At 44.5% G+C, this 121,028-nt stretch overlaps 4 protein-coding genes across 8 annotated transcripts in view; all 4 read left to right on the forward strand.

Moving 5' to 3' along the window:
- The first annotated feature begins 11,738 nt into the window (after positions 1-11,738).
- On the forward strand, positions 11,739-26,324 carry LOC129327785 (zinc finger protein with KRAB and SCAN domains 7-like). Its single transcript, XM_054976538.1, has 8 exons — positions 11,739-12,941; positions 13,692-13,794; positions 15,254-15,336; positions 16,660-16,786; positions 17,585-17,680; positions 19,366-19,623; positions 22,300-24,109; positions 24,974-26,324. Exons 1-7 carry the CDS (start codon positions 12,243-12,245, stop codon positions 23,538-23,540), a joined length of 2,607 nt encoding a protein of 868 aa, XP_054832513.1. The 5' UTR covers positions 11,739-12,242; the 3' UTR covers positions 23,541-24,109; positions 24,974-26,324.
- A 7,810-nt stretch (positions 26,325-34,134) lies between these two features.
- On the forward strand, positions 34,135-49,863 carry LOC129327143 (zinc finger and SCAN domain-containing protein 30-like). 2 transcript variants are annotated; one of them, XM_054975612.1, is made up of 8 exons: positions 34,135-34,214; positions 36,451-37,416; positions 40,139-40,253; positions 42,256-42,341; positions 43,548-43,662; positions 45,347-45,454; positions 46,458-46,586; positions 48,359-49,863. In XM_054975612.1, the coding sequence occupies exons 2-8, from the start codon at positions 36,721-36,723 to the stop codon at positions 49,057-49,059; spliced, it is 1,950 nt and encodes a 649-aa protein (XP_054831587.1). In that variant the 5' UTR covers positions 34,135-34,214; positions 36,451-36,720; the 3' UTR covers positions 49,060-49,863. The 2 variants fall into 2 exon arrangements, with proteins under 2 accessions (XP_054831587.1, XP_054831588.1); XM_054975613.1 differs by having other exon boundaries at positions 43,554-43,662.
- A 3,717-nt stretch (positions 49,864-53,580) lies between these two features.
- On the forward strand, positions 53,581-90,130 carry LOC129327129 (zinc finger and SCAN domain-containing protein 22-like). Of its 4 annotated transcripts, XM_054975586.1 has the most exons (9): positions 53,581-53,687; positions 60,221-61,169; positions 62,567-62,690; positions 63,670-63,752; positions 68,152-68,278; positions 70,413-70,520; positions 79,423-79,557; positions 85,799-86,773; positions 88,099-88,167. In XM_054975586.1, exons 2-8 carry the CDS (start codon positions 60,444-60,446, stop codon positions 86,767-86,769), a joined length of 2,274 nt encoding a protein of 757 aa, XP_054831561.1. In that variant the 5' UTR covers positions 53,581-53,687; positions 60,221-60,443; the 3' UTR covers positions 86,770-86,773; positions 88,099-88,167. The 4 variants fall into 4 exon arrangements, with proteins under 4 accessions (XP_054831561.1, XP_054831562.1, XP_054831560.1 ...); XM_054975587.1 differs by lacking the exon at positions 85,799-86,773 and having other exon boundaries at positions 88,099-90,130; XM_054975585.1 differs by having other exon boundaries at positions 85,799-88,206.
- Positions 90,131-118,136: 28,006 nt separating this feature from the next.
- The window catches only part of LOC129327786 (zinc finger and SCAN domain-containing protein 32-like), a 4,466-nt gene continuing 1,574 nt past the window's right edge, over positions 118,137-121,028 (forward strand). Inside the window, exons 1-3 of the mRNA XM_054976539.1 lie at positions 118,137-118,877; positions 119,047-119,173; positions 120,947-121,028. The exon at positions 120,947-121,028 is cut by the window's right edge and continues 1,574 nt beyond it. Coding sequence (XP_054832514.1) covers positions 118,137-118,877; positions 119,047-119,173; positions 120,947-121,028 — 950 coding nt within the window. The remainder of the gene's footprint in view (positions 118,878-119,046; positions 119,174-120,946) is intronic.

A 121,028-nucleotide genomic window follows, 5' to 3' on the forward strand; every position in this document is an offset into this window, starting at 1 on the left:
ATGGAATACTGCTGGTCTCCTGGTTGCAGCTTCTGGGTAATATGTTTTGGAATGTATGGTTTTGGATGCTCTGATCTGGTCTACCTTTGCCTTATTTCTGTTCTGCTGCCTGCTACCAGGTTAGTTCTGTTGGAATTCTCTGGTTCGGCATTGGTTCTGCTGGGATTCTCTGGTTTGATGTTGGTTCAGTTTGGCTTTGTCCGTTCTTTTTGCCTTAGGAGGCTTTTGGTAAATGATTGTGCTTATATGTTTGGCTAAGTCTTTGCCCTGGAGAAAGCATTGATTCCCCCCAAAGGAAACAATGGAGAGTAGTTGGAGGCAGGGGCCTGTAGAATTGGACTCTTTGACCCAATCTACTTGAAACATGGGGGAGGGTCTTTAGAGGACAGGTAGCCCCCACTCTGCTGCAATTTTGGTGAAATTTGCATGAAAAACAGTCCCTCCTGTTCCCTGGAAAGATTCCTCCATAGAGAATAATGGACCCAGTTAATTTTGAAATCTTTGGCTGGGGAGAACAAATCTGAATACAGAACTGGTATGAGAGGACCTAAATATCAGAAATCCCAATATTTATGGCCTTCTTGCTACCCAAATCTGTAAAATGCCTATTTTTTTAGTGCACATTTCTACTTAGAAGAGCTTACATCATTCTCTTCTTTCCTCCATTTTATCCTCACTACAATATCCCTGTGAGGTAGGATGAGAGAGAGAGAAACCAACCCGTGGCTGCCCAGCAAGCTTCCATGGCAGTGCATGGATTCAAACTCAGGTCTCCCAGATCCTAGTCTGACACTCTAACCCCTACATTATGTCTGCTCATTAACAAGATGTTAATGAGTTTTAATACATTTGCAGAATCAATTCGTTATTACTATCAATATACCTTCAACTAGTAGTAAGGTATATGGAATCAGGGTCATATTGAATATAGCTAAGCAATTACTTCTGTTTCAAAGTAGTTTTCTTTCCCTGGGTCTTTGCCTCCTCTCTCCCTTCCCTCCATCCTCCTTCCTTTCAGGTACTTTCTGCTTTCTTTGCTTGGCAACCTTTTGTCCCTTTCTGTATTTATTTCTAGGCATGCAAATAGGTCTGAGAGGAGTGTGGAACTGGCTACTGATGTCACAAAAGAACTTGTTCATTTATTTATTTACATAATTCCAATTCCACCTCACAGCCATAAAGTTTTGAACATGGCATATGGGAGAAAGTCAGTATATAAGCTAATTACAGTCAACAAAAATGGATGAAATCAGCAAAAACAGTAACATTAAATCAAGAAAAACATCAACAGTTAAATTTTAAAACACCTCAGTTTGCCAGAGATAAAAATAGGAGAATATCAATCATTGTAGTATTGATAAAAGCCAAGTAATTGAACTAGGTAGGAAAACAAGCCACATGTATGTGAATGCAAGAGAATACAAACACTTGTACCTGGCACCTGAGTCCTAACAATAGAAAGGACAAGGAGTTCCACAAGCAAGGTACACTTATAGAAAAGGCCCTGTTTTTATGGCCACCACACTTCAATTAAAAGCAGCATACTGAATAACACTTCAGATTAGGCTTGCCCAAAAAAACGGAGGAAAAATGTCTTGCCCTTTTAACAAAATCAAAAAGAGTCCAGTAGGACCTTTAAGACTAACCAACTTTATTGTAGCATAAGCTGTCGGGAATCACAGTTCTCTTCGTCAGATGCATCTGACGAAGAGAACTGTGGTTCTCGAAAGCTTATGCTACAATAAAGTTGGTTAGTCTTAAAGGTGCTACTGGACTCTTTTTGATTTTGCTACTACAGACTAACACGGCTAACTCCTCTGGATCTTTGCCCTTTTAACAGAGGCTTAATGTGTGGAAATGGGCAGCTGAAGTTTTTCATGGCAGAGGAGTAAATCTCATCATGGCAGTGAGAGTAAATCTCATGAAGAACATCCTATTAAGACTCTATTCAAGGGGAAGTCATTTTTTTCTCCAGGTTATTGGCAACTCGACTTCAGAGGTAAATCTAAATATTCAAGTGGTTTCACAGACCAAGTTTCATATTTCTTTAGAAGAGGAGAAAGCAGTAGGATTGCCAAAAACTTGGCAAAAAATCCTGCCCCTTTAATAGAAGTGTAATAGGATGTTACGGGGACAGCAATGGATAGGTGGTGATGTTACTTACAACCATGTCATGAAAAGCTAAAACTGCCCATTACCACATTTTAAGCTTCTGTTAAAAGGATAGGACAGTGTTCTCCAGGCATATTGGCGACCTGATAGTCAGTCTAATGGGGTTCACTTAGGGTTGGCAACGGCCAGAAGGAAGATGTCCTCCTTTATTGGAGGCTTCATATGTGGAAATGGGCAGTTGAAACTTTTCATGGCATGGAGGTAAATAACATCAGCTAGTAAATAAGGTAAAGGTAGTCCCCCTGTGCAAGCACCGAGTCATTACTGACCCATGGGGGGACATCGCACCATGACGTTTTCTTGGCAGACTTTTTGTTATGGGGTGGTTTGCCATTGCCTTCCCCAGTCATCTGCACTTTACCCCCAGGAACCTGGGTACTTATTTTACCGACCTCACAAGGATGTAAGGCTGATTCAACCTCAAGCCAGCTGCTTGAACCCAGCTTCCGCCAGGATCGAACTCAGATCGTGAGCAGAGCTTGGGCTGCAGTACTGCAGCTTACCACTCTGTGCCACAGGGCTCCTATATAGCATCATATTATATGAAAAGCATAAGACGGTTTTGTCCAGGCCGAGTGACAACTGTAGGGAACAATATTTATCTCAGGCAAGAAAAAGCCTGGCAGCTTCTGGACCAAATGCAGGTTGTTTAGTCACAGGTTTATTATCTAAAAGACATGCTAAATATCAATGAACATGACACTGATCTGTTTCATTTTGTAGTTTTATTTTATTGATTAAAATTCATGAATGGTTTTGGTGCCTACATATACCTTTGTTTCTCTGCCTACGCTCAAGAGGGACTTTTGGTTCCCACATCTGATCTGCCTTTCCACCTGGAGAAAGAGGAAGAGATGTTTGCTCAGCTCCCAGAAGAATGTGAAAGATTCCCAGGCAAAGATTTAGGTAAAGGGCTGGAGAAACCTCTGGGGCTTGTCACATTTTGGGAACAACTCCAGATTTTCATTGGAGGGCTGGAGAACTCTCCCACTTTCAGAGCCTGAAGTACTTCACACGCATTCTTCTAATTTTCCGAAGGCTAGAAGAAGCAGAATGAATTCTGCTGAATAAGAAAATACCTGCTCCAATATTTTCTTTTAATCTATCTACCTAATTCTCAACTATGACCCCACCTGCAGATACTTAAATCCACAGATCAGGGCCACATTAACAGAAAGGAGATTTTTCTCCAAACCCAACACAGTACTGAGGAAGGGAGCCTGCCTGGTAAGTCTCTGTCCCAACCAGGTCCTCCAGGGTCCAAATCAGGGGATGGGGTGTGTGTGCAAGCAGCGCATGCATGGATTCGGGACAATTTATCATGTGCATGCACAAAGCACTCGTGTGCTCTCCGGAGCCTTCATTGTTGTGCCAGGAATGACGTTATTCCTGGCGCAACAAGGAAGGGAAGGCCCCCATGCAGGGGTACTTTGCTTAAAATCTGCAGTTCCCATTCTCCACACATTCCTCCCCCGCTGGCCAGGTAAGAGGCGGAAGGAGCTGGGGGGCTGGGAGTGGGGGATCCCCCACCCCAACTGGGAGACCTCGGAACCCTAGTCTCAACCACTGGAGAGAGAAAACACTATCAAAGAAGGGGGGAGGAAAAGCGAGAGATACGTACTTACTGAAAAACAGATGGGGGAAGGAGAAACAGAAAGTGTGGGATAGAAGAGATATGGGAAGGAGAAAGAATTGGAAATACTGGGAGAAAAGGGGTAAGGAGGAGAGGGGAGAAATCAAAAGTGGGGAGAATAGAATGCCCTCTCCCCATGAATTCTTTGTGGGTCTCTGTTTGTATGCAATATCCTAGGAAGTGCAGAAGACTTGGATTTGTGATTCCTTCATTTTTAAAAAAGCAACAAGTTTCTAGTCCTTAGTATTAGTAATTTTGCTATTTATCAATCATCAAAGAAGCAAGATGACATGGAAAAGGAACAGCCAAAGAATATTCAATTTTTTTAAATGTCATAATGTAGTATGGAGGTTTAGGGTTACCAACAACTTGGAGGAAAATGTCCGTCCATTGAATAGAGGCTTATTGTGTGGAAAAGGGGAGCTGAACATTTCATAACATGCAGGTAAATCATGTTGCCTGGTAAGTAACATCCCATGAATCCTCTATCAAGGGGACAGGGCATTTTTTCTCTCCAGGTTGCTGGGAATCCCAGGTGGAGGCAAAAGACAGTCTGAAGGCAGTTACAAAATTCCTCCTTCTGTCTCTCACAGGTAACAAGAAGGGAAGTCCATTCAAAGTGGAGAATCCTTCACATGGAGGAAATAAATCAGGAGACCCAGAGATGACCCAAGAGAATATGCTGGTGGTGGCTGAAATTCATGAGGAAAGATACGAGTCCAAGAGGGGGCTGAGAAAGCAACTGCTAGTGGAAGAATGTGAATCTAGAGTAAGTCCTAGTGTTGCCGTGAACGGAACTCTCAGAGTGAACACAAACAGAGGAAGGCCCTTGTTCTCTAGGTATGGTCAAAGGTACAGCCTCACATCAGGGCTTGTTACAGAACAGACTAGGAGGAATTGCAATGAATGTTCTAACTCAGAAAATCAGACTTTGATGAACACGGGAGAATCTCTACCGGAGAAATCCTATAAATGCCCCAAGCGCATGCGGAGTTTCCCTGAGGGAGTTAATCTAATGAGGCATTGTAGCAGCCGTATGAGAGAGAGAAAGAACAATTGCCCTAAGAGTAGGGAAAGATTTGCTTCAAAGACAGTAACAAGACATCAGGAAATCCAACATGAACAGACAAGTTATAAATGTCCCGTGTGTGGGAAGTGCATGAAAAGGAAGCAAGATGTGAACAGACATTTGAGAATTCATACAGGAGAGCAACCATTCAATTGTCCTGAATGCTGTAGAAGGTTTTCTCGGATGGATAACTTGAGCATACATCGGAGAAGTCACGGAAGAAAGATGCCTTATGAATGCCCTCAGTGTGGGAAAGACTTTAGGAAGAAGATCTCAATGGTTAAACACCTAAGAACCCACAAATGCCATGAAGAGATTTAACAGCTTGAGCATACAGGTTTTTTCTCAGACTGTGAGCTTTTCCACACTGGGTTTTTGCTTCCTCTTGGCTTCTCGACTGCATCTTATTTTCAGCTCCCTTATACACAGTATTGGTTTGCTCTCCTGATTAGTTTTTCATGCAAAAGTGAGGAAAACTAGGCAAAAAAAACACTCAGGAAATCAAAGACACTGTCTGTGTAAGGGAAGGAAGAAATAACTTGATGTAGTTAAAAAGCTGAGCTACAGCTAAAACCTGTGGAAAAGTCCTATAAAAGCTTTAGGAGCAATTTCATTTTGGGGTTTTCCACATAGGGACAGGCTTGTATAGTTTCACTGTTGCTGCTGTGGCTACTATAGAACCCAGCAGTAACAGGACTTCCACACAGCAGGTTTCCCTGCTATTTTTTTCAATTGGCAATTTAATAGTATTATATCAATATGCCATTATACCCAATATGCATTATGTTCTCGGAGTATACAGCTTTTTATCAAGGAGATACATTATCCTCCCCCCCATATATCTGCACAAAGAAAGGGGCTAGAGACTTACTTTTTTTAAAAAAAAGAAAGCTGGGAGTTCCCAGAACCTGATGCATATGTTGGTATAACAGTATTATAACACTATTAAATGACTGCTTTAAAAAAGAATCTCTGCAGTAGGGAGAAGAAATGGCTACCATAGGGGAAATCTAAATTTTACCACCTGCATATCCACCCAGGCTTTGCGGCAATCTTTCCCAAAACTTCAGAGCACAGCAGGTTTGAGTAACATTAGGGAAAAGCCAGGGAAACCCAGGGAGGTTCATGAATACACCACAATGCTGTAAGGAAGCAGGAAAAAGGGCCTGAAGGACTGTCTCTTCTCATACTATCATCCTGCCAGTTAAAATCTGCTCTGTGCACTCCCACCTTAAAGGTGAGATGAGTGACAGGGCATTTTCTGTGGTGGCCCCTCACCTCTGGAATACCCTCCCCCTTGAAGCTTGCCTGGCACCTCGACTTTCTTTTAGGGACAGGCTCAAACACTTCTTTCTACAAGCTTTTAATTTAGGAGTTTTTATCTCATCAGTGTTTTAATGGCTCGCTCTGTTTTTATGCTGCTTATCTTTAGTGGCTTGTTTTTAAATGGCATTGAACTCAGGGAAATAAGCTGTGTAGAAACAATTCTCATTAGGAATGTCCAGTCTGCATTAAGAACATAAGCATAAGAACATAAGCAAAGCCATGTTGGATCAGGCCAGTGGCCCATCCAGTCCAACATTCTGTCACACACAGTGGCTAGAAATCCAGTGCCATCTAAAGGACTGTCAGTGAGGCCAGGACACCAGAAGCCCTCCCACTGCCTTCCTTCCAGCACCAAGACAACAGAGCACCACCTCCCCACAAAGAGAATACCATCTATCTCCTGTGGCTAATAGCCACTGATGGACCTCTGCTCCATATATTTGTCCAGTCCCCTCTTGAAGCTGGCAATGCTTGTAGCTGCCACCACCTCCTGTGGCAACGAATTCCATGTGTTTATCTGTTTATCCATGTGTTTATTTGTTTACGGTCTACTCTACTAGGGAGGGGTGGGGAAGTCCATCTCTCTCTTGGTCTGGTGGCTTTTATGCATCGACTGAAAGGCTTTGGTATGGGGCAAGAAGGGGCTTCAGGCCTACCCCTACAACATTTTCCTGACCTGAAATATCCCCCGCTGGGTGGCTGTACATGTGCTGATGGGCTACACATATACCCCCCAACAGGTAAATGGCAGCCACAAGGGCCATTTGGGGATAAAAATGGCATTGGGGGAAAGCTGAAGCTGCTGTTCCTCCCACCCTGTGCCATAGTTCTGATCCAAATCTGGGTTCCACCTGCTTGGGAAATGAGTGCCCAGCAGCATGACATGTGGCCGATGGTTTGAAAGACAGGTCTGGGAATGCAGACCTGTGAAAAATAGTCACAGGTAGTTTGGTCCAGATACTGCAATCCCGTGCATATGTCTTTGGAATAGTTTGGGTTGACCTTGGTGGGACTCACTTAAAAGTAAAACTAATCGAGATTAACCAATTTTAAGTTCTCACTCTCTCTTCCAAGGCGCCTAGGGAATCCTTTTCAGAAGGAAAAGTTCTGCAGTTGCCTTCCTTAGTACTAGTTCCATGATTTAAATCTGAAGTGCAAATTTGTCCCTTCAACACAAACCATACTGAGAGGTGTGACTTGTAGAGCCAGAGGAAGCAGGTCTAGTCTTTGATGCTCCTGTTACATGCTTGCTTCTCACTGCAAATAGCCCATTGTAATAGATTATTGCAGGACAACGATGAAAGAATATCATCTGCTTCTTTTCCAAAACAAACATAAGGTGGCAAAGTTAATTATTTCCTAGGATCTGGTTACAAGGACAAGAACTATTTTGGAGAAGGAAAACACAGCTGTGCATAGAAGGAGGCTGGAAGAAAAAAACAAGTTTAGCAGAGGCACGCCAAAAGAAGGAAGAAAAAGGTGAGCCAGAACAAATTCCTCTTTCTCTCTTCAGGTGAGGAGAAAAGAAACTGGATCAAGAGGCAGGACGAGAAAGGGGAAATTTGGCCCAAAGGAAGGGAAAGAAACAGCAACAGAAGTAACCCAGTCGAGCGTTCCTGGGACATCTAAGCTTCAGAAGCTGAGATGTGAGTCCCAAAGGCAGCAGATGAAGCCAGCCGAGAGAGAGAACGGACCCGGGGAATGCTCAGAAGTTCTTCCAGCTGCCATGAGCAATGCCAGTCCAGTGCACACAGAGGGGGAAAGGCCTTTATTCTCAAGGTATGGAAGAAAATACAGCTATAAATCAGGATTCATTCTGAAAAATACCCAAGGAGATCCCTTTGACTGTCCCACATTGGGGGAAAACGTTTGGCAAAACGATTGCCTTGAACTACAAATTTGTACAAGTGATAAGCAAGCTCTCAAGTTCTCTGAGGCTGAGAGAAGAGAACATTTGCCCAGGCAAATGTTCTCCAGACAGTCATTAAGGAGACATGCAGAAAATCATCCGGAAGGGAGGCCCCATAAATGTTCTCAGTGCAAGTCATGCTTCACACGAAAAAGCAACCTGAGCAGACACCAGAGAATCCATACTGGAGAGAAACCGTTTATATGTTCTCAGTGTCATCTGAGCTTTCGTCAGAAGGAACATGTCAGGCAACACCAGAGTATTCATACTGGATATAAACCTTTTCAATGTCTTGAATGCAAGAAGAACTTCTCTCGCAAGAGGGACTTCATTAGACACCAGAGAACTCACAGATGATCTTTAGGAATGCCCTGAATGTGAGTGAAGTTTCAGTCAGAAAACCACACCAATCAAACACCTGAAAATCCGCGCAGGATATTAACAGACTTAAGACACAGTTTTGGTGTAGTGGCTAGAGTCTCAGACTAGGACCCAGAAAAACTATCACTGAAGCTTGGGCCAGTCACTTCCTCTGAGCCTAACATACCTCAAGAGGTGGCTGTGAGGATAAAACAGAGGAGAGGAGAACTATGTAAGCTACTTTGGGTCCCCATCAGGAAGAAAGCAAGATATAAACGAAATAAATAAGATAGGAGGACTGGTTCCGCTGATCTGCACTGCTTCGCTGTCTTTTTTCTGCATTTAGCTCCAAGAATTGAAATGGGGTTCCGCACAATGTTTATTAAAGTGCTGAATCCCCCCTAAACATCCATTCCCCAGTTCTTCTTCCAACTTGTCCTTAGGTCTGTTGCTTTCAGTCATATTATCTGCTTCCCCTTTACTTGAAGACTTGGGAGGGACAAGGCTTGCTCTTGTTGAAATGCTTGATAATCAAGCTCTTACTTATGGAAAAGGGAGTTTCAGTACTGCTGTTTTACTTCTGTAGGAGGCCAGCTCCACCCATTTTAAAGTTTGTTATTGCTTCTATAGTCATAACACTGTAATAAAATAACAGTCTTTTTAAAATATGGGGGAACGATCAGTAGTATGGCTTACTACCAAGTAAAATAAGAATAATAGACCCCTTCTCTCATCCCTAGGAGAGCTAATAATTCAGAATGCAGAAAGTAATTAAGACTGAAAAAAAGGACTTCTTAAAAGCGGTAGTTGCCTAAGAAAGCCTTCAAAGCACTTTGACCATACACAGAGGATTGCAGATACAGTTAAAATAGAAAAAATTGCCATATATGAAGTCTTTTAAAAGATGGGGGCGGGGGGCAGAAAACGCTAGACAGAATAGAACAGGGCAGATTGACCATTAAGGCCACTAGGAAGAGTCCAGCTTGGGGGGTCCTGCCACCTCCAGGCCTACAACAATCCAGGGGCCACACTCCTCCAAGACCACAGTATCCTAAAGAGAGAGGGGAGCACGAGCCAGGGGCACAGGGAAGGAGGGCTCATCACACCAAGAAACACATCCGCCCAGCTGGCCTCACCGTGGTGAAGATCCAGGATGCACTGGTCCAGCTTCAGCATGGGCAAAGACAGGACACACCAGCCTGGCCTTGCTACAGGGAGGGACGGGAGAGGCCTGCCAAGACTCACCCCACTTGGCCGCCCAGCTTGGGGCTGGGGTGACTTAGGGCTGGCCTGACAAGTTCTCTCTTGCTCCTAATAGGGAGGCGGGGCTGGGGGTAGGGCCCATTTCAGTCCTCCCCCCCACCATCCACCCTGGAACAGAATCTGTGGCCTGTGTATCACTCAGGAATCAATAGTGGACTAAATGGCGGGGGTGAGGTTACCTCATGCCCATCTTTGCACCCCTGCACCCCCTTCCTCTTTCCCTCCCCCTGGCAAACTCCATATCCTTCCCACCCACTGATCGAACTACATTTTATCTGCCCTATCTTCTGCTATATTTTTTATTGCCTTCCTTTATACCCCATCTTTCTCCACAATGGGGACCCAAAGCAGCTTGTTATTCTTTTCACATCCATTTTATCTTCACAAGAAACCTGTGAGGTAGTCTGTGTAACTGGTCACCCAGCAAGCTTCCTCGGCAGAGAGGGGATTTGAACTTGGGTCTCCCAAATCCTAACCTGAAACTCGAACCACTACACACATTTGCTTTCATGTGGTAGCTGCTGGAACAGTAGCCAGGTTTGAGTGAGTCAAGGAAATCATATGGCATCAAGTTGCCCTGTGGTTGCTGCTAGGCCTGGCCTTAATGAGTCTCCGTTCAAATGCCAAAACAGCCCTGGAAAGGGCCTTTTCCTGACAGAAACTAAGATTTCAAGTGGCAATACTTCTGTGGTCGCCTAGCAACCTCCCTGAATGCCAGTGCAGTGTAGTGGTTATCAGACCAGGTCCTTGAAGTGGAAACCCAGTCATTCCACCTAATCTACCTCATAAGGCTGTTGTGAAGATAAGATCATCCTGAAGCCGTTGGCTAATTTTGAGGTTTCTATCATTAATTTAGGTGGGGTTATATCTGCTACAGATGGATAGACGGAGATTTTTATTTATATGTCCCCCAGCTTTTGGATGATGATGGGAACTGCAGTGCCAAAAATGAAGGAAATTGCAACATCCTGGCACAGATTAGCTTCACAAAATCTCTCTGCTGTTTGCAATGGAAGCAAAGGTTTACTCGTGAGAAGCCAGGCAAGTGCAGACAGCACAGACAGAAAGGGTGGAATATATGCCCTCTGTTACAAAACAAAACATTTAATTTAGAATCTGCACTCTGCCATATTTTGGGGGGCAAATTATGGACAGGGTTTATTGCATGACAGATGTGAAAAATAATCTTGGGTTTGTACGTGTCAAGAGTTTGGAACCTCGTCGTTCGGGGATCCTAAAAGTCTTGTTCTCGCGTTTTCCCCGCAACATGGAGCAGTGTTCCGGCGGCAGGTAAGCCGTCTGGAAACGGCCTAGGTTATGATATTATTCGTTTTTAAAAATAGGATGTGCTGAGGCTGGGCAGGAGATGGCCATTTTGCTGAAGGAACGGCTTAGGTTGGCAGGTCGGAGGAATCCGGCGAAAGCGCTCTGCGGGACTCATTGCAGCGAAAGCGAGGCTGTATGTCTTCCAGCTCTTTATTGCGAAAAATATGCACCCCAAAACCCAAAATTAAACAGAGCTTTCAAAACAGGAGCCTACTGAGGGTCGCAGGACAACTGGCGATAAGCCGAAAGCGAAGAGGGAGGGGGCTGCCGAGGTTGGCGAGCATGCGCGCTGGGAGAGAGGAGGGGGGTCTTTCTAGCTGCCGCGAGGAGCGGGTGGGCGTGATTTGCCGCGCCCCCGTCGGGTTTGCTGGGAACCCGGAAACAATTGGAGGGAGGCGGCTCGGGGAATGCAATTCCTGGGGAAACCAGGATCAAGGGGGCTGCGGGAAACGAGTAGACTTTGGTTGCTCCTCTCGCCTCTCCCTTCCCCCAAACTGATCTTTCTACCCTTTCGGAAGGAGAGAGTGGCTTGCTTAAAGGCGCCCTTTGAAGTCAGGACTGTGGTGAGACTTGAACTTGGGGCTCATCAGCTGCCCGTGGAGACAGGCTTTTCCCAAGAGGGTTCGTTTTGCATTTTCCCGACCCTTGGAGAAGAGGGAAGAGACTGTGTTTGCGAAATGGCCCCATCCAAACCCTACCTGTTTCCCCCTTTTTATTTTTCATTATTTTAATTTTTAATTATTTCATTGTCTGTCTTTTTAGTCTAGGAAGCTCCTGTTCTTGCTTATAATTATTATTTCTTTACTTCGTTTATACCCAACTGTTCTTCACAATGGGGACTCAAAGCAGCTAACGGCATTCTCTTCACCTTTATTTTATCCTCACAAGAATCCTGTGAGGTAGGTTAGGCTGAGAGTGTAACTGGCCCAAGATCAGTTCCTGCTTTTGTCTTTGGCTGCTGGTGCCCTCTCACTACTATTATAGCACCAAGTTTGTCTCCTCAGAGGCATCCTCTTGCTCACAGTGATGTAAAACCAGCCCAGACTGTATAATTTGGCATTTTCCTCCTTCTCCTATGAAGAGCAGGAGTTCTACTGCAACATTAATTTCTACTGGAATCCACCTGCCAGTTGGATCCTCACCTGGTTTTTAGTTCTGGATTTCAGGTGCAAGTGAGGAAGGTTATGGAGCAAAATTCAGCAGGTCCAGAAGGAGCAGGAGAAACGATCGGCATAGTTCAACGTGAAGATGTGGCAGAGCAGCCTAGATGGAGAGGTTGGCAAGAGAGCAGAGAGGAACCAGGCAAGGGGCCACACCAGTGCTGGGAAGCCCAGTGGCAGGAGTTCATGAGGGGGCTGGATTTCCCTCATGCGGGGTGGGGCAAGGAGCCCAGCCCCTGGGAGGATGCCAAGGCCTTCCTGGCCTCCTTTGAGCACGTGGCCCAAGCCTGTCAGTGGCCTAGGGAAGAGTGGGCAGCCCGACTTCTACCAGCATTGAGTGGAGAAGCCCAAAGGGCCTTTGACAGCCTGGAGGCCAGAGACAGGGAGGATTATGGGAAAGTGAAGGCGGCCATCTTGCGTGGGGAAGCCAATCGCATGGAAATGCTGCGCCAGCACTTCCGGCAGTTCCGCTTGAGGGAGGTGGAAGACCCGCGGCGGATTTACAGCCAGCTGCAGGAGCTTTGTTGCCGGTGGCTGAGGCCAGAGAGGCACTCGAAGGAGGAGATCCTGGAGTTACTGATCCTGGAGCAGTTCCTAGCCATCCTGCCACCAAAGCTGCAGAGCTGGATCAGAGCTGGAGAACCAGACACTTGTGCCCAGGCCGTGGCCCTGGTGGAGGATTTCCTCATGAGCCAGCAAGAGGCTGAAGCAGAGAAATGGCAGGTGAGGAGTCAAGTACGTATTCTCCAGGGTTCCTAATGTGGATGAAATCATTGGCATCATCTGTGATTATTCCGTTAACGGGATACAGGCTTTACTCCAGCACCTTCTGGATGACGTTCAGGCTCATACTTGGGTGAATCTCCAGTTGGATTACGTTTCATGTTTATAGTGCTGATGTACAGAAATATTTATCAAAATATTATTCACAGTAACGATTCCAGATATGTCTTTTATGCTGTTTCTTTTTTATTATTCATTTAACCCGCTTTCTGTATACGAAATCATTTACTGTGCCAAAATCTCACAACAGCCCTGAAAGTTTAAGGTTGTCAGCGTGGGTGGCCTGCTGGACAGATTACATAGTGTGAAATTAATACAGTCAGTATCAAGGACATTTCAATAAACAGTGCTATAGGATATATAAATGCAAACTTACAAAGACATAGCATCAGCAAAAATCCAATACTGAGTTGAAGAAATGCTGAAACAGAGCGTAAACAATTCTAAGACTGATATTAACAATCATAAAATAAAATCATTAAAATGAACAGTTCAAAGCCTAGATTAAAAAAAACCCTCCGAATGTGGATGAAGAATTGGCATTTGCTGCCCATGATGCTAGGATTTGGCAGTTGGTGCCCACGAGGCTGGGAATTGGCAGTTGGTGCCCAAGAAAAGAACCCCAAACAGAATAGGATTTGGAGGCATGCACATCCCTCCGTTCTTGCAGAATTGCGCTCGCTCTTTCAGGGGCCTTTGCAAGAAGTCTGCCTGGATGGAGAGGTACACGCTGTGCAGAGACAAATTTGCAGAGAGGCAGAGCAGACTAGCAAAGAGCAGATCAGTTTGCTAGGTAAGGATTTGTTGAATGATAGAGGCTTCTGCCTCTCGGGTATGTGGGATTTGTTCAAATGACCAGGTGAACACATGAAGCTGTCTTGGTCTGTTGGGGCCAGTATTGTCTACCCTAAGGGCCCTCAGCCTTTTTGAGCCTGTGGGCACCCTTGGAATTCTGACACGGGTTGGTGGGTGCCGCCACACAATGGCTACCATAGGAAGTGGAGTCAGCTGCAAAATGGCTGCCACAGGGGGTGGAGCCACACTCACAACAAATGTAACCAAAGTGCAGGGGACAAAAGGAGTCATTTTTTAAAAATACACTGGAAAAAGGAGTGAGAGTGAGAATAAAACCAATACTGGGTTGGGAGCTGCCACCAAACATTATTTTAATCTGCACAGCCAATCAGACCTCCAGTGGCCAATTAGAACCTATTCTTGGGCAGGCGCTCCATCTGGCCTCACCCAGTTTATAAGAACACTTGGCAGGTACCAGGAAAGGTGTTGCGGGCGCCCCATCGAGCACCTCTGTTCTACTTTGATTGGCAGCAGCTTTCCAGCAGAGGTCTTTCATAGCATTCCTTATCTGATCCTTTTTATGGGAGATTCTGGGGATTGAACCTGGAACATTTTGCGTGCAAAGCAGATGCCCTACCACTGAGCACAGCTCCTCCATAGTTTTGCTTTGACTGTGTCTTCTTATGAGCTGCTGTTCCAGAGAAGAGCTCATTGGAAGCTCCTTCCCTTGCATTGCATTGAGAGGAACTGCTCAGAACTGTGGGAACTTTTCTTTTGCAAAGGGGCCAGCTATGTCCAAGGCTCAGAAAGCAACAGTAAGAGTGAATCTTTCAGTCTTCTTGTAGAAGGATAAGGCTCAAAGGAAAACAGGGCCTCTGCTCCATGTGTGTCCTGACCTGGATAGCCCAGGCAAGCCCGATCTCGTCAGATTTCAGGAGCTAAGCAGGGTCAACCTTGGTTAGTAATTGAATGGGAGATCGCCAAGGAATACCAAAATTTCTATGCAGAGGCAGGCAATGGCAAACCACCTCTGTTAGTCTCTTGCATTGAAAACCACAGCAGGGGTTGCCATAAGACAGCTATTCCTTGACGGCACTTTTCACCACCACTACATGTGCAGATAAGGTTGTTAACAGGCCTGGAGAAAACATGTACTGCCCATTTACTTGAGGCTTAATGAATAGACATGGGGAGTTGAATCTCTTCAGGACCTGAAGTAAGTAACATCCTGTTAAGCCTCTGTCAAAGGCGTTTTCCCTTGGCCGGGTGGCAACCCTGGGTTCAGAAGGAGGGATTTTGGTAGATGCAGCTTCTCCCATTCCGGCATAACCTGCTGCCTCTCCCAAGGTGTCCCCCTTGAGCACACCTGTTAAAGGGACAGGCAGCCTCCTTGGCACATGGGCATCCTACAGATAGACTTGATTCCCCATTTAAAATCTCCCTTCTATTCTTTGCAGGCAGGGAGATGAAAGGCTCACGTCCTTCCACTTCCTTGCTTCCTCCAGATGGACAGGAAACAGCCGAAACTGGGCCAGTGGAGGTATGTGACTTTCTAGTGGGCAAAGCCAGGCTTTTGCATGGAAGCATGCATTAACACTGATCACTGTTTTTTCAGGGTTTGTTTCTGGTTAAGTCCCATCCCAATTTTACCTTTGGGGGCAAATTCGTAGGAAGGAGAAGAAGGGGCTTTAAATACATGGTATAGTTGCCAGCAAGCTTGCTGCGTGATCATGAGCCCATCATTGTCTCTCAGCCTAACCTACCTCGCAGGGTTGTTATGCAGATACAGTGGGTAAGGGATAATCGTGTATGCCATCCTGAGTTGAGCAGGGTAAGGCTGTGATCGGCTGAAATAAACATCAGCATATTTGCCTTTTTAAGAATGTATACTATTTTTGTTTACTTCATTTATACCCCATCTTTTGCCTTAATGGGGACTTAAAGTGACTCACCTTATTCTCCTCCATTTTATCCTCACAATAACCCTGCGCGGTAGATTAGGCTGAGGGTGTGTGACTGGCCTGAGGGCACCCAGCAAGCTTCCATGGCAGAGCATAGATTTGAACCTGGGTCTCCTGGATCCTAGTCTGATATACTACACCACACTGGAAAGACAAATTTTTGTGGATTTCAGACAAAAATTCAATATTCAGAATTAAACCTCTGCAAAGGTTTAATTTAAACCATCCTTATTTATTATTTTTCCCTAGTATATTCTTACTAAACACCGTGTTTGCAAGTTTAAAAAATTACCCCTATTTTTAAATACGAAATTCTAAAGAGTATCTTACAAATTTGTATGTAAAGTGCCATCAAACTGCAGCCAACTTAAGGTGACCCCTCATGGAGTTTTCAAGATAAGAGATGAACACAGGTGCCGTTGCCTGCCTCTGCGTAGTGACCCTGACCTTCCTTGGTGGCCTCCCATCCAAGTTCTAACCAGGGCAGACCCTGCTTAGCTTCCAAGAGCTGATGAGATCAGGCTAGCCTGGACTGGCCAAGTTAGAGCTTATAGTAATTAGATAATGTAATATCTGTGTACATGCTGAGGACTTTATCCTCTCAGATGAACTATTTATAATTTGTTTATTATAACCTAATGTGGGGAAGGACCCAAAGCGGCTTAAACATCACAACAACTCTGTGAGGTAGGTTAGGCTGCAAGTGTGCAAGTGGCCCCGGGTCATCCAACAAACTTCTCTGGCAGAGTGGGATCTCCCAGATCATAGTGTGACACACCTAACTGCTATCCTCACATATTTCTCTCTGGATTCTTGGTCATATTGGTCCACAGTGCATGAGTCTTAATCTGGTTTTTGTCAACAAGACCTGACCTGTGTGTGTACGGCGTGCCTGTTTCCAGCCACAGGTGGACGTCAAGGAGACAGATGCGTCTTTGCCCATGGTCAAGCAGACTCTGATTCCACCAGGCCAAAGGACCATGTTCTGGCAAGTCTTACAGGAGGACAGTGGGAATGTAAATTCTTTGGGTAAGAATAATTTTTTTTCTTTCAGATTCAGCAGAGAGACATGGGGTGGTTGTAAGGGCTAGAGCATTGAACTAAGATCTTGGTGAGGCAGGTTTGAATCCCTATAATATTTATTAATATTAAAATGGTCCTACAGATGGTTATAAAGTGACTCATACAAATGTGGATGTACAGGTTGTACTTTAGTGGGCTCTTCCTTATTTTCTTTCCTATGTAGCTTTGAGATGCTTTCCTTTCCTTGGCTCCTTCCTCCTCCCTCTCTGTCCTGTTCATCTCTAATTCCTGTCCACCACCTTAGCTTCCAGATCTGTTAAGGACAGCAGCCTTTTGTCCCTGTCTGAAGTCCCTTAGTTGCTAAGTATGCAAATAGGTCTGAGATGAAGATAGGAATTGGAGGGGATTGGCTGCTGATGTCACATGACTCCTTAAAACAGGAGAAAGCAGTGGCAATCCCAGTTCCAGGAGAGTAGGAGAAGCTTTGTATATGTAGATGTGAGGGCTCTCTCCCTCCCTCCCTCCCTCCCTCCCTCCCTCCCTCCCTCCTCTCTCTCTCTCTCTCTCTCTCTCTCTCTCTCTCTCTCTCTCACACACACACACACACACACACACACACACGAAAGACGCAAGTCTCACAGACATGTGGGATATACCGGACATGATGTTAATCTGCTTCATTTTGATTTTTTTCTCCATGATTTTTTCAATAAGAAAATGAACAATAAATATAAAAAATCATAAATCTATTTTTGGTTACTCCAGTATGCTAAAAATAACTATCTCTTTCTTTCTCTCTCTAAGAAGGACTTTTGGTGCCTAAACCTGACCCTGGGAAAGAGGAAGACATGTTTGTCCAGTCTCCAGAGGAAAATGAGAGACTCAAAGACCAAGATTCAGGTGAAGGGTTAGATGAATCTTTTAGGAAATTCCATGAAGAGTAGAACAACAGGCACCCTGTATGCACACTTCCGTTTCTTCACTCCCAGAGATATTTTACGCATACTCCTCTCACTTGCTGTTGGCTAGATGAAACAGAATGTAGAGGATAAGCAGAGACTTGCTTGTTGAAGTTTCTGTAATTCCGCCACAAGTTCTGAAAAGTTGTGGAAGATGGAACTAGAAATGTCTTCCTATAAAAATAAGTTATTTTATAAATGAATTCATTTATATACAAAGCACCGACTGTGCTCAGCTGTAACTAATTAAAAGGGGAAACCACAAGGTCTCAGCTTACAATCAAACAATTAAATCCAAATGGGAAAAGAAACAGCGGAGGGAAAAAACTAAATAAAGAAACACTGTGTTAAAAGTGCCGTTTGACTAGCATAGGTAAGACTTGGAGGTGCCTGCTGTGAAATCGCAGACAACAGTTTGGGAAGAGATGAGAGAGAATTCCAGCGATCGGTGGCAGCAATGGCTTCTGGCGAATCAAGGATATGGGGCTGCCTTGCAAAATTTATTTTCTTCCTAACTGATTATAAATAGAATAAATTATGGGAAACTGCCATATTTCTCTTGGTTTGCAAGTACCAAAATTTGCTGGGCCAAGCAGAAATAGGGTGTCTCTTGGCAGTAATTTTTTACTTTTCCCCCTTGTGCTTATTAGTGTTTGACTACGATTTGGGAAATCTGGGTTCACTTCCCACTCTGCCATGAAACTTGCTGAGTGGAAGGGGCAGTGGCTCAGTGGAAGAACCTCTGCTTTGTATGCAGAAGGTCCCAGGTTCAATCCCCTTTACCTCCAGTTAAAAAGGACCAGGTAGGGGGTGATGTGAAAGACCTCTGCTTGAGACCCTGGAGAGCTGCTGCCAGTCTGAATATTGAACTTGTTGGACCAAAAATCTGATTCAGTATAAGGCAGCTTTGTGTGTGTTTAGTCATTTTGTCACTGCCTAAACTACCTCACAGGGTTGTTGCAAGGATAATATGAAGCAGAGAAGAACAGTGTTCAAAGTTCCTCAGAAGAAGGGTGAGATAAAAGTGTGCAAGATGAATAAATCGTTTAGCATGCACACACACAGACTCACAAACATGCCCCTTCACAGACAATGAGGATTGATCTGATCCACAGATGTGGCGAAGTGACAGTGTGGTGTAGTGGTTACAGTGTTGGACTAGGATCTTGAGACACCCACCTTCACATTCTCCACTCTGCCATGGAACTCACTGGGTGACCTTAGGCCAGTCACACACTCAGCCTAATGTGCTACATAAAATGGAGAAGAGGAGAATGGTTTGAATATTGGACTAGGATCATGGAGACCTAGTTTCAAATCCCCATTCTGTATTGCATAGTTTATTCTCTTGCTTGGTGACCTTGGGCCAGTCATACACTCTCAGCCTAACCTACCTCACAGGGTTGTTGTGAAGATAAACTTGGAGGAGGGGATACCAATGTAAGCTGCATTGGGTCTCTGTTGGGAAGGAAGGTGGGGTATAGATGAAGTAAATAAATATGTAAATGAAGAACTAGTTTAGCAGGAACATCCTAGGACAGAACGGAAAGTCAGTTAAAATGAAGAAGAGTGTTGGGAAAAAGAGGCTCCTGAGGGTATAAACAGAATTCCTCTTCCTTTCTGCAGGTGACTGGAGGGGAAGGCAGTTCAAGGTGGAGAATTCCCCCTGTGGCGGAAATGAGCTTGAGGAGAAAGCCAGGATGGGCCCAGAGATGATCCCAGGGAACATGGTGACAAAGGCTGAAATTCATGAGGAAAGATGTGAGTCCAAGTGGAGTCAGGAGGAGGATCTGTGGGAGAGAGACCAAATGAATCCAGTAAACGCTCAGAAACTCTTCGGCCTTCCACCAGCAGGGCAGGGTTCAGAGAACCCTAGGCATCCAGGTATGATAGCGGTGGGCAGATCTCTACACTTACCTCAGGGGCTCTGGAAAGGAGGGAGAAGGGCACTGCCAAGGCCACCTCCTCTAAAGGGACTCCACAGATGGTGTGGAAGGCCGGGACTCAAGCATGGAGCTGTCCTGCACTGCTTCCAACCTCTTGCAAGAGGCTGGGATCTCCCAGGGGTCAAGCACAGAACAGGAAGAGGCCTTAAAAGGTGTCAGGATGCAGGTCGATGGCGGACATGGCTCCTTTCTTTTCCCTGGCTCTGAGACAGAGAGCTGGTGAAGAGGAGGAGGAGGAGAGGAAAGGTGGCTGAGAAGTCTTTCCCCCTCTATTGACATAAGCCCACGCTGACTAGATAGGTTGATAGCTAGTATGGGGGAAGAGTCAGCAGTTGTGGCGCATGTTGACACCAGTGACATTAGAAAGTGTAGTCATGTGTTCCTGGAGTTAAAATTTAGGTTACTAGTAAAAAGTTAATGGCCAGGACCTTAGAGGTAGCATTCTCTGAATTGCTACCAGTTCCGTGAGCAGGGCCAGCTAGGTAGCGCTGGGACATGACAATCCTGTGCAAAAGGGAAGGGCTCAGGGTTCACTTCAACCGAAGGGGAACTGTATTGCTGGTGCTTAATGTCAAAAGGGTGGCAGAGCAGCTTTTAAACTAATATCATTGGGAAAGCTGACAGGAACTGGGAAGGCTCCAGATCTGGACAAGTCAGCCCAAAGTCAGCTCAAAGGGATGACAGTGTAAACACTAAAGGTAAGATTGGTAGGATCACAGTAAAACTTGGGACGGAAATAGGATGGCAATGGAGGGCCATGTGCAGAGGCAAAGGGGACAAGGGCTGTTGAAGAGGGAAATGTTACAGAGGTCTGTATGCCAATGCTAGACGCCTCTTAGCCAGGATGGGGGAGCTGGAATGCTTGATGCTAAATAACAATGTAGATATAGTGGGTATCTCAGAAACATGGTGGAATGGGAAAAATCAATGGGATACCCAGGTAATCCCTGGGCATAAGCTCTACGGGCAGGACAGGAAGGGATGTATTGGGGGAATTATTACGTAGAATCAAATAAGTTCGAAAACTTCAGGGGAATTAATTCCCCAACTGAAGAGATAGGGGTGGAAACACTGGGCCATCAGGGTTACTTACAAGTAGGGATTTACTATTGCCTACCTGATCAAATCCTTGAGGCTGATCTCAAAGTGGAGAAGGAAGTAAGGGGTTGACTAAAGCAGGTCACGTTCTGATACTGGGTGACCTCACATTGACTGGGTTGCCACCCCTCTAGCCTCAGATGGCAGGGACACTTGAAGCAGGGCTTCTGAAGCTGATCGGAGCGGATGGGTAGGTTCATATGGGAGAAAGCAGTCCTTAAAGTATGCTGGCCCCAAGCCATATAGGGCTTTTGAGGTCAACATCAGCACCTTGAATTGGGCCCAGAAGCCAATTAGGTGGCAATTAGTGTAGGTGGCAAAGAACCGGAGTGATACGGCCCCTATGATCCGCTCCAGCTAACATTCTGTGCCAGTTGTCGTCTGTGGACACTCTTTGCAGTTTAGGGGTTTGAACCTACTGAGGGAGCATATGGGTATTACATATGAAGCTGCCTCATGACAAGTTAGAGCCTTGGTCCTGCTAGCTCACCACTGTCTACTCTACTGACTGGCAGTAGAGTGCCAGTGTCACCGTCTTGGGCACAGGAGAGTTTTTCAACACCTGTGAACTGAGATCCCTTAACTGGAGATACCAGGGATTGAACATGAGACCTTCTGTGCACAAAATATGTGCTCTTCCACTGAACCATGGACCCTCTAACAGTTCCAGCTGTGGGCAGCACTTTAGCCAGAAAGCTGCCTTGGTCAACTTTCAGAATATTCATGCTGGACCATAACAGAGTTTATATTTCTGTGAACAGCAGCTGGTTTCTCATACAGATTTGGACCAGACACCAATAATCTCAGGGACAAATGATATACTTTGAGAGCATCAACATTTGTATATAGTTACTTTGTTTATATATCACCTTTCTTCCTAATTGGGGGGGGGGGCAAAGCAGGTCTCCTTTCCTCCATTTTATCCTCACGATAACCCTGCAAGGTAGTTTAGGCTGTAATTGGCCCAGGACCACTCAGCAAATTGCCATGGCAAAGTGGGGATTTGCACATGGGTCTCCCAGGTCCAAGTCCAACATTCTAACCACTACAACCCTCTGGTTCTCAGTTTTTTCTAAACAAAAGCTTCTGTTATCAGATGTCCTAAGTTAGGAATACATATATTGGATTGATGTTTACTAATAAAAACAGAAGGTGAGAAATTGCTTATTTTATTTTATTTTATTTTACTCATCTTATACCCTGTCTTTGTCCCTAGTGGGGATCCAAAGCAGCTTACGTCATTCTCCTTGCCTGTTTTATCCTCACAACAGTATGAGGTAGGTTAGGCTGAGAGTGTGTGACCAGCCAAAGGTCACCCATTGAGCTTCCACTACAGAGTGGGGTTTGAATCTGGGTCTCCTAGATCCCACTCTGAGACTCTGACCATTAAATTACACTGACAGAGACTTCCTGAACCAGTTTAGCAGGAGGGGGAGGCCAGAAAGAAGGAATCCTCAGGTGAATATACAGGAGGTGTTTAAAAGATGAACCAAATCCCTCTGTTTTGTCTCTTCAGGTGATGGGAGGAGAAGCTGGATCAAGATGGAGAATGAAGCCGCTGTTGAGACTGGGCTGGAGGAAACAGATGGAACATTGGGAGAAAAATCCCGGTGGAGTTTTTCTGGAACACCTGAAATCTACATGCAGAGATATGAGTCCGAAGGGCCTCCGCAGGAGATAAAGCCAGTGAAGGGAGAGAATGAAGAGAAGGAGCCCTCTGAAGATCTTATCAGTACTGCTGGTGAAATGTATGCAGAGGATGCAGAGGCAAAAAAGCCCCTGTTCTCCAAGTATGGGAGAAAATACCACTACAAACCACAATTTCTTACGGTACATGCTGATGAAGACCTTGGTGAATGTCCCATCTCAGAGGAAAACATCCAGCAGCAAAGTAGCCCTGAGCCACCTCTGAGCCATGCAAATGAGAAGCCATATGAATCTTCGGAGTGCAGGACAGTAGATAATATGACCAGTCATCAGAGTAACTACCATGGGGGGAAAACATATGAATGCCCTGAATGTGGGAAAAGCCTCAGTTGCAGAAAGTCATTGAAGAGTCACCAAGTCGTTCACATGGCAGGGAGACCTTTTGAGTGTTCTCAGTGTGGGAAAAGCTACAGGCAAAGAGAAACATTGCTGAAGCATCAGAAAATCCACACAGGCGAGAAGCTGCATGAATGCTCCGCCTGTGGAAAAATCTTCACTGCAAAAGCAGCGCTGACGAGACACCATAGAATCCACACCGGAGAAAAACCATTTAAATGTCCTCAGTGTGAGAAAAGCTTCCGGCACAGGCAGACACTGAAGGAGCATCAGACGCTTCACATTGGGGAGAAATCACACGACTGTCCTGTTTGTGGGGAAAATTTCCCTTCAAGAGAAATGCTGAGGAAACACCAGAGGGTTCATGCCGGGGAGCGTCCATACGAATGCCCACAGTGTGAGAAACGCTTCAAAAGAAAAATTCATTTGATGAGACACCAGCGAATCCACACCGGAGAGAAACCGTTTCAGTGCTCTCAGTGTGGGAAGTCCTTCAGGCAGAGAGAACACCTAAGGGGTCATCAGCGAATCCATACAGGGGAGAAGCCATTCAAGTGCCCCGAATGTGGGAAGAATTTTTCTCAGAGAAATAAGATGATCAGCCATCAGGGAACTCACAGAGGGCAACGGCTTTATCAGTGTCCTGAGTGTGGGAAGAGCTTTAGCCAGAAAGCTACCCTGACTAAGCATCGGAGCAGCCATGTAGGATGCTAGAAAAATTTATGTTCCCTCATGTGATGACTGTTTTTGCTGTCAAAAGCTCCTGAGGTGTGGTGAGCTAGTATCTCACTGCTCACCTAGGAAAGTCAATTCTTTTGCCGCAGGTGCACCTTTTATCTTTTTCAGCCTTCGAATCAGCAGCTAGACCAGTAATATGCATCCCATAGGGCCTGGATTTGGCATAGTAGCTGCTACTCCCTTACCCCTTTTGAACTCTAAAGGAGTCAAGTTCTGCACCAAAAAAGGTTTTGTCAAACAGAAAGGCGGGGATTCTAAGTTGGGAAGTAGTGTGCCATTTAATGTTGGTGGGCCTTTTTTACATGTAACCATGTTTGGGACAAAACTATTGACCTTGATGGTTTTTCCCAAGGAATTTGGGAACTGCAGTTTTGGGAGGGTGTAGAAATATCTTGTTGGACAAAAGGTCTGTAAGTTCTTCCCGAAAACAGTTCTCAAGGATGTGAGTTTCTGGCTTTCCAATCTCAAAAAAGATATCAACAAACTGGAAAAGGTCCAGAAAAGGGTAACTGACATAGCCAAGGTTGGAGAAGCATTCTTAAAAGGTAATCATGTAGTACATGACACTCTTCAGTTGGAGGGTGGGAGGACTCAGAGGTAGAATAGGAGATTTATGCTATTATGAATATTTTGGAGAAAGAGGTTAGGAGCAAAGGTCCCCCACTTTTTTGAGCCTGTGGGTACTCTTGGAATTCTGACACAGCATAGTAGGTACAGCCACAAAATGGCTGCCACAGCTTACCTTCAGTCACACAATGTCCTTGTGTGGTGGGGGCAGCTGCTGCCAAAGCAAAGTTTTTAACAATGTGCACAGCCAATCAAATCTCCAGTGGCCAATCAGAAGCCATGCTGGGCAAAAGCCTCACCTGGCCTGGCCCACTTTCTAAAAACACTTTGTGGGTGCCTGGAAAAGTGTTGGTGGGCACCATACTGTGGACCCTTGTATTAGGGAGAAAAATCCCCTCCCTCCTTTTCTAATAATGCTAGAACTCAGGATCACTTAGTAAAATTGCTTTAGCAGTAGATATGGGATCGATTTAAAGCAAGCACAGCTTCTCAGAACAAGTTGGTAACTTGTGGAACTCAATGCCACAGGATTAGCAACTAGGCTTCCAGTATGCATACTGCAGGGCCATGGTGGTTTCTACCTAAAATGAATTCACTGTAATCTCTTTGTAAATTAACCATGACATCTAACTTGAATCTCTGTTGCAAAAATTAATGTTTATGGCAGGGAGAATGAGTTACGTTAATCCAATTATCTAAACATTTTTGGTATTGGATAGCCCAGGATCCAAAGATAGGGATGTTAAGAATTTCAAGACAGAAGAGATAGCTGGGAAGGAAGTAGCTGTGATCTTGAAAAAAAGTTAATCAAAACATGTACAAAACTCTCTCTGTCTCTGCAGGTGACAGGCAGGGGATTAAGCTCAAGGTGGAAAACTCAGATTGACATGGCACAGGACATGGCTGGATTTAACCCAGAAGAATGTGTTGGTGGCAGCTGAGATTCCTGAGCAAAGATGCAAATCTGAACAGCAGCAGGGGAAGAAGGCCCAAGGAGGGAGAGAATGAATCTAGAGAGTTTGTGGAAAGCGGTATAGGTACCTCTAATGAAACCATCAGTGTGCACACGTTATAAACTGCTTTTGGCCTCTTGAGCCTGGGAGAAGGTACCGTTGCTGTTCAGGGCTTGATTTGGTGCATATTTTGAGAGAATCTTTGAGAATATTCCATGTGAGTGGAAGAAGCCCTGCAAAAGCCATAGATCAATAAATGTAAGAGAATCCACTTCAGGAGAGAAATCATAAGAATTCCTGGAGGGCAGGAGAAGTGTTTACCAGAAAGATGATTTGCTGAGATGTCCGCATAAGCCTACAGAGAATAGGGCTTATGAAAACTTGGAGTGGGATGTTTTAGAAAATACATGAAGCTGCCTTTATACAAAGTCACACCATTGGCCCATCAAAGTCTGTATTGTCTACTGTGACTGACAGCAGCTCTCCAAGGTCTCAGGTTAAGGTCTTTCACATCACTTACTGCTTGATCTTTTTAGCTGGACATGCTGGGAGTGAACCTGAGACTTGCATGTAAAGCAGATACTCTACCACTGAGCCACAACCCTTAAAAGACTCTTCAGAGGATCCAGATTGGAGAGAGACATAAATTCACAGGATATCCTCTTCAGTAATAATGTGAAGAGCCGTCAGAAGCACCATACTGGAGAGAATTGTTTTGAATATCTAGAGTGCGGCTACTGTCTATCAGAGAGAGAAATTAATTGAGCATTGGAGGATGGACACAGTTGAGAAACCTTTGGAGACCTTGAATATGAGAAAAACTTTAGTCACTGGGGAGTGTTGATCAGCCACCAGAGAATCTGTGCAGAACTCTTTGAGTGTTTAGAGTTAAAAAGAAAGCTGCAAGTTGTTACATGTCCTCAAAGCACCAAAAACTTGCCAATGTCCTTAGCATGTAATTTGCACACTGTGAGAGCATCAACCAATAAGATCAGGAAGGAGAGCATTACAGAATAACATGAGATCTTTGTGTAGAGTTAAGGGATAGAGTCCTCCTGGATATGGCCAACATCTGTTTAATCCATCACTATGTATCTTGTAGAAGTTAACCGAGTGCCATACAAGCTGAACACCAAGGCAACACCCGTGGACTTAATTTATTTATTTACAAAATGTATGCCTTGTCTTTCTGCCCTGAACAGTGGCCCCAAGGCAGCTGACGGATTAAAAACATTGCCTAATAAAAACGCCTCTTAAAACCAAACAAAAACACATCATTTAAACAATTAAAAACAAGCTAAAACACAAATTATAGTACACTAAAATACACATGCATGAAATCAACAGTTAAAACAGTGGCAGGCAAACTCCCAGCGGTTTGCCCCTGTGCTGATCACTGATGAGCAGTGGGAGGTGGTACGCCGCCTGGTGATCACCTGTGGCAAATAACCCAGGCACAGCTCGCGTGCCTCGGGCGGGACACGCCAACATCACTTCCAAAAGTGACATAATCATGCTGGCCGTGGGAGTGCCCTTGCGCTTTGCATGGGGCCAAATTTGGCCCCAATGAGGCCAATTTTCAATTCGCCCTGTGCAAAGTTGGGAGTGCGCGCACACACACAAAGAGCACCAGTAAGTACTGAGCACCACCCCTCCTGCTGGTTGCCAGGGAGACCTGGCAACCCTAGGCAGGAAGGAGGGATCTGGGAACACCAGACAACACCAAATAGTCTTCACCTGCTGGTGGAAGATGGTGACAGAAGGAGACCTATGCATATCCCTGGGGAGGGAGTTGCAGAGTTTTGGTGCTATGACCAAGAAGGCCCTCTGTGTTTTATCATTAATTGCTGCTTAGAGAGTCCACCTTCAGGCCTCTATCCAAACCTTCCGTAAACTTTGTGTCAAATCTCACAACTTGATGATGCCTTGTGCAAAGCTCTTTCTCTTGCCCAAATGGACTTCAAACCAATTTTGCCAGATGTCCCTGAATAGGAGTATCAGGAGCACCAAGGCAAATGTTCTTTCTGTCTACTTTCCCTGCGGTGCATGTCATTTTATAGGCCTTTGTCACCCTTCAACCACCCTCTGCTAGTGATCTTTGTCCTCATGCTGCTCTTCGGGACAGATTAGTGTCCGTTCAGAGCCGTGAACAAAGTTCAACATTATGCTGGGGCTGTGAGGAGTGACTTACCCAAGCCCATCTGGCGAGTTTATGGCAGCAGCAGGATTCAAACCAGTAAAATGCTGCATCACAGCTCACTTACTCAACCACTATGCTACACCAGCTGTGGCCTTTCTTTTCCAACCTCCCACCATTCCTGATCTCTGGCTGCATTTTGATCTGCTTTGCAGTGAGCAGAGGTCACCTCCTCTCCTGCAGGACTGAGTGACCAGGGCATGGGCGAATTGAGTCAGACCATCTAGCCCATCCAGTTCAGCATCCTCTTCCATGCTGAGGCCAGCCAGTTGCCCGAAAGGGTACAAGCTGGGCATGGAGGCAAGAGTTGCCTAGTTATTGCCCACACCCTACACAGGTATACTACCTCTGAACATGAAGGTTTCATTTGGTCATGTTCTTTGAAGAAGTATTTCCTTTTAGGTGTCCTAAATCTCCCTCCCATCAGCTTCTGTACTTTTGACAACTGCGATGAAATTTTGGCAGTGCAGTTTGTCACAGAGATGAGAAAAATCTAGCTGTATATTCCATCTTTACAGCTGTCAAAAATGCAGGAACCCTCCCTTCTTCTTCTGTTTGCCTGACCCCATCCTCTCTTCAATGTGGTTCACATAAGGACTATTTATTTTCCTCCGACTGAGCCTTGTGCCTTCAAGTAGGAGTGTGAGCAGGCAGAGATTCAACAGGTGCCCAGCTGAAAGTGTGAATCATGCCTACTCAGTTTTATCTTGTGCCCTGTGAATATCATGAGTGACACATTTATTTCTAGACCATTTCTAGAAATATTGAGCTGGTGTCTCAATATTTCTGAGTCTTTCAGGGGGCACCAAGAATTGTCTGCAGACTGCTCCAAATGCCTATTTACTCCGAAGCCATGCCCAATTGATTCAATCAGCCAGTATAATGTGGGGACCTAGGACTGAGGAGATCTCTATTCCCTGGATTTGTGTCAGTTACTTTCAAAGATAAGCCCAAGAGGATGTAGGGTAGCATCTTCTACTGCTGTGTAGGAGAGAATGGATTTTGTTCAGAGGGCCTTCGTTTCGGAAATGGAGAATGTGAAAATGATCTTGTCTGGAGAGATGGACTCCTATTTTGAATTTTTTTTTGTCAATAACATTTGACCTATGTAGGTATTTTACTTGCTGTAGTGGGATTTTACATCCTTAGTGCTGGGATTTGTGATGGTTTGGGAGAACTGCACACATGCATACTAAAATGTGCTAGTTGAGCTCTTGCCAATGAACAGTCTCAGAAGTTTGCTAATATAATATAACTACAGGTATGACTTATCATTTGGACTCTATTATTATGTCCATTGATCATGGCAGTGGGTTACAGTGTCCGACTGGAGTTGGAGTCCTGGGTTCAAAAGTTGGTTGAAAACTCGTGATCCCACCCACATATTCCTCATGTTCGTTTTTGCTTTAAGACAGTAAGAAGAGCCCTGCTGGATCAGACCAGGAGTCCATCCAGTCCAGCGTCCTTTCTCACACACCTAATTGTCCTGGTGGGCCAAACAAAGAACATAAAGGCCAAGGCCTCCCTGCCTCCATGTTGCCTCCTAGTACTGGTATTCAGCAGTTTCCTGCCTCTGGAAGTTCCCGTTAGTCACCAGGGCTAGTCACCAGGGAATCCATCTTAATTCCCTTTTAAAGCTGTCTCTCATTGTCACTAGGTACATTGGCAACGATTTCCACAATTTAATCTCTTGTCGAGTAAAGAAGTATTTCCTTTTGTGTGTCCTTCAGCTTCATTGGGTGCTCCTGAGCGCTAATATTTTGGGAGAGAGAGAAAAATTTCTGTCCACTTTTCTGCTCCATACATCTATGTGTTGTAAACCTTTGTCATGTATTTCTCTCCCCCCATTTTATTTCTTTTGCTAAACTGAAAAGTCCCTGACTCCTTGGCTTTTCCTACCTGAATACAATTCTTCCCTGTCTGACTACCTGGATTGCAATTCTTACCTTTTACTTACTTAATGCCAGTGTGGTTGTTGGTGTCATTTATGATCGTTTAGTTAAAATAGATGTGATGACACAAATGGAAGACCCCCCCCCTCCTGACCAGCTTATGTTTTCCTGTGCAGGTATTTATAGCCTGGATATGTCGGGGAGGGGGGGGGCTAGCCAAAAGGCTCTTGGTCCTTGCCTCACAGCCCATGGCCTTGTCTGGCAGGTTGATCCATCTGGCTAACCAGTCAAGATGTCTCATCTGCTTATTTTCTTTTGCTTGTTATGTAATTTTTTTTAAGTGAGGAGCTTTTGTAAGCTGTTTTGGGTCCCCAGGGAGAAAAGTGGGGTAAAAAATGTACTAAATAAATAAGGAGTTGACAATGATCTTGAAAAGAGGTGACCAGAGAGCTTACAAAAGTCTTCTTTTGTCCCTGCAGGGTGGAGGAAGGGGATTAAGCTCCAGGTGAGAATTCCCAGTGTGGGGGAAATGAGCCAAAAGAAACACAGAGGCCCTTGTTGGATTTAACCCACGGGGATGTGCTGATGACGGCTGAGATTCAAGAGCAAAGGTGCCAGTCTGAAAGGCCGCAGGGGACAAGGCCACAGGAGGGAGCTAATGAACCCAGGATGTTTGCAGAAGTGTGGACAGCCGCCACTAACAGAACTAGATCAATCAAAAAGAGTCCAGTAGCACCTTTAAGACTAACCAATTTTATTGTAGCATAAGCTTTCGAGAATCACAGTTCTCTTCGTCAGATGCATGGTTTTTTTGATTTTGCTACCACAGACTAACACGGCTAACTCCTCTGCATCTAGAACTAGATCAAGTGTCAGTTTGGTGCCCACTGGGAGAACCTCCATGTGAGCCCTATAGAGGAGAAAGAACCCAGCCAGAAACGGGATCTCTGTATAGATAATAGAAATCGTGCAGGAGAGAAGTCATATGAATTCTGTAGAATCAGGAGAGCTTTTGCCAGAGAGGTGATTTGAGTAGGGGGAAAAAATCCCAGCCTTAAAATAGTATTTCCCTGTCATGAACAGGGGGATGCCGTCACATCTAGCTGAGCCCTTTGTTGCGCATCAGCCAATCTGAAGTGTAGAGAAATGTTCAAAATGCCCTGAGCATGTGATTCAACGCTTTGAGTACAAGAGCCGAACTAAACGTTATGATTTATAATGTGTGGGGTCAGAGTTCTCTGATAGTCAGACGTCAGGAATGGGGTGACCTTGTTTTCCAAGTGGACCAGGCCACGATTCAGATCAGGATGGCGGTACTGAGGGAGACAGGGCTCTGCTCCCCGCCATTTCCCCGACCATTTCCCTACGATTTTCCCCTAGGGCCACTATTTCCCCAATGGGAGGGAGACCTGGGTTCAGATCCCCACTGAGCCATGAAGTTCATTGGGTAATGTTGGGTCAGTCACATTCTTTTTGCCTATCCTGCCTGCCCAGATTGTGGTGAAGATACAAATGGAGCTGGAGAGAACTCTGTGCGCCTCTCTGAGCTCTGCAGGAGAAAGGATGGGGTAAAAAGTGTAACAGAACATGAAAATAGTAACAATATTAATGGTACCTAAGATCGATATAGGGTGTCAGACTATGGATGACAGGATATGGTAGACAGGTCCTTGCACCATTGCAACAAGTCCAAGCTCTTGGTTAAATGGTTTTATTCAGAAATCCAATCTTTCCATATATATTTCCTTAGAGTTACTCAGAGGCAAGAAAGCATCTCAGCAGTACATACTTCCTTGACAGGAACAGAGACTTGAGGAAAGTACAACTCTAAATACCCACTCATGTCCCCCCTCCCAGCTAGACCACAGGTTTGCGGGCGAAAGGGTCTGGGAATGCATGAAAGTAAACTGTAACATTTCAGAGAGTGCAAGGTCACTTCTGTGAGCTTCAAAGAAACAAGATAACACAGCTGGGTTCTCTGGCTGTTAGAGAAACGAAAGTGTTGGTTAGAGCATTTGCAAAATGCAAACAAGGTACAGCACTAGCAGCATTAGCAATGGTTCAACACATAGAACAACGTTATGGATGTAGGGGTACAGACATGACATTGGGCTTTTGGAATGCTCAGAGTAACATACATCTTAGTGAGCCTAACGACAGCCCTTTAAGGTAAGCCAATTCCTGTATTGTGGATGAAGAGCAGAATCTGGGTACACTAATGCCACCAGTTTGTGGCAGTGGTGTGATTTGAATCTGGGACTTTTCAGCTCATGGTATTCAACACTGTACCATGCCAACTCACACGTTGCTAGCTGACACTAAACCAGTGACATACACAGTGGTTCCTGCCAATAGAGTTTCTTGGTGTCTGCTGCTGCTTTGACAAAGCATCTCTTCCCCAAATCAAAGAACCAATCCTGGCTTTTCTCTACCTTGCTGGAGAAAAAGGTGTCCTTGCATTTTTTCCCCACCTTTCTGAGATCTGCACATAAAGACCTGGAGAATGGTTATTTACATTCACATCCCACCTTTTCCCATGGTTCAAGGCACAGTGTCCTCCAGTTGTTGGTCCCTTTTGTACATCAAGATTAAAATGGATTAAGGCTGGATTAAGCAGCGACTCTCAACATACCTACAGGGAAGTATTTGTCAGTTATTGTCGGGTGAATGAGTAGGAGTGTATCTTGATTATCTTAAAGTAAAGCAGCTGTCACTTTGGCTGTCACTTTGTTCCCATGGTCCAATGCTTTAAAGTTTAGGAGCCACATATTTAAAAGGTGTGTACCTTCCCATATAATCCCAGTGACCAACTACTGTCTTCAGGCTGCTTTCTACCAGCTGTTCCCCCAGCCTTCCTGGCATCAACCTGTTGGGATTTTTACAAGTGTCATTCTCGTCAGTCATGAAAGAGTTAATTTGTGTTTAGTTAGAGACAACTAGTTTGCATAAGACCAGTTAGATGTCGAGTTGTTCTTCCTGCCAGGGTAAAAGGGGAGTTGCATGCTTAATGAAAAGATCTAGGATTGATTATTGTCTGACCAGATTTATTGGGGGGCGATTGACATTCTTTCCTTTACTCAGGATGCCATTGCTCTCCAGTTAGTTAGACCGCTATCTTCAGGATGTAAGGATGTAGGAAGGAAGTTAGCTCTTCTTTATTTTATTTCCAATGTCTGCTTTATTATTTTTCCCTGTATGTAGTAAACATTTATTTTAGAAGCTGAACACATGAGTCTGTGATTCTTTATCTGCTGTGCAAATTTTCTACTCTGCAACAATATTTATCCAACACAACCACAGCCTGCGCCTTCTCCACTGCAGCTCCCACTTCATGGAACGGACTCCCAAGGAACGGAGAGGGTGCCATTTTTTGAAACTTTTGGGAGGTGCTGCCAGGCCACTTTATTTCCCAGGCTTTTCAGTTCTGAGGCGTATCAGAGGGCCTCAGAGGTCTTTGGAGTTTTGTTGTTGTCAATTTAAAACAGCAACCTTTTTTTGGGTGGTTGATAAGCTGCCTTGAGCTATGGGGAAAGGCGGGATGTGAATGTTTTAAATATATAACCATTCTCCAGATTTAAGTCTTTTATGTACAGATCTCAAAAGGGAGAAAGGAATATGTAAGGGCAGAAAAGTGCAACAAAATGATGACAGGATTTCTTTTTAACTTTGGAAACAATCACACACTTTGCTTGTTATAGAGCACCTTTAGGGACTTTAATTTTAGGAACAACCACATAACTGTTTATAAAATCATGAATGTGAAAATGTTCTTCCTTTCTCATCATACTAGAATGGGGGCAACTTGTCACCCAATTCAATTGAATGGCAGTTGATTCCCCAACATATACCTTTGAGCCCTTTAGTAGTCTTTTCACAGCTTTTCATAGCTACTAAAGGAATAGGATATCTTATCTCTGGGTTATTGGCAACCGTAGCTCGGGGTAGGTGCCCAATGGGTGACCATTCTGGTGCCTTGACCAGGATAACCAAGGAAGGCCTGATCTTAGAAGCTAAGTAGGGTTGATCTGGGACAATTATTATATGGGAGGCTTGCAAGACAGTCGCTGTGCAGTGGCAGTCAAGGACAAATCACCTCTCTTAGTCTCTTGCCTTGAAAAGCCCAGCAGGGGTTGCCAAAAATCAACTATGACTTGATGGTGCTTTCCACCACCAGTAGCCAAGGGTTAATACTTGGGTTGCAGTGTAACTAAATTCTCTGCTAAAAGAAACGGAAGGTCAATTTTTGCTGATTCCCCCCCTCCTACTGCAGACGCCTAGTTGACTCCTCATACTGCTGGGGTGGGGGGTCCTCTGCCCCACACCCAACAAGCAAAATTGCTGGGAGATCAGAGAGCTGGGGGGGGGGGAGGAAATTTCCATTCTGCTGACATAAGATTCCTCCGTTAGTGGAAAATTTAGTCAGGGCACAACCCTTTATCTCAATTTGCTTTAAAACTTTCACATCCTGATGTCGGTGTCTCAAGCTGTTGCTTGCCATAAGAGCTGGGCCTGCACAACTTTTCTTCTGGTTAGTTGGTAACCCTTTCATAGCAATTGGAGAAGATAGGGGGTGGGAATTATATCTATCTCTGCATTCAAGGGGGGGGGGGAGGTGTTTATAGTGCAAACCTATGCACTTTTGCCTGAAAGCAATCCCCACTTCCAGCGAGGCTTACTCCCAAGTAAGTGTGCATAGGGTTGATGGCAGCTTTAAACTTGAGGAAAGGAAAGTTGGATTTTTGTTTTGTTTTTTTACAGGACTTGGTTTTCCTTGTGATTTATCAAACTCTGTCAAAGTCCGAGGAAAACAACCTCTGTCAGATTGCTTGCTGCTAAAACCAGAGGATAAAACCCGAGTCCAGGGAGAGACGCGAGCCCTGGCAAGTGGCTTCTCGCGTTGGGAGACACTCGAAGGGTTACATGCTGATCTCGGAAGCAGTTGAGAAATTTGAGCAGGGGGTGGGGACGCGAAGGAGGAACACACGAGCCTTCCTCTTTGGAGGGACTTTGGCTTCTCTTTTTTTGAATGGCTGCAGGAGAGGTGAGTGCAAAGGGGGCGCGGAGGGAGGGGGACAAAACTAGGGACCCAGGCGAATGAAGGCAAGCAGGAGCGGGGGAGATAGCAGAGGGATCCCCCAGCCCCCTAAGTTGATCAACAAACTCCCCCACCCCCGCCACGAGGCGAAGGGGCGGCTTGCCTTCAAAGCCTGACCTCCCCCGCAAAAAGCCTCATCCTTTAATCTTCCCATTCCCAAATAAAGGGAAGTCTAAATATAGAAATGCCGAATAAATGCGTTCATTTCCCCAGCGCCAGTGTTTTCATCTAGATCCGAAACTTCTTTCTTTCGAGGCTGTCAGCGAGAGGAAGTACAATGGGACTTGATAGCCTCCTATAAGAACCCCTGTTTTTTCGTAACCGGGGCATAGTAAATGGAGACCTGGTGTGGTGTTGTGGTTAGGGTATGTTCTGGGAGAGGCAGCTTCAAGTACCTTGAAGGAAGGGGTAGGGTGGAGGATAAAAATATAAATGATAAATGAAGAGCTATAGAAAGTCACAGGGCTGCTCTTGTGTGGATCTTCACACTCCAGGGTAAATGTCCTGTGTCCCCAAACACGAAAGGGGGAGGGATTTTTTGAGATTATTTGATACAAATATGTGACCCTGAACCACTTTATTTAATTACTGCACTGCTGTCAAAACTAGGTTGGGTAAAGAGCAACAGCCAACTGTTCTAGTGTGAACCGGTGTGTCTAGTTGCTGCCTCTTTCTCTGGGATGACTTGTGTGTTTTTAAAAAGTGGGTGGCAGGCGGAAATAGCAATGGAAACAAAATGATGGGGAAGAATGTCACCCAATATAGTTCCAACTGGCATGCAGATGTAAAGCAAAAGGCTGATCTCTATCCTAAAATGGTGTTAATAAAAAGAAAGCCCCCGTTAATTTACTTTAAAAGCTGTTCAGCAGAGACTAATAGAGGTCAAGTGATTATTTTTTTAATCCAGTGGAGCACAGTGGCTAAGGGAGAACAATAAGTAGGTATCCTGAAATCCAAAAAAATGTATTTTAACAATTGCTTCCTAGATAGCTTTAGGCAAGCAACAATTTCTTGACCCCTCCCCCCACCCTTGCAATATGGGCATGATGTGAAAAGCTTTCAGCAGCCATCAGCTTCTTTATGAAGATGGTTTTAAAAGCACATCCTATAATTGCCTCACCACATTCTCTATTTTCCTTTTTTCCCTTATCTGTCCCAACTGATACTCCGTTCCTGGTATTTCAATCTTTCTTCTTCTTCTTCTTCCGTCCACATACCAACCCTGCCCTGTATGTATTGCCAAAGGAACAGAATTTCTTCACAGGCTGCCCCCAAAGGCCCACTCAGGCCTTGAGGATGGAGGTGTTGCTAGGAGACAGGCCCTGAACAAAATGGCTGTCATAGTTGGGCCTGCTGCTTCCAGAGGAAGATGTAGAGTTGCCAACCACTCAGAGAAAAAAATGTCCTGCCCCTTTCATAGAGGCTTAAAGGGATATTATTTATCCAGAGATGTTATTTGCCTCCATGCTATGAGGTTTCTACTGCCCATTTCCACATATTAAGCCTTTATTTAAAAAGACAGGACATTTTTCCCTCCAGGTTTTCAACAGTTCTAGGGAGATGTATTGTCAAAGGCTTTCATGGTCGGAGAACGATGGTTGTTGTGGATTTTCCAGGCTGCATAGCTGTGGTCTTGGCATTGTTGTTCCTGACATTTCACCAGCAGCTGTGACTGGCATCTTCAGAGGTGTAGCACCAAAAGACAGAGATCTCTCAGTGTCACAGAGATCTCTGTCTTTTGGTGCTACACCTCTGAAGATGCCAGTCACAGCTGCTGGTGAAATGTCAGGAACTACAATGCCAAGACCACGGCTATGCAGCCCGGAAAATCCACAACAACCAAAGTTCTAGGGAGATGCAATAAAGTATCTTCATACGAGAATGGAGTTTTCATTCTTTCCCAATCTTTTTGGAAGGGCAAAGGAGTCAGCTGAGGTTTCTGTTGCATTCATGGTCAAAGCTGGGTTTGAACTTGAGACTTCTGAATTCATGGCTCAGGCTCTTTGCCATGGTAGATCTCAGTGACACCCACTCAGTCCTTCATGTAAGTGTGCATTTTCTCTTCTTCCTGCTCTCTGGTAAAGAAAACGTATGCATTTGTAAGGTGGCACATGCAAGTGTTTGCTCCTTTCTTACTTGTTTGCCTTTTTTAACCATTCTGTTATGCATGTCTGTTGCCCAGGGAGAAATTGCCCCTGCAAATCAGGAACCAAGGAAGAGCTTTGTGGCCTCTGACAGTTGCAGATCATTTGCCACAAAGGAAGTCATCCTCTTGCAGAGACAAAACCCAGGAAACGAGGAAGAAGGTTACTTGTTTTCTCAGTTCTGTTACAGATTCTGAAATACAGAATCTGTATTTGAGAAAAATCAAGTTTTCTGCCTGGAATCAACCAGAAAGCAGTATTATCAGTGACTCTCTAGATTTCCATTGATAGAGTCGCAAGTAAAAGTGATGAAGGAGCAAAAGTCTGCAGGCGAAGAACGAGAAGGGGGACGAGAAGGTTCAGCAGCGGAATCAATTCACATAGATCAGCATGAAGAGATGGCAGAACGGACCAGATGGAGAGTGTGGCAAGAAGGCAAAGAGAAACCATGCTTAGAAGCCCAATGGCAGGAGTTCTGGGGAGGAAACATGGGGTGGGAGAAGGAGCCCAGCCCCTGGGAGGACGCCAAGGCCTTCCTGGCCTCCTTTGAGCAAGTGGCCAAAGCCTGCCAGTGGCCCAGGGAAGAGTGGGCTGCCCGGCTCCTGCCAGCACTGAGTGGAGAAGCCCAAAGGGCCTTTGGTAGGCTTGAAGTCACAGACAGGGAGGATTACAGGAAAGTGAAGGCAGCCATCTTGCGTGATGAAGCCAACCGCATGGAAACCTTGCGCCAGCACTTCCGGCAGTTCCGCTCGAGAGAGGTGGAAGATCCGCGCCGGATTTACAGCCAGCTACAGGAACTTTGCCACCGGTGGCTGAGGCCAGAGAGGCACTCAAAGGAGCAGATCCTGGAGCTGCTGATCCTGGAGCAGTTCCTCACCATCCTGCCACCGGAGCTACAGAGCTGGATCAGGGCTGGCTGCCCTGAGAATTGCACCCAAGCCGCAGCCCTGGTGGATGTTTTTTTCATCAACCACCAAGGGTGTACCAAGACTGGAAAATGGCAGGTGAGAATTTAATAGTTAATTCCCAGAGTCTTCAACAGAATATAAAATGTGGGCTGGTGTAGTTGCCATCATCTGTGATTGCTCAATTAACAATAGGTAGAACTGATACATTTAGGATAGGTAAGCCCCCATCAGCCACCTCCTGCTCCAGTTCAGTTCTGCCGAAGACCCTTTCAAATTACTTCTTTTGTATATTTCAGGCAGGTGCTCAGGACGGTCCCACACTTCGGAGAATCTCCAGTTTGGAGGAACCTCCATACTTGTGGCACTGCCACTCAAAATTCCCGTTTTTGCATTAACATTATTATGAAATTATTTACCTGAACAGAAAAAAAAATCTTTTTACATTAGATAAACATTTTCTGGTAAAAAGAGACAGCAATAGGTTACTGGTTACTTTCTGTTCGTCCTTGTCAGTAACCTCTGGTAACAATCTTTTCAGAACAATCTGGAATATTGTCTGTTTGCTGTGAATCCTCTAGCAGTTTTCCCTTTATGGGATTCTTTGCATTAATTATCTCCTTGAGCTTCACAACAACCCTGTGAGGTAGTTTCATGATTGCCACTATAGCGTAATGTAAAATATTCATATGCCATTTTCTGAAAACACTAACCCATCAAAGTAATCACTGACCCAAAGAAAATAAACTGCTTGCTCCTGTAGATATTGGTAGGGCTGCTTCCACATGGAGACAATTCTCTGGGTTGCCCACCACAATGGAAGACTTATTTCAAGCCTTAAAAAAAAACTGGTAATAGCTAGATTATTATAAGGATCGTTACAACGATGTATTGGCTCTCCTTTTCACCAAAACAAAGTATGTTTCTCATCCATTTTGTTGTGGAAATACAAGGGAAAATGTACAACTTGCACATTTCCCCTTACAACTCAGCAACAAAAGGGGCTAGAGATTTTTTACATGGATGCTCCCCAAAACAGTGCCAATATACAGAAGAAAGTTGAAGCTAAACGTCCATGTGGAAAGAACCCCAGTGAAGCTTTTCATGGCATGGACCTGAACATGTTCTTCCTCTCATTGCTGCAGATCAAACAGCTCTCCAGGAGACAGATACAGGCTCTGATTCAGAAACTAGTAACCTTGGGCTACAGGATACAAGAGTCTATAATAGCTGCATGGCAGAACAGAAAATTCCCTGGTGTAGTTTTTCCTAGCAGGCAGGTACACTGACAGAGTAAATGCTGCACTTGTTGGAATTTTGCCCAAAGTTATTTATTTATTTACATTACTTATAGTTTGCGTTTCTCACTGAGATCTGAGGTGGATTACTCAGTGTAATTCAATATGATCAATAACGGGGACATTCAGTAAACAGTACAACAGGGTATAGATAGCAGAAATGTGAAAACAGGCAGAAATCTGATACAGAGCTGAAACAAACCTAAGTAATTTGACAATACATATTAAATGACATGGAAATGGCCCAGTAGGAACACACTTACACTAACAGACAGTACACAGTAGCATAGTCTACTACAGTCCATATCCCTTTATCAAAGGATCTCTTTGAGTCATTTCCTTACAGCACAGCCCTATTACCTGAGTAAGAAAGAGCTGAATAGCTCAGTTTTGCACAGTTTGTAGAAAGCCAGGTGAGTGGGAGCTTTCCTGACCTCTTTAGGCAGGCCATTCTACTACAGAGAATGTGCATGTATGGATAGTTGTTGATTTTGCCTATTTGCAGGGTGGCACCTGTAGAAGGCCCTGTTCAGATGAGCAAAGGGAGAGAGACGGTCCTGTAGATATGAGGGACCAAGGCCATCAAGGTCATTGTATATGATAGCCCAAACCTTGACTTGAACCTAGTAACTGAGGGCTAGCCAGTGGAGTGACTACAGAATGGGAGTAATATGCATCCTCCCCCTAGTTCCTGATAATAATCGAGTTGTAGCGTTCTGCACCAACTGTAATCTCAGAGTTGATATTGAGGAGAGACCTATGCAGAGTGCATTACAGTAGTCAAACCATGGATCCAGGCGGCCAGATCAGCCATGTCAATGTAGGGGGCCATCTTAATAATAACTGTGCTTACATCTTCTGGGCTAGTCTGAGTCTGTAGAAGCATTTTATGCAGCTTGCTTTCCTAGCAGCAGCGCTGTGCCGAAGGCTGCAGATAGGTTCAGGAGGTGCAACAAAGAAGCGTGGCCTATGTCTACATTCAGACAGAGGTCATCCACTAAAGCCACCAGGGCCATCTCCATCCTATTTAAAGCATTTGTATCCCCTTCCCTTTCTTCCCAATTAGAGCCCTTTCAGTGGCAGTGAGCAGTCAAAAGACATTCAAAATCAACTTTAGAAAACAGTACCTATGTTAAAGACAAATCTCCCCAGGAAGGGGACTCTATAATTTTGGCACCTCAACTCAGAAAGCCATCTGTTTAGCCTTAGATGACAGGAGCACCTAACAACTGGACCCCTGAAGATGGCCATATAGATCTGGTAGGTTCTTATGGGAATACGCTGGTCCCAACATGCCTTCTTGAAAGTCCAGGCATCCCCTCTCCCCCACAGTTGTACTCAGTACTCACAGTTCAGCTGCTTTATGCCAGATCTTTACGAGGATCAGTGATCTCTAAAGAGCTTTATTTGTTCAGAAACAGCTATCTCAAATCATGCCCAAAAGGATTTGAGGTAGCAAACTGTCCCTCTTTCTCTTTAAAAAACCGCCTTGTTCTGAGTGGGGATCCTCTTTGCTGTTTCAGGGGCCATTGCAAGAGGTCTGTTTGGGTTCTCAAAGCACAGAGGAGGAAACCCTGGATCCTATGCAAAGAAAAGGCTACGAAGAAGTAAACAGTGAAGGCGAGATCCATTTGCTGGGTAAGGATTCCACTGAGTCTTCACCCCCACCCCCCAAAGGTGCTGATTTGGGTGATGAGATGCAACCTTGTGCTTTTGACAGCTACACAGAAGAAGGAGTTTTAGTTGATGCATCTGGCAGATGACACACAAAGTGACAGTATTTAAAAGTTCTCCATTGTACACCATTTAGCCTGGATATATACTGATCAGTAACAACATGAAAACACGTAAAATGTCCGAGTCCAAAATCTAAAGATCAACTAGATTTCCAAGGAATGAGCTTTTGAGAGTCAAAGCTCCCTTCAACAGATAAGAGGAGTGGAAAAAGGAAGGAGTCTTTATAATCCAGGTAGAGAATGGGAGGGGGTATTGTAAATTAGAGTGTCAGGAAGCTAGCTGTAATACATGTTGTAATTAGCTTGTTAAGAGCTGTAGTTCTCGAAAGCTTATGCTACAATAAAGGTGGTTAGTCTTAAAGGTGCTACTGGACTCTTTACTATTTTGCAACTACAAACTCAGCTAACTCCTCTGGATTGATAAGAGCAAGAATATGAAGTGTAGAAAAGTCTTATGTCTCAATTCAACCTTGGGTGATCCATTGTTCCAAATGTGCAAATAAACTCAATTTCAGCAATCTCACATTGTACTTTTCCTTTGAAGTTTCTGTGCTTGAGAACTGCTACTCTTTAAGTCAGCACCCTTGGAGACAGTTTTGTGTAGTGGTAGAGCAGTAGGACTGGAGAACTGGGTTTGATTCCCCATTCCTCCACTTGAAGCCAGCTGGGTGACCTTAGATCAGTCACAGTTTCTTGGAGCTCTCTCAGCCCCACCCGCCTCACAGGGTGATTGTTTTGAGGATACTAACACACTTGTAAACCGCTCTGCATGGGCGTTGTCTTAAAGGGCGGTATATAAATTGAATGTTGTTATTGTTGCTATTAAAACGTTGTTCCACTGGTTTTTGAATGTTGTGATTTTTTAATATCAGATTTACGTCCATTCATTCTTTTGCCAAGGAACTGTGTCCAATAAACAGAGCTGAAGGGCATTGCTGACATACTTGATAGCATATATAACACTGGAAGATGAACAAGTGAATGAGCCTGAGATTGTATAGCTGGTGTTTTTAGGTCCAGTGATTATGTTGGAAATGGATATGGGGACAGAGTCAGCACCTCGGTTTATTGTAAGCCCTGGTCCCAGAATTATTATCCATGATGGGAAGTGCATTGTTGTGGGTGAGGTCTTCAAGGCTGGGGGGGCTCTCTGTGAGTAAGAAAAGATTTGTATTTATTCATGTTCCATTTATTTAGTCTGTTCCATTTTCTTAGACTCGAGGCAGCATAAGAATAGGGGTTGCCAACAAGCCGAGGGGGAAGGTCTTGCCCCTTTAATAGGGGGGTTTAATGTGTGAAAATGGGCAGTTGAAGCTTTTTATGGCTTGGAGGTAAATAACATCAGCTGACAAATTACATCCTATCAAGTCTGTCTTACAAGGCCAGGACATATTTTTGCCCTTCAGGTTGCTGGCAACCCTACACATAGATCTTCAAGCTCCCTACTTTGCCCGGTTAGTCAGATTTTTCTCCTGGGAAATTTCTCCTGCAGTGGGACTGCTGGGAACAGTATACATTTACTTGCTTGTTTGAAAGATGTTTAAAAGAACCCTTTGCAAAACTTGAGGTGTATGCAGAGCTTGTTGGAACTCCTCCTATCCTTTACATAGTCAAGGGGTAAGCAGCAGAATAACAGAACAGGATTATAAACAAGGCCCAGGAAAAAAACATTTCCAGAGTCTCTCTGCTACCTTTTTTTAGGACAATCATGCAGAAAGATAGGCTCCTGGACCCTGAACCAGTTGTGCAAAAGAGGGAATTTTCACAGCAGCATCTTCTCCTACCCTCGCCTAACCTGCTGCCTCTTTCAAAATCCCCTTTTGCATGCCAATCATTTCTTCCTTTGCATCTGGTCGCTTAAACGATGGACTCCCTTTCTAAAGTCTCCCTTCCATCCCTCTCAGGCAGAGGAACCAAACGCCCAGGAGGGCACTTTGCTCCATCACTTCCTCCTGAAGGGCAGGAAACAGCTGGAGCTGGGCAAGCAAAGGTACTCCGACGTTCTGGAGGAAAGTCTGGTTATTGTTTATTTAGAGATTTTATATGCCTCTCTGAATATCTGCTTGATGCAGCTCACAAGTAAAAATAAAACCAGAACCAAAACGAGTATCACAGTAACACATGGTCTGTTTTTATGCATCCGTTCTAACCTGATACAGTTTACCATCCAATCCACGTTGTATGCAGAAGTGACGTAATGATGTCACAGATGTCACATGCACACCCCCTTATCCCTGGCCCCAGCCTTCCTGCCAAGCCTGACAGTGCCTGGTGGTAGTGGTCTGCTTTGGGGAGACAGCAGAGGGAAATCTTCCCCACTGAAGCACTGCAGACCTGCACTGAAAAGCTGCGATTTTTGTACACGCTGCCATGTTGTGACTGACTCACGGAGTTGCCAAGTTGTGATTGGCTCCACCCATGCCGTGTTGTGACTGTAGTTCCCAAGGCTTTTAAATTAAATGACTCCTAAAAACATAAAGTCTGCTTTCCCCTGCTGGAAACATGCCTGAACTACAAGCCGTAAGAAGCTGCAAGACCTGTCATTTCCTGATTTATTTTGAGTTGCTGATGTCAGATTCTAGGACAATTATGTTTTTCAGTGTATCCTTCAAAGAATGAAGATGCTTGGAGTATTTGACTCACAGGCAAGGTTGAAAAGTATTGGCTCTTTTTTCAGAAATCAGGCCTTGCTAGGCAAAGCAGCTCAGGTCTGGAGCATGCAGAAAATGGTCTTTCAAGGAGCTCCTGTGCCATTTGCCTGCAGATTCATTTCCCCCAAGAATCTTGGCTTTTGATTTCAAAGCAACAAACAGGTTTTAGTCCTCATTGTTTTTAAAGAGAGTCATATTTACTGTCCTCATCACATATCTCTAGCTAACGAAATTCTTGATGTCCTGTAAGAAAAAAAATGAATAAATTGGGTTTATGAAAATGTTTCCGCCTCCCTATCGGAAGGTGATTAATTCTGCCATAGGAGATTAGCCAATATGTATATATGTACAAAATTAGAATCATTCTTTTTGGTGACTCAAAGTCCGGGTGATTAAATTATGCTACAAGTATTGGCTTTTGTGAAAGGCTCTGGATTTTGAAGTTCAAATGTATGATCTTCTGTTGTGCCTTTACCCTACTAATTGTGTAACAAGATTAGACGTGTGTGTGTTTGTCTGTGGTGTTTTTTTTTTCCTGTTCCAAGAAACAGATGAACTTTGGGGAGACAGATATGGTCAAGCAGAGTTTGACAGAGCCAGGCCAAAGGACCATGTTTTGGCAAGTCCTGCAGGAGGACGGTGGGAACATAGATACTTTGGGTAAGAATCTCTTATGCTTAGGTACAGTCAATCCAGTAAACATCACCGTAAATGTTAGAATTTGAAATTGTGTGTGCATGTGTGTTTATCTACGTAGGCTTCACTTACATACACCCAAACACAAAAATGACCTTACATTAAGTTTTAATACATTCACTGTGTAAAATAGCTACCGTCACACAGATGCCCATCAAAAGGTGAGAAGGTGTAGAAATTTGGATTTTACCAGAATGGATAGTTGAGTGCCTGTTCTTCGCCTTTCTCTACCTTGGGCTCCTGTTTCTTCCCTCTGCTTTTGCTTCCCATGTTGGGATGTGTTGATTGCTAGGCAAGCAAATAGGTTTGAGAGGACGGTGTGAATTGGTATCGTGTCCCCACTGGCTCCCTGTACATATCCTAGAGGGAGGGGTGTGTACTTCTGTCCCATATGAAAGCATGTAGATTCCTCACAGACACGTATATGATTGGATGTCCATTCAGGTACAGTCAGTCCAATATAATAAGTTTAAATATGTTCATTGAGTATTGTGGTTATTTCAATGAATGTTGTTATTATTAATTTTTAAGTAATTAAGTGATTATTCTTACGAAGTGGTAGGAAAATATATGAACCGTGAAGATGAGTGTGTTAGTGAGTGCCTTACTGTCTTTTCTAGGGAGTTTTATACTGTCTTTCTCCCCTCCCTCCCAATTTCCTTCCTTTCTCTGTCATTTTTGGCCCTCACCCTTGTCCACTGTCTTTGCTTCAGGGCTACTCACACCAGCTTTTCCTACATCTGTAATTGAAGGGGTGTTAGTTCCTAGACATGCAAATTAAGTCTGAGGAGAGAGAGGGAATTGGTTAATGATGTCTCAGAAGCCCTGATTACTTCCTTCAGAAAAAGATAACAGTGACCTTCCTTTTCCTTAGTATGTAGGCCTCTTGGAATTTTGGCAAAGGATAGTGGGTACCAGCACAAAATAGCTCATGTGAGGGATAGAACTACTCACAAAACGGATGCCAGAGAGGTAAAACCAATCACGGATCATTGGGGGGGGGGGTTTCCACAAAATACTGGAAGGTTCCAAGCCAAGGATACTCCTATGATAGAGGCAGCTGTTTTGGAGTGGGTGCTCCCTGCAGACACAAAGGTGATACCCCTGGGGCTCTTCTGAAGCACTTCTTGTTCCAGTTAGGGCTACTTTCACTTAGAGATTATTCTGTATGTAGTTGTCACTGTGGTGAATACAGAGGCATTTGGAGTGGCAGTTGTAGCAGCAGCAGGTCTGCCACAGGAAAACACTGCCATGTGGAAAGGTGATTATTTTGCCTGGCATTTACTTATAAGTAAGCACAAAAATATTGCTTGTGGCATTATTTTGTTTTACGTTTAATTTTCCTGAAAGATCCATGGCTCAATGGTAGAGCATTTGCTTGGCATGCAGAAGGTCTCAGGTTCAATCCCCAAGATCTCCAGTTGAAAGGATCAGGTAGGAAGTGATGCAAAAGACCTCTGCCTGAGATGCTGAAGAGCCACGGGCAGTCTGAGTAGACAAGACTGACCTTGATTCAGTATCTGGTCTGATTCAGTATAAGGCAGCTTCTTGTGTTCAAATTAGAAAGTCTAAACCCCAAAAATATATGAATATTAATATTTTTAATCCAAATATATCTGGAATAATTCTCCATTTCTCTCCATTCTAGAGGGATTTTTGGTTCCTAAATCTGGCCTTGCCTCCCACCTTGAAAAAGAAGAAGAGATGTTGGTCCAGTTCCTGGAGGAAAGAGAAACACTCCCAGGCCCAGGTGCAGGTAAGAGACTGGAGAAGGGTATCTGAGTGATTCTTATAGTTTGGGAAGGACTCTGACATTCTCTTGGAGGCCCACAGAACACTCCAGCTGTTTTTCCTTTGCACTTAATCCTGAGCAGTTTGAAAAAAATAAAAGGCCAGCCTGTTACCTGCATATACATGCAAGTAAAGACAATAAAACAGGGAAAGGGAACAAAATGAGGAAGAAATAATTAAAGTTCCTTGATTTGCAAATAAGATTGTCTCATATGTCATATGAGACAAGATTGTCTCATCTTGCCCCCTTATGAGACAATATGTACAGATTGTCTCATAAGGGGGAAAATCTTCCACCAAAAAATCAGGTTTGGATAAACCTCAGAGAATTGTTACAGGACAGAAATTGCACAATTACTCCAAGCTTTCATGAGAGAGTTACTTGTTTGGATCCTATGATCTGTGAGCATAAGGACTGAGGAGCCTTACTTTTTTCCTGCCTGCTTCTGAGTTTGGGAAAGTGAATGTTTTGGGTCAGAGGATTGTGGAGGCTGCTAGCACTGTCTGTGGCTTTGGAGGTGGGGTGCAGGCAGAAAGGGGGAAAATGGCTTTCTCCTTCCTCTTCTGTGAGTGCCAATTCTGTTGAGAGGCAGGAGGCTGGTTTCGGCTCCTTCTCAACCCCCTGATCCACACAGTTATTAGTCCAAATAAGTTCCGGAACTCTGAGGAATCAAGTTTTCTGAAGTCAAAAGGGCTTCCTAAGGTGAACAGGGAAAGAATCCGGTTGACCTTAGGCGGTCACACACTCTCAACTTAACCTACTTCACAGGGTCAATGTGAGAAAAAATGAGGAGAGGACAACGATGTAAGCTGCTTTGTGGTGCCCATTTGGGAGAAAGGGGGGTATAAATGAAGTAAGTAGAGCTTAGTTTAGCAGAAAGGTCCAGAATCAGCTGGACAGGAAGGTTGAAGTAAGGTCTCTAAGCTGTCCAGGCCACAGAACCGGTTCCTCTCTTTGTCTCTTTCAGGTGATGTGAAGAGGATCAAGAAGGAGGTCTCAGAGGAGGATGAATCTGGTCCAGATGAAACATGGGAATCGTCAACAGAAGTAACCCAAGTGGATATTCCTGGGACATCTGAAATTCACAAGCAGACATGTGAGTCCCAAGGGCAACAGTTCAAGAAGGAACAGAAAGGGAGTTTAGAATGTCTTTCTGCTGCCAGTAGCAACATTTATGCAGTAAATACAGAGGGGGGGAAGTCCTTGTTTAATAGGTATGGGGGAAAATACAAACCTAGACTTCGTTCTCATGCACACTGGCAGGAACACCAACGAACAACTGATATCAGAGGAAAAACTCCAGCAAAGATATTTCTTTGATCAACACTGGGCAGCTCTTACAGGCAAGAAGCAATTCAGACTCTATGAATATGTGAAGAAAGATAATTTGACTGGGTCTCAGAGTCAAGTCGAGACATTGGACAAGTGTCCCAAGTGCGGGGAAAACATCCATTCTAGAAAGCTCTTAGAGAGTCACCAAGGAGTTTACACCAAAGGGAGCTCCTGTAAATGTCCTGAGTGTGGAAAATGTTTCAGATACAGACAAAATTTGCTAAAGCATCGGGAACGTCACACCAGAGAGAATCTGCACGAATGTCCCGAGTGTGGGAAAAGCTTCCTTTATAAAAAAAAATTAACAAGACATCTGAAAGTCCATACAGAAGAGCGACCTTTTGAACGTCCTCAGTGTGGGAAATGCTTCAAAAAGAAAGAACGTTTCATGAGTCACGAGACCAGCCACACAGGAGAGAAACCCTTCAGATGCCTGGAGTGTGGGAGGAATTTCACCCGGAATTTCACATTGGTCCGGCATCAGGAAACTCACCAGCGATGGAGATCTCAAGAGTGCCCATAGAGTGTTTCAGTCATTAGCTCTTTGCATATTGATATAAGGCCATAGATCATTTATGCTTCCTGAGTGGTAACTACTTCCTCAGGAAGGCCACTTTGAGAAATGTTTTTAAACATTTATTTATTTGGGCCAGGGGTGGGGATGTGAGTTGATGGGGGACATGGTAGAGGTTTCGTGCCAGGGAATGTTTTGTTATCTGACATAATGCTAGAAGCTCAAGGTAAAACTAAGTGAAATAGGATTGGATTCAACACAGGTTTTTAAACGGTTCTATTTTACACTCTCATTTATTCATTTATGGCATTTGCTGCCATTGACTACAGTCATGGCCACTTCGACGTTAAATGTACAGAGAGGTGCTTAGAGATGACCTGGGGGAACAAATGTAAGAAGAGCCCTGTTGGAAAAGAACAGCTGCCCATCTAGTCCAGCATCTTGTCTCACAGCCAGTTGCCCTCGAGGGATAGCAAACTGCCCAGACCGTCTCCTGATGTTGCTTCTATTCACTTGGCTTCTCAGAAGCATTCGGCTAGCTGCTGTTAGGAACAGGGTGGTGAATTAGATGGACCTGTGATGTGATCCAGTGTGTGTGTGTGTGTTGGGGGGGGGGGGTCCTGGTTTGATCTGTGCCTTTTAATCTTTCAACAGGGAAACTGTGGAGTCAGGTAGAGTTTGTTAGTGAAAACAGCGTAGGTCTGGCATTGAATGCCTTGAACCAGCAAGTGCCTGTGTTCATCAATTGCGCTATCAATAAAGATGAACCAGCACAAAATATTCACCCTTGCATAATTGGACAGGTGGCAAAAATTCACTATTCCTTGGGATGGGATATGAATGCCATTGCTGCAGTATTTTGTTCTTAAAAGTTTAGCCAAGAAGAATACTGTGACAGTCCTCAATACAAATAGAGGGGTGTTGTCAATACAGACAGGAGAGAAAGCCAGCAAGAAGGTCTTGGCTGTGGTCTTGAAAAGGTGTGAGTGGAGAGTTTACAAGACTTCTCTCTGTCTCTGCAGGTGGCAGAAAGAGGATTAAGCTCAAAGTGGAGAATTCCCAGTATGGAAGAAGAGAGTCTGAGGAAACACACAGGACTGTGCTACATTTAACCCCAAAGAATATGTCAGAAACCACTGAGACTCAAGAGCAGGCATGCAGGTCCCAAAGGCAGCATACAGCTGCCAAGATTGAAACCACAGTGTCGGCAAGGCCCAAACAATCTCCAAGCACGGGAGAAGATATTGTTGCAGATCGTCATGATGTGATGCATGCTGGAGAGAATTTTCACAAATGTCCTGTGCGCATGGAAGACTTCCACCTAAACCTCAGTAAACATCAGAGACTCCCTATAGGAGAGAAGCAATATGATTTCTCCCATGGGAGGAGAAGCTTCCTGCAGAGAGAACATTTGATTAGACATCAGCGTCGACATATAAGAAAGAAAACTTATGAATGCCCCGATTGTGGGAAAAGCTTACGTTCCAGCGGTTCATTTAAGTCCCATCAGAGAATTCATACTGGAGAAAGGCCTTACGGTTGTTCCTACTGCGCAAAATCCTTCAATCAGAGCATTCATCTAGAGCGACATCAGAAAGTCCATACAGGGGAGAAACCATACGGGTGTCTGGAGTGTGGGAGAACCTTTAGCCGCAAAGATACGTTGGTAAAACATCAAAGAACCCATGCAGGACACCAGCAGTGTGTAGACTGCGACAGTTAAGAGTTGTGCAGGGGGGAGGGGGAGGGAAGCCAGCCATTTAAAACATTGTTAAGAATCCAAAGGGTGGCAAAAGCCGACTGTGTAATTTTCACATTGGCAAGAATTTACGTATTTATTTCAATCAAACAAGGCTATCAAAAGCCTCAAGAAAAGTGTCTTTGGCTTGCTAGTTGTGCTTTCCTAAGCAAAGAGACTTTGATAGCAACAGACTCAGACAAGGGTGACTCTGTGTAGGATAGTACTGTAGACCAAGTGCTCTCCTGAGTTCTGCGTCTAGTTGGCTTTCTTTCTTGAGAGTGGATGATTTGGAGCTGAGTTGACCAGTGGCCACTCTGCAGATGGGTCCCCCTACATTATGCTTTACAGAGGTAGGTGCTACATTTGTTCCCTGCATTATTCGAATGGAATGTGTAGCTGGATAAAAACATTCTAACTGTCATGCTTGCAATGCTTTTTTGTTATTTTTCTTGGCAGAGTGAAGGCAGCATACAACAGATAAACCAATTTTAGAATAACATACAAGCAATCAAACAAAAAATACAGATCATTAACACCTGCCAGTTAAATGCAATTGTCTTCGACCAGAAAAAATTAATAGAGGAACCCCTTTGCAAAAGCTAAGCACACCCAGCGGAAAACCTTTTGTGAAATTACACAGTGGGTTGAGAAAGTGGCTAGGGAGAACTTTTTCTCCTGTAATACTAGAACTCGGGGGCAGCCAATGGGGCACTTGGGGACAATAGATTCAGGACGGACAAAAAGAAGTACTTCTTGATTCAACAAGTGATTAAATTGTGGAATTCACTGCTTGTTGCCTCCCTTCTTTACATGGAGCTTCCATTTAGCTATCGTGACTAAGATAGGCCTCCTCCTGCCATGCGTCTGTTCAGTCTTTCGTTTTTATCGCCATCGAAGCACCTAGGCATTATCACATCCATGCCTGGTGGCAGTGATTTCCGCATGAAGACGTGACTTTCTCTGCTGTTCAAAACCTCTTGCTGATTTGAAAATTAGATGGATCTTGAAACTGGTCTAGTGACACTTCCCTTAAACTGTTGAGCAAAATGTTGATAAACTCAGGATTGCTCGTTAAGAGAATCCAAAGCTTTGCTCTTGCTAGAAAAAAAAGACCAAGCAAGACTGATGTCCCCCCTCCGATGGCAGAGAAAGATTCATTTGCATCTCCTTTAAGGTAAAGGTAGTCCCCTGTGCAAGCACCAAGTCATTACTGACTCATGGGGGGATGTCGCATCACAATGTTTTCTTGGCAGACTTTTTATGGGGTAGTTTTCTGTTGCCTTCTCCAGTCCTCTACACTTTACCCCCAGGAAACTGGGTACTCATTTTACCGACCTCAGAAGGATGGAAGGCTGAGTCATCCTTGAGCTGGCTACCTGAACCTGGCTTCCACCAGGATCGAACTCAGGGCGTGAGCAGAGCTTGGATTGCAGTACTGCAGCTTATCACTATGCGCCACGGGGCTCTTATCTTAAAGGGCATCTCCCTTAAGGCATAATTATATGATATATTGTTCCCAGGTCTTTCCAGAATCTTCCTTGGGTCCAGTCTAGTTGATGTGAGGAGGCTGCTCCATGCTTGAAATGTAATTCCCAGGTTTGTGAAAGCCAGATTCAGATTGGGAAGGCAGCACCTAGGGAGGCAGGGCTTCAGATGTTTTCCAACCTGAAATGGCTCTGGAGAGCTGACAGTCTCCACACACCCCACTGGGTGTGGGTGTGTGCTACATTTGTACAGATGCACTACATGCATGTTTCCACAACAGGATAAATAGTTGTTCCCAGGGGCCATTTCAGGTCGGGAAGGGGAGCCTGCAGTCCCAATCTGAATTGGGCCTCAGCACTTCTGAGAGTATAAATTCTAACAAAATCAAAAAGAGTCCAGTAGCACCTTTAAGACTAACCAATTTTATTTTATTGTAGCATAAGCTTTCGAGAATCAAGTTCTCTTCATCAGATGCCTGATCCGAACTGGTCAATTAACCGAATGAAATTCGGATCAGGCATCTGATGAAGAGAACTTGATTCTCGAAAGCTTATGCTACAATAAAATAAAATTGGTTAGTCTTAAAGGTGCTACTGGACTCTTTTTGATTTTGCTACTACAGACTAACACGGCTAACTCCTCTGGATCTAAATTCTAACAGGGACCTCTCCCAGCAACATTAGCTTGACAGGGCCCAGAATAGTGTATCACGGCCTTAGAAAAAGGAAGAGAAGAAATTTTGTTTCTGCAGGGGTTGTGTGGAACCTCTTGTTCTAAAGTAGAAGAGTTGTTTGTACTGAAATCTGTTGAGATTGGCAAAATGAGGCAATTGCCACCCTTATTGGTGATATGCAGGGTAGATTGTATAAACTGGTGGTTTAAAAATGAAAACAACACTTGCCTAGTTATTGGATTAGACTGTAAACCTGAAAGCAGGGCCTCTTTCTCTTTTGAATTTCCTACTTTCCAGACACTGAATAAAGTCAATAAAGTCCCGGCTCTCCAAACTGCTGCAAAGTGGTATCTTTTTTAAGCAAGCTGGGAACGGAAAAAAATTCCCCCCAGAAGTCTGAAGCATAAAAACTGCAAATAGTTTCTAACTGTAATCCCCAATCTGCCATGGAAACGTGCCAGGGGACCTTGGACCAATCACCTACTTTCAATCTGACTGACCTTACAGGCTCATTTTGAAGATAAAATTTGAGAACAGAACAGAATGAAGTAAGCTGTTTTGGGGAGGAAGGCGATGTATAAATGAAGTAAATAAATGAACAGGGTGACCTCTGCGTGTATAATGAAAGGCACATACCTAAGTCATTGACAGACAGGGTAAGAGTTTTCTATCTGCTGGGGGGAACTCCATCTGGAGGGAGGGAATGACTGTAAATTAAGCACACCACAAAAGCCATAAAAATGGCCTGATGGGGACTGAGTATGCTTCAGAAAGGACAGAAGGCCGACAGCAGATGAAAGTCAGTGAAAGAAAGGATAAAGGTGGGGCGAGAAACTGGCCTGCTCAAGCCTCTAAAACCTCCAAGTTTGGGGAGCGGTTTTTCCCCCAAATGAGTCTTCAGTTTGTTTTAAAATTTTATCATTACCCCAAATGTCTTTCCCTGCTGACAGGAACTTTTTGTTGTATAATAAAATAGTGACAAGGATAGTGATATTCGTTATTTAGAACAGGACATTTTGGCGTACTCAAAGCAAATTTTTATACATCTTCCTACTGGTGGGCAAACGTTATTTCCATGTCACGTTTTTCCTGTTTTTTGACCAGAGGGGCAAAGGAACCTTGTCAGTATAATCCTAAAAGTAGTTACTCCAGTTGGACTCAATGGGCTTTGACTGGAGCAACTCTGTTTATGATTGTGCTCTGTGAGTTGTATCAGAAGTTGAATCTGAACCACAGACTTTCCAGGACACATTTGTAGCTACTTTAAGTGCCAGCATGGTGTAATGGTGGACTAACATTAGGAAGACCTGGGTTTGAATTGCCACTCTGCTAAGGGAGTTTGTTGGGTGACTCGGAGCCAGTCATTCTATCTTGGCCCAACCTACCTCACACACAGGATTGTTGTTGCCAGGATAAAATGGAGAAGGGAGAATGATGTCGTAAGTCATTTTGGTTCCCTGCTTTATAACCCAGAGTCCTGGAGAACAAAATCTTGTGGATCATTTTGTGATGAATGCACACTGTTTTGTTATATTTTGGTTTGCCTAATGTCATTACATGATGGCTTCTGCCCCAAAAGCGGCAACTAGAAATGTGTAGTGTTTGTGTGTGTGTGTGTCTTTAGAAGCCCCTCCTAACCTGAGGACCTAAACTGTAGTTTACTTAGATTGTACATAAATCTGGCTTGCTGCTCAGAAGTAATTAGGGGTGCCAACCTACTTGTGGGGCCTGGAGAGCTCCCAGAATTGCAACTGATGTCCAGATGACCAGATTTCCCCTGGAGAAAATGGCTCCTTTAGTTGGTTGGCTCTATGGCGTCATACCCTACTGAACCCTACTTTCCCCAAACTCCACCATCCCTGGGTTCCAACCTCAAATCTTCAGTGATTTCCAGTCCCGGAAGTGGCAATCCCAAGTGAAGCTCATAGTCGACACATGGTTGGATCAAACACACTCGTCTCACCGTCTAACCTATCTCCCAGGGTTGTAGTGAAATCTGGGAAAGAGGAGAACTAGATATGCAGAAGGACAGGATTTAAAAACTGTACCAAATAAAGAAACTTTTGGATTTGGTTTAGGCTGACATCCTAACCAATATTTTGAGATCTTTGGGACTGATACTAACATGCCTGCCGTTGGGATGGTGGTTTGGGGTGAGGAATACAGATACCCGGAAGAAGCATGCGCGGCGGGTGCGCGAAATAACCGCCCCCCACCTTTGGGGAAGAGCAATGGGCGAAGCGTGCGGTGGGGGGCGGCCGAGAGAGATTCAGCTTGTGCCGCTGCGGCTGCGCCATTAAAGCCACCGAGGAAGGAGAAAGAGAGCAGGGTCGAGGAGGCGGAGCCGGGCCGGGCATCTCCGGTGCAAAGAGCTGCTCCCGGGATCCGCAGTCCCCCGTGGACTTTGCAAGCGCATCTGAGGGTCGCTGGAAGCGGAGCTGGGCCTGAAGAAGTGAGTCCGGCTTTTCTGATCTCTTTATTTTCCTTCTTGTTTTTATTTGGTTTCTTCCCTACCCCCTGCTCCCTCGCTGTGGATATAGCTCTAATCCCTCCCCGCACCAAGTTCTCTTTCCCCAGGGCTAAGCTTGCATGGGGAGCGAATAAAAGTGAGCCAGTATGGAATCAGGCCTGGTTCAAAGCAAGGAGAGGGTTGCCTCTGTTACTGTTTTTCATATGGCTGTGGATGATTTATGCGCAATAAGGGCGGTGTCTAACTTAATAGAGGTTTGATGAGGGGATGTTGTTTTCTTCTGCCATGAAAAGCTTCAGCTGCCCGTTTCCACACATTGAGGAATCAAGGCACCCCCCACCCCTCCTCGTTTGGATTTGAGGCTGGTGGTAGCACCTTAGAGACTTCAGATGTCTGAAGAAAGTTGCTCTGACTCTCGAAAGCTCATGCCCTGAATCTTGTTGATCTCTAAGGTGCCACTGGACTCAAATCCTGCTGTTCTGCTACTGACCAACACAGCTACCTACATGGACCCCCCCCCCCCCGTTGTGGGCAACACTAATAATAATTTTTGAAGATGCCCCAAGATTCCCAGTTGCACCTGTTAGCTTTGAACTCTTGTGTTTTTAATAGCAACTCAATCTGCAGTCTCCTTAGACCCTCCACCGGCCAGTTGGCACCCTAGTTGGTTCACGTTTGCCACCCTGAGTTGCTTAAAGTAAAAATCTAGGCCTGGTTTCTATTACTCCTACCCTAAAATCTGCCCCTGAGCACTGTGATAATGAGGCTAAACTTCCCTGGATTTTGCACACTCCAGTCAAACCATTAGAATACCAAAAGAAATGCCCCCCATTATCACCCTCTGTATGTGTTCTGTACTAGTTTCTACATGTGGGGAATACCCTCCCCCCATAAATATTGGGGAGAATTCCAAAATATGTTTTCCCCTTTCCCCGTTTGTTTCATATGGTATGTTCTGTTGTCCTCTTTAGTCTCGGCCACTTCATTGCCGGCTTGCTCCCCTGCATGTGTGAACCAGCCCTGCTTGATTTATGTATGAATTTTTTTTTGACAAAATAACAGTGTGGCAGAATGAGTTGCCCTGCTTCAGATTTTAGAGGAAGGGGACAAGATTTGCTTTTCTGCCTTTAAAAAAGCAGAACAAGAAACAAGGAGAAGGAAACCAGCCCTTCCCCCTGCTAGTTTTTAAATAATAATAATAACTGCACTTGTATACCACTCTTCTAGACAGATTAGTGCCTCACCCAGAGCGGTGAACAAGTTAGTGTTATTATTATCCCCACAATGCAGCTGGGGAGCTGGGGCTGAGAGGAGTGGCTTACCCAAGGCTACATACATACTGAGTTCATGGCAGTAGTGGGATTCAAACCAGTAGAGTACTGATTTGCAGCCGAACCGCTTAACCACTGTGCTACAGCAGGGATCTTTTTTCCTTAATGCGAAGAGATGGGAGGTGGTCAAAAATGAAATTCCTCCTCCTCAGGGCCTTGCCACATCATTCTTCTGTATGAATGAACCAGCCTGGTGTGTCTGTATTACCTTAAAACAGTGAAACTCAGTGGCTTAGGAACCACATGTGGCTCTTTGACATGTCACATGTGGCTCTTCTGAGCACTGTTCCCCACTGTGGCACATGCTCCATTTTTCAGGAAAGCAGACAAGGCCATTACCAGTAAGGCTTGTGGTTGGCAGATGGTTTTCACCTTGAAACAGCTGCTGTTGAAGGAATGGGTAAGCTGCAAGCCTCTCTGAGGTGCAGGCCTCATGCCAGGGATGGAAGTAGATGTGGCTCTTTTGGTTGATACTAATTGTGAATGTGGCTCTCAGCCAGCCCTGGAGTGATTGCCACTGCATTAAAAGATTCCAGTTAGTGCTGGAGAGGCATCTGATTAATTGCTGGGTTTTATGTCTTGTGGGTCGTTTTTTTCCTCTACTTGAAATCTATTCGTGTATAACATCAAAGAAGTCAGTGAAGTCTGCAACACAATTCTACATTTCGTCTTAAACCTCTGGAAACTACAGGGATAATTCCACTGTGAGTTCTCCCTGTTCTCTCTCCTCCCTTTGGTTTTTGTATTGGATATCCAACCTGATTAAGAGTTTTGTGAGACTCAAAAGCATGTACCCTTTTTGTGATATTTTGGTTGGTCCTTATAGAAATGGATTATATGCCTGCACTTTAGTTTAAGGTCTTTGGGAAGGACCATCATCCATAACGAGACCTGCTATAGCTTAGTGGTTAAATGACTGGACTGCAAATCAGCACTCTGCTGGTTCAACTCCCACAACTGCCATGAGCTCAGCAGGTGGCCTTGGGGAAGCCACTCCTTTCAGCCAGAGCTCCCCAGCTGTATTGTGAGGATAATAACAACACTATCTCTGTTTATCGCTCTGAGTGGCACGACTTCCTTGTGTCTGGCTGCAGTCCCAAATGCCTCTTGAAATAATAATAATAATAGTGTGCTTATATATTGCTCTTCTGGACAGATTAGTGCCACACTGAAAGGCTTCTCCTGGGGGACAGAGGACCCCAGGAACAGCATGTGGGGGATTGAAGATCTGCCGCTGGAGGGGGGAATTGATGGAAATCACTCCCCCTTTCCTTCATGGAATCTTTTCCAGGGGATCCAGCCCTCACATTAGTTTGGAAGCAAAGTTGGTACCTCACCTAAAAGCTACTCTTAGAAATGATCATTAGAATCTCATAATTTCATTAATGGGGCTTTGGCCATAACCAGAGACTGTTTAACATGGTAGTGTTGTCCAGTTTTAATTATTTCTTGAACCCCAGAAGCACCCTTTCTGTACAATTGAGGCATGTGCCTGGCCTTCGTCCCCTCTTCAAAACCCGGTCCTCCCAACGTGCCTTACAACTTTGATCCTCCCCCAAAGTATTAGGCTTGTGACACCATGAAGACTGGCATGTTCTTTTGTACTGAATAGGCTGTGGCTTACAAAAGGCGATGAAGCATTAGTCTTAAAGTTATTGTAAGATACATGTATTTATTGTGTCATGCATTTGAGAAGCAGACCCCACTTGGTTAGATAGGTTTGTTAGTCTTGGAGGTGTCACAAGATGTGCTGTTTTAGCTGACTACTTCTTGAAAGGGTGAGTTTTTTTAATCTACTTTGAGACTCCCCGTATGTGTTTGGAGATGCTGAATCCCCTGTTTGGTGCTTACAACATTACCTTCTTTCCGCCTTCTTAGACTTCTTGGTTGCTCAGACACCTGGGCTTCCTTCAGCATTGCTGAATTCACTGCCACGCCCCAGAATCCATAGTGTTACACTCTTCAATTGTTCTCTCATCCACCTTCTTTCCGTCCTTGTATGATTTCTCCCTTCTGTTAAACCTAATTTCTGATTTTATTTTAATTTTCTTTGGAATTTGGGTATGTTCCTTCTTAAAGTACCTGCTTTGGGAAGGAACGTTGTTGCTGGCATGTGGGTCATTGCTTTGCATGGAGAATTCTTGGCCCCCAGGGAAAAGTAATTTACTTTGGGACGTTTCACTTTAGCAAGTATTAAAATCCAAGCAAAACAGGTATTTGATTGAGGAGTGGTTAAGAGAGACGGGGAAAGAAAGATTAGAGGACAGGAACTTTCTGTGCCATCTGTTTATAAGGCCGGTTCTGAATGTGGGCTTTCTTAGAGGCGTAGGCAGGGCCCGATTAATGACTAGGCCTGGTGAGGTGAGGGGGAGGCAGCAGCCACAATATTGTGCCACAAACTGGAACAGTTAATGCTCCTTCCTCATTCACCAGGTGCCTGGAAATGAATGCCTGATAGAAAGCCCTGTTGGGCATGTGCCATTTGCCGCACTGCATTTCAAGGTACCTGGAGAATGAGGAGGGAAGGAGCGTGAGTCGTTTAGGGAGAAGGAAGGAGAGGGGGTCTGTTTCAGGTGGCATCTTCTGTTGACCTATCATTAGGAGTATAACTGTGTTTCACATGAGCATGTGTGTAGAGCACACATATACATGAGCTCATGTAGCAGAGAGACTGAAGTTCTGTTTTGATTGGACGAGATTCTCTGTGGTTGTAAAGAGTTGCCATTCCAGGCCAGTTCATCTCTATGATAATTTTGGACAGAGACAACTGAGTGGGAAATCAGTTTGGAAGTCCTTGTGAAGACTGAGTTTGCCTCCTTTTATTCTTATTTTACAGTGTTTATAGTCTTTATTATGAAGCTTATAGCCTTTTCTCAAGAAGACCCAACGCACATCACAAAATAAAATAACTGTAACAGAGTTATAAAGCAATATTAAAAACAGTATCCCAGTGTCCAAGAAAGTCCTTCTAAAAAGTTCTCTTTTTGAAAAGTCTGCAGAAGGACAGGAGTGTAGGAGCTGTCTGAATTTCTCTGATAAAAACTCTTCCACCAAGTTGGAGCTGCAACAAAGAAGGCCCAAGCACAGACTGTGACAGATTGTTACTTGTCTGTAAGGAGGGATTTTTAGTTCCCCTGAAGGGAACTGACCCATGTCTAATTTTTCCATTCCTTTCCTTGTTTTTATCCAGCTTCCTCATCTCCTCTCCCCTTTAACACTGTCCTTCCTTCCAGTACTTATTTTATGTTGGTTGTGTGTTCTGTCATTTTCCTTGCTTCCTCAAAGAGGCTTGAGGGGGGAGGGATCATCTTACTATATTTATTTATATGCTTAATTTATACCCACTACATCATTCTCCTCTCCTTCCTTTTATCCTCACAACAACCCTGTGAAGTAGGTTAGGCTGTGATAGTATATGACTGACATAAGCTTCTGAGGCAAATTGGAGGTTTGAACCTGGGTTTCCTGGAGCCTAGCCTGACACTCTAACCACTACACTACACCATATCCTCACAACAACCCTGTGAGAAAGTTCGACTGAGAGTGCGTCACTGGCCCGAGGTCACTGTGATGGACAGGAGGCAGTCCAGACCCTCACTGCTAAGGAGCCAGCCTGGCTGAGTCAATTTGAATGTGGCTGCAAAATCCAATAAGCTTGGAGTGAGCTGATGGATGCAACATCCAATACGCTTGGAGTGAACTGATGGTTGGCAGTTGGGAGGTCTGATTCTTGGTGAGGGCAATTGTGTGAAGTTTAGGTCTGACTCTTGGAGAGGAAGAGAGAGGCAGGCAAAATATAAAGAGTCTGTATCTGGACAGAACAGATAAGGTAGCTAAGAAGCCCTGACTTTTATTGAGTCTAATCTGGTTGAAGTAATTCCTTCAAATTAAGTAGGAAACTGGTGGTAAAGTTTCTGTGAATGGTTAATTTTTATACGCTGTTCTCTTGCACTGTAATGTGGGAAGAAGATAATTTATGTCGGCCTGAGCTGAAGCATTCCTTTGTTTGTGAGCTAGTCATCATGCTGCTGAAAACTTAAACATCTAAAACCTTCTCTCTGGATACTTTACTCTGTAACTTGTTAGCTAAAATGAGTAAAAGCTTTTAATTATTTGTATATAGATAAAAAGAGATATAAGTATTCTCTTCCTGTATGATAAGTGTAGTAGTTTATGCTCAGTTGAGTTTTGTTTGTATGTTTAATTGTTAATTCCTAATAAAAGTGTTAAAAAAACCCATCTAAATCCTTCTGACAAGAGCAAAACTATTCTGTCGTTCTTTCAAAATCCTGCCTCAAGTATCCAGAAAGAAAATGATTGTGTTTTTTCTTTCTTTTATGTTTATTGTTTAAATAAATTTAAATTTTTTAAAAAGTATCCAGAAAGAGTACTTACTGCATATTTGGGGATCCTGTTGTTGTTGTTATTGTTAGTAGTGGTAGTGGTAGTGGTGGTGGTGGTAGTAGTAGTAGTAGTAGTAGTAGTAGTAGTAGTAGTAGTAGTAGTCATTAATGCTACTGTTTTTAAAAGCACAGGGGCTAGCAAAGAAGCAAACAATCTCAAAAGATGGTTGTTGTGGGTTTTCCGGGCTGTATTGCCGTGGTCTTGGTATTGTGGTTCCTGACGTTTCGCCAGCAGCTGTGGCTGGCATCTTCAGAGGTGTAGCACCACAGGAATGAACAGAGCATGGTTTCCAGTTCTGAAAAACACCAGGCTAACAAAACACTCTATACTCGACAATAGCCCTGCAGAGAAGATTAGCACATCAAGCACCAATCCATATGCAAAAGAACCTCCTCAGGATACAGTGAAGCCTCCCTCCATTAGCATTCCACACCTGGGGAAACTCTTACAGGATGACTCAGCTCAACCCCACCCCTCCTGAGTAGATACAAATGACCTGCCAACATCTTTTCCACACGGTGACACTGAGAGATCTCTGTCTTTTGGTGCTACACCTCTGAAGATGCCAGCCACAGCTGCTGGCGAAACGTCAGTAACTACAATACCAAGACCACGGCAATACAGCCCAGAAAACCCACAACAACCATCATTCTCCGGCCGTGAAAGCCTTCGACAATCTCAAAAGACTTTCAAGTTGCCTGTTCTTCCTTCCCATCAAAATCCCCTCAGCAGCTCTGTGTATTTTCTTCACCTTCTATTGTGTGTCTTGTATTTCTCAAGGTGGAGCTCTCCGGTTACTTCAAAGGACAGCACTTGTGATGTTTGTGATGATTCCCTGCTGCCTTTTGCTAAACTACTCACGTCATTCCTGAGACAAGATAGACTATTCAAGATACAAGGCCTCTTTCTTGAATGAGAGCAGGATTCTGAGACACCCAAAATTGCAGCAGGGTCCTTCATTGCATGGTCTTTCCAGATCTAGAGTTTTGTTACAGGGGTAAACATGAAGGAGCAACCAAGTGCCCTTCCAGGTGAAGAGCCAGAAGGAGCAAGAAACCCCACTAGCATGGCTCAGTCTGAATTCGTGGGGGAGCAGTCCAGCTGGAAAGCAACACAGGATACCCGATGGGACCTCTCCAAGGGGATGCAGCAGCACTGGGAAGCTCAATGGCAGGAGTTTCTCAAGACTCTCCAGTTTCCTCACTCGGCATGGGGGAGCCCACAGTTAGCAGAGACCACCCTGTGGGATGATGCCAAAGCCTTCCTGACCTCCTTCGAGCAAGTGGCCCAAGCCTGCCAGTGGCCCAGGGAAGAGTGGGTGACCCGGCTCCTGCCAGCACTGAGTGGAGAAGCCCAGCAGGCCTTTGGCAGCCTGGAAGCTAGAGACAGGGAGGATTATGGGAAAGTGAAGGCCGCCATCTTGCGTGGGGAAGCCAATCGCATGGAAATGCTGCGCCAGCACTTCAGACAGTTCCGCTCACGAGAAGTGGATGACCCACGCCGGATTTACAGCCAGCTACAGGATCTTTGCTGCCAGTGGCTGAGGCCAGAGAGGCACTCGAAGGAGCAGATCCTGGAGCTGCTGATCCTGGAGCAGTTCCTGGCCATCCTGCCACCAGAGCTGCAGGGCTGGATCAGGGCAGGCGGCCCTGAGAATTGCACCCAAGCCGCAGCCCTGGTGGACGATTTCCTGTTGAGTCAGCAAAAGGTTGAGACTTGGAAATGGCAGGTGAGGCTATATTTAATCCACTGAGTCTCTAGTAGGGTGTAGAACAATTTCAGTTATTGTTATCATTTGCTTGTCTTAGATTAGTTTTTATGTTCTGATTGAAATTTTTAGCCTGGCTTTACATGCTGGTATCAGAACAGTATTGCATATTGTGAAAACCAGTTGAAATTTGCATTGCCAGCTGACCAGAAAAGCAAAGCGGGCTGGTCAGATCTCGCACCTTTTGAGTTGCAGTTCCATGTCACAGGGTCTACCAGGTAAGCTTTTCATGCCATGGAGACTGGCAGCTGGCTCCTGTTCTATGTCCATAGGTCATGCCATCATTTGGCACAGGAGTAATGAGTAATTATCTGTAGCAGGGCCTGGATGGGGAATCTTTTGCTCTCATGACGGTCCCCGATGCCTGCAGGCTTAGGAGCACTTAGCCATTGCAAAGAAATGGCACCAGATTGATGTTCAGAAAGGAACTTGCTACCTACAGAGAGGCATTTTTAAATTTTTGAGGACAGTGTGTGACTGCTGTCAAATAATTGGCAGTCCACTGATGGGTGGACAATACTAGTTGACAGGGTGGAATGATCCTGCTGTGACACGCCTCTGTTAGAGGCCTGGAAGGGGGAGAAAGGCAACCCTGGCTGCTTCTCCTTAACAAAGGTTGATGTGTATATGAGAGTAGGAAGCAGCATTTACCCTCCGTTCCTTGAAAAGCTACCCGAGCTCAAGTGAACCTGCGTTGTACTGTCTCAGACCCTGGGTCTTTCGAGGTTAGTCCTTTCTCCTATGATAGGCAGCAGCTCTCCAGGGACTCAGGCAGAGATCTGACCCATCGCCTCATACCTGATCCTTTTGGCTGGGAGTTGAACCTGGGACCTTCCACATTCAAAGCTGGAGATCTGGGACCTTCTACATTCACAGTGAGGGCTCTGCCACTGAGCCACGGCTTCACTATTTACTTACTGTATTTTTATTTTGTCCACCCTTCCTCTGAGTATCTCAGAGCAGCATATATGTTTCTTCCCTCCTCTATTTTACCCCCTCCACACACACACAACAACCTTGTGAGGCAGGAGTGACCAGCTAGAGCTCACACAACGAGCATTCCTGATTGAGTGGGGATTTGAACTCAGGTCTCCCCAGACCTGGTCTAACACTCTGACTGCTAGCACATGCTCACATTTCTATGCATTAAGCTGCTGTTAAAGCCCCAAAAGCAGGCTAGCCTGTCTTTCTGTTGACAGCCTTCTTTCAGACTTGCTTTTCCATCACCTCCATGAGCATGGGTAAGCGAGTCAAAACTTGATCCATGAACAAGGCCTAAAAATGAAAAATATTTTGAGGAGCTGATGCTAGTTTTGACCCATCATTCTTCCTAACCAGGATTTTCATTGCTGTTTCAGGAGCCCTTGCAAGAGATGATCAGGGGCTCCCTGGAGGCGGAAGGGGGCCCCCCCTTGGACTTCGGTCAGAGACGGCTTGCCAAAGAAACCAAGCAGAACAGCAACGGAGATGCCAGTTTGCTGGGTAAGGCCTCAGTGAGTCATTGGGCTGTAGTCCTGTTGTCCCTTATTTACTTACAAGCAACAGAGCCTGTTGTGTGAAAAAATACAATGGGCTCTAGAAAACTGATTTGGCATGCCCCTGCTGCGGGGCCTTGGGACGACCATGCCTCCACGTCAGGCCTCCTGTCAACTCTGCGGCTGCTGCAGGGCCTTGGAAGTGCCTTCCCACCACTGTGGCGGCCTCCTTAGGGTGTCCAGAGGGGCGTGCTGCTGCACTGGGCCTTCCTGCTGCCATGGCAACCTCCTAGGGGCTTCTGAGGCAAGCCGTGTTGCTGATGACTCACTTTTTATCCTCGCGGAGGGGCCTGTGAGTGCACCTGTGCGGGGATAAAAAGTGAGTCATCGTCAATTCAGCTTGCCTTTTATATAGTAGGATCAGAGTAAACCCAAGGGGTCAAATCTCAGTGTGTCACCAAGTAAGCAGGCACTATATCAAGTTGTTTCACATTTACAGAGTGATTTCAGCTCTCCAGAAGCAAAGGAAGAGACTGAAATCTTGTATTTTTTAAAAAATATATGGACCGAAGAACAGTGGGTTCCTCCTGGAGCAGTTTTTTTCTCATCCCCACATGAGAATGTTCATCTTGCAGAGGAGTTAGCTGTGTTAGTCTGTAGTTGCAAAATAATAAAGAGTCCAGTAGCACTTTTAAGACTAACCAACTTTATTGTAGAATAAGCTTTCGAGAATCACAGCTCTCCTCATCAGATGCAAGTCAGATGCATCTGATGAAGAGAGCCGTGGCTCTAAAAAACTTATACTACAATAAAGTTGGTCAGTCTTAAAGGTGCTGCTGGACTCTTTACTATTTTTCATCTTGCAGCAATCTCTTTTTTGCAGGGCTATCAGAAAGCACAAAAACTCCCTTCTGTTGGGTGTCCTAGGCCTGCTGAGAATGATGGTTTTTCACCTTTTCTAAATTCTCCCTTCTGTGCTTTTGTAGGCAGTGGAATGAAATGCCCCAGTGATCCCGAGAGCTCTGTTCCTCCCAAAGAGCAGGAGGCTACCAAAGCTGGGATGACAGAGGTACGTGAACTTCTGATGGGTGAATCCAGGTTTATGTGTAAAAACGCCAAAAGACCTGTGCTAGATCAGACCAACGGCCCATCCACTCCAACTTTCCCCTACAGTGGCCAAATGGCTGCCCTGGAAGACTCACAGGCAAGGGTGTGGCAGCCAATGCCTCTCCCTTCTGTTGCCTTCCGGCAGCTAGTATTCAGAGGTACGCTGCATCCAAGCAGGGAGGTTCTGTTTAGCCCTCATTTCCGGTAGGCCCTGAGGAACCGCCTCCTTGATTTGTCTGATCTCCTTTTTAGAGCCTTTGAAACTAGTAGCTGTCATCACATTTTGTTGGGGTTGAGTTCCTCAGGTAAGTTATGTATTCTGATTTTCCCCCTCTTCTCTGTCCTGAATTTACTGCCCCTCAATTTTGTTTCGTGACCCTAAATTCTAGTATTATGAGCGGAGCACACAGATTCTCTTCACACCATGAATCCTTTTCGTCTCCCCTTAATTAACTTTTCCCTAAAGAGCTAGGAAGATGCTCTGTCCCCTCTGTCACTTTAATCCCTTTTTCTGCCTCTCAGTTATCAGAAACGTTTGTAAAGGGGGAACGTCTTTATGAGTTCTCTTCAATACAAAGGGCTCAGAACACACCAAAATTAAAACAATTCAGGCCACACCAAAAACTGAAATTTGGGGCTGAAGTCTATGATGCAGTGATTTCCAGAGAGGATCAAAAATGGGACATTTTTCTATGTGACAGTCCAACGCTTACCTGGGTAGCAGCCCAGCACAGAACAAGCCAAGCATTACATGGCTCCATTACATGAAACTGCATTGTAATCAAGTCAGTTTTTCTAATTCTGCATTACCCCCTCTGACTATTGGGCTTTTAGGCATATACAACTTGGGCTGCAATCCCACAGCTGTGGGTAACGCTCATGGAACACAAAGGGGATTATTTCCAATGCCACGTGCCGGTCCCAGGTTAAGCGATAATCCAAAAGGGGAAAGCAAGCAGATTCCTGTAATGGGACAGCGGAAGTGTGATTAGGAAAGAGTTATCTATAAAAGCTAACATGGAATATTGAACGTTCTGCAAAAATCTGCCTCCGCTTGGTCATTTGATTTTGTCTGTGATAATTGAGCATTTCTGTGATGGGGATGTAGAATTCCAGTAAGATTTTCCAGCCCATTTATAAAAAAGGTTTTAAATAAATTAATTGCAGTGTTTGGGAAAGAGTTGCTTCATAGAATCCTGCAACTGGAAGAGTTCTTACAGGCCATCTCATCCACCCTCTTCTTGATGCAGAAAATCCGAAGCAAGAGGCACCCTCCGCATCCTTCTCCCAGATAATTGGTTCCATTTTCAAGCTCTTTGACCTGACAGTCTCCAAGGTGGTTTATATTAAAAATAGAATAAAATTAATAAAATATACAATGAACATGCAGTTAACAATCATACAATCAGTATAACACCATAGAATAACAATAGGATAGAATATAGTGTTTCAGTAATGCCACACAATCTTATTGTCTAATTCAGTGGGCTTCCAGAAAATGCAGACCTTCAAACCCACCTGGATGCCCTGTCGGGAAGCAGCTGTTCTCAATTCTTGTGGGAGGAAATTTCCAAGTCAGGATCAGGGTGGAGAAATCATGGGAAAAACTTACTTACTTACTTCATTTATACTCCACATTTCTCCCCAACGGGGACCCAAATCAGCTTACATTGTTCTCCTCTCCTCCATTTTTCTCCTCCCAGTAGCCCAGTAAGCCTCCATGGTGGATTGGGAATTTGAGTCCGGGTTCTAGTCCCAGGTCCTAGCCCGGCAGTCTAACCACTATACAACATAGGCTTTCAAAAAGCCTCCGCTAGCTGCGCCTCTGCTAAAGTGGGTTCTCAGAATAAGGCCCCATGTTGGCCTCTGTTCATTTCTGTAGGATGGATTGATTTTAAATTTAAATCTATTGAAATCACCATTTCCAGGAAGGTCTTTTTAATTTGGGGATTTTTTTTTTACTAATATTAGAAAACCGCACATCACCATCCTATTTGGTGGATCATTTAGCTTATTACTGGTGTCACACTGGACATTGCAGTAAGCAGTTTTCTCCAGGCCAGTTTGGTCAGGGATCCTGGAGGTTTTTGCCATCTTCTGAGCATGGACAGGGGTCACTGGAGGTGGGGGTGGAAGTAGTTGTGAATTTCCTGCATTGTGCAGGGGGTTGGACTAGATGACCCTGGATGTCCCTTCCAACTCTATGATTCTATGGAATATCCGTGAATATAGGCTTCAGTACACTAGATGATCCCTTTCCAACTCTATGATTCTATGGAATACCCGTGGATATAGGCTTCCATGTACTAGATGACCCCTTCCAACTCTATGATTCTATGGAATACCTATGGATATAGGCTTCAGTATACTGCTACACTTCTCCCTGATCTAGAATTGGGTATTTTGAATGAGTCTAGTATCTTTTTGTTGCTATTTTTCTTCACAAATCTTGATGAGAATTGGCCAGTACATAATAACTGGTTCAAAACAATTGACCACACTGAATTGCATATTTGGTCTTGAGGGGAGAATGGATCAACTTGCTTTCAGAGCTGAAGCAATATGGTGGTTACAGTCATGATTTGCAACTTCAGCAATGTTTTCTTCTATTCCTGGAAAAGTTCCTAAGTGTTTGGCTATAAGATCCATCACACAGGATTAGCTTTAAGCTTCATTCATTTTCTCCTAGATACCTTTCATCTCTGCCACAGTTGCCACATGGTTGATGACATGATTGTACATGTAATGTTTGAGCTTCTGTTCACTGTGCATTACAGTTTTACTGTTGCTGATTTTAAATGCTCTGAATGTGTGAGCATTTACTAAGATACTGTTTCTGAGAGATATATAGCCCCCATCTTCTGCTGTCTATATAAGGTCATGTTACCAGACCATTGTATATGTTGCTCCACAGGCTTAAGTTAGCAAATTTCCTGTTGGTATTTCTTGCAAACGATCCAAGTTCCATCTCCTATGCCATATCTAGCAATCTTCCACTGATATCTGCTCTGAAAAGAGGAGCATAGTTGAAATGCCACAACTATGTAATTACAGTCTTTATTTTTAACGGTATGAAGAGTAGAAGTTTGTGGCATAAAACAATTGAGCAGTCTTTTCGTCAGTGATGGTTTGCTGGTATCTGCTCTTTTAAAATAACAAAACCAACCATATGTGAATAGAAAAACTCTTGTTCACTATTGATTTATTGCTTGAAGCACATTTATTTATACTCCCCCTTTCTCACTGAGGCTCAAGGCAGATTACACAGTGTGTGTCAGTACAGTCAGTTTCAAAGATATTTCAGTAAACAGTGTAAGAGGGTATATTAATGCAGTCTGCAGATTTAAACTAGCAAGAATCCAATACAGACTTGAAGAAATGCTGAAACAGAGCATAAACAATACTAAGACTGACATATCCGTATCCCATTTCTTATGTATCTCTTTGAGACCACTTCCTTACAGTGCAGCCCTCCTATCTGAGTAAAAAGCCCTCTTGAATAATTCAGTTTTGCATAGTTGTGGAAAGCTAGGAGAAGGAGAGCTTTCCTGACCTCCTCAGGTAGGTCATTCCATAAGCTAGAGACCACCACAGCTGTTGATTTTGCCCATGTGCAAGGTGGCACCTCCGGAAGACCCTGTTCAGATGAGCGAAGCTGCTGTGGTGGAACATAGGAAAAGAGGTGGTTCCATAGATAAAATAGACCAAGGCCCTAAAGAGCATTGTATGTCATAGCCAATACTTTGAATTTAGCCCAGTAGCTGATAGGTAGCCAATGGAGTGACTGCAGAATGGGAGTAATATTCACACACCTCCTAGTTTCTGATAATAGCCAAGCTGCAGCATTCTGCACCAACTGGTGTCTCTGAGTTAACTTAGAGGGGAGACCAATATACAGTGCCTTGCAGTAGTCAACTCTTGATGTTACCATGGCATGGATCCAGGTGGCCAAATTGGCCGTGTCAAGGTAGGGGGCCATCTTCCACGCTAGACTGGGTTTGCAGAAAGCTTGTTTTGCGACTGCCTTAACTTGCTTTCTTTCTTTTATGTAGAAAGGCTGCCTTGAGCTGTGTGGGCAGTACAGAGCATAGCTCTGTTTAGGGTTGCAGTGCAAATAGAATCATTGAAAGAAAAAAATGATTGTTGCCCACCCTTGCGTTTACTGTAATGAAGCTTCTCCTGCTGTTCAATCAGAATTTGATCCTCTTTTAACTTAAGCCCTCCTCGTATGTTTACGGGGGACTGTGATCCAGCAATCTCAGCTGTGGCTTTCAGATGCTGAGCTCCTGTGTCTTGAGTCTTAAAGCCATCATCTGTGCCTCGAGAACTGAGGAGGGGAGTAATACGTTCTTCTTTTTCAGGCACCAGTGACCACCAAGGAGTCTGGCATGTCTCTGCACGTGGTCGAGCCGGCTCAAGCGAAGCCTGGCCAGAGGACGATGTTTTGGCAAGTCATGCAGGAAGAGGAAGGGAACGCAGATTCCTTGGGTAAGGAATGCTCCTGGCTTGGATTCAGTCAATGCAAAATTTCTGTTGCATTCTGATCAGTCAGAAATATGCCTGTGGCGTGGCGGTGGTGTGGCTCTCTGATTCTGTGGGACTCTTAGGCTGTCTACTCCAGCCCCCTGTAAATGCACAAAATAATTATGATTGACATGCATGTGAGACTGCCTCGTCCAAAGGAAGAGCCTTTGTGCCTCCAGACCGGTCTTCTGTCCTGGTAGCAGCAGTAGCTCTTCGTAGTCTTTTCTACCCAAGAGCTGTTCAGTGGCCAGCATGGTATAGTGGTTAGAGTGCCAGGCTAGGATCTGTGAGACCTACGTCCGACTCGCCACACTACCATTTCATATATTGAGTCATTAAAACATTTTACCTCACCTTTCTTTGTGGTTTAAGGCAGTTTACAATAGTAGATTTAAAACATTTATAATTGTAGCCAAAATAAAATAACGGGTGACTTGCCACTTGTGGCTCTTTAGAGCACCTATGTGGCATCCACCCCATATTTCAAGAAATTGGGCAAGGGCGTTTCCTGATAGGGCAGATGGTTCACACCTTTAAACAGCCACTGGGGGAGGGACTGAAGGATGGGTAAAATGCCGGTTTGCCTGCGCTGAAGTAAAGATTCAGATCTCTTTGATAACGACAAGCCCTTCTCTGCAGCCTCTGGTTATCTTATTATATAAAAGGCAAGCTGTATTAATAACAACTCACCTCTTATCCGGATGTGCCTCCAGAGGGCGCTGCCACAGTGGGAAGCCCAGGCCAGGATCAAGAGCTGGGCAGGAAGGAATGTTCGCTTCCCCTTTACTCGGCCAGGATCAGGTGCAGAGCAGGTGGCAATGCCTGCCCCCGCCCCGCCTTCACCCAGCTGGGATCAGGCACAGAGGAGGCAATGCCCACCTGCCCATCCTTCCCTTTCTAGAGCCCGTTGTATTTTTTCCCACAACGGACTTTGTTGCTAGTAATTATATATATAATATATTAATACTTATATTACTGTATGTGGTAGGGTGGTATGCAAGGCATGCAGAAGTCGTGTAGGTTTTCCTCGCTTCCCCCATTTTATTGTCACAACAACCTTGCAAGGTAGGTTAAGCTGATCATCCTGTGAGCAACCTAGTTTTCCTAAATCCTGGTCTGACATTCTAACCACTATACCACATAATATGTCAATTATCATTTTTAAAGATTGAAAAGCTATCAAGTTTTGGGTTGGGGGGAGTAATGGGCAGCTGCAGGCAAGGAAAACAGCACCCTTGTAGGCAGTCTGTGAAAAAATCCCTACATTTCTGCCTATGCCAGTGCAACCACCCTGTGGCTGTGATCTTTCTGGAAAGATCATACCAAAGCAGGCTTGGAAACGATTGCAGCAGAGCAGGGGGAAACTTGGAAGGTGGACAGGACAGGTACATAGTGATGTCAAGCAAGAGCTCTTCCAAAAGCTCCAGTTTGGGAGGCAAAGCAAAACAAAATGTCTGTGGTGGAATTGGCCAGAGTTTAGAAATGGATCCCACTTCAAAGAGTTGGATAATTGCTGCATAGCAGATTATATTAATCTTATTCCTGTTGCCTATGTGTTAGTGCAGGGGTCTATAGTGTGCCTGTGGGAGCCATGATTCCCCTCTAGCCCCTTTTCTTGTGTCTGCCAATTTTTTTTTTAAAAGTGGGTTGGGACAGACGGGATTTTTGATCATCAGGACTTCTGATTGTCCATTAGAGATCTGAGTGGCTGTGCAGATTTTTTTTTAATGTTGCTTTGGCAGCAGCTGCCACCACAGCACAATGATCTTCATTGTGTTGCTGAAGGAAAGCTGTATGTATGCAAGAAAAACATTTTAATCAATATTTTTCCTTTAAAAGCTTCTGACTGAAATTTTCAAGAATTATAATTAGTTATGTATGACTTGGCTCCCTGCTGTTTTGTGGTTGGCTCTGCCTCCTGTGGCAGCCATTTTGTGGTTGGCTCTGCCTCCTAAGGCAGCCCTTTGGTTGCCCCCTGTTGGGGACCCCTGTTTCAGTGACTGTCAGAAAGCTAAAACCCAAAGGTAGAATCCATAAGTCTTCTGTGTTTGCAAGTGCTCCAAAGATAATACTCCCTTTCTCCCTCCCTCCCTTCAAGAGGGACTCTTGGTTCCTAAATCTGACCTCGCCTCCCACCTGGAAAAAGATGATGAGATGTTTGTCCAGTTCCCAGAGGAAAGTGAGAGGCTGCCAGGCCGAGATCCAGGTAAGGGGCTTGATCAGGCGATTCTTGTAGTACAGGCAGAAAGAAGTCCCATTATGAAGACTCTTGTGTTCATGGCTAACAGATCAAGATGGGTAGCCATGTTAGTCTGTCTGTAGCAGTAGAAAAGAGCAAGAGTCCAGTAGCACCTATAAGACTAACAAAATTTGTGGTAGGATATGTGCTTTCATGAGCCACAGCTCACTTCTTCAGTACCCTAGAGGAGGAGTGGGTTGTGCAGTATAAATAGAACTACTTATTTGTTATTTTTGATTCCCCTCTGTAATGATTTTAAGTAAATGTGTGCATGTGTCTTTAAATGCTTTGTGTGGTATAGATGATGGCTGCTTCCACACACGTTGGATAATCCACTTTCAATACTCTTTAGTGAACATTTGAAACTGATTTTCCATGTGTGGAACAAAAAATCCACTTCCAAAGGATTGCAAAAGTGCATTGAAAGTGCATTATACAACATGTGTGGAAATGGCCGAAGAGTGGGGGTGAAAGAGAGGGATGAGTGAGTGATATGATTGGTTGATGACTGAGAGTGTGGGCGGAGTGAATGCAGTTTTAGACTGAGAGTGGAAATATTGAAAATATTGAGTCAGGAGAAAGCAGGCAAGTTGTGTGCAGCCTGAGCTTGTTTATGTTGTCTGAGAGAAATATAACCTGAGTGGAAGTCTGAACTGTGTGTTTGTGAGAGAACATTCAGTCAGAACATTCAGTCAGGGCAAATTGTGTGTAAAGCCTGAGAGAAGATCTGTGTGACTGGGTTTAAGTAAAGTAACTTTAAGAACTGAGAACTATTTTGAAACCATTAAGTTTTAGAAATAATATGAAACTGATACGCTTCTTATAAAAATAAAAGTTTACCTTTTTTTTTTTTAATATCCCAGAGTAGCTGTCATTCCTATATCCCATTCCTATCCTCAGGGCCACATATTACCACGAAGGAGCCTGACGCTTAGGCACGTTACTAAATGGGAAATTTAAATAAAATCTCTTGGAATATAATATTCCTGGTGGCAGCAATCTACCCAGAGGGTGTAAGAGAAAGATTAAAGGCAAAAATCTATCCAAGAGAAAGAAAGGGGTCTTAACACCCTCATTTTCAGAAACATTTGCAGGAGGTAGTATTAGGGTTGCTTCTTATTTTTATTTTTTTTAAAGACTGGTTTCTAACCCTTAAAACAAAAAATAAGCTTGAATGTGAAAGGGTGGTACCTGAAAAGAACAGAATGTATAGAGCTTAGACGATGACTTGGGGCGAGGGGCAGGGCTGGGGTGGAGAGAGTGAGCGAGCAATAAGATTATGCATGGCGTAGAGAAAGTGGATGGAAAGACTCCTTGGCTTCTTCTACCAAAATGTTAAGGGGGCCTCCAATGAGAAGCAGATGGGAAGATGATTCACTGGAGTCAAAAGATGAGGTGTTCTTCACATACACACAGAATGATTAACTTGTGGGACTCCCTGGCGCAGGATGCTGTGATGGCCACTTGGCTAAAAGGCTTTGAAAGGGGTTTTGACAAATCCATGGAGGATATGGGATAAGGAAAGCTAAATTCAACCTCCATGTTCAGAGGCAGTATACCTCTGAACTCTGATTGCCAGGACCAGGGTAGAAGTAACAACAAGGCAAGGCCTTTGTTCTCCCATCTTGTGGGCCTTAGAGGCCTGTGGTTGGCTAGATGAGCCTAATCCAGTGGGGCTGCTCTTCAGCTGAGGGAGAGATCCGGTTTATCAGGGCCAGGATTTTCTGGCTAAAGATATTGGCAGCCTCAGGCACTGATCACTTCCGGAGATCTTGTGATGGGCGACACAAGAGTGCGTGACCCTGGGACCCCTCACATGCAAATCATGTCCTTGGTGACCCATGTTCACAGTGGAGTATAATAATAAAAACGTGTGTTTGCTTGCGTCTGTAAGGTGACAGAGATGCAGACTCAATAGTTCTCTTCCTTGGAGGCACTGTTTTCTCTTTACAGTTGTTCTTCCAGTAGCATGTTCTGCTGTTGGTTCCAATTACGGATCTTGCTCTGCTAGTCTCATTTGCAGCTGTTGTGTCGTCATAACTATTTTTCCCCACTCCTGTTACCTGTACGGCTTTTCTTTTGCCTCCTATTTGCTTCCCCTTCCATGTGGCCTTTCAAAGACTCCTGCTTGGGTGGCTAAGCTTGTCAGTTTCAAATATGGCTTGTTTTTTGCCTTCACCGTTTTGGATACAACAGCACACTGTTCTCAGATTCTGTGTCCAGCTCCTCAGGAAGGGCTTTGTGTTTGCTGAGGTCATCGTATCTCACTCAAGATTCTGTCAGCTGCTGTTCAAAAAATCTCTACTGGGTGTGTGATGAAACCTGGGCTTTCGTTCAGATTTGGCGAGAAGATGCGCTGCAGAGGGCACACTCTTCAGATTGTCTCAGTAGATTGCCAACACATTGCAGGCACAGGGTGCAAGAAGTTGTGAGAGTAGTACTGGGAGAAGGTAGAATAGCTCCTTCAAAGTTTGGAAGTGCACCTGGAAAGAAACAGGTACAGAGAATACGCCAGTATGCGCTGCCGTATTTCAGTGAACTGAACTCTTTCCTGCGCATATTGAATTCTGGTGGTGCTGACATCAGGATGTGATTGGCCTGGAAGTGTTTCTTCCTAGGTTCAGAAAGAGAATTCGGGGCAACTGATGTTCAAGGAAACGGTGGGCAGCCACCTTCTGTTGTTAAAAGAATGACACCAAGTGCCTGTGGAAGAGCACCTTCAGGATTGTAATGACTTGCTTGCCACTTCCTTCCCTCCCTGTGTGCGTATCTTCCTTCCCCTGTTTAAGCTCTGCTTTCCCTTCATGTATTTGATGGGCCTTTCTTGTAACCTGTGCCCCATGTTGGGTTTGCTGCATCCCCTGACTGACAGGCAGAGCTTCTGTCCTCTATTTTTATCCTGCCCTTTCTTTAAGGAGCACAGAGTGGCATATATGGCTCCCCGTCTCCTTTATGCAACAACAACCCTATGAGGCAGGTGATAATGAGTAGCTTGGCTTGAGGACACTCATTGAGCTTATGCAGCTGAGTGGAGATTCGAACCCAGGTCCCGATTCAGCACATGCACGCTGTTCTTTTTAAAATCTCAGAAACGCTTGTGTGAATTCTTCACATGGGCACAAGCATATTTAAAGGCAAACAAAAAGCTTGGAGGTTGCCCTTGCCAAGATGGTCCCCTCCAGCATCTTGACAGAGAAGCTGGGTGTGGCACCACGGAAGACTTGTCCCGTTCCCTTGTGCCAGGTGCACCAAAAGGGAGGGCCTGACATCAGTGCTTGAAAGGAAGGGTATGGATAAACTGAGAGGAGTGTTTGTGGGACAGTGGTTGGGACCTCCAAGATGCTTCGGGATTCTTCCAGATATCTGTCATGTGTGAGAATCACACACTGATTTCCATACCCTATCCATGGTCTCCCTCCAGAATCATAGAATCATAGGGTTGGAAGGGACCTCTAGGGTCATCTAGTCCAACCCCCTGCACAATGCAGGAACTTCGCAACTACCCCCCCCAACTGCCCCAGCGACCCCCTGCTCCATGCCTCTATTCCTCAGCACATGCCTCCATTCCTCCCAGAATTGTAAGCTCAAAGCAATGACCCCTCTCATGGGCCTTAATGGAGTCCTCCAAGGTGCCCGTTCCCAGAGCTCATCTGCTAGCAAAATTCCAAGTGGCTAGTTACAGATGTCATTGTTCTAGCACTGGATTAGTAACCAAAAATGTGATTGTATCTGGTGCTTAGGCTGGTTTTGATTATGATGAGGCGGGTCCTGATTATGATTAGGTGGGTCTTGATTATTGGGGGTGAGGTAGGGATACTTTCCTGGGGGTTAGGAGGACACAGCAAGGGCTTCAACTGTTTTACATAGTTTGTGGGAAGCCAGAATTGTGGGAGCCTTCCTGACCTCCCCACGGAGGCCAATTCTCAAGTAACAGAGAAAGCACATGTACAGGCACCTGTCGAGACTACCCCTTTGCAGGTTGCAATTGCAGAAGGCTTTGCTTAGAAGAGTGACAAGTGTCTCAGTGGGACCTATTGGAAGCAGTGCTTCTATAGATACGGGCTTCTTCAGCCATGAATGGCTAGTGATACATGGGCCTTGTGTACAGAGAAAATACTTGCCATGGAACTGAATGGAAGTTTCAGTTAAGCATGGGATGAGATCAGTTTGCTTTGAACAACTCTGCCATGGCTGTCATTCAAGGCACCTTCAAAACTGCATTTTGTGATGGCTTGGAAAACTCTCAGGAGACTAGAGCCGGCCTCACGAAGCTCAGTTCTCCAGAGCTCAGTTCTTGAGTTGTCCCCCAAAAGGGAAGGTGCAGTCAGAAGCGTGACCAGTAGGATGGCTCCTTCGTATCTAATCTGTGCTCTTGCTATGCTCTGGAAAGCTGCTTCTAAGTAACCAGCTGAAGTGCAACCAGCTGTACATAGACCAAAATGAGAAAACTTGCCTGATTTCCACAGTCTATACAAAGTGCAGAACCTCATCTTGTCTGGAAGCAGAATCTGTCTTAGCAAAGAACTGTGTGTGATTGTTTTTTCAAAGTGAAGAATGTGCACAGCTCTGGATTTAAGAAGCATGGTACAATCGTAGAAATGGGAGAAGGAAGTGCCTAGCAGCGACATCTCAAAATCAGCTGTAGAGGGAGTCACAGCAAGGAGAAAGGTAATTTAGAAAAGAAGTCAAGAGAACATGAGCAAAATTCCCCTCTTTCTCTCTGTCTTCAGGTTATAGGAGAAGTCAGACCAGAGCAAAGGCCTCTGATATGGGAGAGAGTGTCCCAGAAGAAGTGCAAAGGATGGTAGCAAAAAATGCCAAGTGGGATTTCCTTGAGACATCTGAGATTCACAAGCAGAGATGCAAACACAAAGGGCAACAGGAGAACAAGCCAGTGGAGGGAGAGAAGGAACACAGTCAGACTGTGGCAGGTTTTCCACCTTCCCCCAGCAAAATGAAGACAGAGCAGAAAAAGTCCTTGTTCTCCAGGTATGGGAGGAGATATCACTACAAATCAGGACTTGTTATGATGCATACCAGCGAGGACCCTGATGAATGCCCCACAGGTGGAGACCACATCCTTCGAAAAGGTTGCCTTGATGCACATCAGAGAATCTGCGTGGGCAAGGAACAGTGTGAAGTCTCTGAGTATTTTGAAAAAGGTTGTCAGATTGGATCTCAGTCTAACGCTGTGGGAGAAAAACCATATGAATATCCTGATTGTGGAAATCGCTTTAGTTGGAAAGGGTCTTTAAAGAGGCACCAAGCAGTGAAAGGGGGCCATATGAAAAGGAGACCCTTTGAATGTATTCAGTGTGGGAAATGCTTCATTCAAAAAGAGCACATGAAGAAACATTGGAAACTTCATTCTGGAGGGCTGCACAGATGTCCTGAGTGTGGGAAAAATTTCCCTAGGAAAGGAACATTAATGAGGCATCTGAGAATCCATACTGGTGAGAAACCATATGAATGTCCCCAGTGCAGGAAATGCTTCGGCCATAAACAACATCTCGTGATTCATCAGAGAATCCACACAGGAGAGAAACCATTCAAATGTTCCGAGTGTGAGAAGAGCTTCTCTCGAAGAGATGTGCTGCTTAGACATCAGAGAATTCACAGAAGATAAGCACATTTATTAGGCAGCAGGTAGCCAAGAGCTGCCCAGGAACGTACCAAGGTGGGGGAAAGTTTCCAGCGAAATCCTTAACTTAGATCAGAAGATCCAAAGAAAAGATAAACCTTTTTGCTGGCAGAGAGAAAATTTGCAGAGACACCAGAGAACTTACACTGGAAAGAAACCATATGAGTGCTTCTAGGATGGGAAAACATTCCATCCAACAAGTGATTTTTGGCCAGATGCAAGAGAAGTTGGGCAGAGAATAGACTTTATGGATGTCTTGGGTGGGTGGGGGCTTCAGTTAAGGGTTGGCATTAATGGAGCAAACTGGGCCGGAGGTGGTGGGGGGCATTTGAATGTCCTGGGCATGGCTGGGAGAATAGCTATTTAGCAAGATGCCAGAGAATGCAGGAGAGTGGCCACTGCCTCAAGCACAGGAGAAACCTCTCTCAGGAATCCGTTGATCGCACATCAGAGAACTGCTAGACGGCAGAGACACTTGGAACGGTCCTCCGTGTGGGAAGACCTCCAGTCAGGGAGCCTCGCCAAGCGGCACGTCACAGAATCCGTGCAGGACCTCAACAGATACTGTTGCTTGGCCTCCCATTTGCCTCACTTTAAGGGACTGTTTAAAACCAGCTTGTTCTTGTATTACTTTCCTGATGTTTAACTTCTTAAAAAAATTTTTTGTGAGACTAAACAATAATGAACTCTTTGTGCTTTCATCCAGTGTTGCTCACCTTGGGCTAAGTTTTCCATTTGCAACAGTTTCTCTTTTTGCCACATGCCCCCTTCCCCAGTTGTGAGCTGGCGGGTAGAAACCTGTTACCTTTTGTTTCTGTTATGGTGGGCCTGATATAAATAAATGCTCTGAGTGTGTCATGTTCAATCCGGAATCTTTAGCATGCGAAGCAGGTGTCGTGCCACTAAGCGGTGTGAAAGAAACCGTGTCAGGGTCTTGTGGGGTTTAGGGGAGAAGAAATGTTCTGAACGTATGGACCTGCCTTGTATTGAGTCAGATTATGGGGTGGTCTACTCTTGACTGGCTGGGCCTCTCCAAGGTTTCAGGTGGAGAGAACTCTTGTCCAGCTGGATTTCCTTTAATTGGAGGTGTGCTGAGTGAGCCAGGTGCATGCAAAGCGGATGCTGTGCCTTCCCACTGGAGTAGAGCATCTGGTTGGCCACTGTGGGAAAAACACATGAAGCTGCTTTAGAGTGAGTCAGACCTTTGGTCTTTCGGGGTCCCCATTTTCTCCTTTGACTGGCAGCTGCTTTCTAGGGTCTTGCAAGAGAGGGTCTTTCACATCACCTACTGCCTGATCCTTTTAGCAGGAGATGCTGCCAGTAGATGCTCTGCTGTGGAGCCATGGCCCCTCCCTTAGGATGCAGGGATCCAGTTGTACCAGGCTGCCCTTGGGAGCCCATGCGATACACCTCTTTGGTTGCTGAGTGGGGGAGAAGGTGTGGATAATCCCTACCTCTTCTGACCCAGATGACTCAAGCAAGCTAGCCAAGTTGCATGCTAATGCATTATTGTTCAGGAAGCCAGCCCCCCCACCCTTTAGTTATTTTGGTATAATCAAGGTTACTAAAGAAAAAGTGTTCCCTCCTGTGTATGGTGGAAGCTGGAGCATTAACAGGGCTTCTCAGCGAAGGCCAGGAAGCGGCTGGAACCACAAACCAGTGGAGTGCTTGTGGCTCTCAGAGCTGAGCTGGGGTCTCGGTCAGGTCTCTGCGTCAGTGAGCTGGCAGGATCCTGGGGTACAGGAGCTCATCTGCCAAAGGGGGTTGAACTAGTAAAGTTCCTAGACAGAACGGAGGTTCCCTGCCTTTCCTGGTGTGTTGCCTTTTGGGGTCTGTGGGCAGTGAAGTTGCTTAGTGGTGTGTAAATTGGGCACATCTGTTGTTTCTGGAGGTCTGGGGGGCTACTGGCACAGAGCCTGGCCCCACATGGCCAAGGGAATGCCGACCGGGACACCGAAACATTCCCTGAATTCCCTGTGTTGAGCTGTTAAGATCCAGAAAGTGCCTGATTGGGACTAGGGACTTAGGTTTAGGGAAAGCCCTGGCAAATTCTGGGACCGCCTAGTTCCCCCTGGTGATCTTCAGTAAAGAAGTCTGTTCCAGAGTCCTTTTCTTCCCACCTACCCCCATCAGATCATGAGCCAGGTTCGCGTCTAGCCCTTGGAGGGTCCCTGTCAGAATAGATCGTTCTGTCCTTAATGAACTACAGCATGAATTCCATTCTGCAGTAGAAAGTAGTTGATTTGACTTTGAGGTTCAAATGGCAGATAAATGGCAGATAAGGAATAAATTGAATCATAGAGATTTAAAGGGTCAGTTTTAGCAACGCCCCAAACCAAGTCACTTCTCAATCTGATGAATGTTCTGTTTGCCTAATGCATTCTGATGAAACGGATTGATTTCATTTCTGAGCTTGCTGCTGAATTTTTTGTGTTTATACAAACTTAAGACCTGCTTCTAGTTTTTAATGAAGGTCAATAGCAGGGCAAGTTGAGATGAATGAGAAAGCAGTTTGGTGCCTTATCAAAGCTTTGTCCCCCCACCCCCTCAAACCGATTCAGCCGGTCTCATTATTGGCTCCAGGTTCCAGGCAACTGAATTCATTAAAGCCAGGCCGGCTTCTTAGTTATTTACGGCAGGGTAGGCAAATGTTTTGGCCCTGAGTGTATTAAAAACAGAATCATAAGAAGAGCCTTGTTGGATCACACCAGACCTCTCCTCCATGAATCTAGTTCTGTTTTAAAGCTATTTATATTCGTTCTGCATCAATACATCCACTGGCAGTGGAACTCCACTATTTAATTTCTCATTGAGTAAAGAAACTTTTCCCTTTGTCTGTCCTGAAACTCCTGCCCCATCAACTGTGTTGGGTTTCTCCCCCCCCCCCACCAAGTATTATAGGAGAGGGAGAAAAAAATGTGTTCAATTTCTACTTGGATCTACAGGCTTGGAACCTGTGACAAATCTCAGATCTCTCCTACCAGTTCTAACTAGCAGAAACTGTAGTAATTGCAAGCAGTATGCTGATTTGTACAAGCAGAAGGCCGATTTGGCAGGTTTAGAGAATTTTGATTTTCGTTACTTAGCTTAAAATATGCATGGTTTGGGTGGACGGACAGGATAGAAAAGTGAGGCCGAGGAAGTCAATAGTAGCTGAAGGTGATAGGAAGAGGGAGGTCCAGAATGAACTTGAGAAAATGTGGAACGTTTCTCTTTTTATCACTTCAGGTATCGAGAAGAGAAGTCGGATCAAGATGGAGGGCTCTCGACAGGGAGAGACGGGGCCAGAGGAAACACAGGGGACTGTAGCAGAAATATCCCAGTGGAATTTTTCTGTGGCACCTGAAATTCATGTGCAGAGATGTGAGTTCAGTGGGGAACAGGGGATGAAGCCAATGAAGGGGGAGAGCGAATGCCATGAGATCACAGATTGTCTTACAGCTCCTGATAGCGAAACCTCAGTGCCCTCCGGGGCAAAGAATCCATTGGTCTCCCATTATGGTAGGAGGTACGAATTGGGACTTATTACGAAAGATACCGGAAAGGACCACTATGTATGTACTATGTGGGGGGAAAACTTCCAGGGAACATCAGATCTCTACAAAGGTTACATAACATCTATAGCAGCAAAAACATATAAATGCTCTGTGTGTGAGGAAAGCTTTCCTCTGAAAGCAAACCTGATCAAACATCAGAGCAGCCATACAGGAGAGAAGCCATACGCTTGTCCCGAGTGCGGGAAAACTTTCAGTTCAAACACGTTAATGAGACATCTGAGAATCCACACTGGCGAGAAACCTTACCAGTGCCCCGAATGTGGGAAATGCTTCATCCAGCGAACAGTTTTAATGAACCACTTGAGAATCCACACTGGAGAGAAACCGTACAAGTGCTTTGAATGTGGCAAGAGTTTCATTCAGAGAGTGCACCTGATTAGACATCAGAGGATCCATACGGGAGAGAAACCGTACCAGTGCCCCGAGTGTGGCAGAAACTTCTCCCGAAGAGATAAATTGATCAGACATCAGAGGACGCACGGAGGAGACGGCAGGACCCTCATGAATGTCCTGAGTATGGGGAGAGTCTCAGTCAGAAAATTACCTTGATCACCCACGAGAGCATCCATGCGGCCGATTGGCGCAGATTGTACTCCCTTGAACACCCGTCATGGAGGATACTGAACCAGCACCTAAAATCCCTTGCCCTGTAATGTTGTCTCTCTGCAGACTTTCTTTCGACCGATGCCTGTAACATCGCGTCAGTTTAGCTTCTCAAAGGGCAACAGAGCAGCCTGCGGGCAGGCCTGGAGTACTGGATTAGACTGCTGTTTTTGAACTGAGGTTCAGGTTGTGGAGATAAATATCCAAATTTATCCTTATTAATAACTAAGAAGGTTGGCTTACAATGTGCATACGTGGTAGGAATCGTTTCCATGGAACTTAATAAGTAAATTTTTTTTTTCTATCACTTGGACAGTCCCTTGTCCCTCTCATTGCTTCCCCCCAAAGAGTCCTGGGAAGTGTATTTTGTGAAGATGCTCAAATGCTTCTTGAGAGAGTAATGTGGCATGAGGATATTACTTTTAACCAGTGCTAAGCTGGGATATATTTATTTATTGAGATATTTGTGCCCTGTTTCTCTGCCTAAATGCCTTAAAACATCAGTCTCTCCTCCTCCATTTTATCCTGCGAGGTAGATTGTGCTGAGTGCGTGTTGCTGGCCCAAGGTCCCCATTAAGCTGCCATGGCAGAATGGGGATTCGAACCTGGGTCTCTCAGCTCCTGTTCTGACACTGGCTTGTTACTAGGCTTGGGCATGTGCCAGGTTCCTCCTTCTTCCTTCTTTTTTTGGGCAGAGGATCCTGGTTGGAAACTAACTTACCTGTGACATGTGAATGCAGGCAGGTGGGTTAACCCGAGTTAGTCCCCCTTCCTGCTTCCAACAAACTGGGATTCTAAGCCTGGATTGAACTTTTAATTCACATGCCTGCACTCTTGGAGAATTGGAGTTAGTTTTTAATTGGGATTCTCTGCATGAGAAAAGCTGAGGAGAGAGCAAGGAGTGGAACAAATGCAGGAACCTCCTAACCAGCTGGTCTCCTGAACATCCCTGCTTACTACCTGTTAAAATCGACATCTGAATGCAGCCCAGCAGTCTCTCATTGCCTCCCAAAGCATAATTTCCACTTTTAAATCTGGATGTTCTCATCTCCCACCCTTAACAAGAAGGCCATGATGTGGCCATGAGGTGATGTGTGAAAGGTGGGTGGTAGGCCTGATTTTCTCTTCCTGTCATTCCCCATGATAACTACAACAGGATAGTGTAAGATAATGAAAGAGCAGGCCATTGATTGTGCACATTGCACGACCCACAGGGAAACTGGGCTATGATACAGCTGCAGAATTTTTCTGTTTAAACCTAGATAAGAGAGCCAGTTTGGTGTAGTGGTTAAGAGCGCGGGACTCTAATCTGGAAAGCCAGGTTTGATTCCCCATTCCTCCACTTGAAGCCAGCTGGGTGACCTTGGGCTAGTCATGGCTCTCTGGAGCTCTCTCAGCCCCACCACCTCACAGGGTGTTTTGTTGTGGGGATAATAATGGCATACTTTGTAAACCGCTCTGAGTGGGCATTAAGTTGTCCTGAAGGGTGGTATATAAATCGAATATTATTATAAGAAAAAAACAGCCCTTGCTATAAGGAAAAAGTAGATGAGGTGCAGGAGGGCTAGATGGACTCCGCAGAAGTGTCCCAAATCAGCTGGAGTGGAAGGCTGGGAAGAAAGAGATGGTGATGCTCTAGAAATGAGGTGACCCAGAGCTGTGGACAAAACTCTTCTGTCTCTGTCTCTTCAGGTGATGAGAAGAGAAATCAATTCCTGGTGGAGCAGTTTCAGCAGGGAGAGATTGGGACAGAGGAAACACATGGGACATTAGTAGAAATATCCCATTGGAATTTTCCCGCAAGAGGTGAAATTTATGAGGAAAGATACGAATCCAGTGGGGAGCTGGGGAAGAAACGAGAGAATGAGTGCAGTGAGTGGGCGAAAGGTTGTGCTCCTGGTGGTAGCGAGACCTCTGCAGTACATCCTAGGGCAAGATTCCTGACAACCTCCAAGTGTGGTAGAAGGCACCATTGTGGGTCAGGGCTTGCTACAAAAGAAGCATATCTTGTGCAGCATCAGACAACCCAAGCTACGGGGAAATGTCACGAGTATTTCAAGTATGGAAAAGGCTTCAGTGAGGAGGAAAAGTTGACAAACCATCAGAGAACCAATACTGGGAAGGAACTAAGCCTGGGGTCTGGGAAAACTTGTAAGTTGGGATTAGTGGAACATAAGAGAATCCGTACTGGAGAGAAGCCCTTCAGATGTTCACAGTGTGGCCTATCATTCTATCAGAGAAGAAACGTGAAGAGGCATCAGAGTACCCATACCGGAAACAAGCCATTTGGGTGCTCACAGTGTGGTCAATCCTTCCATCAGAAAAGTGATTTGATGAGACATCAGAGAATCCATACAGGGGAGAAACCATACAAATGCCCCGAATGTGAAAGGAGTTTCTCTCGAAAACATCTGTTAATCAAACATCAGTCAACCCATGCAAGAGAGAAACCACGTAAATGACCAGATTGTGATAGAGTCTTCTCTCGGAGAGAGAAGCTGATCAGACATCAAAGGACCTACAAAGCAGAGGACAGAGACCTTATGGAGATGTTTCAGGTGAAAAATTACGCTGGTTTAAGCATCAGAGTAGCCCTTTTGCCCATTAACAGTTTCTTCTCTCTGGGTCAGCAACTGTTTTTTTCCTGGAGGGACATTTTGGAATGATGGGCAGGTGCCTAAAACCCTGCCACCCTCTCAAGTGCTCTGCATGCAAGTTCACGCACTACTCGTCCTGTCTTCTCCCTACCCCTTTAACGTCTAAATTGGCAACTGAGTTGGTGTGCCTGAGGGGGAGAGCTGGGCTTGACGTAGTTGCCTCTCACTTTTGACCTTTCTAATGTTCTGAGAACTTCAAACTGTGCACAAAAGGATTCTTAATTCTCCTCCTTAATAACAAGTAAGTGGCTTAGACAGCAATCTGATACGCTCCTGTTACACTTCATGGGACGATAGATTTTTTAAAAACTGGGCTGTAAATAGTATTTTAGACTGTTGTTCTCACTGCTTTTCCCCCAAGGCTGCCTGTGGACTCTCTCTTGTGGGCCTGCTTTAACCTCTTGGGAGACTTGGAGGTCTGTGGTTCCTCCCAAAGCACAGTTCCCAGGAACTACCTGATACCTTTTGGTCTTTTAGCAGAGGAGCCGTGACATGTGAAAAGACCCTTAGAACGGCTGATCTGGTTTTCAGCACCCTGTATAACTTCTATCACTCATAAACTATGCGTAGTACAAATAATTTTTGCAGAATAAACCTTATGAACACATGAAGCCTTATACTGAGTCGAAGACCTTTAGTCTATCAAGGCCAGTCTTGTTTATTCTTGATAGGCAGTGATCCTCAAGGATATCAGGTCAGGATCTTTTACATCACCTATTACAATCCTTTTTAACTGGAGATGTCAGGTATTGATCCTTCTGCATGCCAAGCAGATGCTGTTCCACTGAGCCGCAGCCCATTCCCCATAACATGCACGTTCTCTTTAGCGTGCCCTCTGAATCAGCTAGAGAGGGAGGTCTGGCAGGCCGGTGATGAGAAGATTGCAGTAAGCTTTAAAAAAAAATAAGTTCACCGCAGCTTGGACCATATTCCTCTCTCTGTCTCTTCAGGTGGTGAGAAGAGAAGTCATATCAAGATGGAGAACTCTCAGCAGGAAGAGACTAGACTGGAGAAAACACTGCGAAAATTAGCAGAAGGAGCCCAGTGGAGCATGCCTGGGACATCTGAAATTCACAAGCAAAAAGGTGAATCTGTTGGGGAAGAGGGGAAGAAAACAACAGGGGGAAAGAATGAATGCAGTGAGACCGCAGGCGGTCTTAAGCCTGCTGTTGATGAGACCTCTGCAGTGGCTAAAAATCCCTTCATCTCCAAATACAGCATAAGTGACCTTCACAAATCAGATTTTCTGTTAATGCATACTGGAGATGACCACTATGAAGATCCGACGCTGGAGGAAAATGTGGAGCAAAAATCAGACCTCGATAAACATCGGACAATCCAAATAGGAGAGAGACTTTATGAATGTCCTGAATGTGGGAAAATCTTCCATATGAGATCAAGGTTCATGAGACATCGAAGCAGCCATATAGGGGAGAAATTCTACAAATGTTCTGAGTGTGGGAGAAGCTTTGCTTCCAAAGGAGCATTGACGAAACATGTGAGATTGCACACTGGGGAGAAACTACATAAATGTCCTCAGTGCGGGAACTGCTTCATTGAGAGAGCTCACCTGATTAGACATCAGACAATCCACACAGGAGAGAAACCTCATGAGTGTTCCGAGTGTGGAAGAACTTTTCCTCTGAGAGCCAATTTGATTAGACATCAAAGCAGCCATACAGGGAAAAATCCTTTATTGTTATCCTGAGTTGAGGGAGAAGCTTCATTCAGAGATCCTCTGATGATACACAAGAGGATTCTGTACAGGACAACAAACATACAAACTGGTAGAGGGAAGAAACTTCTCTGGGAGAGATCAGCTTGATCCATGCATCAGAGATCTCATGGAGGACAGATTAGCATACTGACAAAGCTTTCGCTCTGAATTGGCACCTCATTACCCTAGAGGGTCCTTGCAGGACCAAGGTGGGCCTTTGCCACCAGCTCTCACTACTGCAAAAGCGGTCCTCTGGAGTTTCATTTTTTAAGATGCCAACAATGCTGAATCAATGTAGCATCAAAATTAATCTGAGCAATGGAATAACCGGTTGGTATCTTCCAGTTTTAACTGGGGGTCCAGATCTCTCTTGTACCCTGGGAACGATCAGCTGTACAGGCAAAGATGCAAAGTTTGTCATCACAGTAACAAATAAGCTTGCTTAGGCTACGATGAAGTAGATCCTGCTGAACTTCATTAAAAAACATATTTGAAATTAAGCTGCAGGTCATATATTCTAATACTACAGTGCCTGCCATTGTTTTTCTCTAGGGCACCTTGGGAATTGCATTCTGTGAGTGTGTAGAAAACTCTAGTCTGCAATTGCAACGCTCAGTTCTTTTAAGGTGTCACTTAGTTGTCCCCCTTCCATAGGGAAGCCTTGATTTGGGGTTTGATCAGTAGAATGGAAGACAACAGATCCAGTCTTCTGTCCTTTGGAGAGGGTCTTCTCCACTCCACTCCAAATTAATAGAAGTACAGTAGATTAAGCAGAGTAGAGCACTTCCTTGATTTGTATTTATTTATGTAGTTGGCCACTTTTGCATACAGTTAAGTTTGTCTTGGCATATATCTCTTCTGTTCCTTTTTTTAAAGTGAAGAATGAGATCCTGGATATAAGGGGAGGTATGGCGTGATTATAGAGACAGGAGAAGGTATTTAAGTGGAGGTCATCGAAATCAGCAGGATGAGGAGGTAGGGATGGAGGGAAGGACTATATGATGGTGGTTACAGGATTCTAGTCAAGAGGTGAGCGGGCATGGACAAAATTCCTCTCTCTGTCTCTTCAGGTGATGAGAAGAGAAGTCAGATCAAAGTGGAGAACTCTCAGCAAGGGGACATTGGCCCAGAGGAAATATATGGGACATTAGCAGAAATAACTCAGTGGAATGTTCTTGGGACATTTGAAATCCATAATGAGAGATACGAGTCTAATTGGCAACAGGAGAAGCCAGGAGAGAATGAAGGCAGTCAGTTCATGGAAGGCCTCACAGATTTGTTTAGTAACACCTACCCAGTGGACACAGAAAGGAAAAAGCCATTCTTCTCCAACTCTGGGAGAAAAAACCACTACAAATCAGGATTTATGAGGCATACTAGAGAGAATCCCAATGACAACTCTCTCACACTGGGGCAAAACATCCAACCAAAACATTGCTTTGATCAGCATCAGAGAATCCACACAGGCGACAAGCAATATGAATTCGGGAAAAGAGATAATTTATTGGGACATCAGAGCAACCACATAGGAGAGAAACCTTATGGCTGTCTTCAATGTGGGAAAAACTTCAGTTGTATAAAGTCATTAAAGAGACACCAAGGAGTTCACACCGAAGGCGGAGCATATCTGTGTGCTCAGTGTGGGAAATGCTTCAGATACAAAGAAACTTTGAAAAAGCACCAGATCATTCACACGGGAGAGAAACTGCATGGATGCCCTGAATGCGGGAAAAGCTTCACTTTGAGAGGAGCACTAACAAGGCATCGGAGGATCCATACTGGAGAGAAACCCTTTGAATGTTCTCAGTGTGGGAAGTGCTTCAGGCAGAGAGAACATTTGATGGTTCACCGGAGAACCCATACAGGAGAGAAACCATATATATGTCCAGAGTGCGGCAGAAACTTCTCTCGGAGCGATAAACTGACCGGGCATCTAAGAACTCACAGAGGACAGAGACCTTATGGGTGTCCTGACTGTGGGAAACGCTTTAGTCACAAAACTACACTGACTAAGCATCAGAGCATTCACGTACCACATTGACAAGGTTTTCCACTCCTAGTAGGCAAGATTTTTTCCTGGAGGCCATTTCCAGAGAAAGGGTGGTGGTGGTGGCGGTGGACCAGTACTTTAATTATTCATTACTCTCTCAAGTAATCTGCCAGAATTCTAAACAAAAACAAAAAATTCCACAAATTTCACAGGCGCTGTAGTAAGTTAACCTTACAATGGAGCAGCCAGTTGGCATTCCCTGGTGTTAACCCACAGGCCCAGAGAAGATTGCCTCTCTCATGCTCTGAGGGTGTGATCAGTTGTGCACAAAAAGCTTACTTTTTCATATTTACATGCAAGCTGTGACAAGAACGCTTCGAACGGTCACTTAAGCCTATCTGGCTGTGTAGTATCTCTTATTAGGGGGGCTTACATAAAAAAGCCATTATTACTAGACTAAATTTGCCACAAGGCTGTAGATCCTGTTTGGAACCGTTGTGCCTTTTGGTCCTCCCTCCCTGCCTCCTGAGGTTTTCAGCGTGCTCACAAACTGTATTCGCCAGTCATTCTGGAGATTACCGTTTGTGAGCATGCTGAAATCTCCAGGAAGACTAGTTTGCAGTTGCCTCACGAAGTGCTGCACTTACAAATGTTCAACGTGGGTGCACATGAACACCCTTAAAGCTGCTTTCTGCTAAATCAGATTTTTGCAAAGCAGTCCTAAGTACACTTTCCTAGGAGTAAGTTCTACTGAATAGACTTGGAGAGAATCCTGAGTAGACCTGCATAGGGTTGCTCCCCTGTTCTATCAAGGTCAGTCTTGTCTATTTTGACTGGCAGCGGCTCTCCAAGGTTTCAGGTGGAGGCCTTTTCCACCACCTACTTGATCCTTTCACCTGAAGATGCCAGGGCTTGAACCTGGGACCTTCTGCATGCAAAGCAGATGCTCTACCCCTGAACTGCAGCCCCTCCCTGCAATAGAGTTCTGATTTCCTCTGGTTTCCAAGGCTGTTAATTCCTTCTTGTGATTAGTGAAAGTACAACAGGTTATGTAAAGTATACCAAGACAGTCACAGTTGTGTGTTTTCTGTGTTGTATAAAGTGTCAGATTTAAGAGGATTTTTTTTTGCACAGAATTAGAACTATCTAGGCTCTCTTTTCTGAAAGGGAAGAATGCTCTAGGTGTAAGAAAGAGGGGTCATGTGATCATAGAGGCAGCAACAGAAAGATGCGGTCAGCAGAGGGCCCTTGAAATCAGCTGGGCATGTGGAGATAGGAGGGAAGTTCAGATTACGCCCCCCCCCCAAGAAGGAGAGTTTGCTGGGCTCTAAACAAGCGGTGACCAGAGCATGGACAAAATTCCTCTCTCTGTCTCTTCAGGTGATGAGAAGAGAAGTCAGATCAAGGTGGAGAACTGGCAGCAGGGAGAGATGGGCCCAGAAGAAGCACACTGGACATTAGCAGAAATCTCTCACTGGGAGAGTCCTGTGACAGCAGAAATTTATGAGCAAAGATGCGAGTGCCATGGGGATCAGGGGATGAAGCCGGTGGAGGGGGAGCACGGGTGCAGTGAGGTTGCATTTACAGCTTCTATTATTGGAAACTCTGCAGCATCCTCCAGGGCAAAAAAGCCCTTAGTCTCCAAATACGGTAGAAGATACCACTGCCGATCAGGATTTGTTATCAACCATGCTGCAGAGGAACTCTTTGAATGTCCCACATCAGGAGATAACTTGCAGCCCAAATCCTATCTTGTTAAGCACCAGATGATCCAGATGGGGGAAAGATCATATGTATGCTCCGAGTGTGGCAGAAGCTTCCACCTGAGATCGAATCTGATGAGACACCAGAAAGTTCATACGGGTGAAAATCCTTATGAATGTCCCGTCTGTGGGAAAAGCTTTACTTCCAGAGGAGCCGTCATGGTACATCAGATAATCCACACAGGAGAGAAACCATTTGGATGTCCTCAGTGTGGAAAATGGTTCAATCAAAGAACAAATCTCTTGAGACACCAGAGGATCCATACTGGAGAGAAAGTGCATGAATGCACCAAGTGTGGGAAAAACTTTTACCGGAGAGATAAATTGAGTCAACATCAGAGAATTCATACAAGAGAAAAACGTTATGAATGCCCTGAATGTGGGAAAAGCTTTATTCATAAGGAGAAATTCTTGCGTCACCAGAGAATTCATCGAGGCCTGTAGTGGTGTTTAGGATCCAAGGATAACGCAACTTCAGCTTGAACAACATCAGAGAAAGTACAGTTAGGAAAGAGACCTTTTTTTTCTGGGTCTAGGGCTTTGCATACTTCACAAGATCTCTTTGTCCTGGAATCTGGAAACTTTGTGCAGATAAACTTATTTGAAATAAATAAAAATTTGGAGGTACACATGAGGGACTCTCCTCCTATTCACTGAAGTTCAATCAGCAAAGCATTCAGAATCTATCATGACCTCTAAAAACATATTCCTGAATTTAGCCGACTAGCAGCAGTTTTTGCGCAGATGTAAGTCCTATTGTATTCAGTGAGACTTCCTACCAGGTAACAGCTTAATGTTGAGATGAGTCCACACAAGGCAATGCCTGTGCTTATTAAAATTACACCACCAAGGAATCATGAAATACATTACTGTTCAGGGGGCTCCTAAACAGTAAGCCCCAGTCAACTTCAGAACAGAAACAAATTCTGGTAGAGTCACCCCAAACAAGACATCCTGATTTCCCAAATATTAACATCTAATTGATTCAACCAAAAGTAAAGGCTCCAATGTATTAGAAGAGACTGATAAATGATCTAAATAACTCGGTCTTTCAGGATCTGCTAACAGCAGAGGAAGGTGAGACTTCTTTGAGGAAGGGGGCTGAAAAAAGCCATCCAAGAACTGTGATTTGCAGATTTTTTAAAAAAGTCATCTGAAAGTTTTTTTTCCTGGACCTTCTGCATGCATTCTACTATTGAGCCATAGCCCCTCTAATTAATTGTTTTTTTTTTAAATCTCTTTTAGTGCTACCAGTAAATCAATATTAATAAAAACATGCCCTGAATCTTCCCCTTTCAAACCAGAAGTGAGGATGCGAAGAATGATTGGTAGAAATGTGGTGTATTTAATTGCGTTTACTCTGTTCTAAGGAGAAAAGAGATTTAATTTTGCTAATCCAGAAGGAGACAAACGATTGCTGTTCTGAAACGGGTCGGGAATTCATTGAATCACCATGCATGGTTGGAGAGAGAGGGAAAGTTAGGCTTGGGATGCTGTGGGCGAGGTGGGGCTGCTGTGATGGTGGGCAGTTTTAAAATGCTGTCAATATTTAAGTGAGCTGGCACCATCCTTTGTAAAGCACCTAGAACTTATAAACATCCAATAAACAATAGTGATAGGGTTTATTTGTTTTTGAATAAAGTCTTGGGATTTTGAGAATCTGCGGAATGGTGTCTTTTATCTTCCTTTCACAAGTTTGGAGAGGAATGCTCCACTCCCTCTGAAATGTTAAATGTAAATACAGTAGCATTAACAAGCACCCAAATTAACTCTCCTGGATTATTCTGTTAATTTATTTACAGTAGATAGTCATATATCATTTTTCTCCCCCATGGAGACCCAAACAACTTACTACATTTTTCCATTTTATCCCCAGAAAAGCAGCCCTGTGAGGTAGGTTAAGCTGCAAAAGAGTCTGTTGGCCACTGTATGAGACAGGCTGCTGGTCTAGATGGACCACTGGTCTGATTTAGTAGAACTCGTTTAAGAGTGATGGCCCAAGGCTACCCACCAAGTTTCCACGGCAGAGTGGTTATTCGATCCTGAGTCTCCGTGATCCTAGTTTGACATGTTACCTGCTAGCGCTGGTGATGCTATCTCCAGCCAAAGAATTATATCAGAAAAATGGCCAGAACCCAAAATACTATTTTAAATGTCCAATGTGATCTCCCCCGCCCCCCGCTCCTCTTTGAAAATAGTTTCTTCTCCCAGGACATATCACAACCTGCTTTTGAACATGCCACCACCACCCTGCCCCAGATGAACACATAATGCTGTCTAACACCGAATTAAACCATTGGTCCAACAAACTCAGTACTGTAATTTCTACTCTGATTACCTGTCCCAGATTTTAGATAGAGGAAGGTGAGAGAGCTTTTCCACTGTAGGTGCTGTGGAGTGGATCTTGGACCTTCCACACACAAAGCTTGGTCTTTACCACAGAGCCTTGGCACCTAACCAGTTTCAAAGCATTGTACTTTGCCTTGCACTGAATCTGGCCATTTAGCTCAGTATTGGCTACTCTGACATGAGTTGGGTCTCCGAGGTCTTGGGCAAAGCAGTATCTGAGGTGTTAGGGAAAACTTGTCTGTCAATGTTAAGACAGCACTTGCTCCAAGGAACTCATGACAGCATGCATAATCCTCCCCTCCCTATTGTAGCCTCGCAACCAGCCTATGGAGTGGTTTATTTTCAAGTAGAGCTATCTGAGACCTATTCCATCCTTCGTCTGAGGAGCTTAGGGGGACACACAAGGTTTTCCCCTCCTCTGTGTATCCTCACCACAACCCTGCGAGAGAGACTGAGGCTGAGACAGAATAAGTTGCCCAAAGGTCCCCCCAGTGAGTTTTATAGCAATTGGGGCCTGCAGTCTTGGTCCAAATCTTAACCACTGAGCAGCACAAAACTGATTGAATCTGGGATCTTATGCATGCAAGCAGAACTCTTGTGGATCTTCCTCCCATAATATGTTCCAACCATTCATCTCTCTAGCTCGTTGTTGTCTTTGACTTGTAGCTGCTGTCTGAGGTATGAGCTGGGATCTTTTACTGCACTACCTGGTACAATTGGGCTGAGATTGTAGAATGGAGGAAAGAAAAAGGCAAAAACACACAACCAGAATACATGCAAACCTCTCTGTTTAGAACAACAAGACTTCATCTCTAATAAAAGTTAACCTCCTGAGTGAAGCCATTTCACTGTAGCTTTACTTTAACAAAAATGCCCTCTTAAACAATTCAGTTTTGCATTTTTTGCATATATGGGGGCCTTCCTAATAGCCAATTAGAGCCAGTAAGGGTTAGAGTGATAGACATTAGTGAGAGGAGTTCAGATCTCCACATGGTCACAAAGCGCCATGAGTGACCTTGGGCCAGGTCTTCTCTCTCAGCCTAACCTACTTCACAGGGCTGTTGTGAGGATAAAACGAGAAGGGGAGAACCATGTTGGCACCAAAGTTAATTCTCAAAGTTCAAGATGTGATGGAGAAAATACATCCCTTTGGGCCATCCTCAGAAGTTTCTGAGTGGGTTAGGATATGCTCCTATAGGGTCAAAAGTATTGTCCCACTGTTAATTTAATTGTATGCACAACAATCTGCTGGTATTCTGGTATTTCAACTTTCCTTTGTAGCAATGCTTGTTTCAGCACACCTGAACGCTGACAACTTCTCAAACGACATAACCTGAACCGTTCACCCAGGACAGCTTCTCTTCAGACAGCCACAATTGGCTTATGTTGACATGCAGCACCTCAGTGGACACCCTTTCAGTTCTCTTTCGAGGGGGGCGGGAAACCTGTGGTTAAAAGACAAGGGAATACATTTTTAAAGAAATTCATAAATAAAACTATTAGCTGCCCGTCTCAACCCTCTGCCATGTTGGTGGGCAGAGATTCTCTACACACAGAGAGAGTTATCATGTAGCCCAGCTTTCCTCTGAAGGAGTTAAGGCAGCATATGCAAGTCTCTGTTCCTCCATTTAAGAGGAGAGAAGGTGACTGGCTTGCTGTCTGTCAAGTGGAGGTTTGAACTAGGATCTTCCTGATCACTCCTGAGTGAGAAACATGAATCTGTACATTGCACCGGATCTCTCAAACCTGTACAAGATAGCAACATTTTTGAGGCCCACCTGGACATGAAGGTGGGAATGTACACATACTCAAAGGCCCTCCTATTTATGTATAAAACTGGGTGGGTGGGATGCGTTTTTTACAGAAAACAAGACATATATGCGGGAGCTACACACCTCTATCTCACTGCTGTTTCAGTCCAGCAATGATCCCAGAGTTGACCTGGTCTGAAGAAAAATGTTTCAAACTACAGTACATTGAGGTAACATGGATTTTAATTCCCCTCATCCACACACTCTTGTGTATTGTCAAAAGTAGATCCTCACCAGCCATTTTTCTTCTTACACATGCACAGGGAAACACATTAATAGACTATACACAAACATCCTTTAAATGTTTACTTTGGACCCAATTCATTGAATGCTAAGAAATAACAAACACAGAATTGCAACATAAATGAATTGTAATGTAAAAAAGCAACCCAAATTCTACAGGCTGAGCACTTGAGGGAATATGAAACTGAAAATTATAGAATTAAAATACTGTAAGGCCCAAGGAAGGGAGACCAGTTATTATTGCCATCAAAACTGCTATTTATCATGAAGTACACATATCTAATTGATGTTTAATCAGCATTACGTTAGAATGTGTGTGTTTTGTATGTTGGCATTTGCACAGGTTATACTTTCATGAGAAAAATGCCTCCCAAAAGGAGAGATGTGCAATGCGGTATATTTATACCTTCCTTTTTCCATAAAAAGATCTCCATAGTGGCTTACAGGTAATGAAAATAAAGTGTAAAATCAAAAATTATTATAAAGCAGGTTGTAAAAGGCAAAAGGTTGTAAAATAACAATAAAAATAGTTCAATATTCTGTTATTTGAACAGAAGCAGTAACAGAGTCAAACATTTAGAAACATCAGAAAAAATTTTGCCTGACACATAAAATTTATACTTGGTGACACTTCCAAAATCTGAGGAGGGCTTTCTAGAAAAGAGGAACCAAAATGGACAATGACCACTCTTGGGGTGCCACCCACTGAATTTGTGAAGACTGAAGCACCTAGAAAAGCGATCTGACAGGTTCATATTGGAGAAGGCAGTCCTTCAAAAATAGCTGTCTGGATCTTGATTGATTAAAAATCTCCAACAATAACAAAGTATCTGTTATATAGTGTCTTTGAGTGTTTGAAAGCAGTTCACACATATTAATTCTCAGAACGGTTTGGTAAGGTTGTCCTTTAAATTTTTTTAAAGGATCTCCCCCTCTTTCCCCCCAAAAGAATCCAACCTGATGAAGTATACTCATTGTCTCTCAAGAAGTTTGGATAATTGAGGGCAGTTGAGCATTCGTTAAAAAGAGAGAGAGAAGGGAAGAAGAAAATTGGCTTCATCTAGGCCTAAACATTCTGTAATATTCAATAAAGATGTGAAGGACACACTTCCTGACTAGGGTTGCCAATTCCAGGTTCTGGAGAGTTGGAGGTGGAAGCGGCTCAGCATGGATGCGATGCCACATTGTCTGTTCTTTGAAGCTGCCATTTTCTATGGAGGAACTGATTTCTGCAGTCTCAGTTGAAATTCTGAAAGCAGTTGGCAACCTTATCCCTGATCCTAATTTTCACCCCATATTCCACCATACAGAGTATGGAAGGAAAGTTTAAAATACCCTCCTCCAGGAACCGTACTTCTTAAATTTAGGGTTAGATGACCCTAGGCACCCAACTCCGGATCTTAGAAAATTAGCACTGCGGGGCAGCTATCTAGATGAAGCTGCAGAGGGTTCGGAGCTAGATTTGAAGAGAAATATTCCTTAGATATCAGTTGTAATATCGTATCAGCTCAGAGCATGCAAGATATTAGGTCACTCAGACATCCCTCATAGTAAATAACTCCATTTATTGGCATCCTTGGAAGCCTCCAAAGGAACAGCTACGCCCAGACTCCAGGAACACTAACAGCTTAACTGCCAGGAAAACACTAAAGCCATAAGTACGTTTCAGCTGTGCTGGGAGGCTGTTTCAGTTAAAGAGACATTACAGCACATCAGCTATCTTACTCTACAGGAGGAAGGGAAATCTCCCAATTGATGTCACATGACACAAAATGGAGGGACAACTGAGAGATTTCCCTTTCCCCTGTAGAGTGATGTTATCGTCTGGTGTAAAATTGCTAGTATTTCTGGATGTGTGTGTCATCAACCTGTAGCTAAAATTAAAATGATTCTTTGAAAAGTGCCACAGGGGCCTTCCACTGAGGAAGGCCCCTGTGGCCAAAACGCATATGGTCATGTGTTGGTTGTTTGCTGAGTTTTTTTTCTGGGAAAAGAGGTGGTGGAACTCCCAAGAGGGAAATGAGGAAGAAACACACGGGATTCTTTGAAATCATATTATTTTCAAGCACTATTGCCGAGTATTTTCAAGAGGTGCTGGAACTCAGTTCCCCCGTGTTCCCCCTGAAAAAAAAGCCCTGGTCGTTTGGCTTATTCATCAACTGCATTTGGAACATATTACAGCTTATGTAAAGTTTGGTCTGAGACAATGCAGCCTGACATTCAGGCCCCTTCCTTTTAATTTTATTATTGTATACACTTCATAATAAATAATTATTTAGATTATATTTTATTTGATATCGCTTGATGCTTGTAGCATCTTCATTACCAGATTTAATTCCATAACAGGAAAAGCTTCATCTGTGTTTTCTCCTCACAACAACCCTGAGAGGTAGGTTAGGATAAGAGAATGAGCATGACTGGCACAATGTCATTCTGTGAGCAAAATGAGGATTTGAATTCTGATCTGGGTCTTCTCCCCACATTTTCACAAATTTTGTGAAAAATGCTTACATTGTTTTTTTTAAATGAAGCTTTCCACTGGCTTCCAAAATTAAAAAATGGCATAATGCAATTACAACAGGCCAACAGAAATCATAATTACCCAAAAGAAAAACAAAAAACAACTATCTAATTTGTGGACCCCATTTTGGGGCCTCAGGCATCCAAAATGCCCTTTGACCTGGAAGGACTTCCCTCTAATCTTCAGTGCTTGCATTGGAGCAGGCAATGAGTTTTATTCTGCACCTGGCCTTCTGCATATTCTCAGAGGTATGTTTTTCTTATATTACTTCTTTACACAAGGAGGAGCAAAATTTAGGCCTAGTTGAGATTAAAACATGGAAATAATGAGGAAAAAATCAAATAAAGGCCCCTTAAACCATTGGTTTCAGCCACCATTTCCCATTTTGGAAAAAGTCTGTCAGAAGCCATGTTGGTCTATGAAACAAATTTTAAAACAACAGTTGCATATACAGAACAAAAAGAAAATAAGAAAGAAAAAGTAGAGGAGGGGGGAAAGGTGTTTCATGCTATGACGGGAAAATCCATAGTCTACACTTTGTAGAGGTTTAAAACAAGATGCAGTTGCAGATTAAAATATATTCCTTACAACCACTCTGTAAATCAGGCCAGAATTATTATTTCCATATCACCCTAGTGGGTGATGAAGGACAGTGTTTTGCCTGGGCCTACTTGATGAGTTCGGGAGGGTTGAGATTTTAACCTGGGATTAGCACAGTTTCTAATTTGTTCTTGCTATGGGAAGCCAGCTTTCTTTTTCTGCCTCCCCCACCCTTCCCCACTTTGTCCTTTTCCACTGAAAAGTTGTAATTCTATGGCTCGTATCCTAGATGGCCTTTACACCCATGGAAAAGTGTTTTTTTCCTGACCCCCTGCTCTCACTGCAGCTGCCTGTTTTAATCCCTGTGATGTTCCAGATGGTCCACAGACCCATGCAGAAATGTATGGGAGGTGGGAAGGGTCCCATTCATACAGTACAGCACAGATCTGTATAAATGGCATAAATAAATCTGTTCACATGGCAAAGGATCCAAGCCTAAGTGTTAGAATTAGGGTTGACAACTCTTGAGTTGAGAAATTCCTGGGGATTTGGGGGCAAAATCTGGGGATGGTTGGGTTCCGGGACAGGAAAGGGCCTCAGTGGGGTATAATGCCATACAGTTCACCCTCCAAAGCAGCCATTTTCTCCAGGGGTACTGATCTCTTTAGTCAGCAGATGTAATTCTGGGAGCTCTCTAGGCCCCACCTGGAGGTTGGCAATCATAGTTTAAATTCTAATTGGGTATCAGTGCAGTCCTGGAAAGCTGCTGTAGCATAGTGGTTAAGTGGTTGGGCTATGAATCAACACTCTGCTAGTTCAGCTTCCACTACTGCCATGAACTCTGCATTCTTCTCAAACCCTGCTCCCCTGTATTGTGGGGATAATAATAACACTGACTTTGTTCACCCCTCTGAGATTTCACACATGAAGATGCTGTTTTCCGAAAGAAGGTAAGCTGTGTGGAAACGGACCCTTTTCACACTGAGTGAGGCAGTAATCTGTCCAGAAAGGCGATGTTGTTATTGACATAGTCTAAACCAATTGATTTGAATGCGCTTGGAGTGCAATGACTGCATAGGATTTGCACTGTATGTTTAGCTTTTAACGCATTTCTTTGTATTGAACTGATCCTCCACTCTTAACCACATTGGTGTTTTTTTTAAAAGGAGGAAATAACAATTAATCCCCAACCCCGCAACAATTCAATTGCAATTTTTTTTAAAAATCTGACATCTGGAGGAAGGCAACCCTACCCGATGGATGAGAAAATGGCCTTGTCTTTTCCCCTTTCTAGATAAATGTAACCCTCGTTAGCTTAAAAAGGGCAAGATTATTGGTCACAGGAATGTGGATGCCCTGCTCAACCCTGAATTGCTGTTTGTGCATATATTTATTTAAAGGTAAGGGGAGCAGTACACCAGGGGAATAAAACTTCAAGTTTCAAACAAACATTTTTTTCAATAAAATACATTAAGAGAAGTCTCAGACCCTCAATGAAGAAGTCCTTGAGTCTCTGTCTTTGAGCTCCCGTTCATGCTCTCCAAGATAGTGTAGAGGCTGGATGTAAAATGTCTTTATGGCTCCAAGAACTAAGGGTTCCTCACAGCAGAAGAAATGCTTCCTCAGAAGGCCCACACCTGATAAGGATCACTCTTCATCTAATTTTTCCCTTCCTACTCTCAAGGCTCTCTCCTCTTGGACATTCCCCCTCTCAGATCCTTTCCCTTCTGTGCTTCTAGCGGCCAACCTACAACTGTCCCATTGCTAGGCAATCACTCCTCAGCCTTTCTGTAAAAACCCCTTTCTTCTAAAGGGAAGTGTCTCTGTTTCAATAACAAATATTTTAACAAGGCTTACGTAATTAATAGGAGGTGGGGGTGGGGGAGGGGATTCAGCTGGCAACTCCATTTGGGCAAGGAAGTATTAAAACTGTCCTTCCTTGCATTGAAGAGAATTATGGCCTCTCCTACAATATAACAACAACAATAATATTTGATTTATATACCACCCTTCAGGACAACACCCACTCAGAGTGGTTTACAAAGTATGTTATTGTTAGCCCCACAACAATCAGCCTGTGAGGTGGGTGGAGCTGAGAGAGCTCTGGAAGAGAGTGACTGAACCAAAGTCACCCAGCTGGCTTCAAGTGGAGGAGTAGGGGAATCAAACTCGGCTCTCCAGCTTAGAGTCCCGTGCTCTTAACCGCAACAACAAACTGGCTCTGGAATTAGAGTTGCCAGGTCCCCTTACCCTCCCAGTGTTGGGGGAAACATGGCACTTACCTTTTTTCATTCCTGGTGTGGCAATGTCATCACACAGGGAGCACTCCTGTGCTTTGCACCGAGAGGCTTTCCCCCCTATCTTTTCCCCCTGCCCTCCAGGTGAGCGATGACAGGGAGCAGAGAGTGGGAGTGCGGGACCCCCTGCCCCCACTAGGGGACTTGGTAGCCCTGTTTGAAATATATGACACTGCCTTTTTTCCCAGTGGCCTCTGGGTGCAGAATAATGCCAGCAAAAGTAATGTTATGTATTATTTCTAATGTGGTGAAAAATGGATCATAATTTAGGTTTTGCATATTGCCACCTCTTTTCAGGCTTCCAGGATTAAGTGCCGTTTCCCCCCCAGAACAGCGTCTGCCACCTTAACAAGAAGGGACATGTATATTGGACTTTCCTCGACAGGACATATTTTTCTCCAGGCAGTTGGCAACCTTACCAGTAGTCAATAGTTCTTGAGGTGGACTTGATGACAGTTTAGCTTTGAGGTGACACCACCAAGAAAGCGATGGCTGTGGTCATCAGCCCACTTTGCTTCAGGATGTGAGGGAAAGCAGCTCAGGGCCTTTGAAAAAGATCTTACCAGATTAAGTACAACAGTTCAAAACTATTTCTTGTAATGAGCGGACTTCTTTAAAATTGGAATTTCCCCTAACAATTCGTTGTACAGAGGCAAAAGTGTTCCCTTCTTGCGGAAATGTTTATGAAGGACTCTGGAGAGTCAGCCACAAACTGAGCTCCAGACAGGCTTCAAGTTACCAGGGCTGGGATCACCAAATCGCCTATTCGAAAATCAAAGAGAGAGCCAGGAAAATAAAAAATGGAAGTGGGATTCCAAAGTGGAGATACAGCTATGAACGTCATCCAGGTTAAATGTTCTGAAGAGTTTCCAAGTCAGGCAGTTCTGCAAAATATTACCCAGAAAACAGAGGCTCGGTTGACCCAGCAGTGCATAACCCAACAGCAGGAGCTACTGAAGGAACAGGATTCCCCTCACGTGGTGTGGGGGGAAAAATCTGGACCCTGGGAGGACACCAAGGCCTTCTTGGCCTCCTTCGAGCAAGTTGCCCAAGCTTGCCAGTGGCCCACAGAAGAGTGGGTAGCCAGGCTCCTGCCAGCTCTGAGTGGAGAAGCCCAGCAGGCGTTTTGCAGCCTGGAGGCCAGAGACAGGGAGGATTATGGGAAACTGAAGGTAGCCATCTTGCATGCGGAAGCCAGCCGTGTGGAAACCCTGCGCCAGCACTTCCGACAGTTCCACTCAAGGGAGGTGGAAGACCCACGACGGATCTACAGCCATCTGCAACAGCTTTGCTGTCAGTGGCTGAGGCCAGAGAGGCATTCAAAGGAGCAGATCTTAGATCTGCTGATCTTGGAGCAGTTCCTGGCCATTCTGCCACCGGACCTACAGAACTGGATCAGGGCCAGGGAGCCCAACACCTGTTCCCAAGCCGTGGCCTTGGTGGAGGATTTCCTGAGGATCTATCAAGAGTCAGAGATACGGTCGTGCCAGGTGATATTTTAACATTCAGTATTTAATTACCTGGATGTCTGCATCTGGGGAAGAGGTTGACAGTTGAGTGGAGCAGGGGAGGGGGCTGGCTTGCCTTTCAGTCTTGCCTTTATTGAAATATACCTGTAACAGAGAGAAGGGGCCAGAACCTCAGCCCAGACCTTAGCAGGCAGAAATATTCCCTTCCCTTGCTATTAAAAAACAATACAAATACGGGGTGCCCAACAGCTTCCTCTTCTGTCTTTGGAGATATCATCTATTACGTTTTGATACTACCCTGAATGGGGAACAGACTCTGCTGGTGATGACGGAGGATCTGGCCTTGCTTGTTTTAGGGGAAGGTGGAGAATTAATAGCCTATGATTCACTTGTAGAACTTGTCTGCCACAGAATGTAGTGATGGCTGCTAAGTAGGGTTGCCAACAGGCTTGGAGAAAAACATCCTGCCCCTTTACTAAAGGCGTAAAATGTGGAACTGGGCAGATGAAGTTTTTCCATGGCATGGTGGTAAATTGCATCACATGGCAAATAACATCCTATTAAGCTTCCAGGGGGCAAGAGATTTTTTCTCCAGGTTGTTGGTAATCCTACCACTAAGGTTGCTTCCACACGAGGATTTTTCTCCACATGGGTACTGGGAAGCCCTCACAGGAATAACAAACAACATCACAGCCAATCTAAGCACTCCTGACTAAATTTTGTTCTTGTTTACTCCAGATAAAAGATAAGCCCTGTTTCTTCCAAAGTGAAGAGCAGCACTGGTTACAACACCCATCTGGAAACTTCGGTATAGCCCCCACAAAGCTGAATTCTGCCTTCAAAATGGTGAAGCTAAGCATCGCTCCTTCCCCTCAGCCCTTTAAAGGGCTCTCCCCCATATCTTCAACATGCCACACTGTAGCATCCAAATCCAGATCAATACAGTCATCCTACATAGGCAATAAATCTTTAAGTGACTTCAAATGAATTCAAGATCTGAGCAGAGTTTTCTCATTTTCCTGTATCAGGCTCCCCTGGATTTGAAAGAGGAGACCATGTCTTTGGGTGAGGCTGAAGAGGCTGTGCTAGGAGATACTCCAAGACCTATATACTGGGAAGTCAAGGAAGAAAGCTGTGGAAACACTGACTCATTTGGTAAGCAATGTTTTCTTCTGTTTACTATCCCCCCTTTCAGTCCTCTCTGAACCAAAACAAATCCTAAAGCAGGTATAACTATTTGGCAGGTCCCTATACCCTTCCAGCGAGAGGGGCGGGACCTGGCACTTACCTTGCACCTTCAATGTATACTTTTGGGAAATGACGTCATCCCGCTGGCCACGGGTGTGCTCCCGTGCTTTGTGCAGGGCTAATTCTGGAGTGTTTGGGGCCAAAACTGGCCCCAGCAAAGCATGGGAGCATGCCCACAGCTGGTGCAATGACATCACTTCAGGAAGTGATGTCATCGCACCCCACTGGGAGCGTGCCTGGTGTGCGCTTTCCCAGGTTGCCCAGTAGTGGCAGAAATCTCGGGGGGGGCTTGCCACAGGGGGCTTACAATGGGGCAAACCCCTGGGAGATTGCCCACCACGGGCTGGCACCGGGGAAGCCTAAGAGGGGGTGATGGCCCAGGGTCTTAAGTGGCTTTTAAGGAGGGAATTAGAGCAATTTATGCAGGAGAAAGCCCATCAAAGGCCATTAGCTGTGATGTTTATAAGAAGCCTCAAAGGTCAGCTACTGAAACCCTGCTCCGGATATCTCTCCGACAATGAGGGATATCCAGTGATTAAATCCTCATAAATTTGCACAGGAATAACAACAAGAACAAAAGAGAGCATTCTTGTTCTTAGGTGAGAGAACATTGGGCAGCTCCTGTCTCTGAAAGAGGTCATTCTCTTGCATGCCGGAGATTGTCTTGGATTTAATCGGTTGTGATTCATACAGAACATCCCAACACAGAACTATTTATCCAAAAGAGATAAAGGGGGAGGCCTCTTTTAGGATGGTGCCTGGTGCCCACATCTCTTCCATGAAAGCAGCATTTTCTTTTTCAATCCACAAGTACCCATGTCAGAGCCTTGTAGAAGAGGCATTCCCTCACAAGGGACACCTAGTCGCCAGTATTTAAATCCACTATTCTAGATTTTTAATGGATTGTATGTTACAGTATTGGTTGGAATCCATGACTTTTCTCACCTCTTTCCCAAGTGCTGTTATTATTGTTGTTGTTCTTGTTGTTTGTAGTCTGCCTTCCTTAGCGGGACCCAAGGCAGATTACAAACATAATAAACGATAGTTTCAGTCAGTCAGTAAGCACATTACAAAATAGGATAACATCAGGCAAAATACTTCCTTTCTTCCCGTTTTTCTCTCCCTTCTGAAGGAGGATTACTCGTTCCCAAGCCTGAAGTCTTCTCCGAGCTGGGACAAGAAGAAGTACAATACATCCAGGTCTGTGAGGATGGAGTGACCTTTCCAGGTAGCATCGCTGGTAAGGAGGGTCTGGGAGGAAGGGCTGTTGAGAGTCATCCTGGGCTTAGCACCAGGACTTTCTGGAATATGGAAAGTGATATGGAAGAGGAGAGTGCCTCTGAGCATACACAGAGTGCCTTTGTCCCATCAGTGAAGTTTCCACAGACTGCCTTTAGGGATGCTTAATTAACTTGTGTGATTCCCTGCCTCTAGCTTAGATTGCTTTAGCGATTAGACAGATTGAGTAATGTAAGCCCAATTAGCAGCTGATGGCGTGGAACCTGCCCCTATCCTAACACTATATTGAACAAAGTTCATTTGTTTATTTAACCCATCTTTCCTGTTGGCTCACGTTTGAAGCCTTCCTCCAATCTAAGGAGCCTTCCTCAAAATGAAGCAGCTCTTCCATCGGAAGAAGAGCCACTTAAGTTGCAGGAGAGCTACTTGGAAGATGGTTGGATCTATTCCAGTATCGATGGTTGTTGGGGGTTTTCCGGGCTGTATTGCCGTGGTCTTGGCATTGTAGTTCCTGACGTTTCGCCAGCAGCTGTGGCTGGCATCTTCAGAGGTGTAGCACCAAAAGACAGAGATCTCTCAGTGTCACAGTGTGGAAAAGATGTTGGCAGGTCATTTGTATCTACTCAGGAGGGGTGGGGTTGAGCTGAGTCATCCTGTAAGAGTTTCCCAGGGTGTGGAATGCTAATGGCGGGAGGCTTCACTGTGTCCTGAGGAGGTTCTTTTGCATATGGATTGGTACTTGATGTGCTAATCTTCTCTGCAGGGCTATTGTCAGGGATAGAATGTTTTGTTAGCCTGGTGTTTTTCAGAACTGGCAACCATGCTCGGTTCACACCAGGCTAACAAAACATTCTATCCCTGACAATAGCCCTGCAGAGAAGATTAGCACATCAAGTACCAATCCATATGCAAAAGAACCTCCTCAGGACACAGTGAAGCCTCCCGCCATTAGCATTCCACACCCTGGGAAACTCTTACAGGATGACTCAGCTCAACCCCACCCCTCCTGAGTAGATACAAATGACCTACATCTTTTCCACACTGTGACACTGAGAGATCTCTGTCTTTTGGTGCTACACCTCTGAAGATGCCAGCCACAGCTGCTGGCAAAACGTCAGGAACTACAATGCCAAGACCACGGCAATACAGCCCGGAAAACCCACAACAACCATCGTTCTCCGGCCGTGAAAGCCTTCGACAATATTCCAATATCCTTTGTTTGTTCCTCGTATTCGTATCCCATCCCTCTTCTGGAGATTTTAGGGTGGCATTCACAATGGGGTTTATCCTATTGTTTCCCCTACGCCCAACACCATGAAGTGGGTGAGGATGCAGGAGAATGATTGGCCCAGCAGGGATTCTTCCAACCCAGGTCTCCATGGTCCATCTTTCTATCCACCACTCAGCACAAGCTGTTGTAAAGAGGCATCCTAAAGGGAACCACCATGTCCGGAGGGACTCCATAGCTTCCTGAGTGGCAGCCAGTAGGGAAGAACAGTCGCCTTCATGCCCTGCTTGTGACATCTGATTGTGACAGGTCATCTGATTGGACTTCGTGGGAAACAGGAAGCTGGACTAACAGTGCAATCCTAAACAGAGTTACACCAGTCTAAAGCCATTGATTTCAATGGGCTTAGACTGGAGTCACTCTGCTTACGATTGCACTGTTTATGAACCTTCAGGGACCCATCAGGGAGGTCTTTTCTTATAGTGAATCTACTTTTAGCCAGTACACTATTTTAATTTTTTAGCAATCATAACAAAGTCCTTGAAAGACTAGATCTACTCTAAGAATGAGCCTAGATCCAGGGAACCTGCTTTTTCAGATATTATGTTAATAGGGACCCACAAGAAGATCTTCTCAGTTGCTGCCCTCTAGATTGTAGATGGTCCTTTCCTGGGAGGCTCAACTGTTTCCTTCCTTGTAGGGCTTTTAAAAGAGCTTCAAGATCTATTCATTCATGACGTTTTTAAGCAGTGGTTGAGCCCACAAAATGTTCTGCCTGAGCTATTAATCCGTTTTATGGATTTTATTTATTTTTTAAAATCTACTTATTTTCTGTGTTTTGTGCCTCATTTATTTATGTATTTACTTAATTTATATCCTATTTTTTCTCCCCAGTGGGCCAAAGCAGCTTACATCACTTTCCTCTCCTCCATTTTACCCTCAACAACCTTGTGAGGTAGGTCAGGCTGTGTGACTTGCTCAAGATCAGTCAGCAAGTTTTCATGGCAGAGTGGGGACTCAAACTCGGGTCTTCCCAATCCTAGCCCAACCCTCTAACCACTATGAACCACTGGCTCTCATTTGTGCATTTTAAAAAAATATTTTTTATTTGAACAAGAAAGGAATTACAGTACATTGCCAAATCACATTACCAAATCCATTTTTTTCATTTAAACCAGCTCACCTCAACAGAGAAAATAATAAACCAGCAATTGTTACAATAGAATAATTATAAATTTTAATAAGTTATCATCATAAGTTTTAATACTTACTGATGAAACAATTACTTAATTCATACTCATTCTTAACTATTTGCTCATTTCCATTTATTCATTTCCATAATCCAATTTAATATAAAAGTGAGGCGCAATTGTTTCAGTCCTAATGGTATATTTAATTTATTCCTCCAAAATTCAAAAAAAGATTTCCGACTGTCAGAAAAATACACTTTTTTCTCATTGGTGCATTTTATAGGAAAAGTATGATATAAGTCTTCTAAAATGAAAGGAATTGTTTCCATTTTACAGCTGAAGAATTGAGGCTGAAAAGTAATGTCTTAGGCCCAAAGCCTCCAGATGAGTCTGTGTCAGAGAGGTGGAACTTGAACTCAGATCCGCCATACAGGTCTTTTTCTGCTACATAACACTCTTCATGTTGTGCAGTAGTTAGACTAGGATTTGAAAGAACTGGCTTCAGGTCTGCAATCTGCCGTGGAAGTTCACTGGTTGACCTTCAGCTACTCACTCTCTCTCAGCCTAACCTACCTCACAGGGTTGCTGTTATGAGGGGAAAGTAGATGGAGGGAGAATGGTGTTGTCAGCCTCTTTGGGTCACCACTGGGGAGAAAATGGGAGGGGGTACAAATTAAAATAAAATAGAGGGTGTTTTTCTTATCTTCACAGCGGATGACAGGATTCTGAGTGAAAACAAAAATGAGAATTTTCCACAAAGAAGGTCTGAGATAAGAGAACTGCCTAAAGTCCCGCCAGGATCTAGCCCGAGCAGCTGTTCATTGAGGCCAGAGGCCTATGAAACCAGGACCAGCTCAGCACCTCTCAAGAGGAGCCATCAAGGGAAGGAGCGGGAGGAACCCACTGGGACAGATGAGACAACAGCAAAACAAATCGCAGCATGCCCCAAAGAGAAAAAGCACAGATGTCCCGAATGTGGACACAAGACCGCTTTCTCTTCAGACCTTATGAGACACATGAGAATCCATGCGGGAGATGGCTCCTACCAGTGCTTCAAATGTAGGAAAACCTTCAAACATAGATCAGCCCTTAATGGTCACCAGAGAATACACGTATCCAAACCAGACCCTTGTAGCAAAAGGCAAGCCCTTCGCTGTGATTCTCTTGGTGAACATCAGAGAATACTTCAAGGTGAGTATGGCCCAAACTTCTGATAGGTAAGGTACACTCACATCTTTTTTTTTTTAAATGTCCAATTTTTTTAAAAAAGTTTAATTTTTTGTTTTTTTAATATAAGGAAGAAAGCATAATAATATATAAAAATGCATGCAGTGCATTTGTATATGCATACAAAATAGTGAAATATGCAGGACGGGATGAAAGTAGAAAAGTGGGGAAATTGTTTCACTTGTTTCATTTTTTTAAAACATCATATCCCTTCCAATCTCACAAAGAGACATGGCAGCCTATGTCTGTAAAACATACCCAAAATGGAAACGCCTTCACTGAATCATCTTAAGATGGAATTTTCTTTTTTAAAGAGGGAACAACCACCAGCTACTTTTCTGCAGGCTGGAAGTACAGCAAAATAAGGAGCCAGTCTCTTAGCAGTAAAACATTGGAAAGAGAAAGTAAAAAAATCAAGATAATGGCCAAGATCTTGACACATTTGAGAAGTATGGAAAATCTCAACTATACCTCGAATGTCTTAGAAAAAATCGTTCCTTCTTTATATCATAGGCTGAAATGGTGAAATAGTACGGTATGAGACCATCAAAGTTTGAAAAATAATAAAAGAGAAACAAAATAATAATATAACACAATATAATAAAGGAAAAACAAAGGTAATTTTATTTTATGAATGTCTGTACCAACAACAGTGTTTGACAAGAACTTAGAATACATTTATGTCCAATAGCTTCTGTTCCATTTTTACAGTTGTAAAATATGTTACAATTTCACATTCTAGAATAAACATTTACGAGTTCAAAAAATACAGGCTGGAGGGGAGAGACCACAAGATGCTTCGAGACATGTTGGAAGAGCTCATACAAATTCAAAAGGAAAAGTGGGGAAGGTCCTGCGTGACTGGTGGTGCCAGATACCCATTTATGCCGAGCTGTAAAACGTACCTGCAGGAACAATCTTGTGTCAAGGATTAGGCTTCCAGCTGCAGAAGGAACGGTGTCCATACGATGTTTGCAAGACTCTGAAGAGCTCCAAGCACCGCTGCCAAACAACCCACTTTCCCTAAAGCCTTGGAGGGTGGCAGCTTATGGCTTTAGAAAAAAGCTTTTGGCAGGCAGGGAGAGCCCATGTAAGAGTTCAAGCTGGAAAGCACTCTGCATGTTCTCAGAGGCTGGGGTGTCTGTTGCAAGAAGGCACTCCACTGTTAAGGCATCCTTGCAGAATTGGCCCCAAGTTCAGTCCCCAGCATCTCCTGTTAAAAAGATCAAGTGGGTGATACAAAAAGGCCATTGAGAGCCATGGTGTAGCATCATCTAAGGCAGCTTCCTGAATTCGGTTAAAATTCAATAAAAATCCAGGTAAAACACTCAAGCCAGGATTATCTCTCTTTGCAGATGACCAGGAGTCCAATAAGCATGGAAAGAAGATGCCTCAGAAGGAAAGTAATGAACTAGAGGAAGTTGAAAGCACACTGGCCAAAATATTCCAAAATATGATACCTGGGGCAGGTATGATTCCTGAACAAGAATGTGAGCTCCGAGGACATCAGGAGAAGACATCGAAGAACCTAATTGATTCCATCAAGCTTGTTGAAGCTAATTCACCTGCAGAAGAAGACACTAGGAGTGTGTGGGTAAAAAAGTTATTGTATCGCCAAGGTCACAAATCATGTGCCCGTGAACCAGGCCTTATTATCCAGGAGTCCCCCCACAGTGGAGAAACTCTATAGACATCCCATGAATGGCCAACCCTTTCTGAGAAGACAGCGCCTCAGAGGTGATCAGCAAATCCATACAAGAGAGATGTTTCATGAATGCCCCGAGTGTGGGAAAATGTTTCGGCGTGAGTGGATGATGGAACATCGGAGGATCCTTACAGGGGAGAAACCGTTCATCTGCCCTAAATGTGGGAAACATTTTCATTGGAGAAGCGGGTTTAGAAGACACCAGGAAGCTCATATGTGACAGAAATTGTCACAAATGCCACGGGCTAGAAAAAGCTTCAGTTGGCAGAAGAGGTGGATTGGAGAATCCACACCAGTTTGAAATGGTCAGACTTTATTTCTGTACTAAATTTCTTTACTGTTAATAAGTGTAAAAGTTTTCTAAGTAGTTTGACAGTTAAAATCACAGTTGTATTAGGAATATCATAAACCACAAAAATGAAGTTTAGAAATATCGCACCAACACACTCCATTTTTCAGACCTAGGTTAATCTCAGAGTTCCATATTCAATTTACACTGAAAAACAATGAATATCACCTGTCCCTGGGGTGCGGCCATTGATGGGGACAGATGCATATCCCTGTGGGGTATACCACAGTGAAGCTCCACTCTTTGTGGAGGCAGATTTTTAATGCATCAGAGAATTACCTTCATAAGGGCTTCACTGGTTGAAAATGGGCAGGAGGGTTCATATAGGATTAGACACCCCCAAAGAGGATCATTTGATTAAACACTTGAGAATTCACCCAAAAGTGAACATCCAGAGGTTGGGGGGGAGGGGGGGACCAGGTCTGTGAGAAGCAGAATTTAACTGACCACCAACAGAAATTTAACTGACCACCAACAGAAATGGCATGAGTTCTATTGGGAAGTTAAGAGTTTAAATACTTACCAAAGGAGACCTCAGATCCAAAGTGCAGACCTTTATAGGCCCTTTATGGTGAGGTACAAAACTCCGGTGCCTGGGTTGCTCTGGGACCCCAAGAAGCCATGCATCCCACCTGCCTGGTGAGAAACAGGAAACAGCCAGCATGACGCCTGTGATCTCAGGGCTTCAGCAACTACTTAAAAGCCTCTCAAGGAATCAATAATTATACACTTTAACCATTTTCTGGACTTGAGATCATAGCAAATGCTCTTCTGAACCAAGAGGGCACTTGTTGTTTTCCAGTTAAACAAAGTGAGCAATATATTGTCAAAGGCTTTCACGGCCGGAGAACGATGGTTGTTGTGGATTTTCCGAACTGTATAGCTGTGGTCTTGGCATTGTAGTTCCTGACGTTTCGCCAGCAGCTGTGGCTGGCATCTTCTAGCACCAAAAGACAGAGATCTCTCAGTGTCACAGGAACTACAATGCCAAGACCACGGCTATACAGCCCGGAAAATCCACAACAACCAAAGTGAGCAATGATTGATTCCTAGAGATAGTTTCCCCTGCTCTGTTCCATTATCGATTACTTAATTCTTTCTCTCTTTTTTCTTTAAGAGTGTTGCTGGAGGTTGGATTCCAGAGGGAATCCTTTTTTCAGAGGGCCTCTGATGGTCAGAGGGCAGGAATAAAGATTTCCCTACCTAATCCACAACTTATTCCAGTCACTATACTACCAGTTCCCCCCTCACTTCCTTCATCATGTTTCTAATCCTATGATGCACACATAGAGAGGGACAGATCTATAGAAGAAGAACTGGAGTAGCAGCAGTGGAACCGATAGGTGAGTGTGGAGAATTCTAACGTCTGCACCTGGTGTTGATCTTTGGGATCAGGGCTCTTGCCATAAGCAGAGAAAGAGGATGGGGCATCAGATCTGCAGTATAATTTGAGACTGGTTACCTCCTCATCCCCCATTTCTTATTCCTCAAACTGGTTCATATATCTTGGTAACTTTTATAACATTCTTTGACCTGTTGGTGAGAGAATCTGCATACAGAGTAGGGTACCATTAATTGGCGGGTTGATACTTGGGATATATAAAGAAGTTGGTTGCACATTAGACAAATATAACTGAACAAGGCACAGCCTAACCTTTTCTGCTTTTGGAAGCAACTTCAGCCACAGAATGGAGGTGATATTCAGCGCTCCCCCCACAAACAATGTGGAGGAAAATGGGAACCAGCAGTGGGATGGGGAAGCCCTGAATATCTCTGCACACACATTCACACTATCATAGGTAGAGATGTGTTTGCAATTGGAAAAAGGTTAGGATCTGACTCCAGATCTTCTAACACATCAAAATCAACAGAAGAGAGCAAGAGAGGAAGACTGCTCATAGGAAATATCGGTATTAAGAATAACCATTTCAGTTGCAGAGTGTTGTTTTAAACTTGCATACATTAAAACTTGCCTGCGTCCAAGATGGCTGCTTTGGAGGGGAAGCAGTTCATCGAATTAGTTTTCTAAACTATAAAATTGTATAGGGCACTTGAATACAATTTTTTTTCTGCAAAAACCAATATATTGTTTTCTTGAGTATAAACAGTTTTTAAAAAGTCTTACGTTTGAAAGTTGGCAGGATGGCTTTTTTAACTTCTAGCATAGCATCTCACAAATATTTTGGAAAAGTGAACTTAATGCAGTGTGATGCAGGTAAAAAACTCCATTAACTTCAGAGGCACTTTCTCCCCTGTCGGTAGTGTAAAGATTACAGCCCAAACTCACTAGAATTTACTTCCAAGTCAGCATGCAGAAAGTTAGGCTATGATCCTGAGCACACCAGAAAGTCCCACAGAACTTACATGGACTTACTTTTGAGAAATCATGTCTGGGTTCCTTTATGACCACCCAAGTTTTAGCTAAAGTTCTAGAGAGATTGGAAGAGGGTGGACTCTATGGGGACTCTCCGTTCCTCAAATCCTGCCTTCCCCATGCTCAACCCCCAAATCTTCAGGAATTTCCCAACCTGAAACTAGCAACCTAGTAGCTGAGGCTGAAACACTCCAGACCACTGCTGCCCCCTGAGAATCCATGAACACCAGCGGCCCAGTGCACAACTCTAACTGCAAAGTCGAGTTTTCTGGAGCACCCACTATCTTCCGGACTTCCCATCATGAACTCTCTGATCCAGTGTCTTCAGCCTAGTTTTTCCTCTGATGAGAGAATGCCTTTGAGCATGAGCAGAATGCCTTTCTGCCACCACTGAGTAATGACAACTAACCCTCTTGCATATGGTTTTAAAGGATTTGAGTTGCCTTGTCAAATATTCCACAGGAAGGTAGCCATGGTAGCCTGTGATAACAAAATTAAACTGAAGTCCAGGAGTGACAAAATTTATTCCAGCATCAGCTTTTGTGATGGATGAAAGCTTGTGCTGAAATCAATTTTGCTAGTCTTTCAGGTGCCGCTATACATCTGTTTAAAATAAGGTTTACAATCACATCTCCCTTCTTAAGCTTTTCATGCAAAATCAAAGCAGCTTAATAGCCTTTGTTTACAATTTTTCAAAGGGTTAAATCCACAAAGCACTGTTTTCTAGAGAGTCCCAACAAGGGTGGAAAGGGAAAAAGGGGGGGGACCTCTTCCTCTTAGAGGTAGGACATGGTTTTAAATGTCCCCTGTGTGGCAACAGTCACAATACAGTTCTTATGCACACTTCCGGTATTCAACTGAACTCTATTTTCCCCTGCAAGGTATACAGTGTCTATCTAGCAAAGAGAACAAGAGGTGCAATCTGATCCGAAATATATTTACTCAGAAAAAAATCCCACTGATTTAAGTGTAGTTTACTCCAAATAAATGTACCTAAGGGGTTGCAGTCTTTCCCCTCATTTGTCTCTATGGTAGTAGGTATGTCAAGAGTGATGCCACTCAGGGTCTATAGAGAATTGAGGTCCACAGCTGCATTCAATTTAACACCGGCAGTTAAGGTTGTGTGTGAATACAGTCCCCCCCTCTTTATTTCTGTGGAGTTCTCTGCAGTGAGAACTATCTTGAGCTCATGGAGAGGTGAGTGTTGAAGAACATTCCTGCCCCCCAACTCCTTTGAAAAACTGGTTTTTAAAATAGCAGGAGATGGAGCATATTAAAAAGAAGACACTCCCCCAACTGCTTTGTTCTCTTTGATTTGGTCCCAGTGGTCTCCTCACACACATACACACTTCATTCCGTCAACAGCAGAGGGGTCTCAGGGTGCCAACTGCCTGGTGGGAAATGTTTTGTTCCGTTAACAGAGGCTCGATGAGATGTTATTTACCAGGTTTGTCTTCAGGCTATGAAAAACTTCACCTGCCCATTTCTGCATATCAAACCTCTATTAAAGGGATAGGAGACTTTTTTCTTCCCCCAGGCCTGTTGGCATCCCTAGGACAGACTAGGGCTTCTGGTTTTCGTGTGATAGGATGCAAGGAGGCTGTGCTCTGTCTGGGAGGAGGAATTTAATTTTATTGTCTCAGTGCTTCATTTTTTGTTTGTGTTTTGTTTTTTGTTTAATTTAGCCTTGACTTGCTTAGTTTTGAGTCTCTATCTCCCTGCCCCATTCATTTGTTTTATAGACTTAGTGCTGAAATCTTCTCTCCATCTCTCATTTGGGTGGGGTGGGAGCATTGTGAATGTGTGTGTGTGTTATGTGCTGTCACGTCACCTCCAACCTATGGCGACCCCATGAATGAAAGACCTTCAAAACATCCTGTCTTTAACAGACTTGCTCAGATCCTGCAAACTGGAGGACGTGGCTTCTTTTATTGAGTCAAGCCATCTCGTTTTAGGTCTTCCTCTTTTCCTACTGCCTTCCACTTTTCCTAGCATTATTGACTTTCTCAGAATCTTGTCTTCTCGTGATGTGACCAAAGTACAATAGCCTTGATCTTGTCATTTTAGCTTCTAGGGAGAATTCAGGCTTGATTTGGTCTAGTACCCACTTATTTGCCTTTTTGGCTGTCCATGGTATCCGCAGAACTCTCCTCCAGCACCACATTTCAAATGAATCAATTTTCTTCCTGTCAGCTTTCTTCACTGTCCAGCTTTCACATCCATACATAGCAATGGGGAATACCATAGTTTGGATTATCTTGATCTTGGTTCCCAGAGACATTTTTCTCTTTGATTGTCTTCTGATTTCTCCATTGCAGTCTCCCTTTTGGTTGACGATTGAGCCAACGAATAGAAAAACTTGAACAATTTCAATTTCCTCATTGTCATCTTTAAAATTATGTAATTCCTCAGTAGACATTACTTTTGTCTTCTTGATGTTCAGATGCAATCCTGCTTCAGTGCGTTCTTTAACCTTCATCAGTAGCCGTTTCAAGTCTATTTTCTCCTAGTAACGTGCTGTCATTTGCATATCTCAGATTGTTAATGTTCCTTCCACCTATTTTCACTCCGCTTTCTTCTAGATCGAATCCAGCTTTCCTTATGATATACTCTGCATAGAGGTTGAATAGGTAGGGAGATAATATGCCTCCATATCTGACACCTTTGCCGATTGGAAGTCATTCTGGTTCCCCATATTCTGTCCTGACAGTAGCCTCTTGTCCAGAGTACAGGTTGCACATCAAAACAATCAGATGTAGTGGCACCCCCATTTCTTTTAAGACTCTCCATAGCTTTTCATAATCCACATAGTCAAACGCTTTGCTTTAATCTATAAAAAACAGGCTGATTTTCTTCTGAAATTCCCTGGTATGTTCCGTTAGCCATCGTAAATTTGCAGTGTGATCTCTGGTGCCGCCTCCTTTTCTGAATCCAGCTTGAACATTTGGCATTTCTCCTTCCATATAGGGAAGACACTTCGCTGTAAAATTTTGAGCATCACTTTGCTTGCATAGGAAATAAACATGATTTTGGCACTATGCTTCTTTTAGCATTTCTCTTCAGCTTTATTCTAATTTTTTATATTAGCAACTCATGCTCTGTATCACAGTCAGCTCCTGGTCTTGTTTTAGCAGACAGAATAGAGCTTCTCCATCTTCTGCTTCCAATTATGTAATCTATTCGGTTCCTGTATTGGTCACCTGGTGATTTCCACGTATACAATCGTATTTTGGGTTGCCTGAAGTATGTATTAGCAATGAACAGGTTGTTGGCTTCACAAAATTCTATGAGCCACTCTCCTACTTCATTTCATGAACCTAGTCCAAATTTTCCAACTATGTTTGATTCTGCTTTATCTCCTACTTTTGCATTCCAGTCACCTATGGTTATCAGCATATCTTGTTTAGGTGTACGATTAATTTTTTCTTGGACACTTGCGTAAAAGTTTTCCATTTCTTTCTCCTCAGCAACCGTAGTTGGAGCATAAACTTGAATGATGGCTATGTTAACAGGCTTTCCCTGAAGTCTGGTTGATATTACTTGGTCAGACTTTGAGTTGTAGCTCTTAACTGCTTGTGCTATGTCTCTTGAAAGTAGAGTAGATGAAAAATCTTGGAGGAAGTTTGGATTGTTAGCTTATTATTATCCACTTTGTAAATTCAGGGCTTTTGTTTTGTTTTCAATTCAAAGAAGTTGTGGTTTTGTTTTGTTTTGATTAACTATTGTGTTGATTTTATTTGATTGTTCACCTGAGAGTTTTTGGCAGTTTTTCATTGCCATCTGGTAGGGGTTATCTGAGAGCTGTTTTCTGTGCTTGAGCTTTATTTATTTTGTTTGTGATTTCTGTGAACTGCTTGGTTGGTGTTGGGTTATTTTGTCTTGCCTTAGTTGCTCTGTGTTGGAGCTGATTTTATTGAGTGGGTTGGTTGTATCTAGCGACGGAGTAATAATAGCATGGATAACCGTGGTCTTTCTTCTTTACTCACCTCCTCCTCCCTCCCTGTCCTGCTAATTAGATCAGGGAGTGGCAAAAGAGTAATTTTCTGAGGAGAGAAGAGGAAATTAGTTGAGCTCTGGCAGCAGAAGAAAGAAGCTATCATTTCACAGACCCTGCGCCTGTTCCAGCGCAGGGACTGTGAAACTGACAGCCTGTTTCTCCTGCTGCCTGGGCTGTCCGTTTCACAGACCCAGAGCGGGGTCTGTGAACAAATACACAATGTAATTTGGACCCTGCACACACACACATACTGCAAAACAACCAGCCTATGTTAGTGCAAATTTCTGCAGATAATTGAGAAAAGAGGTCCCATAATTGTTGGTCTCTTCCTACTGGGATGGGAACAGTCAGAGAGAAACATTAGGGAAAGCAGAGAATGACACTCACTATGTGTCACAGAGGAAACCCACAGCAACAGCCAAATAAAGTTAATGTTGACGAAACTTAACTTTCCTCTTTGCAGGGGTGGGAGGGGGAAGATGATGAAAGAGAGAGAGAATTACTTGGGCTTCCCAAGTACTTCACAGTCAGTTTCAGCCTGAGGCCAGTCCGTGGGAATGGGATCCATCTTATGCAACTCTGTTTGGCGCATGCCATTGTCTTGTGCTTGTGACTGGGTACGGCTTGGTTCTGTTCTGTGGTGTTTCCCCACTGGCTGAACCCAGTGCCTGGCTGCTGTGAATGACGTCGCTTCTGTCGGGCTAAGTTGCAAGAGTGTCCCTTGCATCAGTTTGGTTTGGGTGAAATGGATATGTTTCTCTGGTGTAAAGGTGGTCTCCTTGCTTCACTTTGGTTCTTGGGGGGGGGGATTCCGTTCCTTTGCTTCATTTTGCTTCTAGTTGCAAGACTGTCCATTGCGTCAATTTGGTTTGGGTGATTCTCTGGTGTGATGTTGGTCCTCATAGGGAACAATGGAGAATGGAGAGTCAGCCTGGGCCGGGGGTGCTGGGTTTTTTTTTACGGGGGGGATGTCAGTTTGCCTCTGTTGGACTGTCTGGTGTGGAGCTTGCATTTGGGAGTGTGCTTTTGGCCATGGCAGCCTTGGTCAACGTGTTTCTGCCGTAGGAGTCAGCTTGGAGTTTTCGCCCACAATAGGAACAAATGGAGTGGCTTGGGCACCTTGTTCAGGGGCCTACAGAATTGGACCCCAGGGGTCAATCTCCCTGAAACTGGTGGGTCTTTAAAGGACAGAGATGAGTATGTCCCCTGCAAATTTGGTAGATTTTGCTTGCAAAATGCCAGCCCCAGCCTCCTGGATAGCCCCCCATAGTTTTCTCCATAGGGAATAATGGAGACTGGAGATGGCTGGGGACACTTTCTTTGGGGGGGCATTAAAATGCCCCCCAGTGTCCAATCGTTAATGAAACTTTGGGGGTCATTAAAGGACAGTTAGAAGTAGGACCCCCTGCAGATTTGGTGAAATTCGGTCAAAAAAGAACCCCCACCCAAGCTACTGGATATTTCTGAATTGAGTTTCCCATAGGAAACTGGCCAAATTTTACAGAATTTGCTTTGTATTATCAAACCAAACTGGAGAATCAATTCGATAGAATTTACCATTTTCCCCCCTGTGCACACCCCTACTTCAATCTATAGAAGCCTGTGCCTGGTATGTGCCATTAATTTTTGGTTTCATCTATTTTTTTGAGGCCCCGAGGTTAGCTTGGCAAGCCTAACCCTCAAGGACTCTGATAAGACTCCTTGGCTTCAGCTTTTTGAACAGAAGTTATCCCTTATAAATCTTAAGGAGAATCTTTTTTTTCTTCCTCTGTAAAGCTTCAGTATCCTTAGATCTCTTTCTCTGTTCAAATGCATACAGTGCTCATCCTTGCTGCTGCTTCAGAGGCAAGCGATGGATAGAAGAGGGATTTGCAATCCAAGGGAGTTACACAAACACATCCACTCAAGCTGAATTTTTGCAGACATCAACTTGTATGGTACCTTTGTGATCATCTTCCTCTCCCCCTATGCCAATGAAAACTCACAGCAGGTGGAATTGTGCAAATAAATCTGGCCCAGATTTATGTATTTAGTTTTGTACCTCCTGCTCAGCAGGCAAAACAACTGTCCTCAAATGTGGCACAGGACCGGCACCAGGGGCGGTATGTAAATGAAACACAGGTTCAAGTTTGCATACGAAAGAAGGGCCCAGCTGGAGGATTGTCAACACGGCGGGGCGAAAAATGCCCTGTCCCTTAATGTGTGAAAATAGGTAGCTGAAGCTTTTCAGGGCCTGGAGGGAAATTGCCTCACCGGGACAATAACATCCCATGAAACCTCCATTAAAAGGGCAGGAGCTTTTTCTCCAGACCTGTTGGCCTACTTATAGTGCAGTTTTAAGCAAGATCCTAAGAATGTGCAGACGCCAATAAATGGAGCTCTTTGCTTCCCTGGCATCTTTTTGAAATCAGACCCAAGAGTCAGAGCGGGACCACAAGTGACGCCTGACACAGGTTGGACACTTGCCAGCTTCCCTCAAGTTTTGATGGGAAATGTAGGCAGCTTGGCAGAATGTTGGACAAGTGACAGTTGAAAAATCCATTGGACAGCAGCTGCAAGACCAGGACGCCTACATTTCCCATCAAAACTTGAGGAAAGCTGACAAGTGTCCAACCTGTGTAAGGCATCACTTGTGGTCCCGCTCTCAGTTAAACAAGCTTAGAATGTTCCTTGGTGTTTATAAATCCCAGCAAACAGAAAAGTAACACATCAGGGATAAAGCCTCTATCCCTTCTCTTTGCTTGCTGTGTTGGTTTTCTATTTGCAGGGTGTTTTTAACATAGGGTGTTTTTCCCCGAATGGTGACCCTCCACCTACAGTTTGAAGGGCTGCCGTCCTGCAGCCTAGGGAGGCTTCCTTTGACATCTGTGGCTCCGTGTTCAATGGAAGACCCCACACAGTGTAGCAGTTAGAGTGCTGGACAAGGATTTGGGAGACTCTGCCATAGAAGCTTGCTGGGTGGCCTGTGCCACTCACACCCTCAGTCCCACCTCAATATACCTCACATTGGAGTTGTTGTGAGGATAAAATGGAGGAAGAAAGAATATTGGATTCCTAATAGAGGGGAAAGAGAAGTATGAATGAAGCAAATAAAGTTTGGAGGAAGGCTTCTTCCTCTTACCTAAGGTAGAACACATCCTAGTCAGTGTTTCTTGTATTTTATACTAGGCAAACCCCTCTGTTCTGTTGCACAGAAGACCTGCTCCCCATTGGAGTTTGGAATCATTCCTAACTACAAAAGCCCTGCCGCTTATTTCTCATCGCGGTCTTTCCCTCGCTTACGCTGAGCTTTTATGCTCGCGCGTTTTAACGTTTTACCCGCTGAAATTCTGTTTGGGAGGTTTACAAACACACCCTACCCCAACAGACTATGTCCTTGTGGAAGGATGCAATCCGAATCTGTAGTTCATGTTTTATTTTATTTCAACTTTTATGTTCACGCGCGGGTCTCTTTGATTAGCCCTCTGTTGATCAATCGTCAGGGTCAATTTGACGGAGGATTAGTTTCTTTCTTACTATCAGTTCATTGTCCCCACACTACATATACAGTTGTGCTGTATTTCTCAATTGCTATGTGGATTAGGGAGTATATGGTTAGTTCTTCTGTCGACTGATTTTGCTGTATTTTGGTTTCTGCCCTGCTTGATGTAAATTGTTTTTACTGAATGCCAGTAAAAGCTTGCTGCTGCTGCTACAAAACAGATGATAGTCATCATATCAGATGTCCATTCTCTCTCATTCTTATTATTATTTCTTTTTCCCCCTCAGCGCAAAAGACGTCACATCAGTCTAAAACTGCCGTACCCTTTTATATATTTATTCTAGAGGTTTCTGTACCAAGAGATTATTGCTACAAAATCAGGTACGGATGAAAATGGAGGGACAAAGGAAAGACTGCGCAAAAGGAGAAGGATTGCAGGGTGCCAGGTCAGGCCCTGATGTCTTTCGGTCTGGGAGTCTTGGAGAAGTCCTGCAGAGAATACCTGGGGCACAACTGGTTAAGCAGGAGCCAGGCGAGGGCCTCCTTCCGCACTGGGAGGTGCAATGGCAAGAGTTTCTGAAGACCATTGAGCCTCCCCAGTCCCATAGGGAGACCCCACCATTCCCAGAGGAACCCACACCGTGGGAAGACACAAAGGCCTTTCTTGCCTCCTTTGAGCAAGTGGCTGGAGCCTGCCAGTGGCCCAGGGAAGAGTGGGTGGCCCATCTCTTGCCAGCCCTTAGTGGCGAAGCTGAGCTGGCCTTCATGAAGCTGGATGTCAGAGACAGAGAGGACTATGGGAAGGTGAGGGCAGCCATCTTGCAAAGGGACGTCCTGAGGAGAGAGAACCACCGGCAGCTCTTCAGGCATTTCTGCTACAAGGAAGCTGAGGGGCCAAGAGGGGCATACAGCCAGCTCCAGGAACTTTGCCACAGGTGGCTGAAGGTTGAGAGAAACACCAAGGAGCAGATCCTGGAGTTGCTGATCCTGGAACAGTTCCTGAGCATCCTACCGCCTGACATCCAGAGCTGGGTCAGAGGACATGGGCCAGAGACCTGTTCCCTGGCTGTGGCCCTGGCAGAGGATTTCCTGCAGATGCAACAAGAGAACAACAGACAGGAACAGCAGGTGAGAGGGTTTCACCTTGATACTGTGGAGAGGCACAGAGTCACAGGGGATACAGAAAGGCATCTGGGTGCTGGGTTTATGGACCACCACTCCTTGATTGCCGGCAAGGGCTCACAATTGCACCTAGGTTGTCTACTGTTTGCTGAAGAAGATCTCACTTATGTTTCAGATGCTGACTTTACTGGAGGGAGCAGCTGTGAATTCCTCAAAGTCACAGGAAGCACCATCTTGCCCTGGCGACCAACCACTACACTGGCAGGTCAAGCAACAGGTTGACAGGAGTGCCAAGTTACTAGGTAAGGGCTGCTAATCCCAACCCTTGGATGCTGTGAGGTTCCTCAGGAGATGTCACTTGGGACTCCTCCTCTCGCTGAAGAGGGCTGTCTCTTTGTATTATTGCTTGGACGGCTGGAATCTCTCAATCACCTTCTGGACTTATTGTCAAAATCGCAGCTGTGTTGCAGAATATTTCATGAACACGTATGTTTAAAAGTTGGTTTTCCCTGTACCTCCTGCCCTGTTTGAATTTCAAATATGCAGACTTGTTATCCCCTGACAGAGACTGTATCCATGTTGCAGCATCTCTCAAGGGTTTTGAGTAGAGATCTTTCACATCACCGAGTACCTGAGCAAAATATAGTGGTTAGAGTCCCAGGCTAGGATCTGGGAGACCCAGGTTCAAATCCATACAACTGCTAAGAAACTCAATGGATGACCTGGGGCCTGCTGCTCTCTCTCAGCCTAACCCCCCTCACAGAGTGGTTGTGAGGATAAAATGGAGCAGAATGACATAAGGTGCCATGAACACCTTGGAGGAAGGGTAGGAGAAAAATGTACTAAATAAAGAACTGGAGATACTGGGAGCTGAACCTGGGACCTTCTGCATGCAAGACAGATGCTCTACTGTTGAGCCAAGGCTCTTTCTCACATGTAGAAGGTTCTTGTTTTCAGTCCTTGGCATCTCCGGTGAAAGCACCTCAAGTAGCACAGGCATTTGGAAAAGGCTTTCTTTACCTGAGACCCTAGAGAGCCAGAACAGACAACACTAAGGCTGACTCAGCAGAAGGCAAATATAATTTGTTCAAAATAAAAGACCTGCGTGTAGCTAAAAACTATTTTGCATTAACAACTGCAGTTAGTATCAATCTGCCTCAGACACATGCAGCTTATCCCTGACACCAAAGCCTGTCTGAACAGTCTTCAGAAGTCTGGGCTTGGATCATATGCAACGAAAGTGATAGAGCAGGAGTCCTCAACCTTTCCAGCCCTGTCAGCACCTTCAGAATTCTGCCACAAGTGGTGGAGCCAACTACAAAATGACAGGGATGGTGGTTATTTCAGGCAGAACTTCTGCTTAACAGGATACTTTTAAAAATTGTTTAAAAACATATTTCATGCATGTAATCAGCTAACCTTCAGCCATGCAGTGACGATCCTTGAGCTGTGGTGGCAGTGCACCATAAGATTTCTAATGGCCAATCAGAAGCTCTGCAGGGCAAAGCCCCATCTGGCCCCGCCCACTTCTAAAAATGGCAGTTGCCAGGAAAGGTGTTGATGGGTGCCACATTGGCAATCCCGGCACTGGAGGAAAGCGACTTCTTTGCCTTCTCCGCCTCCCTGTAGTCCTTTTTGTCCCCCGAATCATGCTGGGGAGTGAGAGTGTTCCAGAATGGTCCCAGAAACAGAACAGGGATCAAAACGAGATTCTGCAGCAGGAAGAGGAAGTTGTCAGGACTCTTCCTTCCCTCTTCTGCAAACAGAAAAAATGTTCTGTCACAGGACTGGCTGTTACCGGACTGTGCTCTAAGCCTTAGTCTTTGTTTGTTTGTTTATTTAACAAAATGTATACCTCTCTTTTCTGCCCTCATAAAGGCCACCAAGGTGGTTGAGTGGCTTAGAAGTTCTGCAGCTGAGGTGCAACCACTGAGAATGCTGTTCCTCAGGCCCATATCAAAATCACCTCACAATTCAGCAGAACAAGGAATGGGGCCTTGGTTCCAGATTTTAAAAGGTGGCAGATGTCCTACAGGAAGAGTCAACTGATTTTCCTTCTTTTTTCATTACCCAAGATGATATGGAGTTGAACAAGTATGAAGAGAACAACAATCAGCTGGAACATCTGGAGCTGGCGGAATCAATGGGGATGTTGCA

The sequence above is a fragment of the Eublepharis macularius genome, chromosome 4, assembly GCF_028583425.1.
Source record: "Eublepharis macularius isolate TG4126 chromosome 4, MPM_Emac_v1.0, whole genome shotgun sequence".
In the NCBI taxonomy this organism is placed as follows: domain Eukaryota; kingdom Metazoa; phylum Chordata; class Lepidosauria; order Squamata; family Eublepharidae; genus Eublepharis; species Eublepharis macularius.

Bases quoted from the DNA above. Each gene is read 5' to 3' on its own strand.
- LOC129327785 (XM_054976538.1), top strand. From the start codon at position 12,243: ATGGAGCAAAATTCAGCAGGTCCAGAAGGAGCAGGAGAAACGATCGGC. The intron at 12,942-13,691 runs GTGAGGAGTCAA...TCGCTCTTTCAG, and splicing joins CTGAAGCAGAGAAATGGCAG to GGGCCTTTGCAAGAAGTCTG. The intron at 16,787-17,584 runs GTAAGAATAATT...TCTCTCTCTAAG, and splicing joins TGGGAATGTAAATTCTTTGG to AAGGACTTTTGGTGCCTAAA.
- LOC129327143 (XM_054975612.1), top strand. From the start codon at position 36,721: ATGAAGGAGCAAAAGTCTGCAGGCGAAGAACGAGAAGGGGGACGAGAA. The intron at 37,417-40,138 runs GTGAGAATTTAA...TTGCTGTTTCAG, and splicing joins CCAAGACTGGAAAATGGCAG to GGGCCATTGCAAGAGGTCTG. The intron at 43,663-45,346 runs GTAAGAATCTCT...TCTCCATTCTAG, and splicing joins TGGGAACATAGATACTTTGG to AGGGATTTTTGGTTCCTAAA.
- LOC129327129 (XM_054975585.1), top strand. From the start codon at position 60,444: ATGAAGGAGCAACCAAGTGCCCTTCCAGGTGAAGAGCCAGAAGGAGCA. The intron at 61,170-62,566 runs GTGAGGCTATAT...TTGCTGTTTCAG, and splicing joins TTGAGACTTGGAAATGGCAG to GAGCCCTTGCAAGAGATGAT. The intron at 62,691-63,669 runs GTAAGGCCTCAG...GTGCTTTTGTAG, and splicing joins CGGAGATGCCAGTTTGCTGG to GCAGTGGAATGAAATGCCCC.